A 102,532-nucleotide genomic window follows, 5' to 3' on the forward strand; every position below is an offset into this window, starting at 1 on the left:
TTTTTTTCCAAAGAGCCCATACATGTTTTCGAGGAGCTCAAACAAATTTGTAGTAGCAGGTTGCAATGTTCTTGGAAGTATGACGTGATAAATCTTGTGAAAGAAAATGATTTCATTCATTCATCTATTATTAGTTCTACTTACATTTATATACTACTCTTAGTTAGTTACAAAAGTTGTTGTATCAGGAAACAAGAAATAGTTCCTAAAGCATCTGAGCTGGCATGATTAGTTAAGTGTTGTCCTTAACTGTTGTCTGGCTTGACTGCATTGACTGAAGGGAGATTGTTGAACTGAAAGCTTGGATAGGAGCATCTCGCTGAGTAGACAACCCTTTTGTGAAGATATCTGCCAGTTGATCCTTAGTGCACAAATACTGGACATCTAGAAATTTTGAAGTGACTAACTCTCTGACGTAATGGTAATCAATTTCTACGTGTTTGGTCCTTGCATGAAAAACAGGATTATTCGCCAAGGATATTGCACTGATGTTGTCACAGTGTAGAAGAGGACTTCTGGGCAAAGAAATATGAAGATCTTTAAATAACTTGCATAGCCAATAAATTTCTACAGCAGTATGGGCGAGAGCTCTGTATTCTGCTTCTGTAGATGATCTTGCCACAGTGTGTTGCTTCTTTGCTGACCAAGAGATCGGATTTGATCCTAAGAACACAACAAATCCAGTGATGCTTTTTCTGTCCATTGGACAACCTGCCCAGTCAGCATCTGTGAAAGCATTTAAATGTAAAGAACCTTTTGTAAACAATAATCCATGAGTGATGGTGCCTTTCAGATACCTTAATATTCTTTTGACTGCACTTAAATGAGGTGACCTTGGATTGTGCATAAACTGACACACAAGATTTACAGCAAATGATATGTCTAGCCTAGTCCAAGTGAGGTATTGTAAGCCACCAACAAGAGACCTATACTCTGTAGGATCCAAGAGATATTCACCAGTATGAGCATCAAGTTTACAACGGCTAGAGATGGGAGTAGAACATGGCTTGGCATGAATCATGTTGTCTTTGCTGAGAAGATCATAGACATACTTGGTCTGAGAAAGAAATAATACATTTGATTGTCTTTTAACTTCAAGACCAAGAAAATAATGTATTGAACCAAGATCCTTCATAGCAAATAAAGAGCTGAGTTGAGAGATGATCCTTTTGTAAGCTGTAGGACACCTTCCTGTAATGAGAATGTCATCTACATATACTAGGACATATGTAAGAGATTTTGAATCCTTAAGTATGAAGAGAGAATGATCAGCATTTGATGTAACAAATCCAAAACTGAGTAGAGCTTGATAGAGTTCCTCATACCAAGCTCTAGGAGCTTGTTTCAATCCATATAGTGATTTTAGAAGTTTACACACATGAGTAGGCTTTTGAGGATCTTCAAAACCTTTAGGCTGAGACATATACACTTCTTCTTTCAAATGGCCATGAAGGAAGGCATTTGACACATCCAATTGTCTAATATCCCAGTTGAAATGCACTGCCAGTGATAATATAATCTTGATGCTGGCAGGTTTTGCTACAGGACTGAATGTCTCTTGGTAGTCTAAACCATAGTACAAAATATCAGGATATAGGTATTTATCGATATTCAATTTCTAGATATGTATCGTGGATATATCCTCCTCTTTGGGGATATTTGACATTGTTCCAGATGCAAATATCGTGGATATATTCAAAATATCGACAAATATCATGGATATTGTGGATATTTCTTGATATATCATGATACATTATTTATATTTATTTGAAATATAATGGTAAATATTAAATAAAATTGTTATATACATAAAATATCACCAAATATCACAAAATATCCTCAAATATCACAAATATCATCGAAATATTACCGATATTTGCAGTCGTATATATCTCTGTACATATCGTGATATTTATATATCTTTTTTTGAAATTTGGATAGATATCCCCAAATATCGCGATATATCGGGATATTTTGTACTATGGTCTAAACCACTCTTCTGATGAAACCCTTTGGCTACTAACCTAGCCTTAAACTTATCCAGTGAATCATCTTGTTTCTGTTTAAGCCTGAAAACCCATTTGTTTTCCACAATGTTCATTCTTGGTGAAATGGGAACTAAAAAATCCAGGTTCCAGTTTTGATTAAGGCATTGAATTCTTGTGCCATGGCTTCTTTCCAGTGTGGATCTTTAATGGCTTGAGAATAACATGTTGGAGTAATAGGTAAAGATGAAAGAGATGTATGAAGAGCATAAGAAATAGGATGTTTAGTTGAGAAAAGAGATTTAGGTTTAAAAATGCCATGCTTGGATCTTGTGATCATTGAATGAGAAGGAGTGATTGTATTGTTTGAATTGATAGAAGTTGATACAGGAGAGGAACTTGTATTTAAAGATACAGGAATAGAAAAAGAATCAGTAGAAGGTGCATCGTATAAGATTTCAGGTGGAGTACAAAAGGAAGAAGTTATAAAGGTATCAATGGAAGTAGGAGTGGTTGATGTTTTAAAAGGAAACTCTTCCTCATTGAAGATGATATGCCTAGAAAGATAAATTCTCCCAGTTGTACTATCAAGACATTTGTAGCCTTTGTGTTGTAAGCTATACCCTATGAAAACACATGATTTAGATCGAATTTCTAATTTATTTGATGTATAAGGTCTTAACCAAGGGTAGCACGTACAACCAAAACTTTTGAGAGAAAGATACTGAGGTGGATTGGTGTAAAGCTTTTGCCAAGGTGACAAATGAAGAAGAGATGAAGAGGGAAGTCTGTTTATAAGATAAACTGAAGTGGAGAAAAGTTCTTCCCAATATTTAGTAGGAATGTGAGACTGAGATAGTAAGGTTCTAGACATGTCTAAAATGTGTCTATGTTTTCTTTCCACTACACCATTTTGTTCTGGTGTATGTGGACAAGAAAATTGATGAACAATGCCATGATCTTTTAAGAAATTTTCAAATATAGTACTTGTGAACTCACCACCAGCATCAGTTCTAATACATTTGAGTTTCACAGTAAAGGTGTTTTCAATAGTAGATTTGAAAGTTTTAAATACTAAGAAAAAATCAGATTTCAAAGTAAGTGGAAAAATCCAACAATATTTGGAGAAGTCGATCATCTACAATGCTTGCATAAAATCTCATTCCATTTATTGATAAAACTGGAGATGGACCCCATAAATCCATATGAAGTAATTGAAAAGCAGAAGTACTTTTACAAGGTGAAGGCACAAAAGGAAGTTTAGTACTTTTTCCTAAAGCACAATCTGAACAGAAATGAGAGCTTGAAGAGCCTTGTAAATCAATGCTCTTAGCTTGAATGAGTTTATGTAAGACAGTAGGAGCAGGGTGGCCAAGCCTGTTGTGCCAAGTTGTAGCTGAAGCCTTAGTGGAAATGAAGGCAGTTGAAGTAGGATGCTAAGGTTGATGATTGAGATGAATAGGATATAAACCATTTTCAGTTTGACCTTGGAAAAGCATCTTCCTCGAGACAATGTCCTTAACATAAAAGGCATTGGGAGCAAAAATTAGAACACAATGATTGTATGTAACAAACTTATTTACACTTAGAAGATTGTGTGATATGAGGTACGTGGAGTATGTTTTGCATTTTAAACTGATGATTGGAATATAAAGGAGTTAATAAGGATGAACCTGAGTATTGTATAGGCAGACCTTGTCCATTCCCAACAAGCTAGTATCTTGTCTGATCCTTTATAATCAGTATGCATGGATAGATTTGAGAGGTCTGAAGTGAGGTGATTGGTAGCACCAGTGTCAGCATACCAGAGAGAGTCCTTTTGATTTGATGAGTAGGAAGCAGTTTGATCTGAGCAATTCTCATTCATATTGGCCAACATAGCTAGTTTGGCTGGAGGTATTCGACCCACATAGGAGTGATTCATCCTATTGTGGCAGTCTATTGCAAGATGACCAAATTTATTACAGATTTGACATTGTGGTCTTGCATTAGCTGATGAACTGGCACCATCATGAGAGCTAGTATTTCCATTGTAACCACCTGAGTTATTACCTCTGCCATTGTAACCATTGAAACCTCTACCTCTGTTGTTAGAACCTCTGCCTCTGTTATTGCCTCTATAATTATTTCTTCCATTTCCTCGAGTACTGTTTGAGTTGTTATATCCATAATTTCCACAATTGTTATAATAGCCATTGTTATAGCTAGCACCAGAATTGGATGATTGTCCAGCATAAAAGGCTTGTCTAGAATTGGAGTTAACAATTGAATCCTCTAAATGTAATTCTTCACTTAACAACAAGTTGTGTAACTCATCAATTTGAACTGGATCATTTCTGGATCGAACTCTAACAGAAGTTTTGAAAGCAGCATATTCATTTCCTAAACCTTTCAGTACATGAAAAACAAGACCCTCATGGTTAGGAGTGTAAAAAAAAAATCGTTGACCCATCATCCAGTAGGGTACCGGTTTTCACCCGCCACCCAAACCCGCACCGACCCGAAAAAAGACCCACCACCGTTTTTACGCGGTCGGGCTATGGGTGTAGGTTCTATACTCAAACCCAACCCATCAAGCCGCCCGACCCGTACCGTGTCAAAAGCCATTGACCCGCACAATTTCAAGACTATAACTCTAATATTTTTGTATTTTGTTTATATTTTCTTTTCACTTTTGTAGGAATTTGAGATATATAAATACAAACTTATGAGTTCAATATCAATTTCACATATTCAAGTTTGAACATTGGGCAAATATCAAAAGTTCAAATTCAACTTTCAAATTTCGGAGAAGATGAATCATTCATCCTTGTATTAATTTCGAATTCTTTTAGTTTATATTTTATTGTTTTGTACCATACATCCTCGCTCCCATCTTCATTTTATCATGCTATGGAAAATAATCAATTTACAAATAGTAAATCACGAGAAAAAAATTTTCAAATTTACAGATATGGTTTTGGGTTCAAGTTCAAGTTTTTTTTATTTTTGTTTATTTTTTATTGATTGATTCCATTTTTTTTTTCTATGTTGTGAATTGGAAATATATTACTTGCAGAATTAAAAAGTTTTTTTTGGGTGAAATTGGGTTAAAATGATAATTTCTACCCGACCCGGATGACCCGTCCAAAACCCGTCCCGTAAGCTGATCCAACAAGTCGGGTGATGGTAAGACATGACACTTCAACCCGCCCCGCCCTGTCGGAGACCACTGGATTTGTATCCCCTAGACCCGCTCCACCCTAACCCATCACTATTTGACCCGTAATTGACCGGCCCGTACAGCAGGTGGTACAGCAGGTATTGGAAGTGGTTTTTGTGAGTGTTTAGAAAACCGGACCGGACCGGTGGTTGAACCGGGGTCCGATCGGAACCGGTAAATTTTTGGTTCGGTTCAGTTAAAACTTGAGTTTATGGTTGGACCCTCGGTCTAAATTTAAACCGTGGTTGAACCGGCGAACCGGATCACCCTTATATAATTTTTTTTTTTTTTTGGGAGTTGAACCTAACACCTAAACAAGATAATCCAAACTCCAAACCAACATACTACTATGTATTTCTTGTATAATAAATTTATTTTGATATATAATACCAATTAATATTGAATTAAAACATGTATTTATTTATTTTATTATTGTAATTATTAAAAAATTTGCTAAATAAACATCAATCGGTCTGACCGAGTCGAACCATGGTTGAACCATTTTAACAAAAAATCGGTTCGATCACCGGTTCGGTTTTCAAAACATTGGTTCTTGTACAGGAAACGGTTGTTGCGAGACTATGGTTCCTCACGCAAGAAGGTCACTTCGGTTTTACAGCTACAACTTGGCAGAACGGAATAACAAAACAAATACTGGCCTTTGCAGTCATGCATTGGTGGCCGAAAAAGAAACTTGTGTATTCAAAGCATCAGATGCAATAAGACTTTCTCAAACTACGAATTTCACTCTGAAGCTTGAATGGGCTATGAACGGAGGGCATTGTAGAGATGGCAAGAACATTCTGTGTGGATTAACAGCCACTGCACACCATCAAGCATAAAGTCCAGCTATCTCTGCAAATGTACAACGGGGTATGAAGGAAACCCATATCTAAATTGTTCTCTAGGATGTCAAGGTGAGTCCAGACCTCATGAATATATATAATCTCCTGTCAGCTCTTACAGATTGTATAATGCTGAATAAAGAATTTAGAATTTAGAACTTACAAAATAATTTAGAATTTAGAACTCTTTTATTTCAGTGGGAATCCACATCACCATATACATATACTGATATAAATGTGTATGAACGGAATCCACATCATATACATGTGCATGCACTATGAACGTATCTTTTTTTCGATAAGAAGGCATTTTTTTTTTATAAGAACGTATCTTGAAGATATGAAAGGAAGATATATAGACTTTTAGATAATTGACCTGAATCACGACTCTTTATTTTTGCATTGGGGCCTATAAAAGGAGAGCCATAGAGCAAGAAAAATCGTCTCCGGCCAGCAAAAACAGAAAGTAAATATTTATCAATAGCCATGGGGATTTGGGTGAATGGAATTCAGAATGCTAGTTCTCACAAAGCAACCCTTTTCCTTAATGGAAATACACAAGCTATGGACCCTGGAACATTTCATCAATTCAATGCTGTCACCAATTATAGCACATCTCCTTTTGAAGTAAATTTTCCAATACTGGGTATCAACAGGTCTTTTCAAGTCTTTGATGGTGGTTCTTGGAAACTTGTGATTTCTGAGACCTTCTCGGAGGGTAAACATGCTCTCAGTATTACCAGAAACTATGGTGAGTATAAGATTATTATCGAGGATCGTGGTCTTATTATAGAAGACATCTCTAAATATAAATGGGCTCTTGCATTAAACGGACAGTCCAAACTCTATTATAAGTTCTTTATTATAAATGAAGCTATGCATGCCCCAGAAGCAAGTCACCATATCGTGAAGCGGAAGTAAAACACTAAAACAGTAAAACCCCCATGCTATATTATGGATTTTAATTTGGGCTTTTTCTGCTTAGTTACCATATTTACTCATTAGGGTATCTCCGATGGGGTGTAAATTGTTTAAAGTATAAAATTGACATTTTAAATGTCAAAAATATATTTTCAATGGAGAGTGTAAATCCCAGGTGATAAGCTAATAGTTAATAGAGTGGGTGGGAAATTCTTCATCCGACTATTAGTTAATAAACATATCGGGTGTCACTTGAAGTAACGTCCCAACTAAAAAAAAATTCATACGGCACTTAAACTCACATCTGTTTTATTTATTTTTGAGAATTGTAATGTTTGCGGCAAAGACCGTCATTTATTGGTTGGGCCAGTTTTAAGTAACCTATGGACGTTACTCAAAATGACTTGCGTTTTATTTCTTTTTTAGTTAAACCACTTACGACGGACTTTAACTGTTATTTTTTCTAAGTTTTTTAATTTTACAAACTCTTAAGCTTTGTTGTATTGGATACCATTTTGGGTGTGGAAACTATTAGTGTGTAGTTGTGTACTGTGTAATAGAAGTCATAAAATCCTAGTAGCACCTATGTACTTTATGTAGTACTTATATGGAGGTGTATATATACACTTTCCATTGGAGATGCCTTTATTTGTGGTGGGCTTTTGGTTGGTGACCCATAACCCATTGTTGAGCCATGAAGGATGCACCCAAAAGAAAATAGCACGAAATAGGAAAAACCAACGTCTCCCCCTCTCCATCTCCTCCTACGGTTTTATTATTGGAGAATTGGAGTTATATTCAAAAAGTGTTTGTGGTATTGAAAGTCTTTTAATCTTCTTCTCTATATCATTCACTAGATATACGCTAAGGTTTTGGCGGAGTAGTGAATTGGGAGTTAATTCAAAGGGGTTTCACATATTTGGAGTAATTATAACATTTTTAATAGTGAAAGTTGAAAATCAGTAAATTTTTTTATCAAACTTAACACTAAATTATTCAAACACCAAACATCTTCAGTCCAGATTATTCTCACAATGCAAGTGTTTACATATTCACAATAACAAAAGGCGCACAGATTATTTATGTAGGAAACTAGCAATTTGTTCAGAATCCAGGCTGAAACAACTAACAAAATACTTAAAAATCTTCTCCTCTGCATAATACACAACTGGTTAAATAAGAAACATCGTTAGTTAGATGTTTGACACAAAGCCTGTATGAGCAAATACAACACATATTTCTTCCTTGATGAATAATATACTATACAAACGAAGCAAAACCTAAAACACAAATAGAACAAAATGTACAACCAAGCCTTAAGGACTAGTTGTAGGCTTGTAGCTGACAAGCTATTCTGAGACCTAGCTCCCTACATCTCTTACGTGCTGTTGTAGTTGAGAGCACAGGCTTGAAACTTGCGACAAAAGAAAACAGTGTTGGTCTCTTAATGTGGAGAACTGAGACCTTGTAGGAGGAACAGATCCTTTGAGGAGGACTTGTATCTGAGAACATAGCCTGGATGTTTCATCATGATTTCCGTAAGTTTCAGCAATCTGCTGAAACAATTCAAAGCTTTGGTTTTGGGGTGATGAAATTTGCCGTGCAGGTGTTATCGGAGGAACAAGGAAAGGATGTTGTAGCAGCTCAGGTATCCGCCACCTATCCTTTCTCTCCCATGCAAGACACTTCTTCATAAGATCAAGCAGCCATGGATTTGATACTGGTCCATAGATGATCTCATGGTTCCGATCTGTTATGACCTTGAACTTGGCCCAAAATGTTTTGTATTCTGAAAATGGGGTCCTTCCGTATACCATCTGGTAGAGTATGCAGCCAAGAGACCAAATATCAGACGGTCGGCCACATTTAATAGCATTTCCATCCGAGTCGCTTTCATTGCATAAGAATGCTTCAGGAGACATATAGCTTAATGTACCCACCTGCAGTTTAGATATTACTAAAAAAAATGAGATAGAACGCATTTTTGTGTTCTCATACAGTATCCTATCATCAGCTACGTGGAAACACAAGTTATTCTTTGTGTAATGAGATGTAAACAGAACCTGTGAGTCTCTTTGGATGTTGGTTGTATCACTCATTATAGCTTTGGCTATACCAAAATCGATCAACTTCAGTGACCCTTTCACAAGAAGGAAATTAGCCGGCTTCAAGTCTGAGTGAACAATACGCTCCTCATGAATCGTGTTTACAGCTTGTAGTATTTGCTGCAAAGAGAAAGCAAGTCCCTTTTACAGGCGAAAAGAACATTTGACTTGCAAACCGGTTATGGCTCACTGATCTACCATTTATGTGAGACTAATGCACCTCTGCAAATTGCCTATTATCACAGAGTAGATGCACCTCAGCCTCCTTTAGTTACTAGTTTTACATACTTTACACAAACATCATTTTGTTGGTACTAATTGTAAGTATCATGCAGAATGTGACACACAATATAGTACTTAATACACAAACTGGCCAAATATAAAATTCGGTTGGCATCTGAAAAACAGTATCAGCTAAGATGCAGCTTCTTAAACCAGTTTCTATGCACCTGAATGATATCTGATGTTATCAACTTGCCAAGTCAATAGGTATAAAAATAAAATGTGAAGCAAATTAAATAAGAGTATTTGCAACCTATCAGTAAGAGAGAGGCCCGCATCAAAACTATACCGTGAGGTTATGTTATGCCACATGAATAATGGAAAACATGATTGATCAATCCAATTGTGGTGAATAAATGGACACTATGAAGAAAATGCATAGTAGTCAGAAATTTTTAGGACCAGATTCTCAACAGTCCTCGAAGAACAATCCATTGCAAACACTTTAAACACCATAAAATAATGTCAAAATGTGCCGACCAATGTATAAGGGCACGAGGCATTTAACTAAAAGGCAATTTGATGTGGACATAGTAGTCTTGGTCAAGCCCATGGGTGCATGTGATAGGCATCCCCTTTATTTTAATTGTTTTGTTTTATTTTAATTATTTGTTGCTAAGGTCATATTAGTAATTTTCTTTGGTTAGCAGAGAAAACCCTAGGTATAAATAAGGGCTTGTAAATTGTAATTCAGTATAGATGGATAGTTTATGTTTAAGAGTTTATGAGAGATTAGAAATAAAAGAACAACCTTTAAGGTTTTTGAATATTTTCTATAAAGTGTGGATTTTAATTAATTGTTGCTTCTGCCAATTGTTACTCTACATTACAATTACTTCCTAAGTCCTAATATTAAACAAGCTCTATAAATTTTTCCGGAAGTTGACATGAGTGAACAAGTCAAGAGAGCTTCTCATTTCATCATATTCAGCAATGTCTCAGTAAAAGGAATAAAATGGCACTGCTTATGCTGCTGTTGTTCAAGTGCTTAAGTCAAGGGAATGCAAATTTAAATACAAGCAACTACTTATAATCATCAATTAGTTAATGTCACACAGATCCGCAAGACTACTTAGAAACACGACTTAAGAAAAAGGTTTAGATAAAGACCTGCCAATAGAATCGAAGCCAGTTTTCATCCATAGTCCAATTAGGGCTATCTTGTTCTTTCCACTTCTGCGACAGCATATGAGCCAAATCGATTTCGCCATATTCAAGTACCATGTAGATATATCCATCATCCCTAATTCTACCATTCTTAATATTCATGGCACCATTCATTACTTCTTCAAGCAGAGTTTTGTCCGTCACCTAAGTAGAAAAGGTGCAAGGTTAATATGAGAGCAGGGACCTTATAATCATCATGCATGTCACACATAGATGACATCCTAGCCTTCTTACTTGCCTTGTTTACACAACAAAGTATAACGGTATAACCACTAGTTGAATATACTTCTTAGTTGCCTTGTTCGTGTCCAAGTGATGCAAGGTATTATGAAGGCTGACACCCTAGTCAGAGCAATATTTATCTCCCATTTTAGAACTTGAAAGCAACAGTTTTGCTCACTTAAAATGTGCAATGGTAGCAAATCTATAACTATTCTAACAGCACATATGAATGACAATTATAATACAAAATGATTAAATAAGTACCAAATGAAAAAAGATAATAAAACTGTTCACGGATAGAAATGATTGTACCTCAAAGTCTATTAGTTGGATGATATTGCTCTTCCCCTTTAGCTTGTTTAGATACCCAATCTCCTGGCAAAACCCATAGGCAGTAGAATAATCGCGACCTTTAAGCTTGATCCTTTTTAGGGCATAAATGGTACAATCCGATGATATGACCTTGTAAACCTCACTACTTCCCCCACTACCAATTTTTCCAAGCTTTTGATAGAGCTTCCCGTTAACTTTAACAAATACATCTGGGTCGTAACTCTTCTTACGAGGACCTGATACCCCTTTGCTACTTGCAGTCTTTTCTTGTTTGTCAGATTTAGACGGTTCTGCTTGTACGTTTGTGAACGAACCTTTTGTCATTGGAGCCTGAGATTGTACATCAGTAACATCACCGAGATGTCCTTTCTCTTTAGTTGACTTATCTTCAAGAGCAGAAGAACTTTTTGCATTATCAACAAGTCCATCTACTAACCTATTAATTTCCTTTGAAGCAAAATGTTTCTGTCCATTTGACTCTCTGTGATCTTTTACTCCTACTGGGGTTTCTAGAGACGAGATAGACATTTGGGTTGGAGCAGCCGAAGAGTCGGCTAACATCCCACTGGTGCACTGATAGGTGGGATACAAGAGTTGTGGTTGATTTCCTCGTGACATAGGTTGAGGGTTCACATTTGGCTCTTCCAGGGGTTCCATCTCCATATGAGAATTGCCATCTTGGCACGGTCGCGGACTATAGGTTGTAGAATTCAACAAGGGAGCAGACTTGGAATGGACTGAGAAAGTAGTCCTGCATGACGAACCCAGAGCCGAAGACTGGGTCATGGGATGATTATTTTCCGTCCCTAAAAACGAACTCTGCATTAACATGCTTCTCTTTGCTAACAGAGAAGAAATCCCCCCATCTGACCTCAAACTGATGTCAGACACTTCCACTTGCTGAGGATCCCGCTGTTTCCTATCATGATTGTGGACAGCTGGCGCCTCAACCAAATTGCTTGCATCCCAATCCATCTCTGTCAATGCAAGAGAACTCATATGAGATGATATTAACTCCGTTCCAGTGGCCATTTGCTCATCGGCCCCTGCATAAACAGAAAAAAAGAAATAGATGGCAAAAAAATTCGCAGCCCAAGCTGCATAATGAAGCATTTAAAACAGAATGTATACTTACTCTGGGATAACACATGATCACCCAATGAAAACTGAACTTTCTTCTGACAATCACGGACAGAAATGGGCTTATATACAACATGTGAAGATGAACCGACATTATCACCTTTACATTCAGAAACAGATTTACTTTCAACTTTTTGCACACCAAAGGGGTTTGCATTTTCAGTATACGCCTTTGTTATGGTTTCAGTATCGGAAGGTTGAGTGACTGACAAACCTTCAGCAGTTTCACCACTCCTCCGTTCAAAACATACTTGCCCTGGGGTCGCTTCTTGCGACTTCTGGGAACCTACTTCAACACTAGAATTACAAGCAACAGAAATTCGAGATGGTTCTCTTTGTGGAAGCAAAACTCTCCTTGGTCTCATATTACTAAGCTGCATTGTACCTGGTAAAATTCCCCATAGCACAAGTTACCCAACTTTAGTTAATCATTCAACTCAAATGAAAATAATTGGGCAGTAACCAAATGTGTCAAATATGTAAATGAAAAAGTGTAATAATGCAGTACAACTGTTTGATAAAATTCCCAAGAGAGAAGTGGAAATATACCGAGTGGTCTGTGACGTTTGAAAGCTGCTTGAACATGCTGAAACAAATCAGGACGAGAATTTGATGATGATGATGATGATGATGATGATGAAGATGTGAGCGGAAGGTGGTTGTGGTTAACCTCCTCCTCCTCCTCCTCCTCTTCTTCTTCCATGATGACTAAATCCCAAATGCATTTCTAATTTCCAATATTAGGAAAAAAAAATCCCACTAATTATTAGGAAATTTTATTAGGTTTTCACCATAGAATAATCAGTAAAGAGAATTTTTTTGTGATGTAATGAGAGGCGGAAAGAGAGAGAATTCAAACTGGTTAAACTCTCTAAGATACCTTTGGAATTTCGACTACCGAAATCTTGGAATTTTGGTGCAAAGAATTGGGCTTGAGGGCCCAATGTATCAATATTTGGTCCCGATCTCTTTATTAATTAACCATTTAAAGCCCATAAGAGCAAGTCCAATGGGTGGTTATATGGACTGTTAAAAGCAAATATAGCACTCCAACCACAAAAATGTCATTCCAATGGGGCTGTTAAAAGGGTCTTAAATTTTGAAAGAGTAAAAAACCCAGCCAAAGTTAAGACCTTCGCTAGTAGCTACTATAATAAGTTCGGGAGACGGACGACATAGTTTCTATCATCCATGTGTTAAATTTCGACGGACGGCACAGTGAAGTCCGTCCAAAAAAATTTCAAAAAATAATAGACGGACAGCATAAACTATGTCGTCCGTATCATTTAGGACTTCAAAACAGAAAACACAATTGGATTGGTTTTTTTTATTTTGGAGAGCCAAATTTAGCTGGGTAAACTAAAAGGCCTATGTGGCAGTTATGTGACACTTTTAGCAGCCCAATTTAAGAGCTCTCTATTGGACTTGCTCTAAAAGGCTCCTAAATTTGGAAGGAGACATAAACCTAGCCAAAATTAAGACTTTCGTTTGCAGCTACTATAATAAGTTTCAGGAGACGGAGACACAGTTTCTGCCGTCCGTGTGTTAAATTTTGATAGACGGCAAAAACTATGTCGTCTGTCTAAAAAAAATCAACTTAAATTTGCAACTAATGGACGGATGGCATAAACTATGCAATACGTATCTCTTTAGCACCTCATTTTCATCCCTCTATTGGAACAATTTTTCTGTTTAGCTGCTTTCAAATTTGACTCTTCTATTTAGCTGACGTGGTGCCCTTTAGCAGCTCATTTTGACAGCTCTCCATTGGACTTGCTCTAAGGAAAGAATTGTAAGTCGGTATAGGAGCACGAGTTAAATGTGCAGGTACCGGATTGACGGTGAACCATTCATTAATCAGTACTTGGAAGTTGAAACTAGCAAACGTAAATAATTTGTGTTTAGGAAATCGATTAAAACTAGTAGGTGCGAAACATCCAAAGCCCACCGTCCACATTCTCCCAAGTCCCCCAACCATGTGAATTGAATGAAAACTTTGGTACAAAGATATTTTGTAAGTTTGGTAGTAGTCATGGACCGTTATGATAATAATCTCCAACGTGTCTTTTATCAACTAGTATCCTCGTTAGCACTTATTTGACCAAAAAACAAAAAGAGTTGAGAAAATGAGCTATATCCTCAAAACCTCAATTATTTTAGCTCACCTTTTATAACTACCTTCTCTGCAACTGAAACTGAAACTAAAACTAAAACAACAAGTTAACAGAAATGAGCTTCGACTTCATACTTACACGTCCAAGATTATCTCAAGTACCAACCTTTACACTTGCACCATTAACATATACAGATTCTGTCAACTTTAAGTTTGGTGCAACTACTTGTCCACAAAAGCATAGACTTCGTTTTAAAGTCTTGGCTCAATCTCTTGGTGACAAGTGGAAGTTGAAAGACATTGATGCAAGTAAGTTGTGCTTTCTTACTAACTAGTTTTCAGTTTGTAGAACTATATTGCCAAGTGCCCATGTGTAATAACTTGTGTAGATTGTAGATTGTTTAGCTGAAGGCTGAAGCCCATGATTGTTTTGACAGATTCAGTTCAAGAGAGATTGAGCTTGTGGCTGTTAAAGACACAAAACTTTTTGAGTGATGTGACTGCTCCACTGGTAAAGCAAGCTCAGGAGAGGATGCCGGATGTCGAGAATTCGTTGGATACTAAAGAAATGGAAGAATTGTTTCTTACTGAACAGACGATTAGTAGTAGAACACCGCGTGGCACTCTTTCTTTAGCTGCTATCGTTTCTATTGAGCAATTCAGCAGGTAAAATAACTCATTTCTCATTGCCAGTGAAGTGGTATTTCTGATTTAGAGTGCACTTTATGTGGCAAAGACTTATGTTTATGCGTGTTGGAAAATTCAGAATACTGGACTGATCCTTAAATCATGCTAATTTTGGTTCTCTGCATTATTTACAATTGGAGATGTAACATGCAGGTTGAATGGATTGACGGGGCGGAAAATGCAAAAGATAGTTGGAACACTTGTTCCCGAACCTGCATGTAGTGATGCCCGCAACTTGGTGGAGTATTGCTGCTTTAGGTTCTTGTCAAGAGACAGTTCTCACATTCATCCTTGCTTAAAGGTTTGTGGACTTAAGGGAGCTGTGTATATTTTTCATTGTTGGTACTTGGTAACATTAAGATTACTTTTTCCCGTAAACACCTGATCAATCCACACTCTCCTTGTATACCTATTATCATAAGTCGTGTACAGTAGCCAATTTTATGTTGCCATTTCAAGTTTTTACTTTTGCTTATTGAACAATGCCTATGTACTAAATTTGATTTATTTTGCAGGAACCTGCATTTCGAAGGCTTATTTTCATAACCATGCTTGGATGGCAACATCCTTACAGCGAAGTAACGGATTCAGATGCAAATATGTCACATAATTCCTTAATGGTTTGCTTTTCCACATGCTATATATACTTGTAAATTCTCTGCCCATCACTAAGTAATCATTTTGCTATTATTTACTTCAGAAAACCCGTCGAAGTTTATAATTAGTCTGAAATTTTTCTTCGATGAAACCAAACATTGGTGTGTTGATATACATGTTCACAGAATTAGTATAGCTGGATAAGATAGCTGAGATTTAGACAAATGCAATTGCAGAAGAGTATATCCATGAAACTTAGCAATAGTTCTGATATAGGAATGAGCTCTTCCTATATATTGCAAATCTGCAATGAAATCAACTACCATTGAGAAGATCTATTTAAATAAAAAAATGTGTGAGTAGGATCTACTATTGTGATGTGAAAACTTTAAAAAAATTGAAAAAAATAAAATGTTATCTTACAGGGAAAAGGACTAAAAATAATATTTGAAATAAGGGAGAAACTGATAAAAAGTAATTGAAGCAAAAGAAGAGGAAGGTGATGAGTAGTAAGAAAGCAACAAAGAGAGGGAGCTATCTATGACATGTTGTAGTTTGATGCAATTTTTGTAACATCAGCTAATTCGTAATATTTGTTTTGTTTGTTCTTTTTTTATTGTATTAATTCTGTAAAAATCCTGTACGTTTTCACAACATTTCTTTTATTGATTAGAAAGAAAAAAAAAATGCTTGTAACTGAACAATGGCAAGTCTAACCTTTTTGTCCTTTCGTGCTTGATTTTATTTTTGAAGATGTTCGAAAATGATAAATTTGCTATCTAGAAAGATTTGTGTTACTTATGTGATTTAAAACCTGCAATTTAAGGACTTGAGGGATGTTTTCTGAGATAGTTTATATTTCACTGCTATTAAAGAGGAAGCTTGTAGGTGAAGAATCTTTTGTTCGTATTGCTCCTGCTGTTGCTGGTGTGGCTGATAGGTCAACAGCACATAATCTTTTCAAGGCACTTGCTGGAAATGAGAAAGGCATATCTCTAAAAGCATGGACAACATACATTGAAGAACTTCTCAAGTACTATTTCTTGCTTTTCCTAAATGTTGTAGATATGTGTATGATCTTTATCGTGAATGGATTTATTTACAAAGTGACATGAGACAAAAACTTTTGATTTATTTTCCTATTTTCTGTCGAAGCAGGAGACAAAATGATAGATAACCAAAAGGATCTGTCTCTATATTAGATTTATTTTTTTCGAACTATTCAAGGTAGCACAGTAGACAATGGTATTAAAGTTCAGTTCATCTCCTGGTTTATGTCATGCTTACCAGATATTTATTAATCATCTTTTGGATCCTTAAGTCAAAATAACCAAACATGTGGAAATAGAGTGTTTTTTGCCTTACCTTCCCCAAGTACAATTTATTATGCTACATTTGACGGAAACTGGATACTTTTTTCTAATCTTGAAATGAATATGAAACAATGTTGTCTTCATTTGTTTTACTAACTTTAGGAATATGTTTCAAGTGACAGGGATTTTCCACATGGTGCACCAATATACCTTATGTGCTGGCCTGTAGTGGTGATTTTGAATGTTGTTAGCTTACTTCTGACAATTTTGAATGACATAATTGGCTGTTCCCACTGATTTGACAAATTATAGTATCTAATTTCCGGTTTTAGACAATTGTTCTATCTGCTCAAATAAAGTTTGAATTGATAGTTGTTTTCCCAATGCTAACTGGTGAAATATACACAGTTAACACCGCACTAGAGACACTTGACCATAGCTCCCTTGTAGAAGCGATAAAGCTTGGTTTTCTCACCACTGATCTACGTAATGTTTTCTCTTAATTTTGTGAGGTATCAAAAATGACAATTAGAAAAGCTATAAAACTGGAATTAACAGGACCATAGAAACAGTTTATGCTTTTTATTTTCACTTGTAACATATTCTTATTTTATCAATACAAATAGCATTGTTGAATCTTAATACCTTGATTATTATTACTATCTTATATGCTTCGATGCTATTTATGTCCTTTGTAGGGTGCACAAAGGACGGAATTCGTATCAAACTCGAGAAAATCTCTTGCCATTTCCTGAACAAGTAATCTGCATAGGATCTAGTAATAAGAGACCAGTTCTGAAATGGAAGGATAACATGGCTTGGCCTGGAAAACTTACTTTGACAGATAAAGCACTCTATTTTGAGGTATGCACACCTTGATGCAATTTGAATATTTCATAAAACAACTTTCATATGAAATTATCTTGTAATCTAACAAAGATCAACTTTTACTGGTTATATGCTTTACTACATGCTAAGCAACTACGCATTCCTTCACTCCAAAATATAATATAATGTTGACTACTACAGTAAAATTGGTTCTGTATCTTTCCATGATAGTCTGAAGTTCTTGTTGATGCGTGCTTACCTTCTTTAACTCACTTTCAAATTGCAGGCGATCGGTTTTACAAATCAGAAAAAAACGATAAGATTAGATCTCACGAGGCATGGTTCTTGGGTGGAGAAGGCAAGAGTTGGACCTTTAGGATCTGCATTTTTTGACTCCGCAGTGTCTATTTCCTCGGATTCGCAGTATGTTTCCTTTTGTAGATATGAATTAATATTCCGCATATATCATGGATCTTAAATTTCTTTTGTTATCAGGACTGATACTTGGTTGCTGGAATTTGTTGACTTTGGTGGTGAAATGCGACGAGATGTATGGCATGCTTTTATTAGTGAAGTTATATCATTACACAAGTTTATACGAGAATATGGACCAAAAGATGGTGATCAATCAGTACCCTTCGTATATGGAGCTCACAGAGGGAAGGAAAAAGTTATTAAGAGTGCTATAAACGGCATCACTAGATTGCAGGCTCTTCAATATATCCGAAGGTTGTTGGAGGATCCTATCAAACTTGTACAATTCTCTTACTTGCAGAATGCGCCTTTTGGAGATATTGTTTGCCAGGCCCTGGCTGTGAACTTTTGGGGTGGTCCATTGGTGACAAAAATGAAAGAAAGAGACCACTTACCATCTGAAGCCGTACTTCCATCTGATGACGTTTCTGGGAGTAGCATTCATGTGTTTGATATAGATGGAAGTGTGTACTTGAGGAATTGGATGAGCTCTCCATCATGGACAACTGCTTCCTCAGCTTCCTTCTGGAAGAACTCTTCAGTAAGACAAGGAGTAGTTTTGAGTAAAAATCATGTTGTGTCTGGCACAACTATTTTAGAGAGGGCAGTAGAAATGTGCAAAGAGAAAAGTCAGGTTGTTGAGAAAACACAGGCCACAATTGATGCTGCAATGATTAAAGGAATCCCAAGTAACATTGACCTGTTCAAGGTATGCTGACTTCCTCAAAAGTGTTTATTAATACGTACTGATGTACGAACTAGAACATGTTACTGTATAATTATGTAGGTAAAAATGCCAAAAATTCCATAACTTAGCTTTCTAGTTTTAAGGATCTGAGTTCTTTAATTTATGTACCGGATGAAACAGAAGCTAATAACAACTTCTATTAGTGACCTAATAGAACAGCCAAACAGGAAATTGTGTATTTTCCTTAAATCTCCAACAACCTATGCGTCTATCTGTAGTTGCAATTAAGATTATATGAATCTTTTATGTGAACGTATTTGAAGAGGTTGTTTGTACTTTTCCAAAATAGACATGTTTGCTAACACCTTCTTAATGAAAAATTTAGAGACCTACAAGGATAATAATGCCTTAATACTAGCAGAGTTTCATCTTTGATACCTTGTGTACTGTTGACCAGTTAACGTTTAAAAGTTAATGAACTTGTCTCAGATCCCAAATTTACTTAATCTTGTAGTTTGAGAGAAGCTAAGAAACTCGAGTAGCGAGTGACACTAAGAGCCTAAGACCATCACATTCAAGCCTCATTCTAGCTTCTATCTTCATTATTTTATCCTGCTTCTATGTGCCTAAAATGCATCAGCACATTCTGTGCACTAAAATTTTGTCTTCCTGAGGTTCAATGAATTCAATAAGATTTATCAATTAACATTTTAGTAAATGTTGTTGCAGTTGCAGCTATATTACTTCAGGTGTTGTGTTTTTTTACTTGTTATTGTTAGTTTAAAATGCCCCTTCTTTTCCTTGTATACAGGAACTGTTGCTCCCTTTGACCATCATAGCCAAGAACTTTGATAAACTTAGGCGCTGGGAGAAGCCGCATGTGACTGCTTCTTTTCTTGCTTTTGTGTACAGTATTATTTTTAGGTAAGTTCAATGAGCTTCACTGTTTGACTTTGTTGTGGTTGTGTGTGTTTCTCCCTTTGACATACATTGTTGTGCCTCCAGTCAACTAGAGCTTTTGGTAGTAAAATGGTTCTTAACAAAGATAAACTTGTTATCTTAGAAACCACATGTCCACATCCAGAAAAATGAATTGATGTTGGCAATGTTGATGCCAGAAAAGTACCTGTAGTTGAAATTTTATTTCTGAATCTGTTATATTTCGTCTTTTGGGCAATTTATATTTTGAGACAAATTTTCAAACCAATTGACAACTTCACTTGTTCTGCCTATAGTCTAACTTCTTTGTATCCGTATGGTGTTTCTGTTTGTTTTTATGCATAAAGCCACTCCTGAACTTTACCTATGAGAATAAGTTTTATTTTGTTTCCCTACTTTTAACAGAACTTAATCTTCTTACTCACATTGGCATTCCTTTTTGTCAGAAACATGCTGTCATATGTATTCCCTGTGATGTTCGTGATTACTGCGGCATCTATGCTATTGCTGAAGAGTCTTAAAAAACAGGGTCGTCTTGGTAGATCTTTCGGAATTATTACAATTCGCGACCAGCCTCCTTCGAACACAATCCAAAAGATTTTAGCTCTTAAGGAAGCCATGCTTGACTTGGAAAACTTTCTCCAGAAATTGAATATTACTTTGCTCAAAGTCCGTGCAATTCTTCTATCAGGTCAACCTCAGGTATTTCAGCATTCTTTATTATTCAAAATCTCGCATACTATAATAGGTCAAATATTTCAAATACCACTAACTAGGGCACCAATCAAAAAAAAAACTAGGGCATAAAAACTAGTCATACTCGTTGCATTTTTATATAATTGAAACATGATTCATCGGGGAGGGGAATCACTTGAAAGATTCACGGGTTTCGAAATAATGCTATTTTACACTTTAAATTACAGCTTCAATCTTCAGGATATTTAGTTTGTAAGTTTAGATGGTAATATTATCATTCCTCCTTGCAGATAACGACTGAGGTTGCTGTGGTACTATTATTATCCGCTGCCATTCTCCTTGTGGTTCCATTCAAATTCATATTTGCCATTCTCCTCCTTGATTTGTTCACCGAGGAGGTCGAGTTTCGGAAGGAAATGAGGATGAAGTTCATTAACTTGTTAAAGGAACGTTGGAACACTGTTCCTGCAGCACCAGTTGTGGTGTTACCATTCGAGAGTAGAGAAATGAGGTCAAAGAATCCATCTAATGGCCAAGTGAAGTCAGAAAGAGCACAGGGTATTGGAAAGCCTAGAGAGAAAAAATAGTAAGATATTTGTAACATATATTCATGTACAGTGTTTATAAGAAATGAAAAGGAATGTTTCTAATCAATCTTGAACATTTTAACCATTTAGTTCAGGCAATTCTTCTACAGGGGACTGCTAACTTCTTCCTGTATTCTGATGCTTACACTCTTCCTTTCTACTGACAACATTTACTTAACTTTCCCTTGGAGGAGCCAATGTGCACTGTGCTTTGCAGCTCTAAGTTTCCTGTTTAGATGTGGATAGAGGCAATACGTTTGGGCTTTTTCGAAATATTTCCATATTTATAGATTGTTATGCAGGTCTTTTACAAAGGTTGTGGGAATATGACGTACAAGGGCATCCTCCTTTTGTAGTTTCTTAAGAAGCTACTGACTTGAACTAAAAACCCTATAAGAAATGTTCGCATGGGTAGATGTAGGTCCATAATCATGTAATGACGTACATAGAGTAGCAACTAGAAGAAATCTAGAACTTCAATGCCTCAATTCAATTGATTAGCAGGAAAAAAAAACAAACGTTACAATGTCACTCTGCTAAAAAGAATGATATACTAGGAGCCCTCCGTTAAAAAGAACATTCAGAAGACTGCAATCCGACTTGTCAAAATCTGCTGGACCTGATAACTGCCTATACAACAAAGGTTTAATCACCTTTGCATAGCAGGTTCCACAGTGGTAAGAATGAAAAAAAAACACACACACAAATCAACCACAACAACTAAATTACAGATGACTGCACAACTTGAGAGTTCCTAAAGTGGTTGGTGTCTCGGTGTTTATATCACAATCTTAAGCTGCTCTTCAAAGGTGGTATGCTGGTAATATGGGTTGAACCAACTGTTGAATTAGGTGGCCCTTGGAGACACCTGCATTCTCGAGATGGATACATATAGACGGGAAAATCTCTGTTAGCCTTCCTGACTTTTGGAATCTTTATCCCATCACGGTCACTTTCAACACGCATTTTTCCCATATGCCTTTTGAAAGTTTCCCAACTGTGTAATAGAACAGATAATTTTACAAAGTGGCCGATGTGAAAATGCATGATATACGTAACATGATAAAGGAACTCATAATATGACCTGATACTTGCATCCTGCAATAGAAGAACTAGCTTCCGTTTGTCAGGCTTGATGGTCTTGGCGTGTCCATATAGAAACCGCCTGTGGCCTATAAGAAAATGTGGGAAATTTCCACCTTGGGTCGTTACAAAAACTTCGCTAAACAAGCATACGGTGTAGTCCAAAGATGCCAATCTCGAAGAATAGCCCTGCGGAACAAAAAAATGTTGAGTTTAAAAGATGATAGCAAATGTAATGGTTTAAAGGAACCAAGAAAATTACCTGAAAAGAAGCAAGCTCATCTGGAGTTAAGAGAGACTCCTTCGTTTGAACCAAAGGAAACATCTTAAGTAGAGGAGCTATATTCCTTTTCTCCTGGTATATCTTTCCAGATGCCAGATAAACTGATGTGTTATTATCAAAACCCATGCCCCTTAGCATCATTCCCACCTATGCTGACAAGGAAATGTAATAGAAACTAGAGTTATGATCCATTATGAAGGATGAAGCTACAAAAGGAGAAGTACAGCAGTGCGTCCCAATGTGTATCATGTGCCTCAGCTTCTTTGTAACTGAAAAATATGGTAGTTGGTGATTTGTGCAAAACAATCAAATCTATCTAGGTTCTCCTATCCTACAAAACCAATCCTATATGTTTCTATATTGGATACAGATCGGCTGTACTACGGAATTGGGTTGCAGTCCTTCCCACTGTGCATTTCCAATGGTAGAAAGGAACTGAACCTAGTTCTTTAAGTGTATTTAAGAAAGTATCTAAGTTCCAGCTCTGACAGAGAGGGTTGCAACTTGCAACCGACTCCCTGGTATATGTGATCTCATAAAATTACTATCCATCTTCGCACATTACTTCATTGCCGAATTCTTGAGACATGCAAACTAAGTCAGTTACCAAGCAAACCATGGTGGTGATACATGAGAAACTATCACCAACCACAATTCCTTTCCTGAAAATTCAAATAGAAAACCCTTCAGAGACCACAATTTCTATCATTCCGTTCTTTAGTTACCTCCAAAGGAGTCAGTGGGCACTTTCCACTAATTCGATTCATGCCAGGCTTAATGATGTAGGTTTTACGTTTAAACTTGTCTCCCCATCCTTTTTCACGAGCAGAATCCATTTCGAACTTTTCCATCTTTCCTCCATCATAGATACAGCACGAAAAAGCCACCATATCCTGTAATATGAAGAACAATGGTCAATGAATTGATTAAGAAATATCATGACACTGCAGACTTGCACAACTCCAAAAACTATCAGCGGATCAAGATCTAGACTGTACCTCTTCGAAACGAAGGTGGACGGACACATATTTCCCAGCAGTCTTAGAGCTCTTCTCTACCATTCGATCAACTAATCTTTTCGCAAGTGTTGCAATGGGATTGGAGAATCGCAATGCTCTATAATTGGTCAAGCATCTAAGGAATTGCATATTAGGTGGAACTTCCATCGCCAATCTGTTTGCAAAGGGAGCTATACGAATGACCCTGCACAAATAAAAACAAAAACGAACCTGTGAAGTAGATATTGCAAAACTTTAGAAACCCGTAGAGAAGATTACTTGACATATGCAGAAAGGGGGTGGTTGTGGGGGTCCTAAATTAGTGTAGATGTTGCTGCTATGTTGGATTATTCCCATGGAACTAGAGTCTACAGACTCGATCAAATACAACGAATAATAAAAGGTTCACTAATTAAGGGGGTGGGAATCAGCTAGGGACTAAGTCAAAGCAAGCTACAGACCCAGTGGGTGGAAGTATACAGCCCACCTGGAGAACTAAGGCCCTCGTAGAAAAGGCAAAGCATTTGCAACAACTTTTCATCTACCCAGTATAAAGTGCATCTTCAAAGAATCTAACCGACACTAGACCTTCTAGCTAGAAAATGTGAATCACAGGACACATGACCCTGTCACCTGTTTTGTAACTCTGCAAGAGGACTTCAACACTATCATTACTCAAGCTGGCACTACCACAATATGTATCTTTGAATTGAGCATTTTTTCAATAAATCTGATAAGGGTCTGCCCAACCCAGCTTTTCTTGTCAGGAGAGAGAGAGAGAGAGAAGAAGAAGAAGATTAGAAAATCACATTGGTAACTTGTTGCATTGATCCATCTCTGCAGACCAACTACTATGTTACAAGTCATTATCACATGTATAACCCCAAGGGGTATTCTTTTGTATTTTCCTCTATTCTTTTGTATTTTTCTTCATATCAAGTGACCATTTTGTACAGGCTTGCTTGTTAAATGCAAGACATGTCAAATGGTGTGACGATGGCATTTTAAACAACTCCTCCAGGGCTTTAATGCTTATTTCTATTATACTTGCCCAAATTCATGGAAAGATATCATAGCATTTTAATGCAAACCTTTAGACTCAAAGTTAACATATACACTCGATCATAAGAGGAGATGGCTTTAAAGAATCCATACCCTTGCTCCTGCAAAATGGGGCGAACTTCTCGCAAATAATAACTGGCTGGGGCCCAACCTCTGATGTCGACGTTTAGTATGTTACTCATGTTATAACTGTATCTTCCCATCAAATCCTCAGGTAGATTCTTGACCACAGTCACATAGCCCTCGAGTGTACTTATAAAGTGATTCTCATCATAAATGTCTCCGAACCCACTGGAAAGAGAGAGACAATATACAGCAAACGGTTAATACTTCTAGGTTACATAACAGAAAGAATCAAGGACTAAAGTCTAATTCATAACGTTATTGTGAGTTGGTTGATTAAATAAGTGTTCATTCACTTATTACATTTTTTCTTCTTTATTTTTCTCGGTAATTACTTTATTGTAAAGTATGGCTTTCAAATTTAACGGAAAATGAGGTGCAGAAAAATTTAACCCTTCAACCCCATAATACTCGCAACAAAGAAGTTTCTAATGTGGCCGATTGACTACATGCTTACTAACAATTCCAATTCATAGGTGCTCATTGCATTTCAAAAACCCACAAAAAATCATACAATCTTATCCTAAGGTCATGACTCATGAGGACATGACGATGATTGAAGAAACAACACGGTGGTTTACTTGCCTTGGGTCCTTCCAAATGTTGTGGAAAGTCAATTGAGGAATGACAAGTATAGCATTCAAAAGCCACGCAACAGCTACTGCATTGCAGATCTGCGAGACCAGTGTAGCATTCAAGTATAACAAATTTGAAAAGAAAACAATATAGAAACTATATTACACAGTCGAATTCCAGTCCAAATTCATCACTTTGGAAGCTTGGATATGTGTGTGAGAGCAAAACCATCATTATTGTTTTTTCTTGAAGTTCAGACTTACAGAATATGGTGTAAAGTAGACAACTAGAATGAGAAGGTTTCATAATTTATATATATATTGCAGGGTAGATATCCATGGTGGAAAGATCCACAAAAAATCAAGTCGAAAATAAATTTGTAGAGTGAGATATAGGCCATTGTATAAACTGTTGTATAAAAAGTGTTGTATATGTCCCTCCCCATACATATATACATATATATATATGGATTTTGCTACATTAACATCTTGTTTAGTTATTTTGACATCAAAAACTTAAAAGTTGACTTCCACATTGAACTAAGGGTTGATTTTTGGTAGATAAGATCTCCTTACCATGGATAGCATCTCCACCAAAACTCGTCTCAATTGGATATATCTAGCCTTATCAAAAAGAGTGCTAAAATGATAGACCGTTAGATAAATATCGAACTTGAACACAACTTTTGACAAGGTTAGGCATGTTCAAATGCGCTAATATTTTGTAGAGATGATATCCATTGTATGGAGAACATATTCACAAAAAATCAGCCCTTGGTTCATTGTGTAGGTTGTGGATGTCAAAATAAGAAGTCAAGGTAGCCAGCCCCTATACATATATGAAGGCTTGAATATGAGACTAGGATAGGCCTTCGCAAGAGCCTGACAGGGGGGGGGGCGAAACATTGTGTTACTCCACTCAAAAGAAGTACGAGCTAACAATATTTCGTGATTCATTCAATGAGTTGAATAAAAATATGAGGATTAAATGTACATACCGAAGAACGTTGTTGATTAAGGCCTCCATTCGCTTCAACAATCAAGTAACCACTTGGCTCGGAAAACCCTGAAACACAATGGAAGAGTTCACTATCGTCAAAACCACGCTATGAATTTCTTTATTACGTAAATAAACCTTGCAGTTCAATCTCCCTACTCTAAGTATTGTCAATAAAAGGTATATGTTGTTTATCTTGACTTGAAAAATATGCTTATGATACGACAGTAACAAGAGTAGTAAAACCAACCACTAAGGTTTTGTAAGAAACTAACACAAAATGCAGTTAAAATATTAGATCATACCAGAGTGCTTCCCTGTTGTATTTGCACAAGGTTGCTGCTCTAATAGTCTTCTATTGTACCTCCATACAGAGGACATCTACAAAAGAAGCAACATATCTTTTCAGCACCATCACATATATACAGAAAACTAATGAAATGTGGATTTAGTCAAACCTTCACATAACTTTTATTGACAATATCATAATGTGGAACTTACAATATAAGATTCATTCTTTTCAGGTAAACCCGCCGAGTAACTACCATCAAACATTTGTTAACCCGCACAACCATTTCCATTTGAAGTATAAATACTGCATCTAATCCATACCCTCCCCATAATTTGAGAAAACACAACAGCCCAAATTCATAAAACTACTTAAGCTTCAAATATCAGTGGAGCAAAAAACCATTATAGCTCAATGAGTGCAAATCCTACAAGGCAATCCACTCCCACATTGGACAACATATAAATAAACAGACCATTATACCTCAAGTGCAGAAGCATTATCAGACTGAATTTGAGGCCAAAGCTTGTCGAAAACCTCGGGGCTCCGATAAACCGATCCAGGAAGAGGACTAGGATTCATAATAGGGAAAAATGCACCAAGACAAGTAAACAAAACAGAGATATAAAACAGAGGAATGATTAAAAAAAGTCTAAATTTTTTTCTTAAAAGAATGTTAGCTAAAAAACTAGTCTTTGTGGTTCCTTTAAATGACTTGGATCGTAGTCTACGATAAGAATGTTGACGTTTGAAAGAAGAATGAGTTTGTTTTGGTGAAGAAGAAGGTGAACTAGAAGCACTACTTTCACTACTGTAGCCATTATTAGTAGTGTTGTTATTTGGTAGTGTTATTTGAAGATGGGCCATTTTTGTTGTTTTCATGGTTGGAGAAGAAACAAGGCCATGCAACAGTGAAAGAAACACAGAGAGAGAGAGAGAGAGAGAGAGAGAGAGAGAAGGAATGTGAAGAGTTTTGAGTGTAACAGAGATTTTGGGAAAGACTCTTTGGGAAATGAGGAAGAGGCTCTTGATACTTGCTATATTTAGAGAATGAATGTATGTTTTATTATTTAATATATATATATAAATTGATTTACTCTACGTGTTTTTTGTTTTATTGAGAGTGATACTTGAAGTTGTGGGGGTCAGATGTCAGAAGGAGCCCCACATGGTTTAATGATTTTCTGCAATAATAGTACCATAAATTAGATCTAGGGGATCTAAGACACCTTCCAACTATTTTGTTGCTCACTTTTTGGAAAGGGTTGGTATTTTGAGTATTGGAATTTATGCATGCATTTAATTTAAAGGCCTGAGCTACACGGCCAAGATATAGACATATAGTGAGGTCAATAAATAAACAAACTCATGATCGTTATTGTTGTAATGTTCTTATTAGACCAAAGCAAGCAGTATCAATAAAAAACACAGAGTTTAGGTGAAGTTTTCTAAAACTACTTTGTTTGAAGCCAGCTGATCCCAAGTTGAGAAAAAGTATAGATGAGTGGAGTGGAGGGCAGAGGAACCAAAAAAGCACTTTAGTTCTCATCTCAAGGCAGAACCATCTCTTTTGGTATCTCAGTGATCATTGAATTTTACTTTTTGTATAAAAATAAAATATCCAAGTCCAATAGTCTCCTTTCTGTTGAGGTCCTCAAATTACCACTTTCATTCTTGGGTAGTACATATTTTTCCCTTTAAATATCGGCACTTATCGGTTATCATGCTGAGAAAGTGAGAAACAAACATTTAGAATATGGGCAATAGAATTACTTCATCGACTTCAAATTTTAATTTTCTGAGACAATCAGACAATGAAATGATCCCTCAGACAAAAAAAAATTGGCAATTTGTACATTTTCTAATTTTTGGCTCTATAGCATGATCCAAGATTGAAAGTGTATTAAAAATGACAAGAGATGGTGGATTATGTGTTGGACACGTGAAGCCTTTCTTAATCACAAAATCACCCAGGCACTACAGCATACATGGATGGAGAGATCCAAGATACGAAGTCTACAATAGCTTTTTGTTGCCAAAATATCTTGATTCAGAGCAGGCGATAGAATGATAGAATAAGACTGTAATAAGTAAAATTCTAGGTGGCGAAAATATTGCAACACTCCAGAATGCTTGCATGTTTCCAGGTCTTGTTACGATCTACTATTGCTGGAACTGGTAGACAAAAAAACTGAAAAGAGTGTCTGGCGCATATTTGCAAGTCAAGGCAAGCATTGGCTTCGCCTTTGATTATGCCTTTCTACACTGTCACCTCTACACATCCAACTTTCAATTGTTTGATAACTTCAAAAGTTACCCTTTTTGACCGCAATACTCTCCACCAGTCCCGCTGTTAAACAGCTGCTGACCATCAAAGTCAGACCCTTTTTTTAGATCAAATAACAACCTTGCCCAACCCACCAAAGTGGTGAATAACAGAATACTATATGGCCATATCCATTTATCCACTATCTTCTAAAATCTAGAATGATAAAATAAGAGAATTGTTAGCACGCCTGAACACCAGGAAAACATCCATTTTATGTCATGTTCACTTGGAGTTTAGTGTATTTAGTCCTTAGTTGATGTGCTTTGAAACGACTACTTCAGTCAGTGTTAGCTAGTGGTATCCCCCCACCCCCCAAAGTCGACAGGCTCCACAGGATTTCATTTTGGGGTGCACAAACGTTCGTTCATCTCTCCTCACAACATGATATTGTGTTGTCCGTGTGTAAGTGTCGAATCTTGCAATGCAAATAAAGTCAATACTCACATGGTTAACATGGTGATATCACAAAGACGTACTGATGAGTGATGCTTACCTGTTTGAACTTTGAAGTCCATGACTGCAGTCTTTTACGGGCTTAAACCTCACAAGACTATAGCACAATTTTGCATGATCTACAAAAAATATTTGGACCAATTGGTCCCTGAAACAGAATTAATGCTCACTACTATCACGTCGTAAGGAGGCTTTTTGTTTTTCTTAATGGGGGAGAACATGGGGAGAATTTTCCACTGTAAAGAAAATATATGAAAGCAAAATGCGCAAAAAAAGTAACTGTTCCATAAAAAAACTTGGCGTTCTTACATCCTGTGTGTACTATTGAGCCATCAGCACAGCCAAATCCAAAAAAATTTACACAACATACAATCAAATATGAAATTTCTACTTACTTTATGCCAAATCCATAGCAATCGAACCTCTGAATATTGATTGTACAGTTGCGCAACAAATCAAATAATGGAACCTAGTATGGATTTTATTGCGCGGAAAATAAAAGAATCCTTGAGTACATACATCCATTGAGGGATTCAAGCCATCATCTGCACATCTTTGGTTAACTACAGTGGATTACAAGCCTGCATAAGACATCAGACTGAGTCACTTTGGAGAACCCCTCCCAGCCACCACCGCCATCACATCAAAGCCATACAACTCATAGTAATCTTCTTAGCCTTGATACTTTCAGCAAATATCTGTAACTCTGCTTAGGACATATACACCATGTGCAAGACACTTCAGGCATTTAAGCATGATTTAACATCTCCTGTTTGGAGCTAAATGGTTGGTTTGCTAACTTCAATCACATTCGGATAAGTCATCCAGATTGGTTTCAGGAACATAACCATATAACATCGATTCAAGAGAGAGTTGATCAAGAATTGCATAGATATACTCTGAATCCATGTGAGATTTATCTCCAGCCATAAATTCATGGAAGCTACAATCTATCTCAATGGCACTGACTCCTCGTCTCTTTGTTATTCCATGAGCTTTCATTGTTCTCCTAACCTTACCTACACCATCCCATCTTCCTGCTGCAGCATACATGTTTGAAAGAACAACGTAATTGGAATCAGAATCAGGCTTTGACTCAACAAGGTATCCCATCAACCTCTCAGCCAAACTGATATTCCCATGAGTTCTACAAGCAGCCAACAGTGACCCCAATACAACTTCATTTGGCTTCATAGGCATGCTTTCTATTACACTGAAAGCATCTTCCAAACGTCCAGCACGACTAAGAAGATCCACCATACACCCATAATGCTCAATCCTAGGGGCTATTCCTTGAACTTTTGTCATGGCATCATACAACTGCAACCCCTTTTCAACTAAGCCTGCATGACTACAAGCAGTCAGAGCACCGGTATAACTGACTCCATCTGGTTTAAACCCCTCCTTTTGAATCATACAGAAATGTTCAAGTGCATCCTCTGCATGCCCATTAATAGCCAAACCCACAATCATTGAATTCCACGACACTAAGCTTCTTGTTTCCATGTTCCTAAACAGCTGATGAGCAAATTCTATACATCCGCAACGCGAGTACATATCAATCAACGAGTTTCTTACCCTTATATTCTCACAAAAACCATGACGCATCGCATAGCAGTGAACCCAAATGCCAAAACCAAGCACACCAAAATTAGCACATGCAGCTAAAACAGCAATAACAGTCACATAATCAGGTTCCACTCCAGACACCTGCATTTCTCGAAAACACTCCAATGCTTCCTCGAAACGCCCCTTTTTCACAAACCCATTAATCAAAGCAGTCCAAGTAATCTTATCCCTACCAGGCATCTCATTAAACAAAACAACCGCATTCTCAAAATCCCCATTCCTCATATACCCATCAATCATTGTATTCCACGACATCGAATTCTTCACACTCATTTCATCAAACACTCTTCTAGCTAAACCCACCTTACAATACTTCCCATACAAATCCATAACAGCAGTCCATAACATAACATTTTCTTTATCAAAACCCAGTTTCGAAACATACCCATGTATCGAAACTCCGAAACGGTGAGACTTTGACGGAAAATGTGCACAACCGGATAGAAGTGTAACGAAAGTAATGTCATTTGGTTCATTACCAGCAAGTCTCATTCGATTAAACTCACTTGCTGCCTCAGATAACATTCCTTTTTTACAGTAATGAGTAATGGAACAAGTCCATGAGACTGTTTGATCTAGTTTTCTTTGGATTAAAAGACGAGATTTATTGACAGTGTTGGGATTCGAGGTGGGGAGTTGAGGAAGTTGAGTTGTGGAGGAACAAGTAGCGGGAAAGTTCATACTGTTTTTTAAAAAAAAAACATTACCGTTGGAAAATAAATAAAAATGTAACGTTGGAACATTTTTAAAAAAATAATAAAATAAATAAAATGCTGACGTGGGACACACACACAACCTTGCAAACAAGACTGAATTCTGATAGATGGAAATTGGAAAGTGTAGTTTGCTAATACATCAATTGGGAGTATTACAATATGGATTATACAGCTAATACAATTTACACTTGTGATCTCAGGCGCCAAACAATCATTGGTAGAGAAAAATAAATAAAGGAAATGTGAAAAGAGCAGTACAAAACTGAATACAACAAGAGGAAGGTAATTATGCTGGAGCAAGTGAGCAACACACATAATCTTGACGTTTTAGAGCTGCTGCTGCATGAAATTCTTGAACATGCAACACCACTTATGAGAGTGGGTATAAGTGTGACATCCAGTCATCTAAGCAATCATCCTGCAAGGGCAAAGGGGGATATATGTCAATGGTTAAAGGAGCTACAGAGAGAAGCTACAACACATGATTCTAAAGTTATCCTTATCCATATATTCGTGTCATTAATTTCCAGATTAGACTGAGCAAAATTCACTTGGTTAACAATAACAAATGGAGGACTTCATATTATTTCCATTTACACCAACAAAGGGGAATATTAGTAATAATAGTAGAGACGTGTAACTTTTTCTTCTCACAATTGTTCCCCTTTCATTGATCTGAATCAGAGTCTCAGAAGTCAGAACACTCGTACAGTGCAAATGGGATACCATATTATTGTCCCACAAAATATGCATAAATGCAAGAGCATGGTTAATATATAGATGAAAGTCGGACAATGAACACAAACTATTAATCAATGCCACAAGGGAAGATATTCTCCTAATCCAATTTTGATGAAGAGTTTCATATAACTTCATAACTGTGTCTCCTTTTAAGTATGTAGATGCTTGCAAATATGGTTCAGATAAAGAAATAATGGAAGGAGGACATTTTTTGTTCTGTACAATGCTAATAACTATGCTTGGGGAAGTACGAGTACAAACCAATAGTAACTTAACATTCGGTGACCCTCTCTCATAAGCAAAATACTTATATTACGATAAAATGATAAATGACTTACTCAAACTCTCTCTGATCCATCAAATGCTAATGGGAAATGAAATTAAGATTGTCTCCAATTATGATGTAAAGGAGATGCAGGTCCAGAGGAAGCAAACAACACCCTCTTTACAAATGGGTGCTCCAACAGCTGAGCTGCTGTGGGCCGATCATCTGCACTAACTTGTACGCACTGGAGGATAAAGTCGCGTGCAACTCTGGAGAGGGAATTAGGAACTGGAGGTGGTTCACCCCTCCCAATCCTAAATAATGCTTGCATCTGTCAAGGCAACCCAAGATAACAAGTTAATAAATGCTTATATACTGAACGATGGATTTTGAAAATATGACCTCGAACAAATATTTTAACAAATATTGGCTTAGACAGTGTATCCACGTTCGGTTCCCTACAAATGATCCCGTTCCACAAAGCAGTCATTTCGCGGAACTTCATACTTGAGAATAGTACTGAGAGAAATGGAACTCTGACATTGAAAGTAAGTTCATTAACCAATTTATTCCACGTCACAAAGATGATATATCAAATTGAGGTCCATTTGACTGAAAACTATAAATGGAATCACAGAGTTACATGAGATTCATGGTTAACCAAAAATAATCATTTCCACGTGCTGATACAAACATACTTGGCAGTTAAATTAGAAATTCATAGCTAACCGATACAGGATCGACTAGCAACCAGGTCTACTTCTTCGAGGATTAATTGGACCAATTAAGAGTTTTCTGCGAATGATTTTCATGTCCAGCACCGACTAACTACACCAAAGAGAAACCATCGAAGCTCTAGATTTTGAACATTGGGAGGAAAAAAAATGTTACCTTGCTAGCTTCTTTCACTTTGAATAAATTATATAACCACCGATACTATCAGAAGTCACCAACCAATAATACAGCTCATACTGAATGTCACTTAAATGCTAAAAGATATCATCTACCACTACTTAAATATCGGTTTACATTAATGCTACAATCAATGACAAGCAAATAACTTCTCAATTAATTCAATCAGAAAAAAAGTATTTAAGACGGAATTTGGCAGAGAGAATACTTACAGATTCCAAATGAGAGTAAGGAACTTGACGAAGTTAACATCTCCAAGACAGTGCAGCCAAGACTCCATATATCAGCTGCAAGCCCATAGCCATGACTCTTTTGTTGACAACCTACATTTCACAAAATGTATTATGACTTAACAAAACATTACATACATTATTCATGAATTCAAAAGGCAGATCATCCATGCATTGATTGGTATTGAACGATTAAACCTGACTTCCCCAATCAGATTGAAGTACTGACAATTCCCCACCTAATGCAGAGTGTAAAATGGCATAAAAAAAATGCTCACCTCAGGTGCCATCCAGAATGGAGTCCCTTTGCTAGACTTCACATCATTGAATTTGGTTGCCTGCGAAGGTGAACAAAAAAGCAATATAAGGTGACAAAGAACTACAATTGCTTAACAAGTTACAGGAAGCGCAAAGAAAGAAAGAAACCTTTGCCAATCCAAAATCTGCAAGTTTCACTGATCCACTGGCATCCACCAATATATTAGCACATTTAATATCCCTGAGATGACATAAAAAAGAAAAGTGTGTTAGATAGAACTTAGAAGTAGAAGGGAACAGAAGCAGCCCGAAATATTCAGGACAAAAAAAAATTAGTCAAATCTAAAAGAGAACTCCAGTGCTAAATAACCAAAACACTAAGGCAAGCTTAGAAATCACTTGAGAAACTGAAACCATCCCATCCTAACCATGCTGAATGTTTAAAATCAGTGTTTGTGTGTCTTTTCGGGGGGGGGGGGGGAGGACTTCAAGTCGCTAAATTTTAAAGCATTTTCTTCTAGAACAGTAACTGTTAAGTGTGGTAATAGTTTGAATTGGAAGCAAATCCTAGGACCACAAATACCTAAACACCATATAACAATATCTGTTGTCTCACCTGTGAAGCACATTACGGTCATGTAGATACGTCAAACCATGGAGAATCTGCCTTGTGTATGCAGAGACCTGAGAATCTTGCAAATGATACTTCTGATAAAGTTGAGCAAGAGAACCTTTTGTGACAAGCTCGAGGAAGATATATAGTTTCTCCTCATCCTGAAGAAATATGACGGAAACAGAATACACTTAATCATCTCTCCAAGATTTGCAAAAAAAAAAAACACACACACACACAAAAAATAAGGAGTTATCAACTCAAGAAAGCCCAATAAAACACTACCTTGTCTGTGCCAAGATACTGAACAATGTTTTCATGCTCAAACTGACTTAATAGAGAAATTTCCTGAACCAACAAGAACAAACGGAGTCATAAGGAAGCAATTCAAGGAAGAACATTGTTGTCATACTCCATAAGTACAGTAAGATAGATTAACGTCTCACGAATAAGGTGGCAATTCATAAAAAAAATAAAGATAAATAACATCTAAAAGCACTCCCAGGACTTTAAGTTTGAATGCCAATATTCAATCTAAATTAACATGCTTACGATGTTTTTGACAAACTGCAATTAAAAAAAAAGTCTAGCTTGTTACGAAAAAATAAACTTAAGCGTATCTCACCTGCTCAAGTTGAACTATACTCTGCTTGGCTTGGCTCCCTTGATCAAGCAAAGAGACCTCTTTCACAGCAAAGAAAAATCCATCACTGCAGAGACACTAGACTAATTAAGAAACCATGATTATGCTACTGCATTAGCAGGTCAGAATCCTACCATATATTCATTTCTAGAATGAATTATGTAGGGGGGGAGGGGGGAGACTCAGGTCAAATTCATTGCACCTACACGACCCATTAGAAGCTGCCACAGACATATCAACAAGTTGCGCTAGTGACACTATCTACTAGGAAGCTATGCTAAGCATGTGAAATTTCTACAAAATCAAATCCTCATAGCTCCATTTTGTTAAAAATTCTCTTACATGGTTTAAGCCAGAAGATGGCAATGTCCTTGATATATAAACAACACTGAAAACCCGCTAAACCTGAGTATTATAATGCTAAACAGTTACAACTACCTAATTTTTCACTACCAAGTTGTGCTAGTGACACTATCTCTAAAGGAGCTACACTGAGCATGAGAAATTTCTTCAACATTCAATCCTCATAGCTCCATTATAATTCTCTTACTAAGTTTAAGCAAGTTGAAGACTGCCGTTTTCATCAAAATCCACTGGAAGCTAAATATTATACCGTGGGTCAAACAGCTACAACTACATAGTACTCTTATTCATGAACTAGATTACTGACAATGCAGTGGTAAGACAGAAATACACAAGTAAATTGAGTTTCAAAACACAGTCTACTTACTCGCTTAGTCCTTCGTACACAGTTCCAAATGATCCGCTGCCAAGAAGACTACCTTTCGTCCACGACTTAATATCCCGTTTAAATCTAGCATTAGGCGAAATAATATACATAGGATCCGTATTCTGACTCGACGAATCATCATCATTTGAAGTGGAAAACGAACACGATTCCGATAAAAGTGTAGTCTCCCCAAACCTCACTCCCCCATCTTCTTCAATAATCATCCCATCCATTCTCACCACCACCTCATCTTCCTCCTCCCCATCACCATTCTCTTCATCAGATAAACATCTATAAGAGTAAGACCCTCCTTTACTATCATTATCCGGCGCAAACGACTTCAAAATATCCCAAGAAGAACCTAAATTATCCAAAACCGGCCTCGAAACCAATGGCGGAGGCGCAAGAACAGGCGGTCTAATCCCTCTAATCCCTCTTTCACCATTACCCGCATTTAAAGGAAGTAAATTTACACCTTTTTCACTACCCCCACTATCTAAAACCCTTTCCCCACCGCCAAACCTACTCAAAAAACAATCTTTTTCAACACCCACTTCATTTTTAGGAAAATAAAGTTCAGAAGAACGTGATTTTCGAGTTGACTCCCAAAGAGAAGTGGGTATTGACAAATCATCTGGTCCAGATAAACCCAAGCTATAACAAATTCGATCAATCTCACCTTCTGTTCCTTCAATACGGAAACTAGTTTGAGTCTTTGCGTAGGGTGAGATGTCTAGTGAACGAGTTCTAAGTGATCCCACGTCATTAGAAGTTGATGATGTGAAGCTAGATGAAGATGGTGCTTCGTAATCTATGTTTTTAATTGCGTTTCTTCGATCAAGTTTTGGTTTTCTTCGTTTTTGTATTAACGAGGAGAAATCCATTTGAAGAATTTGGAAAAGCGTTCATTCGTGGAATGAGGTATGAGCTAGTTTTTGGCTTTTTCTTTTTTTTTTTTTTTTTTTTTTTGTGTTTTGAGACAAATGAAATGAAATGGCTGACTGAAGTAGAAAAGAAGACGAGTCTACGCGTGGACTAGTGTAGCCGTGTCTCAAGAGAGAGAAAAGTAATTGTGTGTGAGTGTAACATTTTGCACGAGTGCCACGTGGAACTAACTCGTTCAACCCTTTGGAATTTCGCTAGACGGAGATGTTTTGTGAGCAATTATGTAAGATTCTTTTGATTATTAACTAAAACTACTACCATAAAAAAAAAAAAAAAAAAATTATTTACAGATGATTGTTTTTTTTGTTGTAAAATCACTAATTGAGTCTTCATAATCAAGATTTTTTACCGAGATTTTTTCTGTGCAGTTAAATCGCTACTCGGTCGCTACTCGCTTGAAGAGCAAGTAGGTGTAATCGGTCGGAGATTAATCGGACGATTTTTTATAACACTATATTTCTTTACAAATAATTATTAAATATATTTAACTTTAAAATACCAACATAAGGAAGCTAATTAAAAACCCAATCAATTAATAAACAATTAAAACACTCAATCAACTAAAATAAATATGATTAAAATGTAGAATTTTACAGAATCGAGAGTTGGTTGAATCGGCGAAATGTCGAGTTCAATGTTTAACATTGAAATAGTTAACACAATTACTCGGCTAATCAGGCGAGTACTCTATGAGTTTTTGAGCCCGATTATAATCGAGGATTAAATTGTTAGTCGAGTCGGCTAAGCAGCGAGTAGCGAATACTCACCGATTACTCGGGGAGTACTCAACGATTTAATAGCCCATTTTTCAATAGATTGCATTGGCAATCCGTTCAATTTTTGCTGTGACATGGTGGTCGGCCAAGAGGTAACATCTGATCAACTTCAATTTTGGAAAGATTTAGTCACACTTTTCAAGCAATTATAAAAAAAATCAAAATTTGTCATATTGTAACTAAAAATAAAGTGTTTAAATAATGTTTTGGTTCTAGTCTCAAACAAAACTAACCATAAAAAGGGGAAAACACCAATACCACATTCATAACATATAAAATTAATGGTGGTTATAATTGAAGTAGTAGGGAAGCTTGATCAAGAGTGGGGTTCGTAATATATGTTTTTACTCGTGTTCCTTCGATTGAGTTTTGGTTTTCTTTGTCTTAATGAGGAGAAATCCATTTGAAGTTGGAAAAATATTCATTAATGAGGTATGAGTTAGTTTTTGTGATTTTTTTGTTAAGAGAGAAAATGAAATGGGTCGTCTAGAAAGAGAAAAGTAAGATGCAACTGTGTGGGAGTGTAACCCTTTGCTGAAGTGTCACGTGGAACCAAACTATTGCATATTGGTATGGACATTAGCTGTTTAAAAATATATAGAGGAGGGATCCATATTTAACAGTTTATAGAATGGTCTCTATTTTTTCTATTGAAAAAAAAAAATTAGACTCACTTGAAAATTTATATAGATGCCAAAAATGAATTGCAAAATTTTAAATGTTAAAACAAATTCTATTTTCAAATCAACATTTGAAACGGTTGGAGATTCCAAAATATGTATATTTTGTAGATATCTTCTATCTAATAAAAAGCAATGGTGTGAAGTTCTTTGTGAGACTCCATCCAAAGGTTCTATCGTTTTTCTAAGTTGTGATATATAAAGCAGATCCAAAGTGTTTGGAGAGTTTGTGTAATTTTGTTAAAGTGTAATCAATCTTATGAGATCTATCCAAAAATCAACCAAAAGTCAACAATTCTGATTTGGACTTATAAATTGTTGGGCAAGCAATTTGGCATAAACCGTTATAAGCCTCCAATTGATTTGGGCTTATAGATAATGGGTAATTGGGATGGCCTCATATTTGTATTTATAAATTGAGTTGTTTTCGTTGGTCTTTTGTCTTGAATATTTTACGCTTTAAGATCAGACGCTTGCACGGGCGCGCGATGAGTTGTCGAGGATAATGTCGCAGCGCCGAGGGTCTCAGGTGGCGTAGGCGCAGGCATGCCCTAGTAATCTATATAGTGGTAAGATTATATACACAAAGTATCAAAGGCACCCAAGTATCAACCATTAGTTCAACTTGTTGAACAAAAACGTGTTGCATATGGATATCTCCCCAAATATATATATATATATATATATATATATGAGTGAGTCTATAGCAACACACACTTTGAACCGAAACTTGTGAACACAATGACGTGGCAAGCAGAGAGACCTTGATTTGCAGTACTTCTTTGAGAAATACACACGCACCCCCTGCCTGATGAGTGCCACTTCATTGTGTTCACAAGTTTCGGTTCATTTTGTGTGTTGCTAAAGACTTTTTGTGTATATATATATATATATATATATATATATATATATATATATATATATATATATGTAAATTTGAGCACGAAAGTGTGTTGACTCTGTTCTAGTAATTTACTAATCAAAGACAACGAAGAGAATGGTCCCAGTGAAACACGCTCGTTGGTTAAGTCTACTAAGCTAGCTAGAATACGGATGTTGAAATTATTGCTTGGTACGGACTCTAAAATCCAGCCTCAAACAAAATGCAAATGATTTCTATACTGTCAAAAATTATTCAAATCAAATTTAAACATGATCTGCTATTTCATAAATTTACGTCCTTGATTTCATATTTCGAATTAAGAATGCTCAGATAGGCGAGTGCTGAAGCAGCCTCTAGTTAAGTACTTCAAGAATGTAACGGAATTTCTTATATCAGTTTCTTTTTATTTATTTTTTAATAGCATTTGAGGGAAACTTTAGTGTGATTTCTCAGAAAGCCGCCTCCAGCGCATCAGTTTATGAACAGTTTGACTGACATTAGAAGTTTAGAACCCCTACAGATAGGGATTTCGACATATATCTAATGGTTGTTATGAATGTTGTTGGGTTTTTATTCCAACACTTAAAAAAATAGGTCAATGGAGCACATATAATCATAGTTCGTGATTCCGAACGAAACTCTGGAATTCTGCCTGAAATTTCGGTTTTCCAAAAAACCAGAATTCCTAATATAGAGTCAAAATATCTGAAATTCCAAAAGAATTTGAAATTCTGAATATAATAGGGTCGAAATTTAATGGATTTCAGTTTTTGGATTTATCGGAATTCCGAAAATTCCGAAATCCCGAACTATGCATATAATCAATTTGATAAAACCATCATTCTCTAAACTAGTCTTCGAACCCGTCCTACGAACGGGTGCCGTTATATTAAATTATTGTAAAAAATATTAGCAACTATGCATAGCTATGAGATATTAAAATTATTTTAATCACTCATTCAAATTAAAAAGGAAGTAGCAGACATTGAAGTTAGTTTAATGCAGTTTGTAGCAGTTTGATTGGGAAGTACCGGATTGGGTTAATGTGTAAGGAATTATGACTTGTTGATAGGATACTTAAGCTTGTTGTTGTTAGTTCTAGTCATGGGCTGAAATTCACACTCTAAAGCATACAACTATCTGTTCAAATATTTATGCTTAATTCATAGATTAAAATAACACATGTTAACTAATATTATTAAAAAATCTAATAAGATTGATTTTTTTTTTAGAATGTGTACCTTTTTTTTTGTAGTAGCTCTGAATCCTTGTTTATGATGATAAGTTTTCTTAAAATTATTTTACTTGAGGCATTGTTGTGGTGTATTTATAGGTGTAAATTGATTAGGCTTCCGTATTTGATTTGAAGTTTAGTTTGTGTATTATTCTAACTTCATCCACCTATAATTGTACTATTCGGCTAATGTCGCAAATATGGTTTGGTGTCTTTAACTTGGGCTTAAGCCCATTATATTTTTCACGAATAGACTTGAGGATTTTCTTTTCTTTTTCATGTTTGAGGTTGGTTATTTCAACATACCACTTGATTTCACGTTTGAATCTCTTAATTTCGTTTTCTTCACGTGTTAACATTTGGGCTATATCTCATCACATTTCTTTACTTGTTTTATCATTTCCCACACTTTTTTTTCCTTGTGAGGCAGACTAATAGAGGCTTAACACGTTTTTCAATCAAATCGACTTTAAAACAACCCCAATTACCATCAAAATCATTATGTTGGAATCATAAAGAAAGTGTATTGGTACTTGCTGCAACCAATCGTCCTTTTGACCTTGATGAGGCTGTTATAAGGAGGCTTCCACGGAGGTAAAAGTTTAAGTACACTCTCAGTTAATTATCATTTATGATAGAGGTTTTACTTAGGCAGTTTGCTGGTACAGATTCAGATTGCATACTTAAAGAACAATAGCAGTTATTTTTAATGTTAATAGTAGTTGTGAGTAGAAGTGTTTGTGTTGTTGAGATGCTTCAATCTCCAGATACACAGCTTAGGGAAATGTCAGCATCTGCATTGGGGAGATTGGCACAGGTATGTAATGATTGGTTGGTTTTGTTTGATTCTTTTGTATCAAGTATTGTTGTTTTATTTGGAACTTATGTGTTCTATTTGATGTAGTCTCTTGACGCTATGAAATACATGTTATTTATTAGGTAGTAGTTAATCTTGTGGTATTTTTATTGCAAGGAGTGTGGGCCTTCCTCGGCGGAGTCAAGATCTTTGTAGGTCTTGTGCATAATCTCTCAAATGGTCTGAATCCCCAGTCAAGCATTACTTTGACATCTAGTCATCTTGTTGGATTGAAAAGCTCACTTTGCCAAGTAATTGTATTGCTCTTTAATTTTGACCCATCCGTCTGTCTTTCAAATTTTGCAATTTCATGAAATCGTCCCCGCCCATCTATCTGTTGGCATATCTAATCTTAACAATAAGTGAATCTTTCTTCGAATCTTAGGATGGGGATTCCCAGGTGCTGGATAGGTTCCTTAGATTAAAAAATGAGGTTGCCGAACTTTATAGTTTCCTCTGAGTTGTGGAATAAAAGCTTGTGTTGCAGTTTCTTATTGATTTTGACCGCTTTACAGGAAAAGGTTTATATCCTAAATGAATTGGCATTAATTTAACTTACTCAAGAAAAATCAGCATAGAGAAAGACCTTTGACTGTAACTTTCTTGTATTTGTTGTTTCCAGTCAAGACAACCTGGTCAAGAATTGCAAGCGACCAGGTCATTATGCCAGGGAGTGCCCTAATGTGGCAGTTTGTAACAACTGTGGTGTTCCTGGGTAATGAAACACTCTCCTCCTCCATCTACATCCAAAATTTTTTAATATGGATATGTTATCTTTCCTTGGCATTGTTATCAGGCACATTGCAACTAAGTGTTCCACCAAGTCATTGTGCTGGAATTGTCGTGAGCTTAGCCACATGGGCAGTGATTGCCAAAATGAGGGGATATGCCATACTTGTGGTAAGGCTGGTCACATTGCCAAAGATTGCGCGGCGCCTTCTCTACCACCTGGTGACCTTAGGGTTTGCAACAACTGCTATAAGCAAGGCCATATAGTTGTTGACTGCACAAATGATAAGGCATGCAACAATTGCTAGAAGACTGTCCACCTGGGTCGTGACTGTTCGAATGAGTCATGTTGCTAGGCAGTGCCCAAAATCTGAATTTGTAGGAGAAAGAGGTGGTGGAGTTTGCGATAGTGGTTACAGAGACATTGTTTGCCGGAGCTGCCATCAGGTTGGGCACATGAGCAGGGATTGCACGGGGGGCTTGATGATATGCCACAACTGTGGTGGACGTGGACACATGGCATATGAATGCCTATCGGGCAGATTTATGGAGCGTGCACCCCGAAGGTACTGGCACTTTCAAAGAAGAAGTTTATGGGCGGGTAGGTTTAGCGAGGATGTGGTTGTTCTTTTCATTTGTGTTAACATGGAATTTTTCATCACTTTTTAGTTAGTTTCAAGCTTTTAGGTCGTTTATAAGCTCCAGGTTCCAAAACCGATTTTCTTGGTCATAGTGAATGGTGTAATATGTCATCTAGATATTAATTTTCTTGGTGTTTTTTTTGACGTAGTAATGGTAGATCTTCTTGGTCGTGCTAGACACTTGGAAGAAGCCTTAAACCATGCAGCGACGATGCCTATTGAGGCATGTGGGGAGCACTCCTTGGTGTTTGTTGGATCCATGGAAATCCTAATTAGAGAAAAAGGACTCAGAAAGAGCGCTGGCTGCAGCTTGATGGAAGCAGAGGATGGGATTATACATGAGTTATTTGCTGGTGACGTTACGCACCCAAAGTCAAAAGAGATCAAGGAAGTACTGGAGGAGCTTTTACAAACATCAGTTGGACTATTGACTACGACTGCTGGAACCCCCATTAGGATTGTAAAGAACCTCAGAGTGTGTGAGGATTTCCACACTGTGATGTGTGGTGCGTCTTTGATTATGAGGAGAGAGATTGTTGAAGGATAACATGAGGTTTTACCATTTTCATGATGGATTGTGCTCTTGTGGTAATTTGTGGTGATTTAGGAGAGTTTATATAATGGAGTTGCAAAACTGCCCCGATAATACTAAAAAAATCTAGACATCTAAGAATGTTGTCGACTACCTAATTCTTTTGCACTCCTAATGGTGTGTTTTTTTTTTAAAAGATCATCTGGTATTTGGCATTAGAATACTGAAGGAGGAACTCACTATCTCATTAATATTTGGAAGACATTGTCCAGTATTTACATTGTAGAATGTTCAGGGCATCCACTTATTTACATTTACTCATTTCTTTTAGAAGGCCAGCAAACGAAACAATGCTATGATACGAATACCTACTCCAAAGGTAACAAATGACTTATATTTTTTTCGATATCTAACACAATATAACTTGAAGTAGTCGAATTGGAAAAGCGAGCGTGCTAATATTGTAAATTTAAACTAAAAATTAACGGACTCAATAGTGACAAACTTTCATAAATAAGAAGCATTAAACCTCGGCCATTAAAAAAATACTATGTGACCAACATAATAAAATTTTGGTATTAAAGTACTAATCCTTATGGTTTTCTTTTCTTTATTATGGAACTCTCCATGCCCTTCATTCCTTTAATTTTTTCTTTGAGATAATATATTTTATCTTTGTTGTGTTTATCATCAACCAAATAATCTAGCATAATATTTTTGAGGATGTCGAGTTGATTCTGTTTCTCTTCAACTTCTATTCTTTTCTTCATAAGTTCTTTAAAATTGAAGTTTTCAATTTCCATATCACGTTCATCCTTTATAAATTGTATTGTGTGAAAAGCTGCTAAATCCTCTGCTTTTGCAACAGAATATGTTGGGGTTCCATTAATTTCTTTAACTATGACGTCTTCACTGTTAAAGAATAAGTCTTTTGGTACCTTTAATGTCACAGTGTTTTTGAATCGTCCGCTCTCTAATTCTGTGTTGTAGATTGCAGATGGGACACCATACGTAATTCTTGCCCATCTGCCACAGGTTGGATGACATTTTTAGTAACCAAGCAAAAAATATCGAGTCAAGCCATTACGTCGTAAAAACACGTAGTTCTTCATCCAGCGTTCTCAATATCTAGCCTGTACTTTTTTCGCATATGCATATTATTATTTATTGAGATGTTTTGTCCAACATTGTAACTGTTAAGACACACATAATTTTTATCGTTTAGAAACTGATGTTGAGGAGTTTTCTAGGGAAGGCAGTTATTTTTTATAGAAGTGTCTCAAGTTCTGCTATCAAGACACTAAAATTCACAACCCTATTCTATGCAATGTAGTTGAAACAATAAGAGTTGTGAATGCAAGAAAAGAACTTAGAAGAAGTAGTGGTTACAGAAGATCTGAATTAATATGTTCCGAAAGGTAAGTCTAACATCACAACTTTTTATTTGCTCCTTTTCATCAGTATTTCATCTTCTTCTCCCTATTATTCTTCTAAATTCTTCTTTTCTGTTTTTTTTTTTCTAAACGATCTCCCCGGACTTTATTTTTCACTTAATCTATCAATCCTTTGTAGTCTTCATAATAAATAGTATTCTTGTGTATCCTGTAGTAACAGAGTCTGTTTTGCTCAATTATAATCCACGAATCACTTAATTTTTTAGTAATCATCATTCCATTGTAGTTGAAACTATTTTCGTCAACATCTATGCTATCCATGTGGTTTACCTGCATTATTTGTTCGAATTTTAGTCACAATTAATATAAAATTTGATTCATATATAACAGAAAATATGAATATGATACTGAACTATCTTTTTCTTATTATTCAAATTAGGTTTTTAACTGTATTAGCTTGTAAAACATGCACTATTATTTCTATTGCTAAGAACAAATACATCGAATAAATACCATGGTAGATTATGAAATTACCTCGTAGATGATCTTATCTCTTATTAATAATCTGCAAAAGAAAATAAAAATTGTGTAAGTTTTAAAAAAAAATCACTACGATACTTATGATAAGCCTGTATAAAAATTGTTAGTATAAAAAGTTTTTTTTTACCTTCTGCTACTGCATTGTGGTATACGGGAAGTTGTGTTGTTAAATTTATAAGGATCTATTGTGATATGGTTTTAGAAGTTTAGTTAAACTCATCTTTATAATGTTTCTCTTTTATGAAAACTCTAAGTAGGAGTCCATTTGATATGTAGTCTTCGGTGAAAGGTGTAAATGGGTCTACCGAAGATACTTCATGGCAATTACAGAGTCTTTTGTTAGAGTTGGTCACTATGTATTAGTGTTTTGAGTCTTGTGAAGTTGTCTTTATTCCCAGAGAAATGATTCAGCATGCACACTTGCTAGCTGACTTATGGAAGTCTAATATTGATCTGGGTTGTAATTTGGTTGTTCCCATGACAGTCCAAATCTCTTTCAGTCGAGTCCATCACTCATTATATGAACTCCTTGCTATTCCTTCTTGAACTCTGGCAGTCCAATTGACTCCCATCAGCCCATAGCCAGTATTACGTTTAGATCACGATGATGACCATGTCTGAAAATAACACTGATAAACACCAGAACAGAGGACGTACCACTACTTTGAAAGTGATCTATGTTTGGCAATATCTATTATCCCCGCCTTACCATGTTAAAGATCATTTGCACAAAAAAAAAATAGGTGAGCCCTAAAGTCAGAAGTTTAGGGCCTATTTGTAATCAAAAGTTTAAATGTATGGAAGTTCCGCTCATTTTCGTTCAGGGTCATATTGGATTGAATCGTGGTTTCTAACATATTTCTATGTTTTTAAGAGTTCCAATTCTTGATTTTCCGAAGTTCAACTTGATACAAATAAGCGATATGTTCCAACTCCTTAAATAGACAAATAGGTGGAGCAAAGTTAGAAATGCGAGAAGTTTAAGATTGTTATATGGATGTTGGCGAGTGAGCTTCCAAAGAGTAGAACCTTGGTTTAAAGTCCCTTTAAACAATCCTAAATAAAGTCAAAACAGAAAATATCGCTGACTGTAATTGGCCGAGTTCATGAGCATGAATACAGACATTCCTTTAGGTATTCGCGAGAAATGTATTCGCTCAATTTGCCGATGGTATGTCGCTTAGCTCATCGCTAGAACCTAGACCGGTTATGACATGCATAAACACTATTTTGGAGTGCATAAATAAGGTCCACACATGCACACACCCGACACAACAAAGAGCTGGTAAAACAAAAGGATTTCAAGCTAGGTGTAGGAGTTGCGTAAAAGTAGAAAATTGGATGGTTTCTTGAGCAATTGCCAATGTTGTAGGTATTTATTTGGACAAACTGTTTCCAGAAAAGCTGAGCCAAATTTGCATTTGCAGGGAACTGGAAAGTCGGATAGAGCGAGAGACAGGGCAGAAGCTTCCATGTGGTCCTTCAGAGAAACTACCACCCACTGCCCAAAGGATGCGCTGAACTGCAGATACCAGTTTCTGTTTGGATTATTTATTGGGATTGTACTTATACCAGTACTTATACCATGCAACTTAATCGTGTCCTTGCAAAACATGGTGTGAAGTAATCGTAATTAAGTCGTAACAACAATAACAATAGGTAGATTTTCTTTTGTATCCTCATTGTTGTGGTTGGCTTCTCCGGGTTCTCATAGTTTGGGTTTCTCCGAGTTCTCATACTTTGGGTTTCAAAAGAGAAAGAAATCCATTGAAAGAGCGACGGGGATGAAAGAATGAAACAAAATAAATCCAAATTTTTAGTTACTTTATCCACAACCACGTCTGAGAATGGGGTTTTTCTCGATGTTGGAATCTAATATGTTTACTCCTCCTACCATTAATGAAGCTTGTACATCAGAAAAAAAAAACTCAGCTAGAGATAGGAGCCTATGCCATCGAAACAGTAGCTGTTGGAAGAGAAATATCCTTCTCCACCTCGAGGATTTGTTGGTTGGTATTTGCATGGTTTGGCCGGGCTTCTTGAAGTGTTTTAGTAACCACTCTTGCCCCATCTCCCTGTCATTGTGATTTTGTTACGGGCTCCATTTGAGTTGCTTCACTTTCAACCCCATCTGGTGCCCTTTTTTCTTCAAACATCATTGTCTTTGCCTTTTTCCTCATATTCTAGGTCCACGAAGTCCACCAAGGGGACAAAGTCACCATTTGGCGCAAGCTCGGGCAACCAACAAAGTCGGGACTTGTTTGCCTCTAGTAGAGCCTTGCACCTAGTTTGATACTCCTCAAAAAGACAGCCCAAGAACACACAATGTGCATCTTACATATGATTGAATTGCGGGGCTTCTCGAGCTAGTTTCTTCTCATATCGCTCCTCGAGGCACGCGCTACTTCTTCTTCAAAGATGAGCATCTTCCTAGTCCTTCTTCTTGCGTAGCGATTGATGGAACTTGTTATATAGTGCCTTGCTCTTCGACATTCCTCATTATATTTCTGGTCAATCAATTTAAATTGCTCATTCTTCTCTTCCAAATTTTTTTTTATCCGTCTCGACGAATCAGCTGTAGCTCGTTAAAGGCGGTGGAGTCCGATTAGCAATCTTCTCCGCTTTGTTTGTTAGTGCTCATCTTGGTTGCACGGAGCTCCAAATGAGTGCGAGTTAGATCGTTTTCAAGCTTACTTTCGGGGAAGAGTGTAGTTTTTCCATCTCGAGCATGCAGGGACCAGACTTTTACAACACGGTTGTTAAGCTCTGCGGTCGCTCCAATAACTCGCGATGAGAAACGAAAAAAAAAAATCAGAAGGACAAAGAAAGGTAGAACTAAATACATGCATAACAATAGTAAATAGGAAAACAGAAAGCCTCACCCCTGATAAGCATCTGGCTATGTGGGTGTAAAGTTATGATGCATCCCTATATTGGGTGAAGTACGCAATGTCAGCTAGGAGCCGAGCTCAATGAACTAACCCAAGAGCAACGTCATCCATGAAAGTAGATTGGTCAGCGTTCAAGGGTCCCTTTTCAGGATTTCCAACAATGAAAAACTCAAGGCTCCAAACAGTAGGTCCTTGAAGAGGTAAGTTTCCAATACTCAGAGTATTGGTATCACCCCTCCTGCATGGTTGTAACCTCTCCAACTACTGCTCCGGTTGCCTCTCCAACTGCTGCTGTGGCTAGAAAGGCATTGGAGCAGAATCCTTCTTTTGTGGCCACCCTTGCTGCCTCAATACCCTTTGCAACCAATGTCCTTTCTTCTCTTGTTTGTCGGATATGCTCGTAGCATCGGTTTCCAACTCTACAATTTCAACAGAGGTCGAAGATAAAACTTTAACTTTCTTGAATGTATCAGTCCTAGCATCCCCCTTTCGCTTGGATCCAGAAGTTGATAATATAATTTAATACTTGTTTCCATCTTCTCTAGTAAATTGAACTTGCAAGTCTCGCCCTGACTTAATTACCCTTTTAAATTAGTGTTTTTCTCAACTCAGCTATGATATATTTCAGACAAAGAATTATTTGGTAGTTGTATCTGTGCCTCTTTATTAAACACTTGTCGGCCTTCAGGAATCTGACATCGCAGAATTAGAAACCTTATAGGAAAAATGCTGAACAATTACATGTTTAGGCTTTCACAATTTAGTCATTCTAGTACAATGTGGAATAGTCATATATGCAAACCATCAACTCCGGGCTTTTAGATTGTCATCTTACGTCTGTCTCCGATATACACTTGTGGTGGATGTAGCATGTTTTTGTTCATCCTTTGTCCATTTTACTACTTTTTGGAAGTTGTTTTTATTTTTCTTTGTGGTACTCTAGGTGTCTTTTAAGAGTTCTACTGAGGCTTCTTGTTCTTTTGAAGTTCATTTTCAGAGTCTCGCCTATATGTAGTGTTTTTATAGGACGTTTGGTGAAACTTTTTTTTTTGAAAAAAAATCTTAGATTTCTTAGTTTTATCTATTTTTTTTATGGGTTAGTTAGACTTACCCCATTACTAGTTACAATTAGGGATACCCCCATTTTCAAAAATATTAGGGTCACCCCCATTTTAGCGAAAAGACCAAACTACCCTTTAGCCATGAGTCAAGTCAACAAGTGTTGACCGTTATCTCGAAAGTCAACTGTAGTGAAAAGACCAAACTACCCTTAGCCATGAGTAATGACGTATATGTAAAAACCCTTTGCGAAAAAAAGGGTAGTTTGGTCTTTTCATGTTGTAAAACATTGACACTTTTGACTTTCAAGATAACGGTCAACACTTGTTGACTTGGACGACACGTTAAAAAAGGGGGGGGGGTATCCCTAATTGGAACTAGTAATGGGGGGGTAAGTCTAACTAACCCTTTTTTTATTTATGCTATGGGTGTATCATGGTGGCACTTAAGTATATGTATAAACGTTAACTATTATATCTTTTGCGAGAATGTTGCTTATGACACTCTCACGTCGATGCATTTGACACTGCGTAATTGAATGTTGTAAAAAGTACATATTGACACTTTTCACGTCGATGTTGTTAGGGAAGAGTGCTCCTATCAACGTTGCCACATTTGAAATATTTTTTTGTACCTGAATTTCGGGAAGATTGTTGGCCACAGAGAATTTCTTCTACACATCAAAGGTTCAAGGATTACTTCCTTTAGGGACTATGATTTTTAATATGGAAACATTTTTAATTTTTGGAATATTAGTCCTATGAACAATATCTTATGCATTTGATTGGTTCGACATTTTGGAACAGTTCTTTGGATTGTCTTCCAAGGCATTTATATCTAACTTGGTGTTGGCTGGGGAAAAGTTTTGTGGAGAGGATTGGTCAAAACTACAAAAGAAGTACTTTTAAATCCAGTTTGTGGTTCGGTATGCCGGAAAATTCTAGAGTGTTTAAGAATTCTGTCGGGTATAAAACATCTTGTTCAGCACTTTTACCTTGAATTGGACTTAGTGAGTCTGCACTTAAGTATCTCTTTAGTTCTGAAATTATGGTAGAGTTAATTTCATCAACTGTTTCGTTCCTTGGGGCTAGAATGCTTCTTTCTTTAAGATACTGAATATCTATATATTTGTTGACCAAATCCGGATATATGCATGACATCCCGATATTTGTTGACCAAATCGATATATGCATGACAAATATCTTCTATTGGATTATCACTATCCAGAATAAGCAGGTCTTCAGGAATTTTGATCCAAGTTGATTCCACCTCGTCACTCATTCTAGAAGTAGGAAGATTTCCGTCTCCAAGGTCTAAAGCCCATTTGCTAAACTCTTCAATAGACTTTGTTGTAGCTGATTTTATATTTCCATTCTTCAACAAGATGTTCTCGTTAAGGAAATACTTTGCAGCTTTTTCCATAATTTTGACTTGTTGATAGAAGCATCAACAACAATAGTTCTTTTCGCCTCTTGGAATGACCGGTAATATCATTCAAATCTCCTCCCATTAGGAATGTTTTACCACCAAATTGTTTGCCTTGTGATTTAAAAGGTCCTCGATTAATGCGGTTTCTTGCCTCAAATCCATGTCTATGAGTCATTGGTGCTTCGTCCCACACTATTAGATCAGCCCGTCTGATAAGGTTGTGTAATAATGTCCCTTGAGAGATGTCACAATTGGTGTTTTCATTAGTCGGAATAACAATTTTAAATCTAGAGTGAGCAGTTCTTCCACCTGGAAGTAGGAGCACAGCTATCCCAGACAACGCAACTGTAAGAACAATCTTTCCTTCAGACCAAAGTTTAGATATAATTGTTTTGTAAAGATATGTTTTGCCAGTTCCTCCTGATTGAGATTGAACTGCATCATTAACAGAGTTGAATACCTCACGTTGATTAGCGTTCATTCCGTTGTTAAGAATCTTATATTCCTTTCGCAACTCATTGCAATCGTAGTCTAATTCTTTAACAATCAATCTGTTATCTGTGGAGATCCTGAAAGACATATTAAATTTCGGGAAATCAGGAATGTTTGTGAGAGATAATCCTTTTTCAGCCATAATTTGTTCAATCTCACAGAGAGTCTCATTTCTAATATGTTCTTCAGTGAGTTGGAGATTCTCATTATTGTTCTTCTTTCTATATCGAAACAAAATATCTTCTCCGAGGTGCTTTTGATGTTTCTCCCAAAGTTTTTCAAGATATGTCACCCCACAAAACAAAATCAATGTGAGGAACAATTGTCTTAAAGATTTTGGAACTTGCCAATGACTTGCTTCCTCCATAGCGTCATCCCATTCGCTGTCGTCCTCAAGTAATCCATGTGCCTTGATATAAAAATGAAAAATTAGAATAATAATGTAACAATATGAATTGCATTTTAATAGTAAACTATCATAAATGAGCTGAGGTTTTATGATTAATACGTACTACTATTTCTATATTTATAATAGCTTTCAGTTTAATAACATTTTGAACAATCCAACACTACAAAGTGGTTTTAACTTTATATGACTAGTGAAGAAAGACTTATATCTAGAACAGCTGGGTTTGACCTTTTCCTATCCTTCCCCCATGTGTTTCGATAATGCTTTTCTTCCTCCTTTGTTTGTACCTGACTCATCATGTGCATATTTTCCTCTTTGGTTTTGATATTTGATGAACAGAAAATCATGTACAACCAATCATTTTCTTATAAATTAGACGCTTCGTTCCCCTCCCCCTCCTGTTACTGTGTCTAAACTCTAAAGAGTTGAAATCTTGAACTGCATAGGGCTGACATTAACATTTACTTTCTGTCACCCGAAGATTGTGCAGTTTCCATAGCAAACATTATTCGCCACAATGAGTCCGAGTACTTGGCATCTTTAAAGGTTTGCACTCTGATATAATTTATTTTTAATATGGGTGAATTCCTTGACAGTAAATATTTACTAATGTTTGCACTTTGGCAGGCTTCCTACTTGAATTTGCCAGATACCACTTTCAAGGTACTTCAGTTGTTTTCTTTTCTTTTTTCTTTTCAATATCATAAGAGAAAATACAATAGTAAAATAAATCATAATGAGTAGTAACAAAATGTTGTGTGCGAGTTGTGTGCTGGTTTTTAAAACATGAACATAGACTGGAGAGGTTTTGGCATGTAAGCCTATAGCCAAGGAGAGATTGGTCACTGCATAAGATCTTCGTAGTATCAAGCTTGAGATAGAAATAATGGCAAGGTTGTCTGGCCACCCGAATTATGACAATGAGAATTATGACGATGTTTATGACGATGAGAATTATGTACACTTAGTGATGGAGCTTTGTGCTGGTGAATGTATAATTTCATAATAATATATAACAATGTTTTTAAATAGTACATATGAATCAGTTTGAACTTTTAAAAGTATATGGAACAGATTTTAGGTGAGAAAACAATATAAAAAAATAGTTAATACGGAATATGTAATAAAATATACCTAACATGCTGCTCTGAAAGTTGGATAAACTTTTCCATTAACAGTTTTAATATCTTCATAAGACAAAGGACCTTTGACGATATTCAAAGAACAACCCTTGAGATAAAATCTCTCTTCCAAGTAGGATGTGCGTAGTAGACCGCCCAATTTTCTTCCCATTTTTTCTTGGCTTCCACTTCCTTTCCTTTTTATCCCATACGAATTTAGTAGGAAAATCGACATACGTAAGACCCCTAGCTAATTCTGGATACTCAACATTTGCTTTAAACCACTATGTGAACTTGGTTTTTGATGAAGATTTCCTCTTTACTACATCTCTTGCATCATCTCTCTCACTATAATAAACCAAATGCTCACCTTCAAGATGGAATGGTAACCTTTCAACGCCTGGTCTTCTGTACTGAATATCAAATTTCAATAGTCTCCAAACCGCTCCAGAAGCAGATAAGAATCGACAGTCTAAGAAATTTGCAACTTCATCAATGTCCTTTACTATTTGATGAGTATTATCTTTGTCTGTAACCATGTTTTCAACAATAATTGCAGTAGCCCTGTCCCTTCCCTTGTTAATGTATTTGAAAAGGTATTTGATTGATCTTCCCTTGTTGTAGTGTTCCACATTAATATGAGCTCGGTACTTAACTATCAAATCAACATTGTGTGGAACAACCCATCTGTTATCAACTTCTATATTCTTCTTCATTCCCTTTCGATTGTTATTCCGCCTCCTGTAAACTGTGAAGTCATTGTCGTCAATAGTTGTTTCTTCACTAAACGGTCTTGGATAGAACTTAGTATACTTTTTCTCATTCATGCAAGGGGAATCTAAGTTTTCTATTCCACATGGCCCATGTATCATGAATTCTAGCACTGAATCATAGGCAATTTTGTCACCAATTAGGTCAGGTAACTCTATTGATATGAGCTTGTTGATTAGTGAAGGAGTAGTAGGCTTCGAAGCGTTGTCTAGAAAAAGTAAAATGTGAGCGTGTGGTAAACCTCTCTTTTGGAATTCAATAGTGTATAATACTGCAAAACATTAACAAACCGTATTTATTAATATTTTCATAAAATATTATGACTTTTTAAATTATTTAAAATAGTATAGTATATAGGTTACCTGCCCAAGCCTTCCCAAATTTCTTGCGCTTTTGTAAATCAGTCATCGGGTTAGGTGCAATTTCATCTCAAAAACTTTTGCAACAATATCGGAAAGTCTTACGGTTTATAACCGGGGAGCTATCATGTCGATACATCTCTCGGATTTCGGCCATTTAGGGTTGCATGTAAAAGTAATGAAGAGATCCGGGGGGAAACTGTGTGCTGCGTGATATTGCAATGGCATCTTGATAGTTCTATACCATGTACCGTGGACCACTCGCGTGAAAGATGAAGGAAGAACTAACCGTTTTGCCTACAAGATTACCGGGCCTCGTGTCACCAATAACAACTGCATCTACTAATCCTTGATACAATTCTGCCCGAATCGTTTGTTGATTATTTCGAACCCAATCCATTCTATTTTGTTTAACAGCTGTATAAGCATCTACACAAAGTTGTTGTCTCAATTTTTTCCCACGAACTATAGTCTGGCCTTTATTGCGTCTGAGTTGTAATCTAAAAGCATAGTATTCTCTCATGCTAATATTTTTTCTTTTTTCAACTACTGCATTGTTTCTATATGGAATGTCAAGTCTATATCCATCTTCAGCATGGGGAAACAAAAGTGGATACTGCATTGCCATGAAACTTGGTAGCAATTCGTTGATTCTCTTCAAGCCAAATCCTTTCTTGTCCAGAATAACATCTCCGTGCTCGTTAAATTCATCACCATTGCCAACGATTAGACCAACTATCTCTTTTGATGATGGCAAATTATAAAGTCTTCCATCTTTTTGTCTTCTATTAATCAATTGTATGCTGACGTCGGCCACATGACATTCTTTAAATCTATCACTTGCCATTCTATAAGTCTTGGTGAGTTCGTTGGTAACATTCAACATATTTATCAATCCTTGAACAATGCTAGAATCTAAAGCATATTTTGGATTCCTCTTAACAATTTTCTTACTAAGAGAGTTCAACCTATGGGTGACTTCATTTTCAGTATTATATATGTACAACTGTGCAAACCTTGGACGTACTCCTTCAGCTGGAAGCAATGTTCCAATTTTGTGGTGATTTTGCCCTTTTATTTTATAAATAAAGGGTGCCTTTCCATCATTAACTGAGCTTTGAACTTGTCCACCAGTAGATGTGAACGCGAACATTGTGTTGTAAATGCTGATGTTTTCCATGTAATTTAACAATTTAGACCCTCCATTGCAATCCAAAAGATTCTTCAAAAATTCTGGAGTATCTTTTAGAAGAGGCAATTGAACCTTTCCATTCTGACAACATATGGAGAATTTAGGATTAATAGGCTTTTTGCTCCTATCATTCCTTTCTTCGTACCAGATAATAGCTCCACAGTGAGAACATATGGATGTTGGACATCCAAAATCCAAAGGCTCAAAACAACTTCCTACAAGGCAAAAAGTTAATTAAAATTAAAGAATTTAATTATAATAAGAATATAAAACATTGTTGTAAGAAAATTACTTTTATGTGAGACATCTATTCCACGTGAAATGGAAACTTCAGTTTCATTGTCCACTTCAATGTCGGAATCTGATCCACTCATTTGTGATAGGTAATCATCATCACTTTCATCGTCAATGTAATTATTGTTTCCAATGCTCTTCAAATTCAGCATCTCTTTTCGTTTAGCTCTATTTATTTGAGCTTCCTCTTCACTTGTTCCGGGCATAGATACTGTTTAAAAAATAATAATATGTCATTTAATAAAGTATTTGATGCTATAAGAACAATAAATTGAATACATAAGAAGAAAATATTTACCAAAACGTTTCATTCTACTAAGACGATTAGATTTATAACTTCTCTTCTGTGTTTTCCTCCTCTGTTTTCTTTTGACTGGGGTAGACTTTGTAGTTGTTGTTTTTCTAACTGATACTTGATGCTGACCTGCAATTTAAGAGTAATATTATTATGATGAATATATAAAGTACTTGTCAGAATTGTTGTAAGTGATATATGCTCTTTACTACTACTTTGAGTTTTGAACTCTCTAAATTGATGCAAAAGCACTCAAGGTTCCTTACTCACGATCTTCGTTTCGTAGAGTTGGAATAAGGATTCGGACTAACCTAAAGTTTAGAACAACTACAAATTGGATGTTACAATAAAGGGAACTAAGGAGTAAGGTTATAATATTAATGCTAGGTTTTCCTTCCTACACAAACATTAAGAAAGACATTAAAGTTTGAAAACATGCACTTAATACCAAAATAGAGATTTGAAAGAAAAGGTGGAGAGTTAATCCTCCTCATGTGAAACTATAATTAGTTGTTGATTTGAAAAAGGTTATTTGATCCTTCCTAGACTCATAGACAAGCCCCTAATGGAAGAAAAGATTTGATCCCTAGCATGTATGGCTCACTTAAGAGCTCACACATGCTAGCAAAGTGGGAACTAAACAATGACTTATCTCTAAGCTCATTGTTTTGATTCCTAACTAGACACTACACCAACTATCATTTTGGGATAGGGTGTAGAGCTAGTTGTTCTTCCTAACAACTTACCAAACCAACAAAAATTGATTTACCCTCACATGAGTTGGATTAACTCCCCAAAGGGGAAGTTAGCTCATGATCCTTGGGACAAGGATTTATAAACTAAAAAAAACACAAAAGAGAGAGAGAGAGAGAGGAGAAAGCTAAACAATCAAACTCACTTCTATTTATTTTCTAGAAGAAACAAGTGTTTCCTCCATTAAAACTATTACAAGCTTTCTAATAAAAACTAAAAACTAACTTCTCATTTTTTTCACTAATGAACTAAAATAATGCCATGTGAGGAAAATAAGTCAAGGGAGTAAATGGAGTGTCCCCCACCCTTGTCTAATTTCTTCTCCATTTGAGAGAAATCTCATTTCCTCCCACTTGAATTATCAAACCACATTAATTCATTTTTATCTACCACATTAAAACAAAGTGACACCTTGCCTTTTTTTTTCACTATTAACACCTAATCTAATTTATTACATGCAAGGTGTCAACTTTGCACCAATAATTTGTTATTTTTGTTTTGACATGCTCCATGATTGATGACTCATCCAATCTTGTGGCCCCGCATAGTGGGTCCATGTGCAGTCCAGTGGCGATCCGGTATTTTGGGCAGTGTTACAACTTCCGCCTATGCGCGTAGAGTTCATCACCCGATTGTCCGAAAGCAGCTCTCTTGTGCATTGAGTCCCGGTTCGAGAGGTAGGAGCTTTGGAAGTTTGATGCTTCGTGTGGATTTGGGAGAATTCAGATATATCGCCGTTCCTCGTGCTTTATTTCGAGTTTAACCAATATTTCCATGTTTCTGCAAATACCGCAAAAGTATGAAAATATATTTATTTCATGATTATTAAACACATAATTAACCAAATTTATATGTCTCAATGGGGTTTCATAATACACTTTTGGGTGCTTATCACACTGCTTACCCCCCAAAAAAGACTTTGCTTGTCCTCAAGCAAAGAAGAGACACTAAAATAGATAAGTGGCCAAAATGTGTAGTCCTAAACTAATTCTCGTTTAGAGTGCGGTTGCATTGACCATATGCAACAAGTCCTTAAACCATTAGGAATTCCCTAGTGGACGAGTTATATAGCCTCGTGAGAGTTTTCCGAAAAAAGATACTCACAAACTTCATTTATACTACAACGACTCAAATGATGTAAACTCGTTTCCTAAATTAATCTCGAGATATCCATACATCTCCTTAGCGGGGAACGAGGATTGATTTCTTTGAAACTCAAGTTAATATGTATTCAATAATTAAAACATCTACATATGATTATTCATGCAGTGAACTTTTCATTGAAATATACTAGCAGGGTTGTTTCTCGGATCCTTGGAGGCGTGCACCTAAATGGGTTCTCACGTGTATGTGTCGTAAAACACAATTCCACTCAAAATTTTATCACTTTCGAGGTTTTGTTAACTCCAAATTGGCAGTGTGGGCACACATTTCCTTACATCTCAATGACGGTCGAGGAGGAGCCGATGTCGATCAATCACGCCTACTACTTATTATCACACCACCCTACTCCTAATTGAGCTAGAGGTCTTTATTAGGTATTGTAGGGCTTAGGGTGGTAGTGTACCAGAAAATGGAAATGGATAATCAAATTTATTGAAAGTATGAGAGAATAGGGTCTTCATATATTTACACTAGAGAAATCCTTGTTTCCTTTCCTTCTTCTAACCGAAGTTTTTCCAACCTTGTTCTTAAGCACGGATAATTGATGATTTATATATATATATGGCTTAAGAACATGATTCTATTTTTCTTTCCTGAAGCAAGTAACTGACTTATATTTAGGACAAGTCTTTCTCTTTATTCTATATATATATATATATATATATATATATATATATATATATATGGCTTAAGAACATGATTCTATTTTTCTTTCCTGAAGCAAGTAACTGACTTATATTTAGGACAAATCTTTCTCTTTATTATTCCACATTTCATCCTATTTCTCATACTCATCACTTAGGTAGGTTCTTTTATTTGGTTTAATAGATGGGTAAGGAATTTTTGTGGTGAAAGTGAAAGGTTTGATGAAAGGTTCGATTGGAGTGACTAGCGGTAATATTTGTAATGAGTAAGAATTTTTAGCTATGTCGATCCAAAAGAAGGCCTAAATTCTCGCCTAGGGGTTGGATGGTGATCAAGTAAGTAGATCGCGTGATTTCCTCTAATCGGAAAAACTACTCCTCTCGCGGTCATCACACACAAATCACTCATGTCAAGGCTTTTGGTTAGATTCTCACAGGATTTATAGTTTAAGTAACTAACCGTTGGTTCCGAAACTTATTGTTATGTACAATCGATGATACTCAAGATACATGAATATTCATGAAAATATGTATAAACTATTGCATAATGATTATCTAAAGTTTCTTAAAACAATTCCTAATTAGGATACTAATGTGAGATTTCTAGACAATTTTCATCATTGAAAAGGAAACAAGACTTTTTCACTAAGTACAATTATTAATATGAAAATAAAACTATATAGGGCTACAAGATGCCTAATTTTTTGCTACAGGTTTAAAGCACCCCCAAACGTAATGATGCTTAGTCCTCGAAGTATCAATAATTAAAAGAGAAAGTACGAGAACCAGGAGCAAAATTAGGGCTAGATTCTTTGGAAGAGAGGTTGGAGATCATAATATATTATTCAGAAAGAACAAGAAAATGTTCAATAGCACACTAAACATAGCACACGAAATAAATAAAAAAAACAATAGCATACGAAACATGAAAAACAATAGCACACCCATCATAAGGTTTAGCTAGATATATGTACAATGGCAAACTCAAGTTTACCATCCAAATAGATGTGAAGGTCCAAGGTCCTCTTTAAGGAAATGCATTTCCTTAGCATCACATCAATAGATAATAGTCCACGCAGATTTTCGCCCATTCTTTGTCTCGGATTCCCTCAAATTGTTCTTCATCTTTTCATCCATTGGGTAACATCGAACATGCCTCAGGTATCGAGCGGGACGCTTCCATTGACGAAACCTCAATGAGCGAATGATTCTATTTGCTGGGCACATGGAATCCACCTTGACCCAGTCATGAAAAGTAGCCGCAAACCGTGGGAAATATGTTTTCATGATCCGCAGCGGTGGATCGGTAAAAGTATATATCGATCCTGAAAAGTGCGAGCTCGTTTGGTTTGGAGACAACACAACCTAAAATGTTAAATAATGCATGACCCCGAAGCTAGTGTAATCAATAATGACCTTAAAGCGACCTCATTGGCGTAGAAAAATGCCAATCTCCCATAATGTTCAGAGTACAAATAACATTGCAAGATCCCATGTTCATGGTCATGCTTGCTAATGGAATGGTGATGTTGCGCCATGGCACATGGCCATCTCCTTCTCGTTTGATCTCAAGACCATCACCATAAGAGTCGCGAAATGCTTGCCACTGAAAAGAACGGTAAGAATTATGATAGATGTAATGGCAAGATGCAGCAGGTTCGTGGTATGGAAGGTCCAAAGTTAGGGCAAGTTGTTGTTCAGAAAAGATATGAGGTGTGTCACCAACTTCGGATTGTGAACCCGTCTAAGTAGAAACCATGCGCGATGGTTGAATCTTTGGTGTGTCTTCCATATTAGCATAAAAGTATGCAGCCAAACTTCGGAGAATAAGTTTGGTCGGGTTGAAGAATTAGGGAAGACCACCCAATGTTTGTGATGTAATCATGGAAGAGATGGCCATAGGCATTGGAATCCATCATAGATCGAAAGGATTGCTCCGGGGAATGAGTTTGGGAGGTACCATGGATGATGAAGATGCAATGTTTGATGAAGATGCCATGGTGGATGAAGTAAAGAAATGGGTAACGATACCGGCAACTGGATGGAAAAATGAGTATGTAAGAAAATAGACCCTCCTGTAGCACATGTTAAAATTATATTAGTCACAACGGAAATGATGACAATCCTACTAAGCATTGCATACAAAAGAAGACAAAAAGATAAGACAAAATACATAGTATGATGGAAAAACGTAATAACATATATGATTATATACTTATTAACTTAGTAATATCATGGATTCTTATATTGATCTTGGAGATGCATATTTTGCACCAGACTGTTTAGGTCTTCTATTTGTTGGCTGAGCTGACCGAATGTCCCCTTGGTCGGGCAGAGAGTACAGTTTGATTTTCCATTAGGAGAGCGTGATTTTGCAAGGATTGAGAATGATTCTCTAAGATCTCCTCCTGTTCAACATCATGCGTTGCTTGACGATCTTGGAAATCCTGAAGAGTTGTGATGATGATATTCCTCGACGAGCGTGTAGTTCCCTCAAACCCCGATGAAGAAGTTTAATGCCTTCCATGGGATTAATAATGTTCAAGATGGCATTTTCATCAAATAAATGGTCAATTTGAGCTTGGGTTGTTCTCGCTTCATCTATCGAGTATCGAGGGGTCCAAAACCAACGGAGTAGTCTGTTTGGAGTACCTTTATATATGCTCTTTGAAGGGGTGTCTCTGGAGAAATTACTGGATAACCCCAACGCATCATAATCTGCGTTACTAAAGTGGGTAGGGGTGCTGACCTTCTTGTTTTCTTTGTGATTAAGTTCCATAGGTGTTGGATTAGACAAAAATCATCTCTTTGAGTTTGCAAAATCCAAAGTAGGTGAAGTTGAGGCTTTGTGACTTCTGATTGGTGTGATGTACCTACCACATTATGTCCCAACCAGTGGAGCACAACACGTTGATTATGTTTCAAAGAGCGTTGAAGAACAATGTGATGTGTATTTTCGACGTCGCCATGAGATACGGTAGCTCGTAGTAAAGTTTTTACGGAATCAAATGATGACTCTTGAAAAAGGGACTCCTAGGTATTTATTGGGATTTGAAGTATGTTGGAGATCATTTCCTTATTCAATTCCAATCGTTGTCCATAGGCATTGAAGTAGAATTTTCCATCTTCAGATCCGCTAAATTGGTAGAACATCAAAACCAATTCTCGGGAATAACCAGCTGCTGAGTGATATAGAAGAGGCGTCCATCCGTGACGTATGATTTCGGTGTCAAAATAAGGAGAAAACCGGCCCTCTTCGAAAGTTTTCAAGTACTCTTTCTCTGCCGTTATTTTTCTTGGGTGAGCCATTACTGAGGGAAGGATAGTAAAAATTGTTTGAATAAGAATGGCTGAAAAAGAAGAGATTTATAGCCAATCTATGAGTCTATACCAATCTGGAGTCCAAGTGTAGTTAATGACCCATGTGATTATGAACAACATCATAGGGGATCCACATTAAGTCTTTGCCATGTCAGATATCCAAATACAATTAATGAGATGGTTTAATATTAGAAAATACGGAGGAAAGTTTCACAGGGTAGTTAGACTTACACGTAATTTCAGAAATGATGATCATAACTCAGTAATAGAATATGGATAGAATAATCGAGCTGCATATGTGACAAGTGTTATGTGTACCTTTGGCGTATGCGATTTTCTCTGAACACCATGTGTATCCATTAATTATTTTGGTGAGTTATGGATGTCCTTTCTTTGTTATGGTTTGTTTATTTATTTACTTATTATTATTTTTATATATTATTATTATTATTTTTTATTATTTTTATATATTTTTTATATATTTTATATTTTATATTTTATATTTTATATTTTATATTTTTATATTTTATTTTATTTTATTTTATATATATAGAACTTCTCCATTTAATACGTAACCCGTACAAATGTGTGAGAATTATTTAACACACCATACTAATATACAAAATGAAAATCAGAAAAAAAAAAAAACGGTTACATAGATCTAGATGTTCTGGATCATGTTATGTATGAGTGACAAGAGAATAATGATAAACACTGTTATCACGATTAATGTGATAGCCCATTCGCGTTGCTCCTTTTCCCATCGGTCTATTTGATTCATTATGTTCAAGAACCTGAGGATTTGTGAAGAAGAATTTGTGAAGAATGAGAGAAAAGGGTTGAGTGGAATTGGAAAAGGAGAGTTGTATTTATAAGTAGATTTCTGACCGTTGGGCATCTGACCGTTTGGATCAGGCCGTTGGGCTTTGAGAGTATGCCCATGCATTAGGGTGGCAATGGGCGAAGTCGGCTAGCCCGCCCTAAACATTTAAAGCCCTTAAGATATTAGGGGTCGGGCCCGGTCCTAAAGTCACATAGAGGGCGGGTCGGGGCGGTCACAAGTCGAAACCTCAAGCTCGACCACGACCCTAGCCCCTTTTAAAGGCTTTAGGGTCGGCTTTAGTGGTCGGGCTTTAGGCCGGGCCTATATATTTTTTTTTTTTACTACATCAGTTTTAAAACTCATTTATATTACAAAAATGTACAATAATCTACAAACTCAAAGTCCAACCAATCTAGTAATAATCCCAGATAAGTCCAAAAATTTAAAATGCACATCTACAATCTAATGAACTGAAGTACATCGAGAGTTCGAATTTGTTCTTCCTTGTACTCAAACCTCACTAAAATTACATTTAACATTGAAATACATAGACAAATAATTATATTATCATTTTTAAAGGAAGAAGTAATATATATAAAGAAGAAACATAATAGTTTTGGTTATGGTCATGGAAGTTGTTAAACTATTTGTAATATCATAAATTATTTCTATAATAGATTCAAACAAATATAATATTACCTTTCTTCTAATTTAAAAGTGATTCAAGCTTTGTATATGGAAATGAAAATATTGGCTTTTGAACAAGTGATGGAGAAAGGTTTGAGATTACAAATGTCATTTTTCTGACAAAGGTTGTTTTTTGGTTTCTATGTTACAAATGTCTACTCTGTATTTTGCTTTAATGGTGTGGAAGGAAATCTTTAGTTTTAGACTTGGCTTGGATGTGAATAAAAATATAATTTATAAGAAATAAGTGAGAAAAGAAATTGAGAATAATAAGTTATGGACTTTGACTTGATGATCAAAAGGAATAAAGTCTTATTTTTATTAGGCTAGTGCTCATTGTTCTTCATGACGCTAAGTTGACAAGTTTTGTTATATAAAACAAGTTATTGGAAGTACCCTTGGGTGTAAGTGATAAATTACAAAGGACAATGTTATTTTAATTGAAAATATTTAACAAAAGAGTTGGACAATTATGGTATGTGTATTTATAGTGAAAGTATGAAACAGGGGCGGTTAGGGCTTGGTTGGAATCGGGCCTATGTTTTAGAATCTTAGAATCTTAGCCCCCTTCTAGAAGGCATTAGGGGCGTTAGGCCTAAACTAAACTCTGTGAGGGCTTTAGTTGTGAGGGCTTTATAGGGCTTAGGGTCGGGTCGGTCAGGGCCGGGTTAGGGTCGTTAGGGCCAAATTCCCACCCCTACCATGCATCAAGGAATATATGAGGAAGTACACTATGTGCATAACATAAATAATTTCTCATTCAAACCATCTTGATATACAAAATTATGAGAAATCAACCGATATACTAGAAAAATAAAATGCAATGCATAAGGGAAATAAATGACATAGTCATTGCTAAGCCAAGGAAAATAAACAGCTACTGTGAATCCTCCGGGTTAGCAGAAGATGAACCCGGGTTTCTACGTCTTCGGCCACAACGAACTTCAGGCTGAGCTGATTGGTCTGGAATGTGGCCTATAGACTGTAGCAACTGATCTTGGAATTGCTGCTGATTTGCCATCATCATTCTCTGGAATCGGCCTTGGCGATTTCTCATTTCTTGCTGGAAGTCATTCTGGGAATTAAACATCTCTTCCTGGCGAAGAAACATCCTGCGCATACTAGTATTCATGTGCCTCAAGGCATCCATAGGAGTATTGATTCGGCGCATGGTATCTTCATTAAAACAGTCGGTGGTGAAGGAGGAGGAGGAGGCACGTTATCATGCTCAATGTCATCTCTAGCTACTTTGGATCCCAATGGTCTAAAACACAAGTCTCAAAAATTCCAAAATTCTCGAAAGACCTTGTTTCAATGAAAGGAGTAGCAGATCGAACCCTAAGTTAAACATAAGCCGAGTAACAAGTACGCAAGAGGAGTCGAATTCGCTTGACGCTGTCAGAAGAATATGGCCCGTGAAATGGACCATAAAAAAGTGTTCTTCCTCTCCGTAGGATCCACGCCGAGTGCAAGAAAGTCTTGTTCACATCGACGTCTTTGAAGTTCCAATGACGTTACGCATGTACCCATCGAGTGATTAATTAATTGGTTACGGCGAATCTCGCCGGGTACACCACCGATTCGAGCGGTGTTGTACTCTCCCTCGAAGCGTGTCAAACATCAAATCCCTCGTGGTCGGATACTCGACAACAATAATGGTCGGACTATCGAGTTTATTGGAATCTGGCGCGGTATTCGAAATCAACTCTAGCGTGAGTTCACGTTCCAACCCATCCGCCGTAATCCAAAATTCGTCACCCCGGAAACCTCCATTGTTGTAAAATTTCAACACCAATTCTTCGGAATATTGAGCTGGAATTTGATGCAATAGATATTCCCACTCTCTACTAGCAATTTCCTCATCGAAAAATGGGTGAAACATCCCTAATTGTAGAGATTTGTGAAATTTCTCTCAACTGTGATTCTCCTTCGTCTTTGCCATATCGGTGTAGATTAACTTTTGAGGGTGCAAATAGCAAGAGGAGGTGGGAGGAGGTGGTTTGGAGGAAGGGGTTGAGTTTGGTGGAGTTTGGCAGCGTCTGATGCGTCGGTGGTCGAATTTCGGTGGAAGGTCGCCGCCGAGTGAATTGTGGCGGGACCAAGATCCGATTTTTGTGGAAGAAGAAATGAGAGGGGTGGACGCGTGGGTGCCTCGCGCGTGGGCTTTGTACCCTGATTTTTTATTTTTGGGTCGGGTCAAAATTTTGGCCCAAGCACAAATGAATTACAGAAATTCCCTTTATGTCCCGAAATGTTCCGAAATTTCAAACGTGGAAATTCGATTCGTTTCAACTCCAAATTGAACGGATGAGATATCGAAACGATCAGCATTAAAAATTCCATCCACTAGAATATGAAAAAAATCACATTCAAACATTTTTTTTTTCTTTTTAACAATCTTTGGTTTTTATTTATTTACACTTTTATATACAAATGTACAAGTCGAGAAGAACGTGTCAACAACACCGGAAGTCCAAATAAAACAACACATCACAACAGGCTTAACTTCGGGCAACTTTCATGTCGGCTCGGCGAACCCAATCGGCCCGATCGTGGCTTAACCTTTATGTTTTGGGGCCTGGGGTTGGGGGCGGTACCATTCCCGACCAACGTGCAATGGTCTAATAATAATATTACCCTTAGTACATATGGTATAGCCTCAAACCGCCAAAACGGATCACACATAGAAAACGTCGAGGTTGGCACTTGGTGGAATCCATTGCCCGTCTGAACTAGGAAATGTCCGATGGTGCATATCACGACTCTCTTTGGGCACCATCCTGGGTGCTAATAAAAAACGAGTATATACATGTTGAGTCTTTTAACGCCGATCCTCAAGATGAATGTGAGTCTTTTAACGTCCGATCCTCAAGGCGAATGTGAGTCTTTTAACGCCGATCCTCAAGGCGAATCCCAACCCGGTGGGAGCAACGGGGGACGACGAAGTTTATCCTGGCCGAGCTGGTGTCGACAATAATATACCTTTATACCGCTCATCTCGGATAAAAGATCAAGACACGACGAAAGGAGTTTGATAGTTCATATACCGCCCCATCCTTTTTTCGCCGCTTTCGAGCAAAAGTACTACCACCATTACCAATTCGAGATGGGTGAGATTTGGACCAAATGATGAGTTGGAGTTCGCGAGGAAGAGAATAGAAAAGGGAGGAAAAAGAAGGAGTTGAATTTTTGGTACCCATTGTTTTCCACGAAGGCACGCGTTTGCTTTCGATTATCGTAAGACATTTATACTCGGTTCAAGTAGAGTTTTTGTGGACTAAGGTTCCGCTTTGCAACCACACACTCTAGGGATTGTTAGAAAAGAAAATAGAAGAGGGCCCGGCTACCCTAATGGCATACTTTTTCTGTTTAAATACATGGAAAGAAATACACCAGCCGAATCTATTAGTGCGGTAGACCTGGATCATTGAGAAGAGTCTCTTCGACATCCGGAGAGCGCAACTCATGATAATGTTTAAAGGCTGGCCATTTACTTGAAATTCGCTACCATCATTTACGTTTTCCACGAGAGATAGCCCCATAAAGGGGTGACAGCAGAGACGATGAAAGGACCGGACCATCGAAGTTTTTAATTTTCCCGGAAAAATGTGTAATCTTGAGTTGTACATCAAAACTTTTTTGACCGACTTTGAACTCTTTTCGCAATATGTGCTTGTCATGCACTCTTTTCATGTTGGCTTTATAGGATTTTTAGAGATCATAGGCATCACTCCGAATTTCCTCAAGCTCATTTAACTGCAATTTTCTCTTTTCGCTTGCCACGTTAGTGTTATAATTTAGGCTTTTGATGGCCCATAGAGCACGGTGCTCAAGTTCAACCGGCAGATGACAAGGTTTTCCAAAAACGAGGCGATACGGAGACATCCTTATAGGTGTCTTAAAAGCTGTTCTGTATGCCCACAAGGCATCAGATAATCGTAGAGACCAATCTTTCTTAGATGGATTGACAGTTTTTTCCAAAATGGATTTTATTTCTCGATTAGAGACTTCTACTTGACCACTGGTTTGAGGATGATACGGAGTTGCCACTTTGTGCGTGACTCCATATTTCTTTACTAATGATTCAAAATTTTTATTGCAGAAATGTTTCCCCCCGTCACTAATTATAGCTTTTGGAACACCAAATCGAGAGAAAATATTTTCTTTTACAAACAAAATGACCGTTTTATGATCGTTAGCACGACATGCCAATGCCTCAATCCATTTTGACACATAGTCAACTGCTACAAGTATGTATAGGAAGCCATGAGAATTTGGAAATGGACCCATGAAGTCGATGCCCCATACATCAAAGATTTCCACAATTAGAATGGGATTTAAGGGCATCATATTACGTTGAGTAATGCGCTAACCTAATCTGGCCGGCAGCAAATTGCATGCTTTGCAATGCTCATGTGCATCTCTAAACAGTGTTGGCCAATAAAACCACATTGTAGAACCTTGGCGCCGCAGTTTTTCTTATCACTAAAATGACCACCACAAGATTGTTCATGGCGAAGGATAACACATCGTTGTGTTCCCGGTCGGGAATGCAACGGCGGATTAGTTGGTCCGAACAATACTTGAAGAGGTAGGATCATCTTAGAAATAGAATTTCACAGTGGATAAAAACTTTTTCGGTCATTCTGAGACCAAGATAAAGGGACTTCCTCGGTAACTAAGTAATTTACTATGTCCGCGCACCAAGGGGACGAAAAAATAGAGTACAAGTGTTCATCAGGAAAGGAATCACAGATAGGTTCGGTATGCTCGATCAACATCATCGACAAGTCTTGATAAATGGTCCGCAACCACATTTTCGCTACCTTTTTATCTCTAATTTCAGAGTAAACTCTTGCAAAAGGAGAATCCATCGGATCAACCTTTGTTTTGCATCTTTTTCGCTAATAGATAACGAAGTGCCGCATGGTCGATGTAGACAATAGTTGGAGAACCCACTAGGTAAGGATCGAAACTTATCCAACGATATACAACGGCGAGAAACTTTTTCGGTGGTGGTATAGTTACGTTGAGCTTCATTAAAGGGTTTTACTCGCGATAGTAAATGACAATTGGCTTATCTTCTACGGCGTTGCCCTAATGCGGCTCAATAGCGCCGTATTTCGCACACATTAATTCAAAAGGTTTAGACCAATCGGTGGTTGAATTATGGGGCCCGGTAGTTAATGCGGTTTTAATACCTCAAAGGCTTGTTTGTAACTCAAACTGAAATCAAAAGCGGCATCTTTAAGCAGGAGATTGGTTAAAGGTCTAGCAACCTTTGAGAAATCTTGAATAAATCTCCTATAGAAACCTGCGTGTCCTAAGAATGCGCGAATGTCTCGAACTGTTTTTGGTATAGGAAGTGAAGCAATTTTTTCTATCTTAGCTTTGTCAACTTCGATTCCGTCCTTTGAAACGATATGTCCTAAAACTATTCCTTTAGTAACCATGAAATGACATTTTTCCCAATTAATAACAAGGTTTTTCTTTTCACAACGTGTAAATACCTTTTCAAGATTTGATAGACAACTATCGAAAGGATCTCCATAAATTGAGAAATCGTCCATGAATACTTCCATAAACCGTTCAACCATATCATCGAAAAATATGAAGCACGCGCGTTGAAAAAGTACCGGGTGCATTGCAAAGGCCGCGAAAAGGCATTCGTCTATATGCAAATGTACCAAATGGACGGTGAATGTTGTCTTTTCTTGATCGGCCAGTGGTCTATGACTATCTGAAAATAACCGAATAACCATCAAGAAAGCATTAATAGGCATGACCGCTAAACGTTCGAGCATCGATCGATGAATGGAAGTGGAAAGTGATCCTTACGAAAGTGACGGCATTAAGTTTGTGATAGTCAATGCATATTCGCATTTTTTGGGATGAAAGCAGAAATGCATTCATCTTTATCATTTCGCATAACCGTAATACCAGATTTCTTTGGAACTACGTATGCGGGACTCACCCAAACACTATCGAGATAGGGTAAATAATACCCAAAGATCTAGTAATTTTAACACTTCCTCTCCGGACCACATCTTTCATAGTAGGGTTTGGGCGACGCGCTGTGGTTCACGCGACGTCTTAGCATTTTCTTCCAGGTGTATGCGATAGGTGCACACATTAGGTTCAATGCCTTTAATGTCATCGAGGGACCATCCAATAGCAGAACGATGTTGTGAAATGACATTAATTAAACGAGCTTCCTGATCGTCAGTCAATTGTGAAGAAATAATAAGCGGGTGACGACCATCGCATCAAGTCGCATGCGTATTTTAATTCCGAAGGAAGAGGTTTTAATTCAGGGGTGGGCGGAGTGGGTATTAAAGATTCTTGAGGAAGGTCATCATCCATGTAGTAAACAGATTGATGATCATCCAAGTTACTTGACATCATCATTTGTAGGGTCAAATAATGGTACTGACTCTAATAACTCATTTACTTCTTGTGTATAATCATTGTCCTCAAATTCAGATTCGCTTAAAGGAAAGAAATTGGTACACTTCATCTTCGTGAAAAGAGTTTGTGAAATACTCTTGCGGAATCTTTCATCAATCTGTTGACCTCACCATCAATGTCTCACGGAAGTTGTTTCATTAACTTGAACACATTCACCTCGACCGAAAGATTTTCGAAGGACATGGTCATGGAACCATCTCTACAATTAATAAGAGCATTAGCGATTGGGAACGGACGTCCTAAGATGATAGGAATGGAATCACATGCAACTTTTGTATCCAAAATAAAAAAGTCTACGGGGATAGAAGAAATCCGGACTTTTACAAGGACGTTTTCCACAATTCCTTTTGGATACTTTATGGAACGATCGCTAAGCTGTAGAGTCATGGTGGTAGGTTTGAGCTCATGAAGACCTAGTTGTTTAAATAAATAATATGGAAGTAAGTTCACACTAGCTCCTAGGTCTAGTAGTGCAAAGTAGCCGATGTATTTGTCACCTAAGGTGCATGGAACCGATTGGTCTACCGGGGTCCTTGTATTTTACTATACCATTATGTTCGGTGATGGAAACCGTTGATGAGGAACGCTTGTTGAGGAATATTAGTTCTCCTTTTGTGGTGCACATATCTTTCAGAAATTTTGCATGTTTTTGGTAATAGTTTTAAGGCATCGAGAAAAGGTAAGTTGATTGTTAAATTTTGAAAAGTCTCGAATTTCAGCAAAATTGTCATCGGGTTTATTCTTTGCAAAGCGTGAAAGGAAAGCGGTGCCTTAGGGTGGAATTTGGCAAAGGGTCTACTTGCTTGTTTCCTACATTGGGAGGTGTTGACTTTGTTGTATCGGGGAATCTTCCGTAGGTTCATTATTAGAACTAGATTCCTTGGAACCCTCTTTTTCCTTTGGTTGATCATCGGCCGCACATTATCGATTGTCTCTGAGTTTTTCAGATCGTAGAGTAGTGATTGCATGCACCTCACCTTGGTTGGGGGTGCTTGTACCGAGGGCATTGGTGAGTTCAAAGGCTGTGTTTCTTTGGTTTGGGGTTTGGGCTGCTTGTGCAGGAAACACGCCTTCGACTCTTTTCTTGCGCTTCAATTCTTTGAAGTGATTGTTGGATAGACGTTAAAATTTGAGACTGTTTATAACACCCCGTATTTTATTTCATTTATTTTCCTAATAATAATAATAATGTAAACAGAATACAGAAATAGGATATCCAGTTGTTAGAAAAAAAAAGCCCGTAAGTAAGTAGATAGGATAAAAGCCCGTAAGTAAGTAGATAGGTTTAAAACCCGGGTTTTTCGGAGAGGTTTGAAAAACTGGAAAATAGGGGTTTCTCACGTAGAGTTTTTTTGAGAAAAACAAAACGAGAGTTTTGTTAAAAGCAAAGAGTTTTTACGGAAAAATGGGAGTCCGGACCACGTAAGAAAAGGAGATTTTTCTGAGATCTAGCTGGTTCGGAGCGCGCTAAAGGTGAGTAGATATTTTTGTTTAACTCATGGATTTTCTTCGTTACTATTGTCTTTCTAAATTTTATAAACTTCCGTCATCTGCTGGTTCTGTGCCGTTTTATGCATGCTCTATAACTTGTCTGCGCGATATGTCTACGCAGTGTTTGAACAACAGAAAAAATTGTCGAAATCAATTTGTTTGCACACCGATTGAACAAAGCGTGTTTATAATTATTCGAAGTATTAACTCTAATCACATGATTACATCTTGTCGAAAATTGTTAGATTATAGTGATTGAGTTTTCCACATTTTTTTATCTTGCCGGTTGTTTGGTTGTGAGAACCAACCCTTTTGGTTGGTTGAAGGGGTGGTCGATTGATATCGAGTGATGGGTAGAGGTTGGTGGTTTGTTTGGAATCTTGTGAAGCGGTCGGACGATGGTTAATGGCGTTAATGGAGGCGGCAGCCATAGAAATCGATCTTGTTAAAGATTTTGAATCTTTAAATGTTATGATGTGGTGGTTATGGGTTAGGTTATGTTTGTTGGCTAATGTAGTGTGTGTGAGGGGCTCGCGAATGGTGGTGGTGGGAGCTTGACCATTAATGGCGTCAATCACGAGTTTTCATCATTATAAAGGGAATTGAGATTTGTTAGTATAGATAGGTGGGGGTTTTGTGAGGAACCAAACCGCTGGGTTTGTTTTCTTGATGGGTGGCGGTGGTGGCTGTGTGGTGGTGGTCGGTGGTGGAGGAAGTTTGGTTTGAAGAAGGAGATGAAGCGATTAAAAAACGATTTTGGGCTTGGGCCAAAATCGTGGGCTATTCTCTTTTGGTTTTGGATTTTAAAATTTGACTTTTAGATTAGACTATGGGCCTTAGGATTTGGGCTTTTGGGTTTTGGAGTTTAGGCGGGTTGACGAGAGTTTTATTGACTTTGACGAGTTGACTTTGACCGGGGTTGACTTTGACCAGTTGACACGAAAATTTGACTTTTCATAAAATTATGATTCGGTCTAAGAGGATAAGTCTAGGACTATTGCGTGCTTGGCTTTAGGCTAAGACCTTTCTATATATACGTATTAATGCGTGTATTAACTAATATGTGATTGTGCAGTATTTTATGATATACAACGTTATGACACTTAGACATTCATGAAATTAATAACGCGTAAACAAAAAAAATACGTGAATCAAGATATTCTGTCGTTCTCTGAAATAATAATACATGAAATAAAGTTCAATAATGCGTAAATAAAATTACCCCTCTTTGAGAACTCTCCACGCCAAAAATTTCATAATTGAGTTTTATGACTGTTGATGTCATATGTTAGGTGGGCATTTATTGAATGTGCCATAAATGGCCGTTAAGCGTTATATAGGGGTATTCATTGAATGTGCCATGAATGACCCGTATTATTCATTGAATGTGCCATGAATGACCAGATTGTTTAGAGCGCCCTAGAGAGGAACTAAGGTATTCTTGCGGGGTTAGTTGTATTCTTTGATTATGCGAGTGTTTGGGTTACTTTTGAATACATAGGATATCTACATACGTTATATGCAAGTTCTAACTTTCTTTTGCAGGAGGGTAGGACTTAATAACATTTTGTGCAGGGACGCGGTCCTACCCTTATACAGCAGTGAATATCGGTAAGTTTTAATTCCGGTATTTAGATATTAAAACGAGATATTAGAATGAGTTAAGATAATAGAAGTTTTGCTTGGGAAGAACTATGCCGGTTGAGATGACGGAACTACCTGTCTTCCAAGCTGAGAATGATTAGGTTATGATAGAGTTAAAGTGTTGTTTGGATAATTAAAGTATGATAATGTTTATATGTATTTAGTCTACTCATACCAGCAAATTCAATTTGCTGACCCATGTTTGCTTTGTTTTGGCAACGTGGGTGTGTTCTTGGGAACATAGGTGGAAGCGCGATGGAACATGGCGATGTGATTGGGATTAGATGGAGCGGTCCAGGGAGTTTATATTTTAGGTGTGTTCTTTTTGGAAGTATGTAATAGCGTAGTTTCATATTCATATGGAATGAGAATAAGATGTTGAGGACCTGTTATTCTTAGAATTTTATATTGATGATTTTTGAATGGAAAAGAGAATTTTGGAGATTTTTGTTGTTGAGTTGATCCTGTTGTGATGTGGGTTTTAGGGTTTGACATGTATTGTATCCCCCCGTCATAGCCTGGGTTTTTAGACAATTGAACCAAGTGATGGTTGAGATATTTATATTTCAATTATTCATTTTTTTTTAATTGTTTAGAAATTCGGGCTGTGACACTGTTGGTTCATGTAAGCCAAGAAAGTCTCATTTGTCCTATCCGTAATGGTTGGCGCAGGTTGTGCAACATGTAGTAATTCACGATTATTGCTGAGAAGTTGTTGATTATAGTTGGGATCTGGATTAGCTGGAACAAGGCTGCGGTTGGTTTGATAATTGGCATTGGAATTATTTTGAAATTAACCTTGTTGGTATTATTGATTATTTCCTTGGCGGTATGGAGTAAAATTGTTGGTAGGTCGAACAGGTGGATTAGCGAAACCCGTGAGGAGCCCCATTTGTTGGTTATTTTGGCCAAGTTTAAATTCGGATGTTGTCTCCACGGTGCATTGGGAATGTTGAATGCACATGCCTCCTCCGCTTCTTGAGTAGGGAAACATATAACAAGGGACCGGTATGCATCGGGATGGTCGGGGACTAAGACAAAGGACACAAGGGCGGTGTCAACGTTCATGACTGGTTTTGGTAGTTGATCGTTTACTTGAACCGCAAGGGCATCTACTTTTTTAGTTAGGGATTCTATCAAATTTTTTATTTCGGGATCGGGTTTTACCTCAAAAATAGATGTGGCTTTTGTAACAAGGATACCTTTGATGATCTAGACGACTCAGTGTTACCCCAGTGTGTACCTTTTTTCGCTTGTTTTTCAAGAAAAGTATAAGCTTCAGTAGCTCCTTTGTCCATGAAGCAACCTCCGTTCATTATATCAAGAGTTTCTTTTTGATGATCGACGGAGACCATTAAAGAATGAGCGAACAAGGACGACTTTTCTAGTTGGTGGTGAGGACATTCTAATGTAAGATCGATAAAAGCGACTCCATGCTTCCGTAAAAAGGATTCATGAGGATTTTGACGGAAGAACTGAATTTTTCGAAGCATTTCAGTTGTTTTCTCGAGTGTAAAATTGAAGCATAAAAGCTTGAACTAGTTTATTCCATGTGTCTATGGATCGTGGGTGTTGTCCCGCTAGCCAAATTGACGCTTTTTCCGCTAAAGTGAATGGAAACAAATCGAAGCAAAGAGTTGTTCCTAGAGATCATTTGGATGATGAAATGTTGTTGCCACTTGTTGAAGCCTCACGAAGATGATTGTAAGGTTTTCGTGCTCCAAACCATGATATATTGGTAACAAACTGAAAACGTTTGGTGGGATACGAAAATCACCGACAATGTCCTCAAGTTTGATGGGAAGGTCGGTCCTTCCGTAATGCGAAGATAGAAGTCCGAGAGGGCTTCTCTGGGGTGGAGGATCGTCGGCCATAATGACGAAGTTGATGGATTACGAAGGATTGTGATTAAGGTAATTAGCAGAAGAAGAACAATTTTTATGTGAGAACTTTACTTAATTGCTTATCGTATTTTTTCGACGATAGGTATGTTCAATTTCTTTAGTGGAACCAGACCTTAATCTCATGCAAGCATAAAATTAGATCTAACTTACAGAAGGAATTATGAGGACTCGAATTTTATTATTATCTTAAGCATTAGGGTTGAACAACATATGCCTAAGCTGCTGCTAACGTAGCAGGGAAGCTAGGAATACGTGTGCATAAACCAACATCCAGGTCACAAGAGAGATATGAGGGAGGATTTCCGTGCAAGCACGGTTCTAATTAAGTAACCTCAATCTTTCAAGTTTCCTAGACACCATTGGAATATGATTAAGATTTATGGAATTAAAATTTATGCAAAGGTGGTATTAAATTTAATTAAATTTATTTTTTTTTTTTTAAGTGGAAATTTTATTAATAAAGATAACGAGTTTTACAAATAGTTAGGACAAGCGTGCAACAAACAAGCGCAAGTCCCTTTTCGGATGGCAAATCCTATTCTCCTAAATACAAATTCGTTGGAACCAATTTGTCATTACATTGCAGTCCATAACTTTCGCAATCTCTTAAGGAGCTCAACAGATTTGTTGGGCCAAGAAACCAAAATTGTCAAACCGAAAAGGAATGAAACAATCTTTGGTTAGCTCTACAAAGCCTCCTCGTGTTTCTCAATTTTCCCCTGCCACGCTCTATTAGTCTGCTTCTCCCACCTCAAAGACTCCATTCCCAAGCCCTACCAACGGAGAGGCTCGGTTACATCAACACACGATGCATGCCTTCCCACCGGACCAACCGGTAGACCAATACATCTGCGCAGTCGAAGTGTCGATCTTCCCTCATTGGGATCAGTGAGAAAATTTACAGGAGCTTCCTTCTTCACTTGTACCCCAGCCCTCCAAAATGCATCACATAAAATATCTCTGACATGATCATGTCGGTATTTGAAACCTGGGAAATACCTACAATGTGCTGCATGGTCTCCGAAAGCATCTAGTCTACTCTTTTTGCAAACAGGGCATAGACCACCATCAGAGTACAAAGGAATCATGAGACGGTACCGAAGAATAGAACGATACTCCACCGGCGACATACGCTGTCCAAGTCCCTCCATCGGAATAGCCAGTAGAAAATCCTTTGCATGTTATGACTGCAAGCATCCAATAACCGCCGACGGCGAGTAGATAACACAAAATCCCTCTCAAGACCAAAGAACCATCTTACCAGTAAAAACGCCCGCCAAAACTTTTTGTGGTTTTGAGGGACGGTAAAGATTCACGCAAGAGAGTTTAACATCAAAATCGGGTAGAGAGACTCAATGCATCGCTAGCAACATCAAGAATCTCATCCACATTGCACCGTGGCCACAACTCCTAAGAATGTGGTTATGAAGCTCGAAGTCCGACAACGAGAGGCCACAAAAGCAAAAGTAGAGACATCGATTGGCAACAATAGATACCTAACCCACCCAGACGTAATGGGAGTGTCGATAGATGCCACTGCAAATCACCGAAGCCAGGGCCAGCAGAAACCACAATACCCTGGAGAACACTGCGGAGATGAAAAATACGATCTACTCATACAATACTAGGTGCAGTCGCATGTGAAGATACTCTACTCATACGTATAGCTATACGAATAGGCAAGCTTGTGTCATCGATAAATATTTCCATACGTACAGGCAAATATACATCAGTAATACGTATATGTACGCTAATTTGTAAATCGATATTACGTAAACGTATATCAACAGTAACAGGCAAATTTGAATCACTCATACGTATCTAAATATATTAGCATGCGTAGATAGTATACATATGCAGATAAATACGACAAAACTAAACATGCAAGGTATTATACATAAACTAAAATACGACTCTTGTATTGCATAATAATTCGATTTCGACAATACTCATTGAGATTGCGAATGTCATATATAGAGCAGCTTTACCCCGTAGGGTTTAGAAATAACTTACCCAACTCAGATTTTAACCCTCGTTGGAATGTTCTCCTCTTTCTTGACAAAATCGACTTATTAGACAATACCGGGTAATGATATCGTGAGAGAAATATCAAACATGTAACAAGAAACATTTTATCGTAGAAAGACATATACCCATGCAAAAAAGCATTACCATTAATATGTAAATATACATTAATATGCAATTCATGTCCGTAATCGTGATATAAATATTTACCGATATACCTAACTTGATTCATGCATAATTCTAGGCTAAAACGTAAATAATAATCCATAAATTTTTCATAATACTATATACATGGCATACATGCAGAAAAACATAAAAAAAATTACAATAATGAAAAATTGGAACCTCAGTGCTTCCGCCGCTGCCTTGAACCTGAAACAAACGTTTTAATTGCCGACGTAGCGATTAATCCCTCGGGATTATCGAATTTTTCAGGTCTGAGGGCCGGATATTTAGGCCTGGAAATGGATCAAGGTAGTTCAGGAGAGATCTTGGTGGTTGAACAGAGCAAAGAACAAAGATAAATGACTTCATGGACGCTGGTCACACCTTCTTGTAGCGACTCGACCTGAGCATCGCGCGTGTCAGTTAATTCACAGTGAGTTCAATTTTTTATGGAAGTCTTATAATCTCCTGTAGTGTTGTTTCCCAGTCCTAACTTTGGGTACCTGCAAGTGGAACGAATTTTTTTTTAGCGAACATGTTTATTGCGAGGTAAAAATACGAATTTGAACTAAAAAAACGCAAACGAACGACAAGGAAAGGAATGAAGAGAATGGGGGTTCCCCCTTGATGTAACTTCCGATATGTAGCACAAGTTCTATGGCTTTAGAACAGCAGCGGCGCCATTTGATATATGCTCTTTACTACTACTTAGAGTTTTGAACTCTCTAAATTGATGCAAAAGCACTCAAGGTTCCTTACTCACGATCTTTGTTTCGTAGAGTTGGAATAAGGATTCGGACTAACCTAAAGTTTATAACAACTACAAATTGGATATTACAATAAAGGGAACTAAGGAGTAAGGTTATAATATTAATGCTAGGTTTTCCTTCCTACACAAACATTAAGAAAGACATTAAAGTTTGAAAACATGCACTTAATACCAAAATAGAGATTTGAAAGAAAAGGTGGAGAGTTAATCCTCCTCATGTGAAACTATAATTAGTTGTTGATTTGAAAAAAGGTTATTTGATCCTTCCTAGACTCATAGACAAGCCCCTAATGGAAGAAAAGATTTGATCCCTAGCATGTATGGCTCACTTAAGAGCTCACACATGCTAGCAAGTGGAACTAAACAATGACTTATCTCTAAGCTCATTGTTTTGATTCCTAACTAGACACTACACCAACTATCATTTTGGGATAGGGTGTAGAGCTAGTTGTTCTTCCTAACAACCTACCAAACCAACAAAAATTGATTTACCCTTACATAAGTTGGATTAACTCCCCAAAGGGGAAGTTAGCTCATGATCCTTGGGACAAGGATTTATAAACTAAAAAAAACACAAAAAGAGAGAGAGAGAGAGAGGAGAAAGCTAAACAATCAAACTCACTTCTATTTATTTTCTAGAAGAAACAAGTGTTTCCTCCATTAAAACTATTACAAGCTTTCTAATAAAAACTAAAAACTAACTTCTCATTTTTTTCACTAAAGAACTAAAATAATGCCATGTGAGGAAAATAAGTCAAGGGAGTAAATGGAGTGTCCCCCACCCTTGTCTAATTTCTTCTCCATTTGAGAGAAATCTAATTTCCTCCCACGTGAATTATCAAACCACATTAATTCATTTTTATCCACCACATTAAAACAAAGTGACACCTTGCCTTTTTTTTCACTATTAACACCTAATCTAATTTATTACATGCAAGGTGTCAATTTTGCACCAATAATTTGTTATTTTTGTCTTGGCATGCTCCATGATTGATGACTCATCCAATCTTGTGGCCCCGCATAGTGGGTCCATGTGCAGTCCAGTGGCGATCCGGTATTTTGGGCAGTGTTACAACTTCCCGTCTATGCGTAGAGTTCATTGCCCGATTATCCGAAAGCAGACTCTCTTGTCGCGATTCTCGAAGTCTTGGTTCGAGAGGTAGGAGCTTTGGAAGTTTGATGCTTACGGTGGATTTGGGAGAATTATATGATAGTTCCTCGTGCTTTATTTCAGGTTTAACCAATATTTCCATGTTTACTGCAAATACCTGCAAAAGTATGAAAACATATTTATTTCATGATTATTAAACACATAATTAACCAAATTTATATGTCTCAATGGGGTTTCATAATACACTTTTGGGTGCTTATCAGTAAGTTAAGACATATTTTCTTGTGAATGAACAATGTCACCAAAAGTTTCTTCCATATTATTAGGCTTGGTCTTCTTTGGAGAAATTTGAATCTCTACTTGAATTTCATCTGAATCTTTCTCTGCGTTAATGAGTGCTTTTCTTTTCAACTTAGCACGATGTTTTAAACCAAGTAACTATGTTTTTTTTTCTGAAATATTACCGTGTTGATTTAGTTCAACTTTCAAATTGTTAATTATCTCTTTATTTGGACTTCCATTGAATTGATCAAATACTTGATGCAGTTTTTCAAGTTGGATTGTTGTTGGTGTCCATCGCTTTCTGCTGGATAAATTCTCGTCAACCAAAATCATGTAGAACAGAATACTGCTAGAAGCCTGGAAAGAAAAGGAGTCATTTAAAGCAGAGAATCAAACAAATATGTGAATTTAGTGATATTTCTTGTGCACATGGTAGTGTTACTTACTTATTTATCTATTATTAGGTGCTGAACTTCTAATCTCTCAAACTCTTCTATATCCAAGAGTTGAAAGAATTCTTGGTCCTATCATGGTTGCTTGCATTGCAGCAGTATGTTATCAAGATCTTTTTCTTTCTTGTTTTGGAGTTTGTCTTTATTTTTAACATGGATAACTGATTTCAGTTGCTTGTTTCACGTTCTTATTGCATGAAGGTTTTGACTATACCGGTGCTAGCAAGTTACCATTTCATAGCTAAGCTTTCTGGGTTCAATCTTTCACTTTTACTAAATTGTGTAACTTTTCAGAAATCCTTCGTCCTCACTCCTCACCATCATAAAAATTTTACCTGTATTTTAGGATAAAAACATTCTTACTTTTATCATGTGTTTTCCACCAGGTATCCATTACCTTTGGACTATTAGTTCTGCGAGAACAAATCTTTGTGGTAATATTTCCCACATATGTTATACACATTCCTCTCCATTTTCTGAAAATAAGTTGTACATCATCATAACTACTAGTTTCTGGACGCACATCTCTCACTATAAGGACAGGACCAGCACCAAAGAGGAGTTGCAAATGGCATTTCTATGACTGGAATGTCTCTTTTTAGAGCTTTTGGTCCGACCATAGGAGGTGTTTTAATTGGAGGTGTCAGTGTGGATAAATATGGAATTGGTGGACTGGGGCGTATTAGTGATGGTGGTGGTCAGAGTGGTGAAGCAATAGAATCAGCAAAACAACAAAATCGCAGCCAACATCTTAACAATGACATTATCACCAAAGTTCTTCTAGGAGTTCCAGCTAATTCACTAAGTGAGTTGAGAAATTATGATGCAAGCAATGTTTTAACATGATATCCGATCCTTATTTCATACTCCAACACAGCCTTAGTTCTGGATAAGGTGTGAATGTGTAATCATCCAAGAACGCTTACAATACCATCAACAGGTTCACAAATATTTCATCAACATAAAAGATGGGAAGATTTTGAAAGAGAAACTAAGAAATCTCAAAGGGACGATTCTTGCTTCTTGTAATGGTCTACTACTATTACAGATTAACAATGATAATTATGTTATTTTTTTTTTGGTGAAGAATTATGTTATTAATCCTACAACATAGCAAAAAGTGAAGCTTCCGCCATGCAGTAATCAATCTTCTATAAGAAATTCCTGGAATATGTACTAACAGTAAAAAAATACTAACCTTCAGTGGAAAGAATTTGGAGTCTTCTCAAAGATGGTGTACTAGGGAAAAACCTTCAGTCCAGGAAAAAAAACGAACCTTCAGTAGAAGGAAGTAGAAGGAATTCGTAAACCTTTCAATGATGGTGTGTGCTTCGTGAATATTTATGTGTTTTCTTAGGATTTCTTTTTGTATATTGGCGTATGCTTTCAATAGGTTTTTGTTGAATGCTTCATGAATATTGATGTCTTTATATATATTTTAATATGACAGCAGTTGTATAGCATAAGAACTCTGTTGTTGATCCATTAACTAATTCGTATCCATATCTATTAACTAATCCATATCCATATCCAATAACTAATACATATCAATTAACTAATCCATTATAACACTATAACACGGAATAAGTTGTACATTTTTATGGATCACAACAAAGCAAAATTATGCATTTTTTATCGAACTTGTTCACGGGATACTCTAATGGCAACTATAGACGATTGTATTACACATATATTTTCTGAATTGCTGCTTGCATTTTTTGTATGTTCCTTCGGTGTTTCTGTTGTGCTAGGACATTATACATTCGTTGTGTTATTGTTAGTTTCTCACCACGGTCTCATAGCTGGATTCTGAAAAAGGATTCTTTGTGATCTATCACCTGCATTAGGTACATATAACTTGTGTTTTTGTGAATGATTCGAGCGAACAAAACGTTTCACCCATATGTTAGACACCTGTGAAACACTCTCATAGCTATTGTGTAGTTTATAGAAGACAGGGTGCACGACACTTCCATAATGTATATTTGTTACAGTTTATAGTTGTTGGTCGTAAAACAGTTTAGGATAAGCACTTTGTTATCCATCAGATAGGTAAGCAGGATATTGAGATGTTGGAGTAAACCATGATAATTCCTATTATCAGTAAATCTGACTGGCTAGCATGGAGTCTTTTTTTCTCAGTTAATATCTGAAATCGACTTCTTCCGGTGATCCCGATTGTAAATGACTCATTTGATCATATCAATAATAAATCGGTAATAGTTCTCCTATATGAAACAACAACAAAGCTGCAGCAATCACATAGTAATTTAACATTCGAAAGATGTATGAAATTATGAAAACACAATCACATAGTTCTCCCACATAAACTTCAAATCAATTTTGGCGTCCATGTATACAGCCGCAGCAACGGGTTTGACGATATCCGCTAGGACTTTTGGCGCTTTTACCTTTCCTCCATACTCTGAAATCTCGCAAGCTTGTTCTTATTTTTTAATTGCTAAAGAAAATTCATTAACCTACCAAAACAATATACAAACCTAAATATCAGAGCATAATCAAACCAAATATTTAAAGTTTAAAACCAACAGAATATTCTTAGCTTGTGTACCTTTACATCAAGAGAAGGGGCATTGTGCCTAACAAAATGAAAAAGGCCATGTCGGACTGCAACGCGAGCAAGCCTTTCAGTGTTAATATTGGAAGCACGAAGAAGCCAGAGTTGGCCCGGATCAAGATCAGGGTATGTGATATATATGAAATTTGCAAAAGCAAGCCCCAAAGCAGCATCACCAACGAACTCTAAACGTTGGTAAGAATGTAAGATGGCAACATGAAGTTGGCATCTTTTGTCATATCACAACCTGTAAATCAAATCAATAAGAAACAACATATTAAGCCCAAAGAACAGAAGGAACCGAAAAGAAAAATATGTTAAATGTTTGTTATTTTTCCAAGTTGAATCTGGGGGTTAAAACAAAGGCGAGGATTGGTGACATATGCATAAACAACAGAGGTTAATGCAAAAGAATGTACCAGAAGCACATAATACTTGGAACCCGACACCACGAATCAGCTATGGTGAAGCAAAGGAAGCCTCAACTGGTCCCAGCCATGATATCTGCAAGAAGAAAAAAAATGATATTAACTCAAATCTCCAACTATGATGCCCAAGTCAAGGTCTAATAAAAAAAAAGTTCAACATTATAATGATCGTGCACTCAAGGTTTTCGTAAGGACAGGTACAACATATGCAAACACTGTTTTCTATTTCTCCTTGCAGTAAAAATGTATTAAAAGAAAGCTTTCGTTGGTATCTTATTTATTGTCTTTCTGTAATCATAAAACTTAAATGACCAATGCCCTTGCAAAAGTTATTCTTTTTTATTTTTATGATATTTTGGGGCAGAAAAGTAAAAGACCAAAAGTCAACCTGTTTGTGTGACAAATTGCATTCTCAATACTCTCCCCACCCCCTGCTTACCAGGAAATAGGTGACGACGCATATCTCTTATCTGATACACTTCATATGCAAGACACTTCTCATTTATATGGAAGTCCAAGCCATCAGGAAGTCCTAAAACTCTTTCGAGTTTCAACCCTTGTCAAGGAGTTGAGTTCAACATCAAGGTTCAGGATCTTCTTATAAAATGAATATCTGGTTTTTGGTAGTTTTGCACCCAGTTCTCTGGTAGGCACTTCATCCCAGGTAAGTTAGCTGGCACCTGCTAAAAAATACGTTTAGTCACAATAGTGAGCCTGATGTTCTTTTTGCAGCTTCTCCTAGAGGCATAACATCATTCTTGGGTTTTGGTAATGTGCAAGAATGTAATCTGATTCACACCCAGTATTATAAAATTGATCATTGATAAGCACCCAAAACTGTAATATTAAACCCTGAGAGACATAGCATTTTGATCAATTATGTGTTTAATAATCATGTAATAATTATAATTTCGTACTTTTGCAGGTTTCCGCAGTTAACATGAATATAATAATAAAACATGTATCAAAGTATGGGAATACCGGAATATTTGAAGTTTCCCACTCAACCCCAGTGAAGCCCAACAAAGCCTGACTAGAGCCGAAGTTTCCAAAAGAACAAAACCAGTGCAAAACGGGTCCACATATAAAGAAGCAGCAAACTTCCGAAGCTCACATCTGATAAATCTAGATGCCGACGTTGGCTAGTGAACTGCCAGAGCGACCAGGGCGACGAACCCTACGCAAAGACAGAAAATTGTAAAAATGCCAAAATCAATGCCGCCACTGGACCCACTCGGCGGGCCCAAAAGGCATGACGAGTCAGCATAGGCAGGTGGCAAGAGATGGTCACAAAATTGTGCCACCTTGCAATGTGAGAAGACACGTACCTGTTCAAAGATTGAAATGAAATTGAGCAAAGGGACAAAAACAAAGCACAAAAGGACAAAACATTAAATGAAGTTTTGTTTCGTAAACAAAACTTTGGTTAAAAGGAATTCACGTGCAAACAAAACTTTGAATATCAAAGTTTTGAACGTCTCAAATTGAGAAACGGCCAAAACTCAATTAATCCTTCTCCATCCATCCAGCCTATATATATGAGGGGGGGTCTTCAGATATTCTGCTTCAGCATTTTCATGCTTTAGCCTCAGCATAGCAGTTAGTTAGTTTTCCTTTCAGCACTTAAATTATGTCCTTTTCATTTCAGCCACTTAAATACTGTAAGTCATTTATTCTTAATAATAGTCATTTCTTTTCAAGTTTAATTCTTGTCCTGCATTTATTTATTTAATGTATACAACAAGTTTAATTATTCCTTCAATGATCATGAACTAATCTCCCCCCCCCCCCAGGGGGAGGGTTATGTTGCTCGTGTGAGAATCCGAATTAACTCTTTAAATATTCTAGAATCACTGCTTAGGAGTTAGGCATAAATTAGACATCTGGTCCCAAAATAACTGAGACTGTACAAATTTGGAGAGCTGATGCTCGAGCTTTGATCGTCGGCGCGATCTAAAATGTCTCTGTAGCGAATTTATCAGGTCGATCGCTCTCCAATTTGTCCAGTTGATGTGGAATCGAGCCAGGAGCTGAAATGATATTCCAGAGATGAAATATTAGTTCAACTCCTTATGCTAGTGCGATGCGGCGCAGAGATGTGGGCATTCGCTAGGGATCAATAGTCGACGTCGTCTCCGAACACGAGACGAATTAGAGCTGCAGTGATGTGGTAATATAAACTGTTAAAAAATGATTTTTGCATGAGTATGATTAACTCTCTCCCTGTTTCTCTATTTTGTTTATTCACCGTTAGTAATTTACATTACTTGCATTACTGTTAATTTAATTAAATCAACTAAAAAACCTAAAATCCTACTCACAAAAAGTTGTAATTCTAGTTGTGAACCTTTCCGAGCCCTAAGGTTTGGACGATCCCTTACTCGACCTATCCTACCAAACCCACGTGAGTAAGGTAACTTGACTAAAACGGACGACTATACGGACTTTGGACTTTGGACTTCGGACTTCGGACTTCGGACCTCGGACTTAAGTATAAAAACCAATAAACACGAATTAGCGCTTTATCAATCATCATTGATGTAATGTGCGTCTTGACCACTCAATAAAAATAAATAAAAATAATAAAAATAATCATGGCGTGTTCTCCTTTAATTTGCTCTCCTCAAAGATGAGCAACGAAGAACAAACTCGTACCAAGCAAAAAGAAAGAACAACAAACCGGTAACCGGTTATCCATACCCACCACCACTGGCTCAATCTAGCAACTACAACTCTAACCATAACCAGGTCCCACAGTGCAAAATAGCAATTACAACACAAAAACAAACACCGGTTACCTTTATACTACACCTCTTACTTTCCACAAATGCAATTAAAGCTCTCCTATATAATTTTCACCTGTAATTAATTTATGGGTTTTTATTTCTTAACAATATGGGAATGAAGTTTAATAATATAACCAGTTCTAACTGTAAAATGTTATGGTAGGTCAGTTGTCTTGCGCAATGACATCCATGAACCCCCTTATTTGGTTTGCCTAAACAGTATTAGGCTCTTATTATATTTCGTTAGTTAATTATCATACCTCATTCTTGGCATCCCGAATTCCAACACTTTTATGTGTCTTCCCTTTATGAGGTATCTCAGATTCGCGGGTTGATTTGAAACCTTAATTATTGGGAGATTGCTTGCGCAGTGTCCCTTTTACCTAGCCTTACTGATTTTCATCCACCCATCTGGTTGGATAGATGTGGGCGGCATGAGGGCAAGGGTGTAGATACTCCACTTAATCATGTAATTTATTCATATTTTTAAAATTTATGTGTTTATTCTAGGCATCGTATTATTGTGTGTGTGCGCGTGCGTGTCGATAAAGGTCGTGGGGTTTTCGGTTTGATGAATTACAACTTGTAAAGCACTTAAACATTTTGTCGAAAGGCCTATATAACTTTGTATAACGCTAGGGTAGTCTCTACCAGTTCCTCGAGCTCTCTGATAAGCAATACCTTAGAATTTGCAATAAACTTTTGAGAATAAGAAAGAGCCCAATACCTTAAAACTCCTATAACCAAAATCCACTGAGCATATGCTCCTATGTTGCACGGATACGACTGAGACATGGTAGGAACACTCCAGAGACACGATATTTTCAGTTAAAATGCGGAGTGTCCGACACGGTACGACTTCAATTTTGAAGTACCTGCGCAACACATAATTATGCTCCTATTGAACACAAACAAATGCAGAATAAACCACTTGCTATGTTAAGATTTCCTTCCCTTTGTCTTATGTAGAGGATTCAACCATCTCTCAAGACATTTTATTGGCATCAAACATATTTCAAATAAAAAACAAATATGTATGTATAAGACATTTTATCCTATGTTTCATTACAACTCTTTGACTATATAATTTGTAAATGTCGAAATGCCTAATATGATCTATCTGAATCTATACAATCGATTGTAATTCTTCTTTTTGTATGTTTCAACACAATCATCATGGGGGTAACACCGTGACACTGCAATACATTATAGGATGATAATCACACTACATGAAATTAAGGATGTCAATTTGGATGATTAGACCGAAACAGTCTAAAAATTCACATGCGCGTCGCAGGATGAATCCACAGGAAGTTATAAATTTAGTTTAACCAGTGAAAACATGAAGATATCAATAGATGCCACAGATCTATATAGTCAATCTAAGTTTTTAACCGGTCAAAAATTAGAGTTACCAAGTTATCAAAAAAATTGGTTGAAGTGTAAGAGACCAAGTGCAAGTTAGAAGCAGCTAAAAAAAATGTCAATCACAGTGTGACGACTGTTTGAGTTGTCCATTTCCCAAAAAGAGAAACAAAAAACCGCGTAAAGGGGATTTATCCAATAAAAAATCCCAATTGTCATAAAAAGTTGATCCTTATTAGATCAATGTTCAACTTAATACCTTCTCAATATGAGTAATACTAAGCTGGGTTATCAAGGAAAATGGAAATTGGGTTACTTTCTTTGTTCTTGGTTCAACATTATTGCTTTAGTTTCAAAAACTATATCACTAGGCAAATGGATACTATCATCATTAACTCAGGTATCTCTTAAATCAACAAAATTATAAATTTGTGTCCTAAAATTTCTATAAATCAATCAAAGATTCGAGATGTCCATAAAAGCAAACAAAACAAACAAATGGGTATTCTAAAAAACAATCATCAATCCAAAGTTCCAATAAGACATCACTTGAGCAAATACACCAATATCACCAAAGGGTTATTATCATTATGCAAACAAAAAACAATTTGAAAGACATACCTGGTTGAAAGGGGCAGAAGAAGAAGAGTTCTTAAACCAATAGCTTAGTGTGTGCAAATCAAAAACTCATTAAAGAAAGACTGTTGAAAAAACAAAGCATTGTAGTTTGGTAGTGAAATCAATTTACTTGGGACTTAAGTAATGGTTATAAGAACAAAATATATGAGATAAACTAACCTCAGCTAATTCTTTATGACTATTGGCCTGCCATAGTTAGGTCCATATACACGACCCTCTTTCTCAACTCCTCAAGAAAGGGAATTCATGAGGTTGCAAAGAAGATACTGCAATTCCAAATTCAAGATGTGCCTGCAAATTTCCTACTTGATGAGCGAGTATAGTGGACTTAATCTTCTTATTCATCTGAAAGAGATACCCAGCCTCGAGCAAAGGAAATAGATAAGATGAACTGACCTGAAGTATCTCCATCTTCATATTTGTCTGTCGTAGTTGAGTTGACTGAAGGTGCAACTGTCTATCAGTTCATCAACCTTCAAAGAAGACGTAAGAATTACAAAAATTGTGCGTGTGCGTGTGCGTGTGCGTGTGCGTGTGCGTGTGCGTGTGCGTGTGCGTGTATTCACATTCACAATTGATGAATTTGGATTTCTTGGCTTCCAAACCCTTGTGGTTTTGCTACACTTAGCGTCTGTATGGTCGAAGGCTTTACATTTACTACACACTGATAACCGTAAAAACAATAAAACACTAATATTAATGTTAACAACACTAATACAAAATCCTACCGTTCTTACGTTTAAATCAATTCTTCTTACTCTCAAAACATAATCATGCAATACAACGAGTAAGGATTTCGTTCCACTCTTAAACCCTCAAGACTTAAATAGAATTCAATTATTCAAAACAACAATGAGCGATTGAGAGTGATGTGTTTGGTGTTTAAACTAAAACTAATTATAAATTTAAGACAACTAAATCTAAAGATTCTAACTTTATGAAATTTAACAAACAATAATTAAAATCTAACATCAATAACTACGAAATGACTAACAACCAAGAAATGAAATTAGATCTAAGCAATAGATAAATGACAAAATCGAATTTGATCAATAATAAACTACTTGATTTATCTAATGAAGCAATAACAATATTTTAATACTTTAAATTAAAACAAGGGAAATGAAAACTAATAAAAATGGAGATTCAAAACTATCTTTTTCTAACCCTAAACTCCATTAACATTAGCTTCCTAACCTAACTGCCATTAACAAAGAGTCAAGCTTTTGTTTTTATACTTCCAGATCCAAAAATCGTGCATGGGCTTGGAGCCATGTTTTGGGCCGGAAAATCGGGCCCAAAACCCAATTTCTTTAGTCCAAAATGGGCTCCTCAGCTACAGTTGGCTTCGACAGATGTTTCGTCCACTTCTGCTCCTCTGATTGGGTCAAGGCTTGGTCCATTGGAAAGCTCTTTCCGAGCCGGTCGTTTTGACATAAGGTAGGCCCAATTCCAAGGTCTGAGTCCAAAGATATGGTCTTCGGAAGTTTTGCTGTCTTTGTGCACTGTTTCTGCCTGCGTGGACTTTGACTTTTCATCTTTTGACAAGGCTTTGTCTTCTTGAATCTTGGCCTTTAATCACCGAACTCCTTAGTAACCAACCATTGCTCCTTTATCTCGTCAAAGTGGCACATTCCTGCACATAATTGACTTTGAAGCCTAGAATACATAAAAACACGTAATCAGTATTAACTCTTACTTATTACTCACATAATTGGTCTAAAAGTATGACTGCTAAGGGGTTAAAACTACAGTTTTGGGCTCTTATCAACCACCCCAAACAGCATTTTGCTTGTCCTCAAGCAAAGATGAGAAATTAGAATAAGTGACCAAAAATGGAGTTCTATATCTACTCGTTTATTTGAGTCGCGATTGCATTGACCATATGCAACAAGGCCTTAAACCACTAGGAATTCCCTAGTGGGCCGAGTTATAACCTCGTGAGAGTTTTCGAGTGAAGGTACTCACAAACTTCATCTATACTACAACGACTAAGAAATAAAACTATTGTTTTCTCATTCATGTCTCAACTATCTATACATCTCAACTAGCAAATATATAAGAATAACCCGGTCGGAACCCTAAGCTAATATATGCATAATAATCAATCATCTAAAATAAACATATAACAATGAGTAATACTATGAAATGTAATAGCAGGTCCATTTTGAAAACTTCGGAATAAGCGTCCTTAAGTAGGTCCTCACATAAATGTCAAGACAAAACCACTCGATTTTTCCACTCAAGTTTCGCTACTCGATTAATGCGGTGGGCACACTTTACCTTACAATCTCAATGACAAACAAGGAAGCGAGTCGATCAAACACATCGCCACTTACTATCACACTAACCTATTCCTAATTGAGCTAGAGGTCTTTATTAGGTGTTGGGGGGATTAGGAGATGGTTTGAAGGAAGGAAATGGATATACAAAAGGACAAGTCCGAGATAATAGAGTCTTCATATTATATAACTTAGAGAAAACCTTGTTATTTTCTTTTGCTTCTATACTTTGTTTCCATCATTAGCCATATTTTTCTTTTCTTTTCTTTGGCTTTTGACTCCCTTTTTATTCTATTTTTGGAGTTTTTATTTATTTCTATTTTTCTTTTTCTTTTCTTTTCTTTGGATGGAAACTTCTTTTTCTTTTTAAGCAACTAACTAATTTTTTGTTTACACGGGTTTTTCTCTTCTTCTTTTCTTCACTCATTCTATTCTCGGACTTATTCTAGATTGGGTAAGTTGATTTTTTTATTTTGTTTTGTTTTGTAACGAGGGTAAAGGAATTGTGGTTTATGGAAGGCTAAAGAAAGGCTCGAAGGGGCTTACTAGCGGAAAATAATTCATAAGTTTGAATTTTTGGCTATATCGATCCAAAGAGGGCCTAAATTCTCGCTTAGGATATGGCATAATGATCAAGCAAGTGGGCGTGTGATTTTTCTATCCGGATTTTACTTCTCCCTTGTGTCATTTCTCAAATATTTAAGCTCATATAAGGCTTTAGGCTATATTCTCCACAGGATTTGTAGAATAAGTACTCTAGCCTAGATTTGAAACTTACTACTAACAATCATAGATACTCATGTAATATATTTATAGATAGATGCAAAGATTATTACCTACATATTAACCTAAGTTTCTAACAATTATTACGATGCAAAAGCTACATTGAGACTTCTAGATTGTTAAGAGCATAGAGAAAGAAAACAACACCAATATTCCTAAGTGTATAGCATAAACTTATTTATTTATATTTTTGAAATTTTTAACTTGAAAACAAATGCATATTATACATATCTATATCCTAACAGATGTCTTAATTACACGTGTTTCTATGCCCCCAAACAAGAAACATGCTTTGTCCTCAAAGCATTTAAATAAAGAGGGTAGGAAAAATACCATTGGGCGTGTGAAATTCAGGGAACATCTGCAAAACAAGGTTAAAACATACAAATATAGTAATATAAAAAAAAAACTGACGCAACTCTATAAGAGTTCCACCCATTATGGGGTTAACAGAATTAAATTGCTTGGGACATAAGCAGACACTAACTGAAACTAAAACTTACCTCCACTCCGGCGTTTACTCGCGTCATCCTCTCTTCTATAAAGAAGTGAGGTTCCTTTGCATCCTGCCATGCCATTATAATTTGCCAAGCTTGCCGCCATTTATCATCTACGGATCCTAACCACGTTAAAGCGCCACTTGGTGGGATGGGGTGTAAGGTGCAACCCGATGAGGTTGTATCCTCCACCCTTGCCAAGTCATTGCGACGGAAAGATCGAATAATAGAATTGGTGGGTCTCACAATGTCGACCCAACCTAGTCCGTGAAAGCGGGCACAAAAAAGCAGGGAAGAAACATAGTATAATCGGCAAACTAATATAGGCATAAGAAGATACTTATGCCTCATGCTATGGGCTCGTGCTAAACTAGACATTAAGGTCTTAGGAAGGTCATATATAGCGTTCCTCAGCTAAAGCAAAGGAAAAAACATCGCAAGTGGCATCATTTCGAAGAAAAAAAATGCCACTCCCCTAATATGTTTAGCATGATAAAGAACATTACCAGTATCACATTAAAGGGACAAGCTACCAAGGGCTACACGTTATATGTCCCTTGGTCCTCTACACGAAAATGCCGGACCCATAAGCCTCATGCAAAAGTCATAAGTGTAGACATGCATATTATCTACCCAATAGCATCATGGGTCTTGTATTTCAGTGGGCATGGCAAGTCCAAGAACAAATGCTAGCAAGAACCATAAGCGGTTCCCAGCCTACGTGTGTGATCACCTCGCGAAACCAAGCACCATAAGTAGTGCTTTGAAACAAATCTTTGAAAGACTGTTCTAGTATTATTGTAGGAGATGTCATCTCAAAACTATGCTCTGGAACAGCTGCAAATCACTCGGGAACAACCCGCTGAAAACTGGAATTTTTCTGGTCCACGGAAGTCGAGCCGAAAGCGCTCTCGATAGAAAGCATGGTATCTCGAAGTTTTAAATTCCGGTGTTTTGAGCTGGTCGGCTTCGCTTCGGCTTTAGGCGGCGGGCGCTTCTAGGTCCAGTAGATGAGGGCATGGTCGCTCAAGTATGGGCGATGTCGCTCTGAATAAATTTTCCAAAATGTGAAGCGCGCCTCGGCGCGCTGAAGCGGCTGAAACCGGAGTTTAGATGAAAAAGAAAGTAAAACTTGGAGTGGATGGTGCGGGATGATGGTGGAATGTATTGTGGTTTGTTAGTGTAGAAAGAAGGGAGTTTTTATAGGTTTTTAATTGTTAAAACGAATCGGTAAGTTGCCAAAAAGTTTTAAGGCAATTTCCGGAAACAATAAAATTTCCAAACCCGAAAACGGAAACAACTCATATTCTTGATTCATAAACAACCCTAGTATCTTTTATACTGGATTTAGACTAGTAACTTCTAAACTCTCTTATATTTCATCCTACCACCACATCTAATTATAGGTATGCCAATTACGACAATATTCTCAACCTTCACTCCAAAACAAACTCTAAAATGGAGGATCTTCTACAAATCATGATAGAATAAATAATACCACCCCCAAACAATTAGGAAGGTGGGATTAACAATAAAATCTATGCACAATTTGAAAAGAACCACATTATATTAAAATTGAAATTCAAACAACATTTAACTACCAAATTCAAAGTTAACTACTGAATTTAACAACGTAACATCCTATCTACTAAAAATAATAAAAACAACATCAAAATGACAAACAAGAAGAAATCTAACTACTCTTCAAGGGGGTGAGGTGGGGGTAAGAATAGGAATTTGAGTGATCAAGAATGGAAAAACAAAACACCTCACTCCCACCCCAAACAAATTTTTGAAAACAGGTTTGTAAAAATTTGTTTTAACTTAAAAGGTCTTTTTAAAGTCGATTCCCTAGACTTAAAGTGATATATATGTATTTACATGCAGTTTCCCATATATCAATAATCTAAAAAGTTGTGGGTCTTTCCACAAATAATTAACATGGAATGCACCATCAAAGCGTAATTAAGCACCAAGATTTCCTATGATGTAGCTTAGTGGAATGAGAGTAAAGCCTTATAGATCTAAAACCTAATCGAGCAGCATACAGTTTCTTCTTTGTCCTCCTACGAAGGGAATGCCAAGTAAATGAACATGAGAAAATTGATGGTTGTGGAAGAGATACGTAGGATGTGGATAATTTTGAGAAGGAAAAATGGAAAAAATGAAAAAAGTGTCCGGTGGCTTGTCCTTGGGTGTTACTTCTTCACTAGTTGGTTTTAGATAGTTATGAAGCATAGGAGAAACACCAAGGTCAAGTACAAACTCAATGGTTCTTTGAAAAGGTAGAGGCGAGGAACATTAAGTGATGGAAGGTGAATGAGTGACATGAGGATGTGAGGTGGGTGAATGGTGTTCAACTAGTGTTCTTAGGTCTATATCATCGAGGAGGCTTTGAGATATGCAAGACATTCCTCAATAGGTGGGTAAGAAGAATCTTTGGGATAAAGGGCAAAAAATTCTTCTTCCGGTCATGGCGTCAAGAGATGAATGGATGTCGATAGGAGAGAACTTCATGGCAAAGCAAAGAAGGGTTGCAAAAGAGTCGAAGGAAATCCTCCTTGATGTTATCTACGTCTAGGGAGTAGAAATTGTGATCCTTGTCTTCTTCCATAAGAGGGGTATCTACTAGTGTGGGACCTAAAGTGTCAGCCGCACTAATGTGAGGTACAAAACTCTCAATGGACTTCACTTCTCCTTCTATAGGCAAACCTAGTTGTCCCTGTTTTTGTCTAAACATGTTAACTTCTACGAGAAAGATTTCCAAAAGAAAGAGTCATTGAGCCCCGTCCCGACAATTGATTTGGGCATTGGCGGTTGCCAAGAAAGGACGCCCTAAGATGATGGGAATGGAATCATGAGCAACTTCGTGTCAAGAATAACAAAGTAAATTTGGATAGTAAAAATCACGAACTTTAACGAGAATATTTTCAACTACACCCTTGGGATACTTAATAGAACGATCAATTTAGCTTGCAAAGTCATTTTGGTTGGTTGAAGTTTTGTTAGACCTAATTGTTTATATAAATAAAAAGGGAGTAAGTTAACACTTCGCCCCCAGGTCTAATAAAGCGGTTGTTATGAAGGTATCACCTAAGGTGCATTATCTGATAGGGCGACGAGTCCTTGTACTTAACAATTCCGTTATGTTCGGATAAAGAGGGATATTGTTCGATTAAGAATGCTTCGTGGGGTATGTTGGTTTTCCTCTTCTTGGTGCACAACTCTTTTTTAGAAACTTAAGCGTGTCCGGTAGACTTTTTATAGCTTCTAGAAAAGGTAGGTTTATAGTCAAATTTTTAAACACTTCCCTAATCTCATCAAAATTCTCGTCATTTTTAAACACAACTAGTCTTTGGGGATATGGTGCTTTATCACTATTTTTAACAGAAGGGATAAAAGTATTATTAGGCTTTGCTTTATCTCTATCCGTTTTCCATCTAGGTATCCATATTAGAACCTCTACAGGTGTAGGGTCTTCACTTTCTATTATTGGATCTTGTAATGTTTTCCCTTTTGGTTGTGGTTTAACCGGGTACTTCTACGGTTGTAGGGTCTTGAGTTTCTATTATAGTATGTGGTATGGTATCATTTTTAGTTTGTGGGTAATCTTTAGGCATAGTCACTTGGTTATCAACTACTAATACTGAAGCGAAGGGTAGTATTTATTTGTAGGTCCCCTTGGTTTATATTACCATTTTTGAATACTTTTTATTTTCGGGCGGTGTTTGTTGACTTAGGATTAGGCATTGCTTGACTTGGAAAACACGGTTTGGTTATTATTTTGGTTAGAAGACATGTCAATAACCTTTTGGCACAAAGACCGCATCATTTGCATTGTTTGTTTCATCATATTAGAGTTTTGATCATCCGATCTTTCATTAAGTTGGAGTTTTGTTGCATAATTTGATTTTGTTTCTCCAACAAGGTCACTACTACTTTGTGCGTAGATGGTTGTATTGGAATTAAAAGTTTGTTGGCGTTCATGTCTTGATGTTGATAGTTCGGGTTATGGGTACAAAAGCTCTATTATGGTCACCTAAGTTCCCTTGTCCTTGATGTTGAGTTAAGCTGGTTGAAGTGTGATGGTTGTGGTGGTGTTTGTGCATAGACAAGAGGACAATAGAAGTCGGAATGCTCAAGACTACAAATGCAGACATTACAACGAAAGTAGAGTTAATGTTCATGACCGGAGTGGGTTGTTGTTGAGCAGAGATGGCATCTACCTTTTTAGTGAGGGCATCGATAAGAGTTTTAAGCTTCGGGATCATGTTTAACCTCACGAGAAGAAGGAGAGGGCGGGAGGAATCGTTACCTCCCCAATTGTTGTTCCTCTTAGATTGATCTTCTAAGAATGTATAAGCCTCTAAGGCTCCTTTACTAAGAAAACTACCCCCGGTCATGATATCTAGAACCTCCTTATGACGATGTAAAAGCCCCTTGAAGAAGGCACGAACAAAGCGTGTCTTTTCGCAAAGATTATGATGTGGGCATTCAATGAGAAGATCGGTGAAGCGATTCGGGCCTCTGAAAAGGATTCATGAGGATTCTGGCGGAAGAAATGAATCTTTTGAAGCATTTCATCTGTCTTTAGTGGTGGGTAAAATTGTTCCATGAACAATTGAACAAGTTGAGCCCATGAGTCCACAGAGTTTGGCGTTTGGGCAGTTAACCAAGACGCCGCTTTGTCGGCTAGGGTGAAAGGAAACACCCTAAGTTTAACTTGATCGGACTTACGCTTAGGATGATGGAATGTAGTGAGAACTTGGTCTATCCTACGCGTGTGTTGGTAAAGGCTTCTCATGGTCTAAACCATGAAAAACCGGTAACAAGTTAAATATATTAGGGGGGATTCGAAAATCCCCCACTAGGTCTGCAAGAACGATGCACGACTTAGGGCCATCGTTTAGGGCTTTATAAAAATCAGAGAGAGGAGTCTCTTGTTCTTTAGCCATTGATGCAAGTGTAGTGTGTGAAATTCTAGATAGGCGTGTTGTATTTATTTCTATGAAAAACAAGCCTGATTATACTAGAATTAAAACTCCTCTGACAGAAGAGAAGTGGGAGTGGAAGAAGACACGAGTACCTGAATGCGTCCTTGCTACAGCGTTTGAATAGCGTCTTGTCTCACGTGTTCAGTGTATTTAACAAGTTAGAACACCGAAAAACTTGAAGATTGAAAATTTGAATCGAAAGCTGTGAAAATCCGCAAATTCACGGTGGTGCGCTCTCTTCTTTGGCTTGATGGTCGCTCAAGGTTTTTGTGAATGTCCAGTGTTTGGCTGGCTGGTCGCTTCGGTTTTTGCGGCGCTCAAGGTTTTCGAATGTCCGGTGTTTTTGGCGCTGTCGCTTCGGTTTGAAGCGGGTTGCGCTCCAGGGTTTTCAAGTTTTAGGCCTTTTATCGTACTCCAAAAATTCTGAAATTTTTACAGTAATTTTCTAAGACATCTATCAAGTAGCCTGTAAAATTTCAGATCAATCGGAGCTATGAAAGTCCCTCTACTGCCCTGCAAAGTTTGCGGACCAGTTTTCGGATGTCCAGTGTTTTGGGCGCGGTCGCGCTCGGTTTGGGCGCGGGTCGCGCTCCAGGGTTTTCAAGTTTTAGGCCTTTTATCGTACTCCAAAAAATTTGAAATTTTTACAGTAATTTCCTAAGACGTCTATCAAGTAGGCTGTAAAATTTCAGATCAATCGGAGCTGTGAAAGTCCCTCTACAGCCCTTCAAAGTTTGCGAAACGGTTTTCGGACACAATACAAACAACAGAATGGTTAACCCATCAAAACAAATCCAAAAATTTCCAAATTTTTACTGGAGACTCCTGACAGATCCTAATTGTTCCTGTAAAAAATTTAGAGCAATTGGAGTTCTACAACCTCTCCTTATTGGCTGGTGTTCCAGATATTAAGTGTTTGCAACACTGCAGAAACACACTAGAAACACTCTACTATTTAGGAGGTCAAAACAAATAAAAAACTCGTCAAATTTTTACTACAAACTTCTGACTTAGGATAGATACTCCTGTAAAAATTATAGAATTTTTAGAAGTCCCTAAGTAACCTTATTCGTCTGTTTTTCAAGAACATACGGTGTGAAAACTGAAATGCAGCACTATAAAGATCATATTTTTTTCACAAGGTAAACCAACTTTGAAAATTCTAAAAATATTCCAGTAAATCAACAACACATTAAATAATATGTATGAAAATTTTCAGAATTTTCGAAAATTTAGAAATACCTTCACCGCAGTGTTTTTCTCTGTGAATCCAAGAGCCCTATGCCCGGAGCAAGTGAAGCAGTTCGAAAATTCAAGAAACAAGAATGAAAAATTAAAAGGGTGGGTGGGTAGAGAATGGGGGATTGCCCCTTGGATTCAAGCAATTGAATTTTTGTAATGAACGAGATTAAGATGGCAGCGGCGCCATTTGATAACCGTAAAAACAATAAAACACTAATATTAATGTTAACAACACTAATACGAAATCCTACCGTTCTTACGTTTAAATCAATTCTTCTTACTCTCAAAACATAATCATGCAATACAACGAGTAAGAATTTCGTTCCACTCTTAAACCCTCAAGACTTAAATAGAATTCAATTATTCAAACACAAGGAACAGTGAGAGTGATGTGTTTGGTGTTTAAACTAAAACTAATTATAAATTTAAGACAACTAAATCTAAAGATTCTAACTTTATAAAATTTAACAAACAATAATTAAAATCTAACATCAATAACTACGAAATGACTAACAACCAAGAAATGAAATTAGATCTAAGCAATAGATAAATGACAAAATCGAATTTGATCAATAATAAACTACTTGATTTATCTAATGAAGCAATAACAATATTTTAATACTTTAAATTAAAACAAGGGAAATGAAAACTAATAAAAATGGAGATTCAAAACTAGATCTAGATCTAAAAACAAATCTAGATCTATCTTTTTCTAACCCTAAACTCCATTAACATTAGCTTCCTAACCTAACTGCCATTAACAAAGAGTCAAGCTTTTGTTTTATACTTCGGATCCAAAATCGTGCATGGGCTTGGAGCCATGTTTTGGGCCGGAAAATCGGGCCCAAAACCCAATTTCTTTAGTCCAAAATGGGCTCCTCAGCTGCAGTTGGCTTCGACAGATATTTCGTCCACTTCTGCTCCTCTGATTGGGTCAACGCTTGGTCCATTGGAAAGCTCTTTCCGAGCGGTCGTTTTGACATAAGGTAGGCCCAATTCAAGGTCCGAGTCCAAAGATATGGTCTTCGGAAGTTTCACTGTCTTTGTCTTTTGTTTAGCTTTTGCGTGGACTTTGACTTTTCATCTTTTGACCAGGCTTTACAAAGGCTTTGTCTTCTTGAATCTTGGCCTTTAATCACCGAACTCCTTAGTAACCAACCATTGCTCCTTTATCTCGTCAAAGTGGCACATTCCTGCACATAATTGACTTTGAAGCCTGAAATACATAAAAACACGTAATCAGTATTAACTCTTACTTATTACTCACATAATTGGTCTAAAAGTATGACTGCTAAGGGGTTAAAACTACAGTTTTCGGCTCTTATCACACACTGAAGGTAACCATGGATATTCTACCTACACATTAGCAATGATACCTTTTCCAAGATTGAAACTAACAGAGTTGGGAAAAGCGCAGTTGATACCAACCTCAACACACATACAGGCATAGTTGAGTATAGTTCTGTTTTGTGTGGCCTCATCAACACAGATAGGGTTGCCAATCAAGCTAGCTGCATAGCTAATACCTAATTTAGTCTACAACTTCTTAGGTAAGTCCGTCTTCACCCATATTGGAATTGTTTTGGTACCTTTCTTTTGTTGTTCAATCTGCTCTGACCAAGATCTTATGACAAAAACTCAACCAGCAATAAAAACTGGACCTTTGTCAATAACCATTTGTCTATCTTCATCACAGCCAAATTTAAAGTAGAAGAAATCCTTATCAGATAACATCTCAAAGCTACCTTTGACCTTCCAATGTTTCTCAAGAAAATTCTTGACCATGGGGTACGGAAGTCGGTGTTCTACAAAATAACCCACTCGGTAGTTCTTCCAAATATCATCACCTTCCTCAAGAATAGAGGACGGGACTTGTGCAACTTCATTGATTAACTCTGGTTCATATTGATCTTTACACTTTGCGGTCTTTAGATTGAATTTCTATTCTCCGTTTGGTGTAAATACAAGTTCCTACTCACGTGTCTACTTTCGTTTAGTTAGAGTAGGGATTCGAACCAACCTAAATTCTAAAATAGCATACAACCTTCTTAAGCTCTAAGTTAGGAAACTAGTGAGTAGGTTTCGTAGTGGTTTGCTAGCTAAGTTGCTTTGTTGAATCCTAAATGACGCTTAACGTGCGCAATACGAAAAATGGTAAAAAACTAAGATTTTTCCTAAGATATTCAAAGAGAAAGAAGGGGTGGAGGATCATACTGCTCATGCAAGGTCATATTATCCTATCTTAGTATCGGATTACTACCATCTCTAAGCTGTTTTGGGTTCATTATCAAACCCGAACCGGCTTGAGCGTCGATCCCTAGCGAAATGAACCCATCTCTAAGTCTATTTCCCTAGCATAAGAAGTTGAACTGGAATTTCATCTCTAAAATTTCATCTCAACTCTTGGACTCATACAACATAATCCTGTCAAATCTGGAAACAAGAAGCTAAAGAAGACCCGCGCGCGCGACTATTCCAAGCATAAAAAGGGAGGCACACGCGAGTCCTTCCTCACTTCCAGGCCTCAAGTTTGGCCGAACACTACCATTTTGGGGTAGTGTGTTCCATGTGTCCTTAAGTCCAGGTAGTGAATCCTACTTCTAAGAAATTTATACGAATTCTCACATGAGCTTCATTAACCCTCCACTTTGGAGGGTTTTAGCTCATGATCCTAGGATTGAATAAAAACTACAAGAAGATATGTAAAATGAGAGAGAGAGAAAAGGAAACAAGATGGAACAACCTATTTTACCTAAGGAAGAAAGAGTTTATTCAAGAACTAGAAAGTGTTCCACCATTAACATGTTACAAGCTTTCTCTAAAAACTAAAAGATAAAGACAAGGAATGGAAAAAGTAAAAACAATAAAGGAAGTAAATGCTAGCCTTCTCCAAAATCAGCCCCCTTTTTCATAAGAGAGCCTTTTTCTCCTCTCCCACGTGAAACACTCCCCCCTCATTTACTTTCCTCTTATCCAAAACTAACCCCCATTTGATACCTTTCATTTTTTTAGATAATCATCACCTAAATCCAACCAACTTCATTAATTTTATGCAAGGTGTCAAATTTGCACCAATTATTTACACCTTTGTCTTGACTTACATGATGACTCATCAAATCTTGCGGGCCCGCGCTAGTAGGTCTATGTGTAGTGTCCAGTGGCGGTCCAGTCTTTTGGTATTTTTACAACTCCCCGCCTATGCGTATAGTTCATCGCACTGATCGTCTGGGCAGCTCACTCGTTGCATTCGGAGTCCTGGTTCAAGAGATATGAGCTTCGGAAGTTTGATGTTTCTATGCACGTAATCCCGTTTCTGACTGGATTCTATACTGTTTGAGTCTTTGGGCTTTAGTTCGGATTTTGTTGGGCTTCACGTGGGCTTAATCGAAAAGCTTCTGTATACTCCCTATTTCGTGCTTAAATGCTGGCTTTATCATTATTTTTACATTAGTTTCTCCAACCTGCAAAAGCACGAAAATGCGATTATTTTATGATTATTAAACACATAATTAACCAAATTGCTATGTCTCTATGGGGTCTAATATTACAGTTTTGGGCGCTTATCACATATCGCTCTAAAAGAGGAGAAAAAGTTGTTGACTTGCTCTGTTTAAAGAGATCACTCCAAAAACTTCCAACATTCATTGTTGTAGTCGAAGCAGAAGGCTCTTGATCTACTGATGGTAAAACAGATGGCTCGTTACTTGGTGGATTCATAATCACTAGTCCACTCACCAAACCATTGCTAGTCAGTCAACGGTGGCAAGCCACCGGAAACCCAAAGTCAAGATTACTATAAAGAGTAACCTTCCTCACCTTCCCTCCAAAAGATAAGATACGAATCCAAAAAGGAAAAAAAAAAAAAAAAAAAAAAAGACTAAGTTACCCTCAGAAAAAAAATCGCTCTCAAAATCGCTCAAAACATATTTTCAAAGCAAAATCCAAGGGACCCCAATATATTTCAGCATCTCTGCATGCCTTATCTTGTTAATTTTTTTTTTGTTTATTTAGGTGGTGTTACTGAAACATGTGTCTAAGACTCGCTCTCTGTATGTATACATAGAACTTATTTGCTCACTTTTGACCTTGCGATACACTGATAACCAAATGTTCATACTTTGCTTGTGGACTGGCCCTTCTTCCACTATAGAGGGGAGAGAATTACTTAGTTGAACTGTCACAGCTGTATGTAGGGAAGCCAGCTAGACCTTAGATTGTTTGCCTTTTGTGTTGGATCAACATGCCCAAGGCTAGTCAGGCCAATGCAACGATATGTTAAAAACTGTCGAGCCTGAGCTGAGTAGTCTTCAACATTTAACGACATTACAATTTCCCTTGATTGCTAATTATGAAAATCTTTAGAGTGATTTCTTATGGTCTACTAGTTTGGTGCTCCACTAATCTATGCACAGAGACATGAACTTACCAAAGGACATATATACCTGTTAGGCTGCTATAACACTCAGCTCAGACTTGGGTCAAGATCGTACTTGTAACTATATGAGCTAATAAGAGCAAGTCTAATGGGGAGCAGCCATAATGGGCTGCTAAAAGGTGCCACATAGGCCCTTTAGCAGCCCCAACTAAATTTGGTCGGGCAAATTCGAAAAACCAGTCCAATGGGGACTTTTAACAGCTGTTAAGTTTGGGATACAGACGATATAATTGAAACAGACGATATAAACTCTGCCGTCTGTACACTCCAGACGCAAATCTCTTCTCAATTCACTCCTTCAATTCCTCAATCCCTCACTCTTCTTCTCTCCTCACTCCCAAAAAACCAAAAACAAAAACTAAATAGTTTTGGAAATAGAGTACCATTGGAATTTTAGTTTTTGTTTATTGCAATATGAAAAAATTAAATAGTTTAAGCAAAAATAATATGATAAAAACAAAGCTGTTTTATTATTCAAACTTTTCAAAGGTAAACAGAACATTAATTAGGAAAATAAAAGAACATATACATCAATCTTCATCCTCATCTTCATCTTCATCTTCATCATCTTCATCTTCATCTTCATCTTCATCTGCATCATCATCTTCATCTGCCTCGTCATTACCTTTTTCATAGCAGTACGGGTCTCGAAGCCATTCATCATCTTTTTCTTCTTCTTCTTCTTCTTCGTCTGAATACTCAGTAGTAGGGCAATCCGACCAGTGAGGTCATTCATCAGGGATAGCCATAAAAACAACTAAAGAAAAGAAGAAGTATGTGATAGGAGACATTGTTTTTTTTTTTTAAAAAAATTGTTTATAAAACACAGGTTAATCTCATATAGTTTGAGGATGGTTTTTATATAAGCAAAAAAATTGTAAAAATGATGAAACTTAATGGTGATTAGCAAGAAAACGAGGAAACTTAATGAGCAAGAAAACGAGAAAATTTAATGGTGATTATCAAGAAAACGAGAAAAGTTATGGGAATTAGTGGAAAATAAATTTCTTGGTTATCTGTGTACATAAATTCGTGGAAAATAAATTTCTTGGTTTCTTAGGTTTTGCGTTTGCTAGGTACAGACGACATAGTCTATTTTATTAAAATGGGGGACGAGGACGGCATAGTTTACATTTATGCGTACATAAATAACCAATAGACGATAGAAACCATGTCATCCATCTCTCGAAATTTACTATGGCAACTGCTAGCGAAGGTCTTAACTT

The 102,532-nt window shown here is 37.0% G+C and overlaps 8 protein-coding genes, 1 long non-coding RNA gene and 1 pseudogene across 13 annotated transcripts; 4 read left to right on the forward strand and 6 right to left on the reverse strand.

Annotated features, from left to right (window-relative positions):
• The first annotated feature begins 6,474 nt into the window (after nucleotides 1-6,474).
• On the forward strand, nucleotides 6,475-8,958 carry LOC147490909 (uncharacterized). Its single transcript, XR_015198452.1, has 2 exons — nucleotides 6,475-6,783; nucleotides 8,560-8,958. It is a non-coding gene; the product is annotated as an uncharacterized LOC147490909 (long non-coding RNA).
• On the reverse strand, nucleotides 8,088-13,043 carry PPK1 (putative protein kinase 1). Of its 4 annotated transcripts, none has more exons than XM_086565642.1 (6): nucleotides 12,752-13,043; nucleotides 12,198-12,587; nucleotides 11,042-12,039; nucleotides 10,451-10,651; nucleotides 9,017-9,178; nucleotides 8,088-8,893 (listed from the first exon to the last, which is right to left on the reverse strand). In XM_086565642.1, the coding sequence occupies exons 1-6, from the start codon at nucleotides 12,903-12,905 to the stop codon at nucleotides 8,315-8,317; spliced, it is 2,484 nt and encodes an 827-aa protein (XP_086421768.1). In that variant the 5' UTR covers nucleotides 12,906-13,043; the 3' UTR covers nucleotides 8,088-8,314. The 4 variants fall into 4 exon arrangements, with proteins under 4 accessions (XP_086421768.1, XP_086421767.1, XP_086421766.1 ...); XM_086565641.1 differs by having other exon boundaries at nucleotides 11,042-12,108; XM_086565640.1 differs by having other exon boundaries at nucleotides 8,088-9,178.
• Nucleotides 13,044-14,306: 1,263 nt separating this feature from the next.
• Nucleotides 14,307-21,191, forward strand: LOC147490911 (chromosome-partitioning protein, putative (DUF639)). The gene is made up of 11 exons (XM_086569348.1): nucleotides 14,307-14,624; nucleotides 14,753-14,981; nucleotides 15,156-15,303; nucleotides 15,518-15,622; nucleotides 16,475-16,632; nucleotides 17,611-17,776; nucleotides 18,027-18,163; nucleotides 18,236-18,923; nucleotides 19,714-19,826; nucleotides 20,288-20,543; nucleotides 20,828-21,191. Exons 1-11 carry the CDS (start codon nucleotides 14,432-14,434, stop codon nucleotides 21,122-21,124), a joined length of 2,490 nt encoding a protein of 829 aa, XP_086425474.1. The 5' UTR covers nucleotides 14,307-14,431; the 3' UTR covers nucleotides 21,125-21,191.
• A 398-nt stretch (nucleotides 21,192-21,589) lies between these two features.
• Nucleotides 21,590-27,558, reverse strand: LOC147490912 (O-fucosyltransferase 10-like). Of its 2 annotated transcripts, none has more exons than XM_086569350.1 (10): nucleotides 27,018-27,558; nucleotides 26,551-26,626; nucleotides 26,247-26,314; nucleotides 25,259-25,347; nucleotides 24,644-24,841; nucleotides 23,489-23,693; nucleotides 23,216-23,383; nucleotides 22,470-22,637; nucleotides 22,209-22,396; nucleotides 21,590-22,121 (listed from the first exon to the last, which is right to left on the reverse strand). In XM_086569350.1, exons 1-10 carry the CDS (start codon nucleotides 27,414-27,416, stop codon nucleotides 21,908-21,910), a joined length of 1,773 nt encoding a protein of 590 aa, XP_086425476.1. In that variant the 5' UTR covers nucleotides 27,417-27,558; the 3' UTR covers nucleotides 21,590-21,907. The 2 variants fall into 2 exon arrangements, with proteins under 2 accessions (XP_086425476.1, XP_086425475.1); XM_086569349.1 differs by lacking the exon at nucleotides 27,018-27,558 and adding an exon at nucleotides 26,747-26,923.
• A 2,021-nt stretch (nucleotides 27,559-29,579) lies between these two features.
• PDE247 (Tetratricopeptide repeat (TPR)-like superfamily protein) lies at nucleotides 29,580-31,782 on the reverse strand. Its single transcript, XM_086564736.1, has one exon. The coding sequence runs from the start codon at nucleotides 31,624-31,626 to the stop codon at nucleotides 30,118-30,120; it is 1,509 nt and encodes a 502-aa protein (XP_086420862.1). The 5' UTR covers nucleotides 31,627-31,782; the 3' UTR covers nucleotides 29,580-30,117.
• LOC147490914 (mitogen-activated protein kinase kinase kinase 1-like) lies at nucleotides 31,743-37,058 on the reverse strand. Its single transcript, XM_086564735.1, has 9 exons — nucleotides 36,054-37,058; nucleotides 35,306-35,390; nucleotides 34,966-35,028; nucleotides 34,684-34,841; nucleotides 34,236-34,308; nucleotides 34,088-34,147; nucleotides 33,792-33,902; nucleotides 32,741-32,998; nucleotides 31,743-32,079 (listed from the first exon to the last, which is right to left on the reverse strand). The coding sequence occupies exons 1-7, from the start codon at nucleotides 36,935-36,937 to the stop codon at nucleotides 33,825-33,827; spliced, it is 1,401 nt and encodes a 466-aa protein (XP_086420861.1). The 5' UTR covers nucleotides 36,938-37,058; the 3' UTR covers nucleotides 31,743-32,079; nucleotides 32,741-32,998; nucleotides 33,792-33,824.
• A 4,222-nt stretch (nucleotides 37,059-41,280) lies between these two features.
• LOC147490915 (uncharacterized) lies at nucleotides 41,281-42,825 on the forward strand (annotated as a pseudogene).
• Nucleotides 42,826-42,948: 123 nt separating this feature from the next.
• Nucleotides 42,949-43,344, forward strand: LOC147490916 (pentatricopeptide repeat-containing protein At5g48910-like). Its single transcript, XM_086567140.1, has one exon. It carries the CDS (start codon nucleotides 42,949-42,951, stop codon nucleotides 43,342-43,344), a length of 396 nt encoding a protein of 131 aa, XP_086423266.1.
• Nucleotides 43,345-50,606: 7,262 nt separating this feature from the next.
• LOC147490917 (uncharacterized) lies at nucleotides 50,607-51,500 on the reverse strand. Its single transcript, XM_086567141.1, has one exon. The coding sequence runs from the start codon at nucleotides 51,498-51,500 to the stop codon at nucleotides 50,607-50,609; it is 894 nt and encodes a 297-aa protein (XP_086423267.1).
• Nucleotides 51,501-52,947: 1,447 nt separating this feature from the next.
• On the reverse strand, nucleotides 52,948-79,740 carry LOC147490918 (uncharacterized). Its single transcript, XM_086567142.1, has 6 exons — nucleotides 79,675-79,740; nucleotides 79,008-79,182; nucleotides 55,578-55,703; nucleotides 55,278-55,490; nucleotides 54,103-55,200; nucleotides 52,948-53,705 (listed from the first exon to the last, which is right to left on the reverse strand). Exons 1-6 carry the CDS (start codon nucleotides 79,738-79,740, stop codon nucleotides 52,948-52,950), a joined length of 2,436 nt encoding a protein of 811 aa, XP_086423268.1.
• Nucleotides 79,741-102,532: the final 22,792 nt, after the last annotated feature.

The sequence above is a fragment of the Coptis chinensis genome, chromosome 6 (assembly GCF_015680905.1).
Source record: "Coptis chinensis isolate HL-2020 chromosome 6, ASM1568090v1, whole genome shotgun sequence".
NCBI classification, from domain to species: Eukaryota; Viridiplantae; Streptophyta; class Magnoliopsida; order Ranunculales; family Ranunculaceae; genus Coptis; species Coptis chinensis.

What these genes read in the sequence shown, in the direction of transcription:
- PDE247 (XM_086564736.1), bottom strand. Translation starts at nt 31,626, where the DNA reads ATGAACTTTCCCGCTACTTGTTCCTCCACAACTCAACTTCCTCAACTC.
- LOC147490914 (XM_086564735.1), bottom strand. Translation starts at nt 36,937, where the DNA reads ATGGATTTCTCCTCGTTAATACAAAAACGAAGAAAACCAAAACTTGAT. An exon ending in GTATAGTTCAACTTGAGCAG is followed by an intron (nt 35,029 to 35,305) that starts GTGAGATACGCT and finishes TTGTTGGTTCAG; the next exon opens with GAAATTTCTCTATTAAGTCA. An exon ending in AGTATCTTGGCACAGACAAG is followed by an intron (nt 34,842 to 34,965) that starts GTAGTGTTTTAT and finishes ATATTTCTTCAG; the next exon opens with GATGAGGAGAAACTATATAT.
- LOC147490912 (XM_086569350.1), bottom strand. Translation starts at nt 27,416, where the DNA reads ATGAAAACAACAAAAATGGCCCATCTTCAAATAACACTACCAAATAAC. An exon ending in CCCATTTTGCAGGAGCAAGG is followed by an intron (nt 23,694 to 24,643) that starts GTATGGATTCTT and finishes TTATTTGTGCAG; the next exon opens with GGTCATTCGTATAGCTCCCT. An exon ending in TTGCAGGATGCAAGTATCAG is followed by an intron (nt 22,122 to 22,208) that starts GTCATATTATGA and finishes TCTATTACACAG; the next exon opens with TTGGGAAACTTTCAAAAGGC.
- LOC147490918 (XM_086567142.1), bottom strand. Translation starts at nt 79,740, where the DNA reads ATGTGTATAACATATGTGGGAAATATTACCACAAAGATTTGTTCTCGC. An exon ending in GCAGAACTAATAGTCCAAAG is followed by an intron (nt 79,183 to 79,674) that starts GTAATGGATACC and finishes TTTTCTTTCCAG; the next exon opens with GCTTCTAGCAGTATTCTGTT. An exon ending in AGTTGAACTAAATCAACACG is followed by an intron (nt 55,704 to 79,007) that starts GTAATATTTCAG and finishes CTTAAATTGCAG; the next exon opens with GTCAGCATCAAGTATCAGTT.
- LOC147490911 (XM_086569348.1), top strand. Translation starts at nt 14,432, where the DNA reads ATGAGCTTCGACTTCATACTTACACGTCCAAGATTATCTCAAGTACCA. An exon ending in GTTGAAAGACATTGATGCAA is followed by an intron (nt 14,625 to 14,752) that starts GTAAGTTGTGCT and finishes TTGTTTTGACAG; the next exon opens with ATTCAGTTCAAGAGAGATTG. An exon ending in TTCTATCAGGTCAACCTCAG is followed by an intron (nt 20,544 to 20,827) that starts GTATTTCAGCAT and finishes TCCTCCTTGCAG; the next exon opens with ATAACGACTGAGGTTGCTGT.
- LOC147490916 (XM_086567140.1), top strand. Translation starts at nt 42,949, where the DNA reads ATGGTAGATCTTCTTGGTCGTGCTAGACACTTGGAAGAAGCCTTAAAC.
- LOC147490917 (XM_086567141.1), bottom strand. Translation starts at nt 51,500, where the DNA reads ATGGAGGAAGCAAGTCATTGGCAAGTTCCAAAATCTTTAAGACAATTG.
- PPK1 (XM_086565639.1), bottom strand. Translation starts at nt 12,905, where the DNA reads ATGGAAGAAGAAGAGGAGGAGGAGGAGGAGGAGGTTAACCACAACCAC. An exon ending in TCCAACTAATAGACTTTGAG is followed by an intron (nt 10,652 to 11,041) that starts GTACAATCATTT and finishes TTTTCTACTTAG; the next exon opens with GTGACGGACAAAACTCTGCT. An exon ending in GGCTTCGATTCTATTGGCAG is followed by an intron (nt 9,179 to 10,450) that starts GTCTTTATCTAA and finishes TTCTCTTTGCAG; the next exon opens with CAAATACTACAAGCTGTAAA.